The sequence below is a fragment of the Hoplias malabaricus genome, chromosome 5 (genome assembly GCF_029633855.1).
Source record: "Hoplias malabaricus isolate fHopMal1 chromosome 5, fHopMal1.hap1, whole genome shotgun sequence".
Lineage (NCBI taxonomy): Eukaryota > Metazoa > Chordata > Actinopteri > Characiformes > Erythrinidae > Hoplias > Hoplias malabaricus.
This window is the reverse complement of record NC_089804.1, coordinates 28,665,231-28,809,409: the sequence shown is the minus strand read 5'-3', so window position 1 is coordinate 28,809,409 and position 144,179 is coordinate 28,665,231. Positions and strand designations below refer to the sequence as shown.

Sequence of the window (144,179 nt, the reverse complement as noted above, 5' to 3'; positions counted from 1 at the left end):
TCTGGTTTGCAAACCAGATTGTCTGTGGAAACACGTCAAACGGTTTCAAATTTAGTTCATGAACTGGAACAATTCCAGTTCCTCGTTGGTGGAAAAGCACTGTGAAATATGGCTGAACTAACAACAGTAGTAGCGCCACCTTAAGTGTGAAATAACGTTCCTACATGCACATGCATGTTTCAACATTAAGAGTCAGTCAGTCAGTCAGTTAGAGAAAATTACTCTTTTAGGCCTGCCTGGTAGGTGGTCCAGCAAAATAAATAAATAAATAAAAGACATTGATGCTGAGGCATATTTTGAGTTTTAGAGAGGCATGCTGCCAACAAGGTGAAATCTTTTCCTGGGAAGTCCATGGTTATTACAGCAAGACAATGCCAGGCCCCTGCATGTACTAAATCAGATGGCTTAGACTGTGTGTGAGACTGACTGGCCTGCCTACAGTTCAGATCTGTTTCCTATGGCAAAAGTGACCACAGACAATTAGTTGGCAACAATTAATATCCTCAGTTCCCAAACCATAAAAACTTGCAATTAATAGTAAAGATGCAGTAACATAGTGGTAAACATGCCTGGTATCCCAGGCTTTTTGGAGTGTGTTGCAGACATCAAACTCAAAATCAGTTTATAATTACATACGTTTTTGTAATTTTAGCATTTAAATAAGTGTTCAACAGAATGAACCAGTCACAAATAATTTTTAATGTTATATAGTCACTCAAAACTACAAATTTTGTAAAAGACAACAAAGAACTTTACAAATCATACAAGCAATTTTTCAAAGCAGTGTGATATTTCAAAATACAGCAGGAAGATATACAAATGAAAAAACACATTTTAAAATCACATTTTTCTACATTCACATTCTATTTTGTCAAATATTAAGTCATATTAAGTCATTAGAAATTAGGTTTTTGTTCAATTTCTGTCAGACTTTTTCAACTTAGAAACAGTTGATGGGAAAGAATGTGATGCGAAAATAGGGAAAGATCTATAACAAGCCATTTGTAATTTAAAGTAGGTGTGCTAGAACAAGAAAAGCAATTCATAATATGAGAATTTCTGGTTTAAATTTCACAAATTGAGTCAAAAAACAGTGGGAGCCACAAATGCGGTCATTTCCACAGGGAGCCTCTTAACTAAATGCCTTTAATTGTGAAAGAAGCACAGACGCCACACAAAAAGGATGAGGTTGGATGTAAAATCTGTCTCCACATAATTGTTTTGCTAACACTTCTAGCCACAAGTGTTAAGCCCTCCAAAAAACTTGCCATTCAAAATGTGACAAACAAGAAAATGGACAGAGAGCCAAAGCTAGCGAGCCCCCAGCGGGTTTTTTCAAAACAAGATATTGTGATTCAGCTCATGGTGTCTGAGGACTGATGCTGAGGTTATTTGGCCAGCTGCCTTTTCACGAGGTTGCCTACTGAGGCGTTTTGTTTTGTTTTGTTTTGTTTTTTTACCCATTTGCAAAAGCAGCATTTTTGTGCCAATTATTCAAGGGTAAGGCTAAGATCTTTTCTAACCCATAGTTTGAAATTCCTCTTGACATCATCCTTCACAAGTGAAAAGCTTTCTCTTTTTTGTTTCGCCCTCCTGCTTGCCTTTGGATGGGGGAGGGCTGTGTTGGAGGACAAAATAAATAGCATCCAGAAGTTAGCCTGATTTTGCATAGTTAACATTTCACTAACGGGCAGCAGTGCTTCTCAGGGAGACTGGGCAGCATTTTTGGGGACTACAGCCTGGTTGTTGTGGCGACGGCTCTGAGGAGTGAATGAAGCAGATGTCAGAGTAATCCATCACCCCTCTAACCCCTCTCCCCAAAACCCTCCCCACCCAAAGCGAGGGCACCCTCCATACCACTGTTCATCAATTAAAGCCTCTGCACCAGCCCTACCATTAACACGCCAGCACTTTCCTCAGTTCTTTCCCTGCCCCGCAATCATCTGCACAGTAAAAACTGTCAGTAGTCTGTAGCCAACCATAACTTAACAGCAACAAATGTTTTGTGGCCGATGAGTTGTTACCACCTCACTAATTTGAAGGATTGTCATGGCAGTGATGACTCTTTTACGAACATATGTTATTGGCTTGGTAGTGCTGGTTACGATGCATGCCTGTGGAACTAAGAGCTTGTTAGTGTCACATGCAGAAGTCTGGACACACAAATCAAATGATATAGTTGATTGAAGTTTAAAAGTTAAGATTTGTTAACATTTTCCTTACAGGGAACAAGTTTAATTATTGCACAATTAGCTGCATTAAAGCTAACGGGAAAAACATAAAATATAAAATGTTGTTGACCCTCCACAAAATGTGAAAAATTTCAAATTAACTGTCTCAAAATGTGTCTGTATAAAATTTTTGTAATTCTTCTCACATTCCTGATCTGGGACGTCCAAAGTTCTTGTGCAATTCTTATGGTACTGAAATTTTTAATGCAAATTTAACTCATTCAAATTTGTTTTGCTTTATGGGCCCCCTACCCCGTCCCCACACACAGACACACATACACTACATTAAAAAAAAAAAAAAAAACAACAATAAAATAAAAACACATACACAGGCTCTGCAAACTGCTGAGGCAACTTTTATTAACACTGTTCAAAACACAACGCACAACTTTGTTAACTCAGTTATGACAATATAAGCATGCAGAACGACCAATTTGGCAAAACATCACTTGTTTGTTATTAAAAATAGGACTAAAGCCAAGAAATTCAGTGAAGAGCCACCTTAAGTTGTTCTTTGGTTAAACATCATTCACTAGTTGTCATATTTGATTTCTAAGTACCAGTGTTTGTCCCATGTTTAGTTTCCCTTATTGGTCCTACAAACAGGACCACTGTCAACAAACTGCAGTTGCTAATCAACTAGAGTAAAATGGGTAACGTACATGAGAATGTTCCCATTAATACAGATTATTACTAATTTGTTGTTCATTTCAGACTGAGCCTTGATCAATTGTGATCAAGCTGGTACCGTAACAGTATCAACCCCATGCCGCTTCTAGCTTAGATTATTCATTTCTGTCTATCTATAGAAGTATAATGAAATCGAGGAGCAGGATTTTTTACAGCACAAATAAATAAAACACTCATATAAAAATAATCTCTCGCAAAATATATTCTGTTAACTGTGTCAGCGCAGGGACAACTCGTTCAGGACACCACATTTGCCCACAGTGTTCAAAAGCACTAGTTTTATCAAAAGGCATTATACAGTTTCCAAGTCGTAGCCTAGAATTTACCAGACGACTAGCAGCAAAAAGAGAAAGTTATAATATTTATATAGCAATAACAGTATCAGTGACCTCAGCATTTAGTATCAGTAGCATGTGGAGGCATCTCCTGATTGCAGGCTATCTCATTCCAAAATGAATTCATCGTTGCTTTGGCTTTTCTGGCAACTGGACAGATGTAGAAGCAGAAGGTTATATGTCAATTAAGGTTACTTACCGGTTGTTCATCAAATTAATTCCACTCAGAATTATTTTCAGTGAACAACTTCGATCCAAACATAACTGATCTATTATTATGAAGAAAAATCTTTTATTGCACATTTGCTGTGCGTGTTGTTCATGTTTGGTAATTTAGCCTGAAAGCCATTCATTTATTTTACAAGGAGATAGCCTTCAACAGGGATACAAATTTCCAGTGTATATTTTTTTATAAATATATTTGTATGGTGTTGGGAGCTGAGGTGGGCGACTAATCTCAGAGGTTTTGGGGAATAACTGAATTTTGTGGTGGTGCAAACACTTAAAACAACACCATTAGCACAGGTAACTGCACCGATAGCATGATGCAAATGTGTTAAAATGCCACACACTGTAAAAAAACACACTCAACACATTCATCTAAAAGCACATGGGTGTGGGATCAAGTGTGAGAGCTGGTTACGTTTTGGCTTCTACAACATTTACAAAATATTCAATGGTGAAAATGGATGTTTTACTCAAACAACGAAGGAAAAATCAGTAGTCTTATTATTAAATAAATTAATATTAGCCTTTGTTTTTCTAAATCAAACATTAAATATCACCATCAAAGTCCTTTATGCTTTCTCAAGTCCATTAGAACAGAGACCGTCCAAAACATCCAGTTTTGAATTACGTACGACAGTGTTGTCCGTTTATGATGCAACTCATAGAGAAGGCTTTCCTGACAACCTGTACAACAAAACAGGCCAAGGTCACCACCCACAACTTTTTCATGATCCACAGAATGCCTTTCGTGGGCTTTCTCACTCCTTCTTGGTTCTTTGGTACCAAGACCTAAGCTCACCATCAAGATCCGAAGCAAAGCTGGATACGTAACTCACCCTTCTTTTGGCCATCCTCCAGGCAATATAAAATGATCCTGGCCAACGATGGAGAGCCAAGATTTTCACCTTGTGCAAATGGTTCTCCTTTTTAAAAGCCCCGGATCTACACCGTCCAATGCCCCGATGGTTGATTTAATGACACCTTCTCAGACCCTCTTGACCCAACACTTGCATGATACATATTCATGAGTGACACTTATATTCTCATTTGCATGTGTACACCTCTGTCCTCTCGCTGCAGGTGTTGCATTTGACATAGCAGCACCACAGGAACTTGCAGTTACACTGCCAAACCCGAGAGTATTGGTGCGTGTTGTAGCCCCGACCGCAGCACATCAAATCGCAGCTGTTGGCTTGATGAGCTGTCTTGTTGCAGATTCTTCCCTGTGTTCCCATGCTGCCTGTTATAGGGTCCGCCTCGCAATAGTTAGGTGACTTCTCAATGTATACCAAATCTGTGTCCATGGGCTTGCGGTAGGAATAGGTATTTTTGATTTTCAGGAAGGTGGGACGTTTGTTCCGGCTTGCTCGCACAGGTTCTACATGCACTGCCTGGAAATACTTGTCCTTGAGGATGTAGCCAAGCTGCCTGAACTTTGGCAGAGTTGTCCAGCAAGTCTTGGTGGTGCAGGAGCCAGAGACACCATGACACTTGCACTCCAAACGCATGTTTTTCTCTAGGACCTGGGGAGAAGAAAAACAAGAGATGCATTCAGCCACCAAGCAGGAATTCTCAGAAGCTGGCCTGTTTCAGATTGTAATAGGTAATCTGGGGATTGATACTGATTGACTAATTTATTAATTATATATTTTTTCCCACTGTGCTGAGATATGTAATTATACTTGTGTGATATTTTACGCATACACATTTATCAGAAAAACAAAAAACAAAAAAGCATCAAATCAAAATATGTTAAGAGCTACATAAGATGTTAATTACTACTGTACATGTGACTGTGCTATAATCTTTGTGTGCAGCAAGTGTTACAAGTTACTTCACCATTTGGAGATTAAACTTTCCACAAGAAGAAGAAAACCAATGACGAACAGACTATACCAAATTATAACAGATTATACCAAAAACATTAACCAATCATTAACACCCTTTCAACCACTGAGTTCTGCTACAGTTGAAATCTATTTTGGGCTTTGGTTTGAATTGTTTAAACCCTTGAGAACCGCTGTATAAACACAGAGGACACATTTATTGCTCATAAGTTGCTCTGTAATGGCTCAGATGACAAAAAAGCAGATTCTCCTAAAATTCTTCAGGAGATAAAGAATGAGACGAAAATGAGGTATGAGACATTAGAGAGATAAAGGATAGATAAAAAGAGAGTAGAGTTTTGTTCATCTAGCAATTCTGAGCATAGTTTGTGACTTTACTGAGATCTCCACTAAAACTCAGGAGGACGCATAAGAGATGACTGAGGTCGTTATATCAGGAGACACATTTGAGCAACAGGAGACATTTGTCTGTCTGTTAAACGTGCACATGACAATAAAACTCTTGACACTGTACTTGATTCTTGAATATAAAATATAGCAAAAATGTTGATATATAATTATTTGAAACACAAAAAATATATATTACAGTAATTCTCAGAAACTTTTGCTCATTGATTTCATAGAGGCTTTTTTGTACCTTCTTATCCTCACACCTGAGGGATTTTACTGTCCCTAGTTTTCATTCAGAGGTATATAATTTTAGTCGAAGATAATTACGAGAGTAAGTGCTTTGATGATTCATAGGTTGATCCAGTTAGTCTATCTGGTGACAGCTTGATGCCTGGAATGATTCAATACAAACATCATTTCCAAGCTGAGGAAGAAATCTATAGGCAAAAGTACATCTCTGAGGTTTTATGAGAAGTTATAAAAGCTTGTCAGCCTTTGAGTAAAATGATATGCTTAAATTAGACACCGGAGCTCTCTGACAGCATAGAAAAAAAGAAGATTGGTGGAATCGCATATTTTTCCCCCCAGTGGCGTTTATGCCTACAGTTGTGGGTTTTGAAGCATATTTGTGGAATAGTTAAACAGGTTGAGACAAAGGTTTTTTAAAACATTCCTATTGAAGAATGTAAGGATTGTTAAACTGGCTGTGCCAGAGCCTGATCCTCCTCATGCCTGCCTGCCGAGCAGCGCTGGAAAACAGCCCACCTGTCGACAGCTTCCCCGACCACTTTTAGGAAGCCTTTTCATTTGTGTACAAAACATCCGACACAAATTGTTTCAGCGAGCTGAGTTATGAGAGGCTGTCCGTAGGAGTCTCTTTCACTTGTACAAGCAGCAAGGTGGAATCAGGGACAGCTATGATATAAACAAACAGCTCCTGAACTGTGATCGCTGACTTCTACAATAGTCAGTCTGTGTGTAGTGTACACACATAAAGCTCCAGAGTCAGGTTTCAGGAGCCTGTAAGCTTTCCCTTCTCACAAGCCTGCCAGGTGGAGACCAAGGGTTTAGCCCAAACAGGTGATACATCGCTTGTTAATTTTTTATTGCAATATTATACACAAATTAATCATAAACCAAGAAAATATAAATCAATCAAGTGAGAAAAAAAAATCTCTGCTTGTTTTGCACCAATCAGACTTTTGAACTCGATGTCGGTTTGCAATTTTGCTCCCAGCTCTTTCGTTTGCGCTACCTGACTTTTTGTTCACAATTCTAAGAAATGTCTTGTGTGGGTTTTTCAGGGGCACGTCTCCACTGGCTTATGAGTTTCTGATGAACAGCTCAGTGCCCCAGATAAATTACACAGGTCTGCCACACTGAACAGCATTTGGGGCACTGAACTGTCACTCAAAAACATATCAACTAGTGGGGATGCACCCCTGAAAAGTCATCTGAGTCAAACCTGGAAGCAAAAAACTCAGGCATTACAAGTGAGAGAGCTGGCAGAGTAAGCACAAAGCCAACACTGTGTTCAAAATGACTGGGAAACGAGCAGAGAGAACTGTACACTGAAATAATTATACTTTGAATTTACTTTCATTTTTATGTCAAAGGTTTGCACAAGATGAAATCTTCTACATCCAGAGATGCAATTTTAGTAACTCATTCTCACATTTCATACCTGGATGTATATGATATAATATCATGCAACTCTTTAAGATAAAAATATAAAATAAATACAAAGTGTCATTTTTTTCATGTTTTAAATTAATTTATTTTAAATCAGGGCGGCACGGTGGCGCAGCTGTTACTGTCACACAGCTCCAGGGACCAGGAGTTTGTGGGTTCGATTCCCGCTCCAGTTGACTGCCTGTGAGGAGTTTGGTGTGTTCTTCCCGTGTCCGCGTGGGTTTCCTCCTGGTGCTCCGGTTTCCTCCCACAGTCCAAAAACACACGTTGGTAGGTGGACTGGCGACTCAAAAGTGTCTGTAGGTATGAGTGTCTGAGTGAATGTGCGAGTGAATGTGTGTGTTGCCCTGTGAAGGACTGGCGCCCCCTCCAGGGTGTATTCCCGCCTTGTGCCCAATGATTCCAGGTAGGCTCTGGACCCACCGCGACCCTGAACTGGATAAGGATTACAGATAATGAATAAATGAATGTCAGCCATTAAGACTCAATGTGCAGTCTTAATGCTGTTTGAATGGTAAACATGTGTTCAGGACTCTTTTTCACAAATTTATTTTTGTTTTTTACAGTCTAAATGTGGCCTTACACTAAATGAATTTCACTGCCACATTTTCAGTGACAGAATAAAATCATAAATGTTTTGCTGGAGATGTGGCGTGCTACTGATCTCCTAATCCTCAGAGCTCATTATCTCCATTTTGTTTGGTGCAAAATGGTGAGGATAGCTGTCTTCATTTTCTGATAAAATTAATCATGTTTAATATAATAATTTATTAGCCTTGGTGCATGAAAATAATGACCATGAAATATAAAATCAAAGAAAAATCTCCAACAGGTATTTTTCAGTATTTTTTTTCTCTATGATTACAGCCTAGTTAAAGAAAACACAAGGAAAAGGAAAGATTACAACAATAATAATGAAAGAGGGGCTGCTTAGATATGGAAGAATCTGTTAATGATTGGCATCAGTGAGTAGCTTGTTCAAGGCAGCGTAAGCTTTGGTGCGGTTAGTAAATTCTCCCTCTCTCTTTCTCCACTATGTAATGATGTTGCTTTCCCCTCTGTGGGTGGGAGAAGCCTCACCTAGTGTTTTAATTATTATTCAACCTTGCTCTCTGCCTCTCAGACTTGGTGGAGTCTCCTTGGCAATTGTCTGTTCTCTCTGGGATGCATATCTGGCTTAGTGTGGTCATGGTGCTGATTCCTGATAAACAGCATGTTCAAAAACCACATACTGAAGTCAAATCCATGTGTCTGAGACAATCCTTATGACAACCCACATGAGACTACAATAAGGAGATACCACCATGTTGATGAAAAACCGTGCTTAAATCATATTCATCTGTCACATTCATTTTTGGATTAACTGCCATTTGACTCTTAAAACAAAGATACCTCTGTCAAAGTGAGAATGGTAGAAGATCTCTGACTTAGACCTTAACATTGCTGGCAATCCCAACCTTGCAGTGTGATTGGCTGAGTGGCATTTAGTGAGTATCCAACAACATTTTTGAAATCTCATTGGCATGGTTGTTTAATATCACTTGAATCATTGACCACGTGAATTTACACTTGATATTCACAAGTTTTTCCATTCCTTCACTGTCTGTAACTGCATATCCAATTCATGGTTATGGTGGGTCTGGAGCGTACCCAGAATTACTGTGCGCAAGGCAGGAGGGGGCGCAGGGCAAAACACACTTACACATTCACTCACACACTCACACCTATGGACACTTTTGAGTCAACAATCCACCTACCATTGTGTGTTTTTGTACTGTGAGAGGAAACCAGAGCACCTGGAGGAAACCCAAGCAGACACAGGGAAAACACACCAAACTCCTCACAGACAGTCACCCGGAGCAGGGCTCAAACCCGCAACCTCCAGGTCCCTGGAGCTGTGTGACATTGACACTACCTGCTGCACCACTGTGCCACCCATGTTTTTCCATTTGAGACATTAATATCCTACAGCTATGTGCTGCATATATGCAAATCAGCTCATATATACCAAGCAGTTATCAGCGTTGCAACTTTTTTGACCGTTTTTAATTATATATATATATATATATATATATATATATATATATATATATATATAGGATGAAAGGCTCTCAGACCACATGTCAGAATGTTTTGAGCACCTGCACCTGCATTTTCATGTTTCTTTATATTTCCCTGTCCAAAAATTACACTCATAATTAAGATGCATGCATTAATATGACCAGATGTAAATAAGGATTTTGGGGGGATTTCATAGAGATATATTTGTGGAATGAAAGTAAACTTTCTTTTAAAATTAAATTTAGTTTCATCATCGTCTTGACTAATGTCAGTAATAACCCTGTGGTATAATCAAAGCGTTATGCTGAAGATTAACATGAATTTCTGTCTCATGTAAATGCCATTACTTTCAATTTTACCTTACATTAAAAGGCATTACTGCAAAAAAATAAATATATCAGTTTCATAAAGGCCAGAGTCTGTGTTATATGGTTACAGCCCTATTCTGACCTAAATGACTTGATGATCTGTCCAGAGTGCTGAAACAGTCTGTAATCCATCTTAAGTGACAATCCTACAATGATTATATATAGGACATTTTCAAAATGTATGCATGTGTCATTAACATTAATGTATATTCAATTAGAGTCAGCTTAATTTGCTAAGAAGTGCTGCTCTGAATGAACCTAAACACATAACACAGCCCCCAGAGAGTTTTCACAGAATTACCCTAAAGCACCTACTTTTGTAACATGCAGTGACATCTCTCAGCATTAAGAACCTACAAAATACCTCAGGAAACCCCAGAGCAAGAAGCATTAGACATTTTGCTATCTCTTGGAACAGGAGTGAGAAGATTAAGTGATTACTCAGATTGAAGCACATCTGTGCCCTTCCACCTAAAAGCCTTTGCTGTTATTTCATTACAGAGGCCCTTTTAAACAGAAATGTCACTTTATCAGGACTGCCGTGCTGGGAATATCAATCACAACACCAAGGTTGCACATATTGCTACTTCCTACCATTGTTAACCCATCACATTGAGCTCTGGATGACATAGGTTCTGTCAAGTGAGCCTGCTCCAACACAAAGTTAATATAAGATAAGACGAAACAGGATACTGTATCTGTTGATGTAATTAGGAATAGAGGAATTACTGCAATTCCACAACCTGGTGGGGCCCACAGAAGCGTGTGTTAAGAGTCCAAGTTCCTCACTGGGTTAATTCTACATAGTCTAACCTTGACTCTGTCAGATTTTGGCTTGCTCTTTTGTGATCGGAATATACATTTCTGTAAGGTTGCTTAGGGATGAGCTGTTACAAGTTAAACTAAAATAATTAAACCGTAGACTAATTATAGCCTAATTAATAAGCTTCCGGCCTTATAATTCATTATATTATGTTTTGGTTGGAGACGTTCATGGTTTTAATCAATTAACACTTTTATTTATAACATTTTGAGGATGTTTTCTCACCCTCTGCTAGCTCTCCAGTCTGTTTGCAGGTTGGAAACCAGTCTAATGGGTTTACGACGTCCCGGTGTCAGTAAATAGGTAAAAGATCAAACTGTCTCGGTCCGGTATGCTAGTCTTTCTCTCTCTCTCCATCTGCACATGGCAGAGCAAAAGCATTTGTAGTTTTCAGACCATAGAGAGAACTCCAAATGTTGAAAAGCATGAATCAAGATGAGGATATTGTGTTATTCCTGCCTCATAGGTGGGTAATATTGGCTTATTTTTGCTGTTTTTGATAATGTGGAATGTCTCCAAACTCAGGAGATGGGTAACTGCATTACTGACAGTGCTACAAATCTAAACATTTTGAGTTACATGTGAGTTTCTGTGCTAGTTCAAACAATTAAATAAAAACTTACAGAAATGTTCAACTTCAGCCATGTACAAACAATAAACGTTTTCCCCCTTAAACACACAGTTCCACCTTAAAAGAAGCAGAGCTTCTGAACAAAAACAAACCAGAGAGAACAGCATTTCCCCCAGTCATAGAGGTTCCCTTTAAATGATTTGAATATTAAGAGGTTATTGCCCTACCCTCACTAAATTCAACATGCCATCTAGTAGCCAGCAGGAAGTAAATAGATATTATATATATTTACAAATATTTTAAAGTATGTAGAGCAGCACAGCGGTGAAACATTTAGTCTTGCTGTCACACAACTCCAGGGTTCAGGGATTGGGTGTTCAATCCCACCCTCAGGTCATTCTCTGTGAAGAGCGTGGTGTGTTCTCCCTGTGTCTGTGTGGGTGTCCACTAGTAACAATTCAGTATATCAAGGTAACTCCCTATTAAGTGATTGTGATTTTGAAAACTGTTTTGGAACCTTTGGCTGAAATGCATACCTTTCTTCCCACTTCATTGTTGTGAAGGTTCATCAGAGTCCTGGCGTTCTGCTTGATCTCTCGGGCGTCCACAAACACCTTGGAGAAGCTGAGGCCATAACGAATGTCTGCAGAGCAGCCACCCCACTTCCAGCCCTCGTCCTGGTTATAGAAGCCCTGCTTCTCTTTATCACAACCGCAGCCGCTCAGCATGCCCTGTGTGCAGGCAGCCGTGATGGCATGGGCCACTCCTGCCGAGATGATAGCATAGGTGAAAGCAGCCTCCTTACTCCCTGCAAGCAAGAGAACATTTACATTTACATTCACTCCTGTTGTAAACACTTCAATCCTAATATAAGATGAAACTGTATACACTTTAGATATACAGATTTAAAAAGATTCAGCTTCTTTCCAACAATCATTTTGAAGGCAGAGAATTTGGAAACACTTTAAATCGTCATTTAAAAGGCTACAAGACCCTTACATAAGCCTTTTACGACAACTGACATAGTCTACACAAGCTTATTTCAAATAACAACAATTTCTAGGGTGCATTTAATTAAAGCAGTTTCTATGGCAACTGATGCTTTTTGGAATAAGACTTTTAATATATTGTCACCGTCCCATGACATTTTTACACAATGTGAAGGACAGCAGCTGTATTCAAACGATGTACTAAACTAAAAATTGTCAAAAATTGAGATTCATGTTTTAGATTGGACAGCAAAGATACTTAGGTTTATGTCCATTTTTATGAACCACTAACATGAAAACGTTACCAAAAATACACAAATATGTTATTTATTCTTTTGTGGGAATAGGCTCAGTTAGGAAATAGCAGAGAACAGTAGATGCAGGAGACACAGACAGACATGGTGTCTAGTACAGTTTAATTATACATAGTAATAATAGGGGAATCAAAATATTGCAAAGTGCCTTGACTATTCTATAAAGCAATAAGAAATCAGATAAGAGTAACAGTTAAAGGATAATTGAGAAGCATCTTGAAGGTTGCACAAAATGATTCACGTTGATTGGTAAGATCTAATCTTTTCATGAGGTAATCATTAATATAAAGTGTCAATCCTACAAACTAGTAATTTATGTCAAATTGTCCCAGTGATACATTAATGTGGCTTTCAGCTTCAGGTTGATAATATCTTCTCATGCCAAGAGACAGAAGTATGACTGTAAATAACTGCCTGAGGGTTTTGCCAAAATGGCCAGACTTCACCATTAGAACTTCATACCCCTCTTCATCATATAGCTGAAATATGAAGTGTGAATGACTGAATCTACTCTTGATGAACAAGAATAGGACTCAGAGTTCAGAGCAGGGAACATCATAAGCCATTTGATGTAATAGATGACAACAACAATATCAATGTTTTGCTTTTCCAACACACATATTCTTGACTTTATCGCTGTCAATGCCTTTATTTTTTATCATGACTTTATACATATAAAAAACATGCTAAACAATCACTGGATTCATTGTCCATTTTATCAGCTCCACTGACCATACAGGAGCACTTTGTAGTTCTACAATTACAGACTGTAGTCCACCCGCTTCACCCTTCTCTTCAATTGTCAGCACCCCCACAGAGCAAGTCTCATTTGGGTGGCAGGTCATTCTCAGCGCTGCAGTGACACTGACGTGGTAGTGTGTTAGTATATCTTGCTGGGGGTTTTAAACACTGTGTCCACTCATTGTGCACTCTGTTAGACACTCCTACCTCGTTGGTCCACCTTGAAGATGTAAAGTCAGAGACAGTAACTCGTCTGTTGCTGCATAGTTTGTGTAGGTCATCCTCTAGTCCTTAATCAGTGGACACAGGACGCTGTTGGCTGGATGTTTTTGGTTGGAGGACAGTGACACTGAGGGCTTTAAAAACTCCAGCAGCCCTGCTGTGTCGGATCCACTCATAAAAGACAACACCATCAGTGTCATTGCTGATAATGATCCACCACCCAAACCATGCCTGCTCTGTGGTGGTTCAGTGGGAGTCCTAACTATTGAAGAGCAGGGTGAAACAGGCATAATACAGTCTGTAATTGTAGAATTACAAAGTGTTCCCACATGGTCAATGGAGCTGATAAAATAGACAATAAGAGTAGATAGAAAGTAGGTAGAAGACTTTGGATTGAGAGTATCTGCAATCAGGGTCCACAGTTCTTAGGCCATATCAAGCCCACGTACATACCTGACATAGCTTGACACTCAACAGTAATAACAAAAACGCATGAGCTGTGCCAAGAGGTGTCCATTTATCATGCTGAATGGTGCAACCTCTGTTAAAAGGGGTGGGATGCTGTGCACATGCAGCAGACTCGCTGAAAATAGTCTAATATAGAGAAGACAGAAGTAGAGATAATACCGTAAACACACGCTAACAATGGCAATGATAACGAATGGCAGTGACACCGACAATCCTTTTTCTTTATTCGACACGGAATAATTGTCCTTCGGTTGTCAAGGGGCAGGAAACATTAAGACAAATAACTGTCTGATTGCTCTCAGATGACCACTCCAGCAAAGGAAGGAATGGAATGGCGCATGTCTTCGACACATACAATGCAAGAGGGGTTTATTTAACAGACAATAGCGTCGTAGAGATAGGGGCACGCGGTATGTTTAGTTCTGGCCACTGTCCCAGCTTCCGTCAGAACAAGGGATCCACCCGAGCGGAGGTGAGTCCCCCAGGCATGCAGAACGGCCCCTGGCCAGAACGACTCAAGATAATTGATTGCCACTGTTAAGTAGGGCACTTCCAGGTTAAGAGCATGATTCACTCAGGTAGATGCAGATGGGACAGGACAGAAACAGTAGCGAAAGCTTGAGCTCGCAGAAGAAACATTTCAAAACACTTACCCTACAAAGATGTGCCAATGCACTGTGATTAGCTGTTTTCATTGGCCTGTAAATGCTCTTCACTTAAATTGTTAAGCAGGGCACTTCCAGGTTAAGAGCATGACTCAGTCAGGTAGATACAGATGGGACAGATACAAAAAAGAAGGGCAAAGCTTACGGCCTTTGACGAGGCACCATTCACAACATAATTAATCACGAGACCATACACTATAATTAAGTTGCTTTCACTAGGCTATGTAGATGGTTTTGGCGAAAGGAATACCCTAACCATTGCTTAGTTGCAAACATTGCTTGTGGTAGAATAACATTTTTTAGGGTGGGATTTAATGGGTTAACGGCTATGTAAACCACTTGTTATGATGCATCCTAAAAGATTAAACTACATTTTAAGAAGTACCAAGCAGTTTTATTCTACTGGCAAACTCTTGGTAATGAGCATGGTGAACTTTGATGAACTCTTGTGCAGATAATTGTGGCTTTAAAAAAAGGCTCATTTGTGACCTATGAGCTAACCTCTACTCATCAAGGTGAACATCAGGGTGGTCTCTTGTTCATCAGCATCATCACCATGTAAGGCAACATAAGGAATGAATCACTTGAGGTGGTGAGATATGAATAACATCATGGCTGTGATTTGGTAACATTATTATTATATTCTTGATGTTAATCACAATAAAATTAAACCCTGAGTGTTCTACTGCTGTATTTACCATGTTTAACAAAGTGAAAAGCAAACAATAGACCAAAAAAAGAATATAATTGTTTAAATTCTTCATAAAAAACTCTTAATACTATTTTCATACTTGTGCTGTGTAAGAAAAGCAGTTTCAGCCTGAACAGAGAGACCAGGTTTAAACACAAGTGTAAACAAGTGGATTCATTCTTGAGAAACTACTTAACAAAGAAAAAGTCATGTTTTTAAGATCTATTGATCAGTTTCGCGGTACATGAGCCGTCAAGGAAGTGTACAGCTCATAGTCTGGATTAATGAATCATCACTTATTGATTTTCTTGGGAATCATTTACACACCTCAAACTAAGGAAAAATCTAAGCTTTAAGGAAACTGTCTGTTTTTACATTACATTTCTCTGCACCAAAGCCACACTGTCCACACAGTACCAAAGGCAAGGACTTGAGAGACACAGTGATCTAAAGGGTCATTTTCACAATGGTTGGATGGTAGAGCGACCTCAGAACATTGAAAAGCATGATCAATAGATGAGGATGTTGCTCTGTTTCTGCTCAATAGGTTGGTAAAATTGACTTATTTTTGCTATTACATATTACTTAAGGGGGAACTGACTCCAAATTCGGGAGATTCGCTAAGAAAGCTTGTATGAAAGAAAACACAGACTGAAATTGCTACAAAACTAAACATTGAATTACAAATGAGTTTTTGTGATAATTCAAACTGTGAATATAAACCTAGAGACAAGTTACACTTCAGCCACATAAAGGCTACAGCCTTCTTCATACTCAAAAAAGCTGTTTTACCTTAAAAGATGCGCGGCTTCTGATTGAACACAAACACGGTGGGCATGCAAGGGGAGTTTTGTTTGTTTTGCTATGAGAAAAGCAGATCTACAGAATCATCTATGCTGCCTTTAATGCTTTAATGCGGAGGCTAAACAGCACCTATTTCTGCTTTAATATACCCATCTTTTTAAATCATAGGATTTCACTACACTGTTTTCATAGACCTATGCTCAGTGATGGTCAACCTAGTCATTCTGTTAACAGCCCTACATTGAGAGTAAAAAAATGTATTAATCAAACACTTATTTCACAGGATTATTTCAAACTGAAGGAAAAAAATCCCTGTCATATCTCAGTTCACATAAAAATGCCCATCATGTGAAATGGCCTCAAAGAAAAGGCCTTGGGTTGAGTGACCACCAACAAAAGCAACCTCAGCTGGTAAATGTCCTTCTTAGCAGATGCAAAAATTGTTTCAATAAATGATCATACAAATTAAAAAATAAATCTACAACCAAGAAATATTTACTGAAACATACCTTTGTTATGTTTCTAGATACAAATCCACACAGTATTCTGTATAATGGTAATCTTATATAGACGTAGAAAGCATAGAAGCACATGACAACACGGAGAAAGTTCCAGTTCCACATGTTGATCTACTTCACTTTGGCCACCATAGATTGCAGTGGGTTAAGCTATTCTAGAGATAGAACTTAATGAGTTAAAGAGACAAAAACTCTAAATGCGTCAACGACAATACTTAATGTAAAATGGGGTTAAGCAATCAACAACTGAAGTATGACTTTACAAAACTTTCTCAGGGCCTCCTCACTAACACATTGGTATGTGTTGACCTGTGCCTGATAAACATCTTGGAACAGCGCCCATGCAATTTAAGTAAGGCCAGTTTGGGGCATCAATTATATGGAGATTTTTATGAGTTGCTTGGGCTTAATTCCAAAACAAGATGCATTTGATGAAAAGGTTAGTGAAGACTGAAGATTTCACGAAAAGGAAAAAGTTATATAGATAAAGTTATATAGATAAGTAGCTCTGAATGATTCTGAGAGAGAAACGTCCCTCACCAAAAACTGTAAATGCAAGAGGTTAATTTATAAACCTCACACAATGTGCTTGCCTGGACTTGAGACAATGCTGGTGGAGGAAAACTATTTTTTGAGCATGCCGGAGGGTGAGAATGTGATAGAAAAAAGTCAGGGGGAGGAAAGGGAGATGATTCTACTTAAAAAATAATAATAATATAAATAAAACAATGTTTTATGCATTTTTTACCAGTGTGCTGTATAAATGAATGTATATTTTGTTATCTATGACAAACAGTATTTCCGCCCTGTGAAGGACTGGCGCCCCCTCCATGGTGTATTCCCCGCCTTGCGCCCAATGATTCCAGGTAGGCTCTGGACCCACCGCGACCCTGAAGTGGATAAGCGGTTACAGATAATGAATGAATGAATGATTGAATGAAAACAGTATTTCCCACTATCTAATCAAAGTGCTAAAAACCAGGGTTTTTGAAGTTACAAAGGGCCAAAGACAGTTTATAAGAAAATAAATTATAATCCAATATATGGTACGCAATAAGACTTTGGATCATTTCTACTAGCCCTTTTACCAAATAATGTCCACACAATGGGAAGTTCAGTTGGCTGTTTCAAATTAAACAACAAAAGCCAGGTACAACGTTTCTGACATGACAGCGACGTAAAGCTACAACATGCTTCTGAAAGAGGAGGAATCTTCAGTGATGATGCCAAACCCAGAGCGTATGGTACCAGGCCCTAAGCCTGAGCGAGCATTACTTCACCTCCTTCTGAACTGCACTGTGAGGATTAGCCACTGCTTTTCATCTCACTGAGCTTCGCTAGGCTACTGTGTGCACGGCTGCATGTCTGGCCACTGAAACCAATCCTGTTAGAACGCTTGCCCGCTCTCTTTTATCCTGACCATTCGAGCCACAGACAGCGAAGTTTGAGCAAACACTAGTTGAGTGGGCTGGACCACAATGGGTGCTAAAGCGATGGACACAATGGTCTGTCACACTGTGTCACTGCTAGCTACATGGTGCTAAGATGAAGAGGGGCTACAATGGGAGACCAAAAGCTGCTCTAACGATATAATCAACGCCCAATAAAAACTCCTAAAATTATTAACCACATAAATGCCAAACTCTCTAAAACTCTTAATGGCATAGTATTTACTATACTGCCTGCATGATATATGCTAGATATACATTTTATGATAATGTCACTATGCTGTTGTTGAAGAAAGTGCATTGGTCAGTAAATTTTCTGGAATAATTCAAGACTTGAATTAAGTATTTTAAGTATTTTTGTGAATTAAATAATTGCTTTCATTATTTTTTACCATGGTTGTGTATGAATATATTGTTTCATCAATACACACATAACAACACATATAGGTATCCTTATTGGTATATCACAGCCTTCTAGGATATAACTGCAATGCCAGTATTGTGATAATAATGAATTAACTGCATAAAAATAAATCATATCTCAATATAAAGCCTAGGGTTGAAAGGGTTTAAAAATGCAGCTCAAGCAGAGGAAAGAAAAAGAGGGAAATTCTTGGGCAATGCAAGTGCTTGCAGCAAAACCTTTGCTTTTTTTCTCCTCTTTTCTTTTTCATGAGGCACTTGTCTTTGATGCAGCGAGGGATAAAATACAGCTACACCTTCAGCGATGGATACAAGTCTCTACAGATCTAAGCTTTTCTCCTTTGAGTTTCAGCCGCACAATCGCGACGCTGTCTTAAATACACTCTAACACAAGGTGAGAGAAAACAGGAGAAATGATGTTGAATATGATATGGCTGCTTCAATTTTGGGGGTATCTAAGTCATTTGAGCATCGATATTGCCTGCAGCCATCTTCAAGAGACAAGCAGACCAATAATCTTGCCTGCTCGTTCCCACCAGCTGAAAGGGCTCTGAAACTAAAGCAAAAGTCCTTCACATATCCATTCATCAAAATGTCGGGGGCTCAATAGCTCTAAAGATCCTCTAAATAGGCCCAAGATTGCCTGAGGAAAATAGATAGTGTTACCCTAAGGAAAAGAAAGAGGAGAAAACTTTCTCTTAATTAATTTGGCTTTGTTTATCTAGTGGTGACATTTAGTAAAGTTTTCCCTATATAATACTGTACTATTCTGTCCCCTTCATTCATGCTGTGTGTAACTTATACCCGTGGTAAAGTGAAAAGCCCGGCTGCCAAATCATTGAAATCTACAGATAAGACAGGATGACTAGAAAGAAACTTCTTTTCAGAGACTGAGTAGTTAGAGTGGCCGTAAATTCAGCTGCGTTGATACTCGTTCAGTGAAAGCGAAGGAAGCAGACATGACGTGACATTACAACACAAAGTAAACCTTTGGCAAATAATATCCACAAAGATCCCAAAAGTAACATGACAGACTAACACAATTAAGTCCCTAGATATACTGCATATATACAGGGAGCTTGTTAAGGTATTTCTGGCCCTGATCCTTTTATATTAGGTAAGTATGTAAGATCACTTGTATGTGAATACATTATTCACATAGGTCCCCAAAGCAAAATAGCAGCATTCTGTTCACACGTCACTCATCGCGCCTGTAAACAGCAGCCTCTCCACTTTACTGGTTACAATGGAGTGAGGAATTTGTTTATTTTTTATTTTAGATTTTCTTGCAAATAAATGTATTTATTTCATATAAAAGTGAGGATGAAAATAAGATTTTAAATATCATCCTCCTTATCACAAACTACCATTCAGATACTGTCGGATAACCAGTGATAACTGTAAATAATGATGCTGTTAATACTGTAACATACCCACTTTCAGCTCTTTTCCAAAGACAGTTCTCTCCCCAAGCGCAGAGCAGTTCCAGCGGCCGTTTCGGAACTGAAACTGGCACTCGTTGATTCCCATTTGAGCTCCTTCTCCGATCACTATGATGGCATCAGGTCTGCTCTGACAGATAGTCCTCTGTCTAGGGGCCAGGCCAGGGATTTTGTTGCAGATAATGCTTGCTCCCAGGGCCACCACAGACGAAAACCCCCTACAAAACATCAAGGAATTTTTGAAAAAAATGCTTTTACTTGCTGTTCACAGCCACACACAAGTGCAGTATAACTGTGCACAATTCTGGTGGATGCATGGTGCACTGATGCACAAGTGAAGACTAAACTAAATCAGAGCACACAGACAAGTAGGTTTAGACGTTAAAGTTTGCCTGAGCATTAGAGAGGGTCGTTTATGTTCATTTAGTTTGTTTTAAAAAGGGGCATTTGATGCCTGAGACCAGCAAAGCAAAAAATGTAATATTATAATAAATAAAAAACGAGTTTAAAAATCTGTTATTTTATTATCTATTATTTCTTACAATAAAAAATTATAACACACAACTTATACACAGTTTAGTTTCTCTTGATAAATGTATCTTAGCTCTATCCTAAATTCTATCCAGGTAAACAGGATTTTTCCCCCTCAACTGTTGAACATATTTTTCCCCTTCTGTTTACTCAATGCACTCTTGTTTTCAGCTTTCTGCTCATGTTTTTTAGTTCTTTTATTCATGTAAAGCACATGCATGTGTAGCTGGTGTGTGAGAAACGTGTTCTTAAATCTGTAGCCTATAAAGTTGCCTTGGCATTTGAACTCACCCTATTTTCAGGTAAATAATCCCCAGGCAGAGGAAGATGTGAAAAATCCAACGGCGTGTTTTCCTGTTCATGGTGATGTAGTTTTTCAATAGAAGTGTATTATGAGTCTTGAAAGTCCTCCAGCATGTGGATCAGTTCAACGAAACACACCGAGTCGTTTCCCCCCTTTCCCCCATATCTGATGTGTCAGGGCGTGTTCGGATGGAGCGCTAGTCTTTCTCTAAAGGTGTCCAATTATCCGGAAAAAAGGGGGCTGTAAAAACTGAAAGCCCACCAGTCAGAGAAGCCCCTAAAACTGCCTTTTGCCAACGCCTGAAGAGCAGGTAGCGCTCTGCTTCCGTGTAACAGTACTACCTGACTATGTGTGAGAAGAAATTTCCAGCTAGCATGTCAGGAACTCCTCATTAGAACTGAAAACCTGCGGACAGGCTGAGTTCCTCTTAGTTTAATGCAGTGGAGCTCTAATGCACTGATCTCAGCCCTGTGGAGAGTAGTCCTGGAGATTTGGCTGCCTTTACCAGCTTTTTATCTCTTCCACTGCACCCCTTTGCTCCTCCCATGTGAGAAGAAAGTAAGACTTCTTGATTCTTCCCTTTTACCTCCCTCCTCTTCTCATACCCCCCCTCTAGCTTAGAGAAAGTGAAGGAGGGCATTAGATCACCATCCTCAAAGAGTAGCCTACCAAAAATCGCAAGAAACAACGTGCTGAATGTACATGCTAATTACATTTAAACCATTTCCCAGATACTTATGTGTAAACTTGCGAGATGTAGGCAAATGTACTACTGCGTTGAGGTTACCCAAGCAGGGAATCAACCCCTAACCATCACTGCAGAAAGCGATTATTATCCACTACACCATTTACACATTAATGACATAAATCTACACCATTTTACGAGGTGCACTTGAATGCATTATATTTTTCATTGTATACTCGATAGCAGGTGTAAACAGTATGTTTTTATTGAGGTCTGGTAACTTGGATTAAGCTGAAATAATGTGGGCTTATTCTTTTTAATGACACTTGGTTCGTTGATTTCTTCAAATAAACTTCTGCAGAGCTCTGTATACTTTTGACCCTTTAGAATATAAACACAATATACACTGACCAGCCATAACATTTACCACCTTCGTTTCTACAATTTCTCTCCATTCTCTCAACTCAAGGAATTTGTGGATCTACATTTAGACTGTAGTTCATCTGTTGCTCTGCATACTTAGTTCCCCCTCTTTCACTCTGCTCGTCCATGGTCAGGTCCCCCCCATGGTAGGACCACCAGATTCATTTGGGTGGTGGATCATTCTCAGCGCTGCAACTCATGTGTTGGGGGTGGTGTGTGTGTGTTAGCTTTGTACGAGTGGAAGTTTCCTCCAGTCATCAGTCAGAACTATCAAGAACGTTCATTGGCTTTAATGATGGAAAACTTCTGGATAGGAAAGTCCTGATCATTTTATAGTTCTTAGTCTACATGGATAACCCATGGGTTACTGCGCTTTTATATATTGCAAAATTTGATATCATTACTAAATATTTATATACTTTATCTTTCAAATTATATATATATATATATATATGGATTATATATATATCCAAACTCAACGTTTGATCAAAATAAAATAAAAAAGTGGTCCTTTCCCCCAAAACGGCAATGGATTTTAACAGTGTCAAAGTACATGCCAAACTTTCCATCTTCTTTTCCTGTAACTAAATAAAAATCAATCAATAGTCTTTCAAAGGAGCCACTGGGTGACTTTGGCAGTTGAACACTGGCCAAACTTCCTAGTCGTGTTTTGCAATAAATCAGGACAGTATTCCAATTAAACATGACACTCAGGCACAGGCTAAATTACTGTATCTCACAAATGTTCTACCTTGAAACTGGCTCTTGTGTACAACGGCATGTTCTGAAGTATATGCTAGTAAAGCACGCCATCTCCAGGTCTAGGACTAGTATTGCAGGAGGATACTGATAGCAGTGTTACAACATATCAGATAAATTCATAATTATGAATTATACTTCATATTAAAAACTATATAATTATCCTTTCGCATCCAACATTTTGAAGTGAAAATTTGCAAATGCTAAAACATTAAAAAATAATGACTCAAATTGGAAATATTGTTTGTTCCATTTATTAATTCAAGAATTGATAAACATTTCATTTTACAAGTCGTAACATATCATTTACATTTCTACATAACACACTGCAACATATTTTAAAAAGTAAACCATGTGAATTTCACCCCCTCAGGGAAGGCATTAGATTGTATAGTTATCTTCTACACAGGATAAAATCACTACCCCACAACTATACAATCTACTACCTCACACTGTGAAAGCATAAACACACTCAAATATACACAAGAATTACCCCTGGATAAAGTATGTGCTATTAAAGGTATGCAATATGAAAAAAATGGCATTTTCAGTTGTATGTCAACATTTAAGAGTAAAAATAAATAATTCATATGTGGTAAAATTATAATAGGCCAACATCCAATCAGTTATATGTTACTATGCAGTCACTATACATTGGTTGTTTATAGACAACTAATGTAAACTAGTTTAAATCTTAAAGGCTTTTTCCTCAAGACTTGTTCATGCATTAAATATACTAAAAGTAAACAGACCGATAAAAGTAAATTTTGTTTTAATTAGTATAACATCGTATTGTTCATTGTTGATTGTTTGTAAGTCCAATACTGCGGTGATCTTGAGGGACACAGAGGACTATGCTGCTTTATGTCACCTTGAGAAAGACAGTAGGCTGTATAGTTATCTCCCAGTGTGGGTGTGACCCTAAAACTACACAACCTACTACCTCATCCCAAAGTGCAAACATGATGAAAATCTTCTGTGAACCTGTAAATTTAACTGTGAACATGGTATTTAAGAATAACTACCAGTGAAAGTGGTCAGCTTTGATGCTCAGCAAAACTGTGTGTCCTTAGCCGCGTCATCCTTTCCAAGCCACTTTTATGGTTTTCATAAGAGCACTGCCTGCAGAGGGTAAAAAGAAATTTGAAAATTAAGTTTTGCCATGTAATTTAAGCCATGTGCACACACCACTGTAGGAGCGACTGTTTAAATTTAAGAGTGACAAAAAGCAAACACTTGTAACACGTCTTCCCAAAACAAAATCAAACTAAGATACACAAAATACTAAACTTAGTTTATGAAATGTATAGACTTTTCTAAAGAAGCTGTCGTTCTGAACTAAAAATAACCTATAGAATTCAAATTATTCAATCCAATCTGCTCCTGATAAAGAAAAATGAAGAAAACTAGCAAATTAGCAAAAGAATAGGCGACTGCTACAAGGCATTCACAGCATTAGAGAGTTCCCCTGTTCTGTTATCGAACACCCTGAGCGATGCAGCAAAATGGAGGTTTGGCCAAAGCACTGGCTCCATCTCAACACCAGGAAGCCATGTTGTCGTTGTGGGTCTGATGACTTGGCCGAATGCTAACTCCATGATTCAAGACTAAAAGCAGTCACTTTCGAACTCGGGCCCACTTTGGCTCACCGTTCTAAGTTGGCAGTCACTCCAGCCGGGCAGCAGGACAGTACAACCACCAAGTGTTCTTACTAGCGTTTTTTTTTTCCTCCCGTCTCAGTCGTCTCCTTGCTTGATTGCAGAAGCATTTGACGGTTCACAACAAAATTCGAACAATGCCCAGTGTCCATGTTGACTCTTGTACTTCGACCTGTACTTATACAAGACAGTATCTACAAATGAATGATCAAGGCTCCTGAGCATCCGAGGAGTGATAGACTCCGCCCCTTCATATTGAAAAATAATGAGCTGGAAATCACTGATGTGAAAACAAGGACATGTTAACAACAGAGAAGTAGGATATACTTGGCTGCCGGAGAAATGTAGACAAATAATTTCAAAAGCAAATTAATTCATAATTGGGACAAAAACATTAAGAAGTCAAAGTTATTGCCTTCATAATCTTATCATGGCTCTGTGAAAGAGAATGACCCCAAATGTTTTAAATTTTCAACCCATGTGTGTGCTTTTAAAGTAGAAGAGGAAAATGTGTTATTTGAGTTTGTCTTATTTTGCAGAAAACTGAAACACTTTTTATATTTCTGGCATGAAATTGTCATTCCTTATATGAACATGTATTCAATCATATAATTGTGTAATTACGTTAACTGTATGTGTAATAACAAAATTGTGTAATAACAGATCTAACTCCTTTTTTTTGTTGAGGGATGGAAAACAAGGACTAAATATAGGATCTCCATTTCTCAGACACTGGCCAATGATAGAGATTCTCTAAAAACTTCTAAAGGCACAGGCTCAAGTATCCCATTAAATTAGATCACTTGGCATTTGGCAAAGGCATTTGCCAGGGGAAGACCAGCCTAACACAGACTCTGGCAGTTCCTGATCATGCTACGTATTCGTCTTTAAAAGGCCAGTGAAAGGCCAGTGGTCTGAGGTCATTCTTGAGATGCATGCCAATAACAGGGGCATGCCGATGCATTCAGTGTCTCAGAGTGCGTCACAGGGATAGTTAATCTCACACTCACCTTTATACAAGTAAGGCACTCTGTATTGGATTGGCCAAATTGTTGAAAACATTTTATCGAACATTTCCTTGGTTGCTCAATATATCACAGCAGGCAAAAACACATTGCGGTTTGTTTTCTGTAGATCACTCTTACGCTTCTTAACTGGATGCAATAATCCTTAATATGAATCAAATCAAAATACTTAAAGGTGTAACAGTACATACATCTGTAAATACATTTAATATATGTCATATAACGGATATCAATCCAATACAAAATATGCTGATGCACATCCAAAAGCTTTGTAATCAAACAGAAAGGAATATTCTATACTTCCATTCTTTATCATGTCTAAGGCTTTCTGTCACCTTTGATTTTTGTGGTGCAGGTGTTTATTATGAATTGGATGAAATGGAACAAGTCTAAAAGGAGTTTCAGCAAACATTTTTGAAACATTGGAAATAATGTAAAATAACTGATTTGGTCCCTGCATTAATGTGAAAAGACATGCTGATACATAGCCATATTAATTCACAAAAAGTGCACTACATGTTTCTGAATGACTACAGCTGAGTAAAACTAAATATCACGGGAGGAGACATCAGCAAAATTCTAACAATGGATTTTTTTTTCTCAAGAACTATTCTTCTTGAATGTATGAAAAACAGTGTTCCCAAAGCAGTCTGCAAGTGGCACAAGGTTGAGTAGACCTAAGCATAACTAGTAAGATTCTAGCAGTTTTATAAAGTAAATCCTAGAGTCCTAGAGCACATATGCAATCACTGGGCAATGGTACTGCCATCCAAAGCCAGGAGTACAACACAGGTTCAGTGCTAGCTTTCAGAGATCTAAGTGGCTAGAATTACTTTTTCACTAGAAATAAAATATTCAAATGGATTTCAATTAAATATATGGGCATTTCAATATCGATATAGTACAAATATTCAGCAATGGTGATAAATCTTCAGTACTTTGCGTGCATTGGTCTTTTTCATTTTTCTCCGTGTGTGGATACTTCTCTCTCTCTCTCTCTCTCTCTCTCTCTCTCTCTCTCACACACACACACACACACAGAGCTGACAACTGATGCCAATTTAACACGTTTAAACTGCCAAAACAGCACTGAGAAGAGTCCACAATGCAGGACACACTGCACAAACTACAAGGTAAGGTCAATCATATCCTGAGAGTGTCAAAGAGTCAATATGCTGCTTGGTGTTTCAGGGCCCTAAGACAATATGTAACTGCCTGGGCGCTATTTTATGCTGGCTCCAAGTTCTTTAAAAATGGAGCTTGTAAAACCAGGAAGCCTAATCAAGTCTTGCTGCCTTCTAGTGAATGAGCAATCTGTAATACTGACACCACAGAGAAACACACATGAATCTGCCTCAATTTCTTTAAAACAAACAAACAATGGTATTTACACCTTTCAATCATGTTGTTATTCACCTTCTTCTTATAAAAAAAGACAAAACACAGTCCTGACACCTTTCACCTGTTATATATGCCTCACTTTCTTTATATAAAACACATAACCTATGGCCAGAAATTATTTGCTGTTATCTGTTCAGAAGAAAATTAGCCAGCTCTGGCTCTGTTCTGTAGTGTTGCTGCTTGTAAACTGCCTCCACTTTTTAAACACAGGGCCAGTATTTCCTCTCATTTTACTCCGTCTCTGCTCATGGAGATTTTTAAAAGGGCAGTGGGGGCTTTGTGGGTCTGGTCAAATATAACATTAACTCTGTTCACTTGGTCATTTCATGGCTGCGAGACACTGTTTGTGGACCTGCCCACACGGTTGACTGTAAAATGATTGGACAGAGGGCGGGATCACAGGCAGGACCTCAGAGGGCGAGATTACCGGAGCTCCGCTCCAGACTGGGCACTTCTCACAGAGATACTGCTTTGGCAATGCTGTGACAGGCAACAGTGTTTTAGCTTTGACTGTTTCCTTAATCTATGATCACACACCCTAAAAGTAAATCAGTCACTCAAAAACCTCCCTGACTCTAAGAGAAAAAATTGACCACCTAGGCATCATGCTATTCAGCTCTTACTTCTTGCTCACCAACCATTTATTGCTACATGACTAGGACCGTCCCTCCCACCCACCACTACAAACAGTGAAGTTCATATGGACTCCAATTAATACCATTTTTTGTTTACATTTAACATTATTATATGAATCATTCCTATCATCATCACTACTGTGTTTTTATCAGCTCACCAGAATATAACAGACTTATATAATGGCACTGTGACTGTAGCAATAATTTCTAAATGGTTTATACCTGAGGAGCATAGGATGGGTCACCTTGTGAGACTTGGTTCATCCCAAAATTTCTTACTGCAATTGTCCCAAGACCGTTCTTAAATGGGCAGATTCAGACAGGTCGGGTTTCTTACATCATAAACCTGAGGAACCAATCCCATTAACTTGGGGAGGGGAGGGGTGTGTTTGAGCTGTGAGTGAGTGGGAGAGGTGTAAATGAGGGAGTGGGGAAAAGAGTGGCAGGAACAAATATTGCATATTCATAGCTTGTGCTTACTGAAATAAAGCAAAGGTGTAGAGTTACACCTAAGACCTTTAAGGCAATAAGGGATTTCTTTCCCTCTTGGAAATAACATATAAAAGTGTAATTCTGATTCTGAAAACGTTTGTGTTTTTTGGCTGTAACAGATAACCGAAGGGAGACTTTACAGTTCAGATAAAGCTGGTGATATATTTTTTTGTCAACTTGAAATATATTTCAGCTTTAGATATCAGTTTTATCAGCTGTAACTGGTCACTTGGGTCTTTGTCATAACGTCTTACTAATGGTGTTGAGTTATATATGACCTAATAATTAACTATTAATAAGCGATGGAAATGGTTTACTTAGAGTGATAACCAAAGTTGTATATATAGTGTAAAAAAAGGTAAAGTTATTATTGTGGTGTACAGCGTGGTAGTGTGCGGGCAGAAAGTGAATAAGGAAAGTTTGGCGGGTTGAGTTTCCAAACTCCCCACATCTCTCATTCCTCCGTCCGCTAGGTGAAGAGAAAAATGGCGGTTTCTAAAGGAACTAGAGGCTAAAGTTAGCTCCAACAAAATTACTATACGCTACGTGGCCTCACTGCTTATTCAGACAACTGTAATTTATCATGCAGAGATTTATGAGGCAAGCAATCACACTTTAGTTAAATCCAGATCTTTCTATTCCCCCCCAAAACAACAGCAGAGTCTCAGAGCTGCAGCATCCATCAAACTCACTCACATTAGCACTAGCCTGGTAGCGTGGCACATACTTGAAAACTATTTATTTCGTAAACGAAACATGTCATTAGTGTACTCTGCCACATCCCCGGCGATAACGTCGGCGCCGGTTGTTTCGAAAGTCCAAAACTAAATTTCTTACTCGCCTCTCTCAGACATACCTTCACTTCTGTCGGATACAGCAGCGGGCTAACGTTGTTAGCTTAGCAGATGCTGAAAGTATTGAGCTACGGCTACGAAAATAAGATACCTGATTGGTTGAACGAAGAAAAAGAGTTCGCCAATAAAAAGCTTGTGTTGCAGCTGTACGCGAGTTGATTGGCTGACTGAAGGAAGCACGTTCGACAAATGAAAAACTAGTAGTTTTGTGAAGGCAAGCATGAGGGTTGGCCGACTGGTGGAAGATAGTCCGCCAATGGAAAGCTTTTTCTCTCAATATAGAAAAAGTTGATTGGCTGACCGATGGAAGAATATTCACTAATGGAAATTTTGCTTTGTGTTAGCGAACTGATATGCAACGTATGAAGCCGAGGTTGGGAAAATTTGGGCTGCAATTGTAATGGAGCTTATTGGCTCTCTAGCCACGGTTTAACAACATGGAGCTTATGTCCTCTGTAAATATAAAAGAGCTGATTTGCTCACTCATGGAAGCAGCTTTATACCACAGTAGGAGAAACACTTCCACTAAAACAATGTTTTGTTTATGGAAAAAGCAAGCTCAGATTCTAATGCTACAGTGATATTTGCAATTGACTCCTATTAGTAACTGCATATCAAGTTGGCAATAATGAAAATGGTACTCATTTGTCGAGTGATACAAATAAAGTAAAACCCACTTCATAAGTTATAGCAAAATATAATACTCCATGTCCGCCAGGTGGCGCTGTTGACCTTCAATTCTAGTTGAGCAGCGAGAAGATGAGTTTACTTATCGTTCCTTAAGTAAAAGATTAATTGGACTTTCAGGACAAGCAGCTAAAAAATGTGTATGTGATGAACTATACTTTATTTAAGCAGTGGCCCGAACTATGAACGTAAATAGTCTGTACTGACTTAAGAAATACTTTAAAATCTGGTAAAAACAGCACTGTCAAGGTTTGGGAAATATTGCGCAGCAAGTGAACCGTCAGTTGTTGATGAGTTGGAAGCTGGAAAATGGACAAGAGTATGAAACTGATCGACCAAAGAGTGATGCCTAGTCTGCAGCACAAACTCCTGAAAAAGATAAAGGTTCAGTTATTAAGATTTAAAGGATCTATTACCAGAAGTGGAATATAGTAGACAAAATGTTTTCATTAGTTTCACTTAAATTTCATCTAACATTATATTACAGTAATAAATTGTAATTTTATACATGCATTTGAATAGATTTATATTTCTAATCATATTATTCTCACATCTGGAAATGTTTGATCATCCTTAAAGTGGAATTCCACACGTTGCAATCAATTCTGTTTGTGTTCGCTTATCTCCAGCCTGCTGTGAGATTTGTATCGACACTTGAATTATGCCAAATCTTCAGAAAGTCAACGGAATTGAATTAATAAAGATGTGATACGTTTAACAGTTTTTCAACAATAATGAACAAAACAAAACAAACCCACAAAAATACAGTTTAGAAACATTTATTTCATCTGCATGGGGATTAAAGTTAAAAAGTGCTTTTATATGCACTATAGTCTTGCTTAGACAGAGTCTTCATGTTGAAGTGTATAAATTCTTCTTATACTTTTCATACATAACAATGAGAATTCAGTAAGAAAATGAGGCTGGAGTTGAATCTCTAATCAGCTACAGTGCTTTCAGTCGAGTTCTTTTGCAAAAGAGCAGCTTCACTGCAAATAATGCCACAAAAATGAGGCAGAGGGCTTTCATCAAGAGCTTCAGACAGGCCGGGAAATTCTTTCCCCTCAACATTTACATTCTCAAATAAAGATACTGTATTAAGTATCAGTACTGTCAGCAAGGCAATGCTGGAATACATCCAGATGACTTTGCATTATGAAAAATAACTTACATATGCTTTCTAATCAACTTCATAGACCTTGTCCAACAAGCAAACATTGCATTGGTCATTGTTTTCTCTCTCTCTCTTTTTTTTTTGTTCTCACAATTTGCTGTACTCTAAATAGCATAAAAATATTCCATATTCCAATATGTTGCACAGTGAAAATATTTGGTCAACATGAGGAGGTCATTTTGAGATGACTATAATCTCTACACAATTCTCAGCGCAGTTACACGCATTGTTACTCAAACATAATCAGACGTACTTTAATAAATATTATGAATTAGATAATAAATATAAAGGATACCAAAAATGCTGTGAAATGAATATAAAAAAGCACAAGTCTTGTGGCACACAGACACATGGCAGTATTTTTAAAACAAAAAAGAAAAGACTAATCAATATGTATCATAACCATAACAACCCGATGAGCGCATTATGAACCTTGTTAATGTACTTTCATTAAAACAACAGTGATGACGACCAAACAGCAGCTCTCAAGAACATCAAACCTGCCGCCGTACACCAACACTTCATTGAAAACATTCCTTCAGTGTTAAATAACTAGTTAGTGCAGTGTGTGTCCAGAGAGCATGATTAAGGTCTCAGTTTTCAGGTTCATGAAGACTCCAGCTCTTCCGCTGCTTTGCTCCTCAAGTCATTCAAAACCGGGATTAAAATTTCCTTAAGAGCTTTAAAGATCATTGGTCCATTCTCAGAATCAGCAGAAACCTGTGTGAGACAGAAACAGCAATCAGAATTAAAGGAATATTATGTAATATATTTCCCTTAAAACTACAAAATCGCTGAGATGCTTCAGTGACCTGTAATAGGGAGAACAGAGCCTCTGTTGCTTCTACTCTGGGCTCAGAAATTTCAGAAACCGCACTTCATAACTTTTGGAGAAGAGTAGGACCAGACCACAAGGTTGCCAACTTGATCATTCCATAAACGGCATGAACATTATCTGCTCTTCTGGGAAAGCTTGATGTCAGAACATTGCTTTGAGTGTTCGACTGCATTCGGACACGAGAGCATTAGTGAGTTCAAATACTGATTTTAGATGACTCCAAATGATTAAAGCCACTCCAACTCATCTCAGAGATATTAGATGACGCTCCACATTCCTACACTGGGGGATGTTACACCCCTCTAGCCTTCAGTTGCCTATTGGTGCTTTTCCACTGCATGGAACCTACTCAACACGACTTGGCTTGGCTTTTTTGCTTTTCCATTTTTAGCCAAATCTGGTTGTGGTCCCTGGAACCAGGTATACTTTCAGTCCCTGCTCATACCTGGTCCCAACAATGCTGAGTAGGTAAAAAATTGTGATGTGTAAACCCTACAGAGCACTGATTGGCCAGAGAGACCTCTTAATCATCACAAAATGCAGAGCTCATTCAAACCCAGCATTTACACACTGCTCGTAAAATCTCTAAAGTTACTGCAGCTTTCACATTTAATTTTATCAGACTCAACAACAGCAGCTTTTAACTTTACCTCGAGATTTATATGCTCCATGGGCCGACAGCCAACGGCTGAACTGGGGCGCAAAGCCGTGTTCATGGGTCCGTCCAAAAAAACAAAAACAACACGCGAATACACAATGCATAAACAGCACCTACATTTACCGCCACCGTTGTGGTTTTCAAAGCCTGTGGTTCCCATTAAAGACTGGGTTTTGTGACATCACTGGCTCCATTTCGCGGGGGAGCTGTGCTAGTGAAAAAGTGACAAGGCCGTGCCGAATAGAGTTGAGTCGAGTAGAGCCAGATCCATGTGGTGGAAAAGCTCCATATGAGCAGAGTGACACCATGCGCTGCTGATCCAGAGTATCTAGTTTCATGTCATGCTTTTCTATGGAGGGTGTGAACAATGGAACCTATGGGTGCACATTAAAGCAGCGTAATTACCCAATCACCCAAGTCTAAAGTGTCTAAAGCCTTTTTTTTATGTTGAGGATCTTTTCTTAGCCCCGCGTACTAGGTTGTACCAACACAACATTCAATAAAAGCATGTCCATAGTTACACAGTGTAAACTTTAATTTACATTGTGGTACATTTAGTGGACAAAAATAATCCTTGGTGACATTATCATCAACTGGAAAAATAAAGTGAAATCCAAAGACTGTAAAAAAGATTCTGTAATAAATACAAAAAAGGTTTGTTTGATTCCTCACTGCTTTTCAGAAAGAAAACTTACTCTAGTGAATGCTTTGATTGTACGATCAAGGACAGCAGTTTCAACCTCGTCTGGCACTTTCATTAAGTGTGCTGCACAGTCCAGGATACAAAGCAGAGTTTGTCTGTGACCCTACACAACACAAAGGGAAAGGGGTTAGAGTTAAAGGAATCCACAAAAAATATATGAATTTAAATCTCATGTTCAATTATTCATTCATTCATTCATTGTCTGTAAGCGCTTATAGGGGTCGCTGTGGGTCCGGAGCCTACACGGAATCACTGGGCGCAAGGCGAGAATACACCCTGGAGGGGGCGCCAGTCCTTCTCAGGGTGACACACACTCACACATTCACTCACACACTCACACCTATGGACAGTATTTTTCTCTTGTTTGGTCCAGACCAAAGGAACTGAACTACAAGTCTGAACACACCCCAAAGCGTACCGATCATGCCAATTAACATTCACCATTAAAACTCCTTCATATCTATTGTCTGTGGCTGTGAGTTGTCGCTGTGAGATACTGTGTAAGGAAGGACACACCAGGTAGTGTATATATTTATCTGATTCATTATTCAACTTGTGTCTGGTGATGGATGAGATGATTACTACCAAAACAGGATTGATCATTTATACAATGAATCAGGCAAAACTCCAGAACCGTTTCTTTTTTCCTTACCTTGTTCATTGTGTTGAGTGCGTTTAGAGGACTGTGGTTATTTTCTGTCAGAGCCTCAATGTCCTCTTTGGTGATTACAGGCTCCTTCAGCTGCTCTAGCCATGACCACATGAGAGTAGAGAGCACCAGTGGGTCACGCTCCAAACACAGTCTCTCCCAGCCACCTTCTCCGGAGTTCAGCTCCGTCTGGAGGATGAGAGGCAATTGATGAGAGAGATCAGAGAAAACATCAAAATTCACACTTCACTCTTTCTGATAGTCTGTCTTCCGTTTGAGAGCATGTAGTGTGCGTTTGTTAATGCTGCCTCTTCTCTCCAGTGTTTACATCTAATTTTGTTTATTGTGTATATAATTTGCCTTTGTTTCTCTCTCTCACTGGCTTTTTTTGTCCCTTTATTACTGCTGCTGTTACTTAAAATTTGTTGTTCTACTCCCTGAATTTACTTGCACCCTGGATTCTTTCTGGACGTATCCCCCATGGCTGTTTGCTCGTCACTTTACTACGTGCAAGCCCTCTGCCTTTCTTCTCCTTCCCTTTGACTACAGCTGCGATGAGTGAGTCTCCGCCCCTCGTCAAGTTGTTGGTTGAATATGCTGTATCGGGCAGTTACACTCTCCTGTACTCAAACTGCTGGGACTGTGGTCGTCTGGGTTGGCTAACGTGTATGGTGCTACTAGCATTCGTGTTGTTGCCGTGGTTTTCAACAAGTCTAGCTGGATGATTAACAAATCTACCATGTCACTGTCTGGCTGCTTTTATATGTGGATTATTGTTTTTTGGGCTGCCTGCCTATGACACTTAATCTGTGTCAGACTCTTGGTTTTGTGCGTCCACCTCAGTACATTCATTGGTCCCCATGTTTCCACTTCCGTCATGTTTTTCTTATATATCTAAACCACGTCTTACTGGTAAAAGTGAAGGTCTTCTAGCTGTGGTATTCTGTAGTGCGATGAACATTTTAAAACCTTTGAAAAGTTTGCTCTGAAAGTTCTCTCCTCTATGTCATTGAAGCTGCTGCTGATTTACCGCGCACCAAAATCATCTGCTAATAATTTTTTATCCGAGTTGAATGAATTCCTCACTACAGCTTTATCTTTTGGTGCTTTTCTACCACATGGGTCTGACTCTACTCGACACGGCTTGGCACGCTTAGCACTTGACCCCTTTCCACTGGCAGGGCACCCCCGCGAATTGGAGCCGGTGACGTCAAAATAACGTCTTTTTAACAGGAATTTCTGGCTTTGAAAACCACAACAACGGCGGCGGCAAAGTTAGGCGCTGTTTACTCATTGTGTATTTGCATGTTGTTTTAGTTTTTTGGACTGAACACGGCTCCACACCACAGTTCTCACAGATCAGTTTTCCTTGTTGCATGTTCGGTCATCGGTCCAAGGAGCATATAAACCTCTTCAAAACACCTTGAGGTAAAGTTAGGAGCTGCTGTTGTAAGCCCAATAAATATAAATGTGAAAGCTGCTATAACCTAAGAAATTTTACAAGCGGCAAGTTTGTGCTGGATTTAAATGAGCTCTGCATTTCGTGGTGATTGACATAGCTCTGGCCAGTCAGTGCTTTGCAGGGTTTACACATCACCATTTAGTACCTACTCTGCACAGTTAGAACCGTGAGCTGGGACTGAAAACTTACTCAGTTCCAGGGACCAGGTACCAAATCTGGCCAGTGGAAAAGCAAAAGAGCTGTGCCATTCTCCCGGCTTTAACATCCACATTGATTCCAGTTCTGTACTCTCTACCAAACTCCGTAATGTCTTTAATTGTTTTGGCCTCACACCACATGTTGATTTCTCTCAATGGGATTTGTACTCATGGTCTCAATAGTATTTAATTCACTGGTTTTACTGTGGGATTTTCTGACCATAAAGTCATTGTGCATGGTCTTGCTATGCCTCCTTTTAAACCCTCTGGGAAATAAACGGTCTCATTTCGTAATCTCTCTTCGATCTCCATTCATATATTTTCTCATCTTTTCCAGACCTCTGCTTTATCTGATTTCTCTAAACTATCTTCTGAAGATTTAGTCACACATTACATTAGCACTGTCTCAACAATAATTAACACCCTTGTTCCTGTCAGGACTAAAGTAGTTCCTCTCTCCCGTACGTCCCTGTGGTTCACTTCAGAACTTAGACTCATGAAACCTAAGGTCAAGCATTGTATAAGAAATCTGGCCTTGCTATCCATCTCTCACTTTTTACTGAGCACGTATCTAATCATAAGGTTGCCTTAAACTCTGCCCATTCCTCTTTCTGTTCGAACCTGATAAACTCTGGCAGACACAGGCCTAAAACTCATTTTCACACCATTAACAACCTTCTTCAACCTTCTTCAATATATGTCTCTACTATCTCTGGCCAGTGTCAAGAATGGACTATGGACTACTTTCAGGATAAAACCAATAAGATTTATTTGCATTTTCCGCTGCCTACACACACTGCTAATGTTTCCTTATCCCCTGATAACTGCCTCTCAGTTTTTGCCCCAGTGAATTCTTCCACTGTCTCTGAGATTATTTCTACATCATCATCTTGTTCGTCTCAGACCCAGCTCCTACTGATATTCTAAAGTGGTTTCTGTTATTTCTCCTTTCATAGCTCATCTGATTAATATGTCTGTCTTTCTCATCAGGCTCTGTTCCTCCTTCTCTCAAAGTAGATGCAATCATCCCAATATTAAAGAAACCAGGTCTAGATCCGTCCCTATTGATAAACTACAGATCTATTTCTAACCTTCCTTTTCAGGCTAAAATCATGGAAAGAGTTGTAGCTTCTCATCTGCATGACTTTCAGTCCTCTAATAATTTATATGAGCATTTTCAGTCTGGCTTTTGCTCCCTACACATTACTGAGAATGCCCTGGTAAGAGTGGTGAATGACTTGCTGCTGTCAATAGATACCGGTTTTACCAACATCTTGATTCTATTAGATCTAACAGCTGCCTTTGACACCATTAATCACAATCTCATTTCTAGACTGTCATCCGTTGGCATAACTGGCTTAGCTCTTCAGTGGCTACAATCATACCTTTTTGACAGGCATCAATACATTACTTTGGGTTCTCATCAATCTCATATGGTCCCAGTGGATCACGGTGTACCCCAGGGATCTGTTATCAGACCTCTTCTTTTCATCATTTCTCCACTCAGATCATTCGTAATCATGGTTTGAAATTCCACTGCTACACTGATGATATTCAAGTCTATATCAGAACTTCTACTCCCTCGGCCTCTGCCCATGCCTTGAGCTTATGTATTGCAGGTTTAAAACTTTGGCTAAATAATAACTGTTTAAAATTGAATGCGGATAAAACTGAAGTTCTACTTGTCGAAACAAAGTTTTCTCTTACTCATATACTGTACTTTCCTGTTGACATTGATGGTGTTGCTATCAAGCCATCTCATGTTGTGAAAAAGCTAGGGTTTCTCCTCGAGTCTTCACTTACCTTTGAGCCCCATGTCAAGTCAGTCACCAAATCTGTATTTGATCATCTGTGTATGTGTAAATGCAGGTTTACGCGCTATGCTCAGTGACAGTGATGCGTCAATGTTTATAAACCCTTTTATATTTTCCCGTATTGATTACTTTACTCTTGATTACATATTGATTACACTTTACTACGGTCTTCCAGTTAAACTGATTAATCATCTTCGGTACATCCAAAACTCAGCAGGCAGTGTTCTGACTTCCACCAAATGCATGGCTTATATCAATCCTGTTCTTCGGCAACTCCATAGGCTTTCCACTGATATTAGGATTATCCTAATATCCCATGTTTTCTAAATTAGGCAGACCACAAAATACTGAATGGATTGATTCATTTTATGGTTTGTGTGTTGTATACTATTCAGATGACCAATCTGAATATATAAATTATATTACTTGGGTAAAAGACCATCATAACCCATTATTTATACCATATGAATATTTATGATAAACCGTTATAGTCAAAAATCACCCGAGAGGGATAGACCTTTTTATATATCTAGGCAAATAAAAGTAAAGGAACAATTCCAGAGATATTCAGGAACAGATCTTTTCTGTCAACAGTTATGTAAGGTTGATATAAAGTTTTTCCTCATACCTGCCATGCTGAGACAGTGTTCCTGAGGGCTTCCTCATCTACGTCCATTGCAAGAGCTTTAGCTACCAGCACATGCCGAGCCTCTGGAGTAAGATCCAGCTGAAGCAAGAGGAATGGAACATTGCTTTCTCTCTCTGTACTGTTACAGTATGCTACAGAGTCTCCATGACGACTAAGGAGCTTGTTATTGCCCTGGTTTGACTGAGCTTCTCCTCCACTCTCTTCCATTTGCCACACGGACAGAGTAGTGGCACCGCTCCCTGAAAATCCCAAAGACCTGCTGCGCTTTGTCTCTTTCAATGGCACGCGCCTTCTGAAAGCCGGGGAGCGAGGGCTCCGTTCTGGTTCCCTCTTGGGTTCTTCACTTCGTTCCTGTTCTGTTTTGGGTTCTTCGAGGGAGGTAGATGATCTGGTTAGATCTGGTTTGGGGCTGCTGCAGCTTTCAGGTGTTACAGCAAGTCTGTGGGAATAATGATCTGGGGATTCTGGGACTAACCTGTTCTGAGATAAGGAACGGTTGGTCAGAAGGTTTGAAACAGGCACTGGGGGCCATGCACACTGCTGCCACCTGGAGTCCAGTGTGTTCAAAGCAGAGTCACTGGCACTCAGGCCACAGTAGGGCAGCCGCTGAGGTTTGTTAGCATTAGTGTTTCCCTGAACTACATTCTGTTGGGGCCATAACAGCTCAAGATCCCGGTGGCCAGAGGTTTCGGACTGCTGACTGAGGACGACTGAAGCAGATGGTTCTGAACAGCGAGAAGTAAGCACTGGAATCCCTTTCCCTCTCAGCTCCTTCCCCAACTGCTGCAAAGCCTGCTGGGATACCGTTTTTTCCACTTCTGCCGTCAGGTCTTGGATTTCTGGTGCTTCTTCTTCCACTGTCCTTCTGTTCTCTGCAATGTCCAGCAGGAGCCTGCAGACCAGGTGGACGATCTTTGGCACATTCTTCATCTGGCGTGCCTCATAGCCATGCAGCAGGTGGCGCTGGCGTGTCAGGAACTGATATAGCGTCACGGAGTGGGTTTTGGGCTCTGAGCTGGAGAAGACACTCCGCAGGGGCACGAGGAACTGGGCAAACTCACGAACACACAGCAGCTGACCACGGGTCTGGATGGAGTTGGGCCGTTTGGCACGGACAAACAAAATTGCCTGATCTGCACTCATTCTCGACGTGAACACAAAATAACAGGCCAGCAGGACGCCTGAAAGGAGGAGACATAGCTTAATTAACATCGAGATATAACAGTTATTTCCTGAGCAATGTATGTAGTGTTTCACTGACCTAAACACAGAAGGGTTTACAGAACCTGTAGGCATTAAGGTCCCTCCACAAGTATTTGGATAAAAACTGAGATTCTTCTCTGTGTTTTGGCCTCCCGATCACACAAGTAGCTTTTTAGGACCACTGTGTTTACATACTTTTTTATTACAACCCAGTGTGCAGCAATACAGTTCACAGTTAAAGATCTGGTGAATTTAAAGTTGAAGGTTGATGTGTAAGCAAGCTTGTTAACTGCATCAAACTGGGGGATTATTTAATTATTAATTTCATTTCAGTAACACAAACAAACCATTTAGTGTATTTTTTTATTAATTGCTGTCGGGTTAATTTAATCAATAAAATATTCTGGTCATATTTATTAAATTCTCTTATTCTCATTACAATTCTTCCAAGACTCCTCTTGCTTTGAAAGCCCTGTGTTTTTTCAGGAAATGCTAATCAGGTTGCTCATTGTAACTAATTATGAGTTTAATCAGGGCAACCATGTGGCGCTGCAAGTCTGGAGAATGAGAGCCCTCCATGAATGTATAATTACTGCATGTAGTAATGAGTCATGAACACTGCAGAATCTGACTGAAAAAGGAATAATGAATATGGAAATATTACAAAAATTAACGCCAAACATTCTCCATATTACTGCAATAACTTTTAATCAATACTAACCTGTCCTTCCAAGCCCGGCATGACAGTGGATGGCCATTTTCCCCTCCTGCATGGCAAAAGACATCACTTTCACCATGTCAAGGATTGTAGTAAGAGAGGCAACCCCATAGTCCTTCCATCCAAAATTGTAAAAATAAACTAAAATAGGAGAAGACAACAATAGAATAAAATGATTGTTTAATTAAGTAAACATATACTTAGAGTGACAGTCTGTAATTAAAATGATTTATTCTTGCCAAACTCAAAAAATAGCATGCAAAATGCAAATGCCATGTCAAATGTCCATCAACACTGCAACAACCAGTGTCCACATCACGTAAACAAACTACTCGATTTCCATACAGTCAGCAACCTGAAGAAATCTCATTAGCGCTGATTTCTCTCTAAAGCTGTGTTCCATTTTGTGCACGTACAATGATAAGCTTAAGCCTTTAGAGAGCATTTGCTAATTCACCAGAAGCTGTGTGTAAAGGAAAAGCTGCTATCTCAGGAGAGCTTGTTAGCCTCACCAATACTTTCCTTCCTCCCAAGTCTCATAATAGGAATGACTGTGGTAAATCATACTGCCTGATTGCTCATTACATTAAAGTCCATCCAACCTCTTGTGTTTTTCCATCATTCGGACCACTGAGATAATATTAATAAGAAGCAATTAGTGCTGTGGTGGTAAATCTGTGGGGATGAGCTTGATTTCATTAACTCTACTGGCTAAAGTATGTCTGTTTAACTCACCTCCGGCCTCCATGAACACCTCAGGGCGGTAGGTGAACCCACTCTCCGGCTCCAGTGCATAACCACAGCTGGCATGCTCTCCAGGGCGCTGCAGGTTAATTACAGTCTTTATGCCACACCTAGGAAAAGTCAAGTGTCAGCAAAACCTCTCTACAGAGAAAAACAAACAAGCCTAGTTTTGCCAGACCACCATCAACTGCATAGCATTTGTCATACATCTTTTGTCATTTCAACAATAGGAAGGTAGCTTCCAAAATACATTGCCTACATATTAAGGGTTCTTAGCTTTGGTGCTTCATATCAGTATCTTTGTTAACATTCATTCATTCATTCATTATCTTTAACCACTTATTCAGTTCAGGGTCGCGGTGGCAACTTTTGAGTTGCCAATCCACCTGCCAACGTGTGTTTTTGGACTGTGGGAGGAAACCGGAGCACCCGGAAAAAACCAACGCTGTCACGGGGAGAACACACCAAACCAATCCTAGTGCCCGATGCAGTCCTCCAGGTGGACGGTCGTTCTTGGTCAAGAGTACGCTGTGTGCGTTTGGCTGCCGCTTCTCACCAGTATGTGTGTGTGTGGATTGAGTGTTCTGAGCAGAGTGGATTGTAAAGCGTCCTTGGGTGTCTAGAAAGGCGCTATATAAGTGTAAACATAGATAGATCTCATTTGCAGTATAAAATTTTTCTTTGTCCATTTCATGTAAAAAAAAAAAATATATATATATATATATATAACAGCTCTAATTTGGACAATTAAACGATCTGTATTCAAAATTTGTTAGGACCCTTGTAAAATATAAACTTCATTGGTAGAGTTTTGCCTGAGCTGTGAACCGAAGCTTGGGGATTTAAAGGTAGCACCAAGCTTACAGCCACGTCTTGCACATGTTCTGCTTTTGGTTAACCACTCTATCAGTCAGTCAGTAAATGCAAATGCATCTCTTTAAAAATAGAACTACTTACCCAACAGCAGAATACAGACGATAATATAGTATTTCATGTTCTCAGAACATTTATGTTCTGAGAACATGACTACTGAAAGCTAGGTATCTTTTAAATGTTATGTAAGTCATGTAGCAATATAAACAATGACGTACAGCCAAAACTTAATAGAAATGTCTGCCAAATGTATTCATTATTGTAATCAATTTTAGCATTCCAAAATCAATGCCTCCGAATTCCTTGTGTTGTTGAGACTTACCCCAGAAACTGCTCAATGATGTTGTATTTTTCTATATTCTCTGTTGAAGGCCTTGACATGGCTAATATGTTGTCTGTAATCCTGACATGAACAGAAAAGTGGAGAGTTATAATCAGTTAAAAAACCCATTCATTTTTCCACTAATAGTCTCTAAACAGAAATAATAAATATAGTTTAAATTCAGTTATTCAAAATGTTTAAATAGTGTATCTATGTCAATGACAATGTTCATAACAGTTGGGCTCAAGCCCCTACAAACATGATGCCTTATCAGTACATAAAGTGAAGCATCATCACTGGCTTATTAGAACATGCATGATCAGATTTTCTAAATGTGAAATATTAACAAATGGTTATATAATGGATATATAATGGTTGATTCGCTGTTGTTTACACACTGATTCGAATGCTCCGTCCAAGCAGGACCTGATGATGTTTGCTTTGCTTCTGAATGAGATGAGAAATGGCTTACCAGGAGGAGTACAGACCCTTGATGGCTTGCTCCTCGTCACTCCACCGAGATGGGTTTTCATACTTGCAGGCTCGTCCTCCACATGTCATGGAGCACTGCATGTGTCCAGGGATAACATGTCTCAGCGTCTCTCCCACCTTCGTATACTTTGCAGTGGGGACCCGGACACTGACTTCAGTTAGAGCAGAAAGCAGTCTTTTAATATGCAGCTTGTAATCGCTCATCAAATTAAATGCTGTAGTGATTAAGTTAAATATCAAGATATTAAAATATTAGCTACATTATAAAAAGGATTCAGACTCATTTTATTAATGATTAATGATATAATGGTTTCTTTACAGTGAATCTTTAAGGAAAATATTCAATATTCATCTTTACGTAATAATTTTTTTTTATTTTATTTAAATGTTTCAGTACAAATTTAAACTGTTATCAATATAATCAACTCTAAGGCTAAATTTCTGATTTATTTTTGAAAATAATTAAACATCTCAAATGTCAGAGGTCTGACCAATCACAAGACAGATTCTGTTAACTACAGTAGTCGTTTAAATAAGATTTCTCACAATAATACTGCAGCAGAAAATACTTTGCTTTGAAAATGCTTCACTTGCAAAATGGATGTTGTCCCCTTCAATACCAGTTCAATCTTCCAGCTTAATTTCTAACACAGTTTGTGAATTTCCCAGAGGGATATACACTCATCTTCTGATGCCATTAGTCCCTGCATCTGATCCAAACATACTGCCCCATAACAATCTGCAAATTGATCATGCATTGTCCCAGTGACCAAGAAAAAAACAGCAACAGTGGATCAGACACAGCAGTGTTGCTGGAGTTTTATACACCTCACTGTCACTGGTGGACTGAGAATAGCCCGCCAACCAAAAACATCCAATAGCGTCCTGTTTCCACTGATGAAGGACTAGAGGACGACCAACACACACTGTGCAGTGACAGATGAGCTACTGCTTCTGACTTTACATCAACAAGATGGAGAAAAAAGGTAGGTGTGTCTAATAGAGAGAACAGTGTGTGGGCGCAGAGTTTAAAAACTTCAGTAGCACTGCTGTGGCTGATCCACTCATACAAGTGCACACCACCATGTCAGTGTCATTACAAAGTGCTCCTGTGGAGCAGAGAGGTGGTGATAATATTCTGATACGACACAAAACATTATCACAATATATAGAAAAAACTATGTATAAATTAATAAAGCAGCTATGGAAAACAGTAACTAACAGCCATCACAGGAGCCACGCATTTAAGGTGTACAAAGCTGCAGCAGGTTCAGACACAATTAAAAATCTTAGGTTACTACCAGTACATCAGCAGTTTTTTCACCAAATCATCACCAAATTTTGAGCAATCCATAATCCAAAATTATTAAATATGAACATGTTTATTAAAAAAGCATGCTCCAAAACTGAGTGTCACTGAATTAGCTATAGTGTCATTCCAACCAGCCATTTTAAATTCCTAGTTTGGAACCTGGATCAAAGGTCCAGTTTTAAAGATCTCTGCTGAATATGATCTACATGATGTTTCCCACTGTCCAAATCCTAAACAACCTGATCCAAGCAGTGACCAGTGCACTCACTGATTATATTTAAGAACTCACTGATGCTGGTAGAGTGCATAACACCATTGCTTGGCATATAATACCAGCAAGTTTTATTCCTCATGGATGATGCCACATCAATGAGAGGCCTTCAAAATTTCTAAATATTACAATGTAAATATGCACTCATAAGAAAACTGCGTAAATGTATTTGTACTTTCCTATTTATGAAACTATTTTTAATTTGGCTAATAATATATTTCCCTTCTTGGTACATTTCCTTTTTGTCGACTCAAGCTTTCCTTATGACAGTCACAAATGGTAAACTGCTCCATAATCAGTGTTTTATAGAAAAGAAGCATGAGAGGTCAATGCAACTGCCACCAATTTATCGGTTGAGCTAGAAGTTGTCTCCATGGCGACCAGCAGCCAGTTCAGTTAGAGAATGGGCTGATGTTGGGGGGGTTATCCATTTTCCATCCCAAAGGCCACCAGCATCTAGGTTGCATAACGCAGGAAAGCAATCACACAAAAGCAAGAAAAGAGTCTACAATTATGCCTTGCCTGCTAATGTGTTCCATTTAGAGCTGTGAGTGTTTTATGTAATCCAGCTTGGAGGCTGAGGAGCTACCTGTGCAGGAAATGTACACCTTCAAGTCAGTTCAGCACTTCAAAAGAAGTTATGAAATACATTAGACTTAGCTTCGTGTATATACCCTCACAACCTCACTCTGCAAAAACACTACACTATGTTTTAGAAAACAATGAGCCATAAACAGATTTATACAATGTAAATTATAGACCCCCCCTGTTAAAATACCAGGTTTTCGTGATGTAAATAAATGATAACAAGATCAACCATTTCAGACATTTATAATGTGACACATAATCTGTACAACATTCAGTGTTTTTTGGGTAGGAGTCTATCAGCATGCCACATTTTAACCTGCCAATATTTGCCTTCTTTTCCATACAAAAGTGGTCCAAGTCATCCCCCAGATTTTCAATAGGTTTCAAGTCTAAGCTCTGGTTTAGCCACCCAAAAACTTTGATCTTCTTCTGGTGAAGTCATTCTTCTACTGATATGGAGGAATGAGTTTGGTTGCTGTCAAAGGTGAAATTCCTCTTCATTTTCAACTTTTTAGCAGAGGCCTGAAGGCTTTGTGCTACAATTGACTGATAGTTTCATAATTCCCTCCTCTTTGATTGAAGCCCCTGTTCCAGCTGAAGAAAAACAGACACAAAGCACAATGCTGCCACCACCATGCTTCGTTGTTGGTATGGTGTTCTTGTGCTGATGCGCAGTGTTGTTCTTGCACTAAACATACCATTTGGGATTATGGCCAAAACATTCAACATTTTCCCCCATGCTTTTGGCAGATTTGATACAAGTTTTGGCAAAATACAGCCAGGTTTGGACTCTTTTCTTTGGCTTCCCTCTCGCCTCGCAACCCTACCCCAAAGCCAACATTAGGGTTGGGCGATATAACGATAATACCGTATACCGTGATATTTTAAGACGTGGACGGAATCTCAAAATGAGGGCAGTATTTATGACGTTTGTGTGGTGTGCCAAATTTCTGTTCTGTCTTTAAAAATGTCAGCTAAAATGTTCATGTGCATTTAACAGAGCCACAGGGAGGGGGCGATGAGGGAGCTCAATGAGCCCCACAACCCACCACAGTTGTAAGGTTAAAAGAAAGAGAAAGAAAGCTGGAAACAGACAAAATTCTCAGGAAATCCTTCACTCAACTTTGTGCTCACATGTATATGGCTTTGTCCTCTAAATATATGTGTTTTGAGCCTCAACTGGCTGAAAAATCTGCTGTAGTGTGCTAAACCACAAGTGCCTTTTAGCGGCAGCTGTGCTGCTAAACCGTATTATTTTGCTTATTTTCAAACATTTCTGTTCCTTCAGCACCAGTTGCTGAAATTTGCTCTCTCTCAGAAACGGGTTTTTATCGTCAAAATGTGTGTCGGTGTGCACTGTCGGGCTGGGTTTAGCTAAATTTACTCGACTTTGTGCTCACAAATATAAGGCTCAGTGCAGCCTGACAGGGCACCCCCTCCCCACAGTAATACTGTTGTGACCAGATGTCCTCTTTTACGCAGACATGTCCTCTTTTTTAGACTTAAAAAATGTCCAGGCAAAATTTGACAAACGTCCGGGATTTTGTTTTTCTAGAGTTTACATAGAATTTCAAGAAGCGTTTCGTTCACAAACTAGTCCCGCCCTCCCCTACTCCGATTGGTTTGCTTGAGTGAGAAGGGGGCGTGGTGAAGTAGCCTAAAATCTTCTGATTGGACAGTCTGACTGTAGAGCTACCGTTATTGGTCGATAATCTTCTCTGTAAACATTTAATTGGTCAGTCTGCACGTCAGTAGTCCTTGTTTACGTCAGGGAAAGCTCATGTACCCACCCTCAGCTCGAGCAGCTATGCCAAAACGTAAATGTAAGTCCTCGGATGAATTAAAAAAGAAATTCCCATGTGTTGTGTAGCAAATAAAGGTGTAAAGGACCTAAAAGCACACATAGGTTCAGCTAAGCATACAGGGAGGGGGGAGGGCGAGACATGTCCTCTTTTTCTGCATTTCAGATCTCGTCAAGCTAAGTAATACTGTATACCGTGATAATGTTTTGAGCCGGTATTGCGGTATGAAAATTGTGGACACCGCTCATCCCTACCAGACATATGAAGAACTTAAGAGATTGTTGTCACATGAAGTACACATCTAGTCCGTGCCATTGTGCTCACATAGCCTCTAGACTGACACCTTTTAGCAATGAGATTCCTTTGATCATTTGTAACCCCTTTGAGGATCATTGCTTTTGCTGTAAGATGCAACCAAGTAAATGTCTGGGAAATCCTACTAGAACAGGTGGTAAACAGACTTAGTTTGTTTTATGGAAGGTGTGCACTGACTACTATTTAACATTAACATCCCCAACTATAAGAGTATTTACACACTTACGCAACTACATAATAATTGAATTACAGATTATAGTTCACATTAAAGAAGGAAATGAATCTGAATCGCTTTATATTGTCCTGAGTTCCTTACATCAGCCTTGCATTTTTAACAGGGGTGTGTAGATTTTGTATCCACTGTATAACCATCATTTCAAGCATGTAGTCATTTGACTCCACACATTTCACACATTCAAAAAGACACAGGCCTTTCAAATTAAACTAGATATTTTATCATATTCTGTTTAATCCTAAATGTTCCCTGGGCACACTGGTCTAAGGTCTAGGCACAATTTAATTTGTACATTGTATAATGACAATAAAAAGCATGTGTGTACTATGGGTTTTACTGACCGTGACAAATTATAACAGCACTATACTCCACATAAATTTATGACCATCAATTATGAAACCCTCTCCACAAACGACAGGACGGCAGGAAGGTGAAGCAACTTGGCACCCTCGTGTTCTGGCGGTAACCAAGTACGCAACAATGATTGCTACATTATTGATACTGGTAAAAGAAAAAGCTATCAAGTCATGTAATGATTTTCCGAGTTTCATTTACAACAGAGCTACCGTCCCTGACAACTGCAGCTCTGACCAGTTTGATTCTAATATCAATGTACATTTTTACAACATCACACTTCATTTACAAATTCCTTAAATGTATTTTTTGTGCTGTGCTGAATAGGGATTACACAATTTTACAATGAAGCAAGTGATATTCCATTTTCAAAGCAAACAAATTCCATAAAGACCAAGTGATACTGAAAACCCAGTAGTCAGTAAAATGTAAACAGGCATATCATTTACTTTTATTAACCATTCAATTATCTGCCAGTCCAGTTAGAGAATTACAGTTGAGCCAATAGCTTACATTCAGAGGTATAAAATGCATATGTTTATTGTGATGCATCAAGCTTAAAATTTTACAAGAACTAGGAAGATGCAGTGTGCAGTGTAAATTAGTAAATAATATTTTACTAACAAAAGCAAAAATAACTACAGAATTTATATTATATTAATGATAAAATTCTACTTTCAAAAACATGAAAATAAATTGATAAATAAAATAAAATTGCTGAAAGTTTTCCTTTAGGAACAAAGCCCTTTATATATATCTAATACTTAAGTTGCTTTAAATTGGAAAGAAGTTTTTGTCTGAGAGCAGTGTTAAGGTGTAGTGTGTCCTACCTGGCTCCATGGCAGGGTGGATATGTTCAGTGTTCTTTGCAGTTCTGCAACTGCTGCTGCCAGTGTTGGAGTATGGCAGGTCACTCAGCAGACTGACACCTGCTGCCATGGCAGAATCTGCAATGATGCGGAAACAAAGACAGACTTAAACCCCACACACACACACACACACACATACACACACACACACACACACACTCACAACCTGAATGGCTGAGAGTAAACAGTATGGAGCTGTTGCCCAGGACACAACATCCTTCGGGGGGAATGAAATGTGTTACGCTTGATGCTGTGACAAACACTGTGAGTCTGGTGCGGCACTGCCACAGAACCCAGTGGATACAGGATGAGGTATGTGAGTGTGTGTGTATATATATATATATATATATATATATATATTATATATATTAGAGATTCATTACTGCTTTCAATCACACTGCACAATGCATTGTGCATCTTGGTTATATGGTAAAAACACAATGTACTCTACTATTAATATGACACTTGGGCAGCATTAGGTGCAATAGGTAGTGTCACTGTGACAGAGCTCCAAGATCCTGGGAATGTCTCATATCACTCTCAGTGAGGAGTATGGTGAATTCTCCCTGTGTCTGCATAGGTTTCCTCCAGGTGCTCTGGTTTCCTCCCACTATCCGATGATGTTTGGTAGATTGGTTACTCAAAAGGGTCCATAGGTTTGTGTGTGTGAGTTTTTGTGTGATGCCCTGTGATGTGCCCTGACTTGTGCCCTGTCCAGGGTGTGTTCCTGCCTTGAGATAGCGGGTAGGCTTCAGACCCACAACCCTAAACAGGAAGAAGCGGTTATTAAAAAAAGAATGACTGAATAAAAAAACATATAAAAAAAACAGAAAACCATATAAAAATCTTCATATTGTCCTTCCCTAGTTAAGGGCCCCTTCACTTATAACAGTATTATCTAAATCATGCAAAAATACCTAAATATTTTCCTTAAGAGATTGTAATTCTGTGGAAATTTGTCACAGGTGTGGAGCCTTAGAGCAGGAAAACCATCCTCCAGTAGTTACATAATGCAGCTTCTGCAGTGCTGAGCCCATGATGGCAATAATAGGCTCAATTCTTCCTCAGTGAAGCTTTAATCTATTCCTCTGGACAGACTTGTCTTTAAGTCAAAAGGCTAAGACAGAACTTCTGCTTTGAAATACCCTTATTTCTCATTTTCTTTTGTTATTAAGCTTAGTCTACTTACATAATCAAATTCACATTTCACGGGAAAGAAGCAAACATCATCAATTATTAAGCCCACCCTGTTGCCCTACCCCCTGTATTAAGATGCTTCTATGTAACTATGGCATGTTTTGACTTGCCATTTTATTACTAGTCTCCCCTGCCTTGTACAGAAGCTCACTGCTCATTCTAGAAAACAAAAATTCTCTACGCAGCAGGTAGTGTCGCAGTCACACAGCTACAGGGACCTGGAGGTTGTGGGTTCAAGTCCCGCTCCAGGTGACTGTCTGTGAGGAGTGTGGTGTGTTCTCCCTGTGTCCGAGTCCAAAAAACACATGCTGGTGGACTGGCAACTCAAAAGTGTCCATTGGTGTGTGAGTGTGTGTCACCCTCTGAAGGACTGGCACCCCCTTGCGCCCGGTGATTCTGGGTGGGCTCCGGAACCACCGTGACCCTGAATTGGTTAAAGACAATGACTGAATAACTTTAGTGGTCAGTGCAGTGATATCCAGTAAAGAGTCACAAACTGACGACTGGTAAAGAACTGAAGTGTCTACATCAAAATAAAGATTACCATCTCTGCACATTAGCAATGCAAAGTTACAGCTGGTGGGTTCTAATAAAGTGGCCAGGAAGACTATTAGAGATTTATTATTAGTTAACATAAATGTTAATTCTGTGTTTTATATTCTATATTGATCATTGGATCAGATCTCCATCTTTGCTTTCAGATCAATAGCAATTGTCTGATTTTGGTGAATCACATCCGCTTTTTTTCTTCAGAGAAATAATACCCAAAACGTTAGCAACAACTCGTGAACTGCAGTCATACAACGCAGACCAGTTCAGAACCTTGTTAAAGTTAGAATTATTCGGTATTCATTTGATACGTTGTGGTTAATTCATGTTGTAAAGTGAGAAGACAATGAGAGAAGGTTTTTCAGGCTCATTTACACTGTAACATACACTTCCTCTTTGTCTTCTTACACACTGACAGAGTGAAGAACACGATGGAGTGATTCAAAGCACCAAACTGAAGTCAAGCAATAAGTGGGATATATGACAAAATATGTTTGTTTATTGTTAACTGATTATTGTTGATGCTATATTGTTATATCAAAAGAAGCAGAGAAATGATCTCTTGAACCAATCACAATGTTTTGTGAACATGCCAACCAACTACTGGTATTATTTCAAGAATTCAAATATTTAACTAGACATTTGGTTTTAGTTTTAGTTTAACTCCACTTTATTTTGGCACAGCAGGTAGTGCTGCAGTCACACAGTGATATATATATATATATATGTAATTCATATACAACCCCAATTCCAATGAAGTTGGGATATTGTGTAAAACATAAATAGAAAACAGAATATGATGGTTTGCAAATCCTTTTCAACCTATATTCAAATGAATACACTACAAAGACAAAATAATAAATGTTCAAACTGATAAACTCAACTCACTTTGAATGTAAGGCCTGCGACACGTTTCAAAAGAGTTGGGACAGAGGCAACAAAAGACTGGGAAAGAGGGCTCAGTCGATCCCAAGCAAAGATGGGGCGAGGTTCACCACTTTGTGAACAACTGCGTGAACAAATCGTCCAACAGTTTAAGACCAACGTTTCTCAACGTACAATTGCAAGGAATTTAGGGATTTCATCATCTAGAGTCCATAATATCATCAAAGGTTCAGAGAATCTGGAGAAATCTCTGCAAGTAAACAGCAAGGTCAAAAACCAACACTGAATGTCCGTGACCTTCGATTCCTCAGGTGGCACTGCATTAAAAACCGACATCATTCTGTAATGGATATTACCACATGGGCTCAGGAACACTTCAGAAAACCATTGTCAGTGAACACAGTTCTTCGCTCCATCTACAAGTGCAAGCTAAACCTCTACCATGCAAATCGAAAACCATTCATCAACAACACCTAGAAATGCTGTTGGGCCTGGGCTTATCTGAGACAGACTGACGCAAAGTGGAATAGTGTCCTGTGGTTTTATGAGTCATGAGTCATGAGCTGAAAGGAACATACAGGTTTGGAGCAACATATGCTGCAATCTAAGCAACGTCTTTTTCAGGGACGTCCCTGCTTATGTCAGCAAGACAATGCCAAGCCACATTCTGCACGTGTTACAACAGCGTGGCTTCGTAGTAAAAGAGTGCGGGTACTAAAGTGGCCTGCCTGCAGTCCAGACCTGTCTCCCATTGAAAATGTGTGGCGCACCTTGAAGCACAAAATACGACAACGGAGACCCCAGACTGTTGAGCAGCTGAAGTTGTACATCAAGCAAGAATGGGAAAGAATTCAACCTACAAAGCTTCAACAAGTGTCCTCAGTTCCCAAAGGATTATTGAGTGCTGTAAAAGGAAAGGTGAAGTAACACAGTGGTAAACATGCCCCCGTCTCTACTATTTTGGAACGTGTTGCAGGCCTCAAATTCAAAATGAGTGAATATTTGCAAAAAAAAAAAACAATAAAGTTTATCAGTTTGAACATTAAATATCTTGACTTTGTAGTGTATTCATTTGAATATAAGTTGAAAAGGATTTGCAAATCATCGTATATTGTTTTTATTTGTGTTTTAGGTTTGAGATTTGATCATTCAAAATAAAGGTATTATGGAGCATTTCATAATTCTTTTCTTAAAATTCTTTATTTTCTCTTTTCATAATTTATTTTCTTAAAAGGAGCACATGTCTCTGACTAATTAAAAAGGTGAGAACTGTTGTGTACATATTCATAGATACCCTGTGAGAGAAGCTCTGACTCAACTCCCAATAGGTGCTTCTTATGCATAGGCTAATCCCACATGGCCTCCTATCTTTCATGTTAAAAACACCCAAAGCCCAACGTTGACACTGCATTTTAAATCTATATCTTGTATACTCTTGAAATGTGTGAGGAAGCATAGTGAATATTAAGGCTACACAATATAGTAGTGTGTTCTTCATTATTGTAATAAGGATTCTATACATATAATTAGATCTGGTATCATTATGAGTCCATCCTTAATTATAATGATAACTTAACATTGCATACCTCACGTGTGCACATAGAATACTGTCCAATGGCACCATAGAAACATGTCATAATTTTGGAGGACTGTAGCAGTGCTTTACTCTGTATCTGCCTCATATCTGTTACAAACCTATAGTTTTATCAGCATACTGTCACTGTGGTGGCCTTGAGATGTAAGCGTGTTCCTGTACGCAGACACTGGACTGACCCAAAGGAGCTGTGCTTTGAAGCTGAACTTTGAAGTGATTTTTCAAAGCTTCACACTAAACCAACAGCTCCAATAACAGCGTGCGTCTGATCCCCCCTGTTTCTAAATGAAGCTACTTCAATACATTCAAAGCAGCCTTATGATCCGCCAGACTGTGGGATGAAAGAGCCCATTAGATGCAGCAGTGGAAGAAGTGGAGATTTAACAATGCCACACTTTCTTTTCCAATATCAGTACTGAAACCTCGGTTATCTGGGTTAGTCAAAACCTGATGCTGATCCCATATATATATATATATAGTATTAAATGAAATACTATGATTTACCATAAAATAAAATTATATAATTTAGCAGAATCCATTGACTTAATAGTTTTAAATTCATAAACACAAATGCCAGAAGTAATGCACACACATTTACTGTCACCTACTTCAGTTAATGCTTGATACAACTCAAAAAATATGCTTTTCTTTACTCTTTTTTACTCTTTTACTTTTACTGAATTCATTAAGATGTATAAATGTCCATAAATGGTTTAAAATCAGTTTATTCATGATTATTAAATATGTAGTTAATGCACTAAAAGTCATTAATAATCAGTAATAACACATAAATAGAAAGTGCGACAGTGAACTGTTGTTTGCCAAATAGTGAGCCCACATCCATCTACAGTTAAACCTCAGATCTTGCCAAATATTAACCCCATCGTCTTTAATAACCTTTGCCTCCACATATTCAGTGAGATCTGACACTTTCAGCATTAGACAAAAAGAAGTCACTGTTGTCCTTTCTATCTCTGTGTTACAAATGATTATTAATTAAATAAAGAAAAAAGAAAAAAATTAAAGTGTTTACAACCTCATTAATAACACTGTAATGCCATTTATCAAATTTTTAAATGTAGTCTTATTATAAAGTGGTACCCTGCTTTTCCAATTCAGGGTCACGGTGGGTCCAGAGCCCACCCGGAATCACTGGGCACAAGGCAGGAACACACACTCACACCTATGGACACTTTTCAATGGCCAATTTACCTACCAATGTGTTTGTTTTTACTGTGGTAGGAAACAGGAGCACCTGGAGGAAACCCAGGCTAACACAGGGAGAACACACAAAACTCTTCACAAACAGTGACCCGATGTGAGTCTTGATCCTGCAATGCTGGGATCAGTGTGACAGTGACACTACCTGTTGTTCCACCGAGCAGAGACACTGAAATAACATTAAGCAAAGCTGTGACTATCCGCCGTCTTTAATAAAAATTGCCACGCAATTGTTCCACGTTTATGACTTCAGATGTTATGCTGAAGTTCAGTTTCAAAATATACAGGTATATTTTTTACTTATAACCGGACACAACAGACTCTAAATCAACACTTTATAGGTTCACATATTTAAAAAGAGTTAGCAAGCAGTATGAAGCTGTGTTTAATTTGTGTCAGTAAACACTAGTCTATTTTGTAATGTAGAAAATCATCCATAAAACCTCAACTCAAATATTCACGGATAAAAAAAATTAAATAATACATGGCTAATGTATATTGTCAAACCACAACAACTGCCAAGAACATATAAACAGATCAACCATAACATTACGACTCGTTTCTACACTCACTGTCAATTCCCTCAGCTCCACTGACCCTACTGGAGGGCTTTGTTGTTCTGAAATTACACAGCGAAGTCCTGGCGTTGCTCTGCATACTTTGCTTGCCCCATTTCATTCTGTTTTTCCATGGTCAAGACACCCAGAGGACCCCCACAGAGCAGGTATGATGTGGGTGGTGGATCATTCTCAGCACTGCAGTGACACTGATGTGGAGGTGGTGTGTCAGTGTGTGTTGTGCTGTTAAGAATGGATCAGCTGCTGGAATTTTTAAACCATGTGTCCACTCACTGTCCACTCCTACCTCGTTGGTCCACCTTATAGATGTAAAGTCAGAGACAGTAGCTCATCTGTCACTGCACAGTTTGTGCTGGTTGTCCTCGAGACTTTCATCTGGACGCTGCCCAGAGCATGGTTTTGGTTGGATATTTTTGATTGGTGAACTATTCTCAGTCCAGCAGTGAAACTAAGGGGTTAAAAAAAACCGCAGCACTGCTGTGTCTGATCCACTTGTAGCAGAACAACGCACACCATAGAAGAACAGGGAGAAACTGTCCACCAACCAAAAACATCCAGCCTTAATCACCATGTGGACAGGGTTCCACATCCTACGATTCGCCACAGATTATTACATAGTGTAGTTTCTCATTCCTTTAATGTGTCTAATCCATTTGCGCAGCACAACACAAAAAGATCCACCACCAAGCTAGTGGTGGTCCTCTGGTGTCCAGACCATTAAAAACCAGGGTGAAAATGGTGAACAAAATATACAAAGTAACAGATGGAACTACAGAGTCTTCCATCTGAATGTAGAACTACAAAGTGTTCAAAGAGTGACTTTGTTCCCATCTCAACCAAAGAATTATGTGGGAACTTTTAAAATTCGGTTGAATTTTCTTTGAAGTTCAGGAGGAGCTCGACAGAAGCTAGTTTACGTCAAAGACAATTTTAATTGCACATGAACTCTTGTAGCTATAATAAATCAAGCATTTGCCTGCTTTCAGTTCAATTATATTTACTTCAGTCCTCGTTCGACTTCTGCTACTTAGTAAACAGAAAAACAAAGGATTTGATGCAAATGTTGGCCACATTATTAGCGTGAACGGACGTATTTCAGCAGAAATAACCGCGTTGAATGGACAATATTGTAAAAATGATGCTGCTGAGGTAATACAATGCACCTAACGTTACATGTAAATAATTCACCGCGATACACAACAGCGAAACAAAATGAGCTTAGCTCCTTAGCTCGGGTAAATTAGCTTGTTGAGAGGTGTATATAATGTTTACCCTTTAATTCTGCTACACTGGCGTTAAAATCACTGTATGAGAGTTACCTACCTGGTTATTCTTCCTGCTTTCATCAGCTGCTGATTAAAATGCTACCCGGAGCACTAGCTCCAAACATGTTTATCACACTTATGGTTTGCTGGAGAAATACCGCCTCCTATTGGCTGATCCAGGGTCAGATGACCAAACAATGGCCAGAAGATAAAGGCGCTTATTGGCTCCTAGAGTCAGAAGACGAAACAGTGAAACAGAGATCATCTTATTAGCCATTCATGAAGTGAACTGAAATGAACTGGAGTGAACTGAACTGAGTTTGAAGAATAAGCAGAAAGAGATAACGCCTCCTGCGGGTCACTGAATGGTTAGATGAGTCAGAAAATGTGAAAAGATTAGGGTGGGTGGGGGGTGGTCGTTTGTGTGTAGTGGGCTTTAGTTGGGATTAATACAAGCACAGCCAGTCCGATTACGACTCAGTCATAGCATTCATAACAATGTAATAGCGAAAAATCTGGACATAAATCAGATGGAAATTTCCACACGAATATCGTTCACTCACAAACCCACACAATTAATTCCTGGACACTGAGATAAAATCACCCTATTTTTATATTATTTGTGTTCATGAGGCATTCGCCAATACACATCATTAGAGTGGCATGTGTCGAGGGATGGGATATATTAGACAGCAAGTGAAAGGTCAGTTCCTGAAGGTGTCATGTTGGGTAAGATTCTGAGCGACTTTGACAAAGGACAAACCTTCCAAGCTCAAAAAGCAAGTCAGAGCATTTCTAAACATCAAGCATTTTCCCAGGATGCAGTGGTTGGTTCCAAATGTGGTTTAAAGAAACAATAAGTAAGATTTGTTGTTTTTGCTTCAAGGTCTCCCCCAAGTGGAATTCATTTGTACAACACTACTGAAATGCATGGGGAGGGGGAAGGAGGTGGGCATGGTTTCCTACCCTTCTCCACAAGTTACGTAATGCAGTTTCTGCAATGTGGAGCCCACAATAGTAATGACAGAGGCTCTATTCTCCTTATTACAGGACAGTGAAACATCTCAATGGTTTTGGAGCTGTAATCTGAAGGTAAAAATACTACATAGTGTTCCTTTAAGGAAGGATAATAAGTGAACAAGCTAAATGGGAATGGGCACCCGAGGCTCACTGATGTTTGTGGAAGCAAGGGTTAGCCCTTTTGTTCTTATCCCACTGGGACAAATTGCTAGTAAAGAATGCTAGCTAATGGCTAGGTGTTAGAACCCAGAGTGCACTGCAGCTTTCTTTATGCTTGTGTAGGCACAGACTGGTCAGAGATCCCAAGCTGATCCCTGTCCACTTCCAAAAGCACCTGTGCTGGGCATGTGATATCAACACCAGACTATGGAGCAATGTAAGAAGGTGGTCTGGTTTGAAGAATTACCCGGGGGAAGAGATGGCCCCAGGATGCTATGAAAAAAATGCAAGTCAGTGGAGGCAATTTAATGCTCTGGGTAATGCTCTGCTGGTAACCTTGGGTTCTGGCATTCATGTGGATGTTATTTTTATATGTACCACGTTCCTAAACATTTTTGCAGCTCACCCTTCTTGGCAACAATATTCTCCAGTTGTAGTGGCCTCTTTCAGTGGGTAATCTTCCATGCCACCCTGAAAAACATGACGGAGAATTTATGGTGTTGATTTTGCCTCCAAAATACCCAGATCCCAATCCGATCTATACCCATCCTCACAATGCACAGGAATTCGCCGCTAACACCTTGAATTCATATGGTGTTCATGACTTGACATGTCAAAGCTGCTTTGGCAGCTTGAGGGGGACCTACACAGTATTAGTCAGGCGGTTTTAAAGTTATGGCTGACTGTGTATGTGCAAGGGTTTGCAAACTATTTCGGTCTACATCCACTGTGGACCATGTTGTCCACAAACTTTTGACCATAAGATATTTCTGCCTATACAGTCTACAGCCAGTGTGCTTTGAAGTGATAGAAGGTTACAGCACATTTCACTCTAGACTGCTTTGGGAGAAAGGGTACAGTATAAAGAGCTAGGGCTGGACAATAATTCAATATCAATATATATCGCAATATAAAATGTTTCAATACCAATTATTTGATTTTTATACACGTTTTTAATATTTCATTATACATTATTTACAGCAACTGTTGCTGACTGACATTCATTACAGGGGCTGGCGTCAGTTCAGTGCACTCAGTTATAAAGTTACTTTAAAAATATTAATATTGACAAAGCCATAAGTTTAGGCTTGACCATGATATCATGTTTCTTGTTTTACTTGCCCACTTTTTTTCCCATATCGATATTGGAATTATATCTTACCGACAGAACCTAATACAATTTATTGTGATTTTTTTGGCCGCATCATCCATCCCCTAAGAGAAGCCAATCAAAACAGGACATTTATATACAGCATGAGTATTAAAGACAGTTTTACCAGCAGCTTGTTTAAATCTAAGTGATTAAACGAAAAAGCATTACAATTGTACATAACCCTGGCTAATTATAAGCCTTTTTCATGACACCAACGGGAAAAGAATATGTAAGAAAAAACTATGGGCCTGGTATTAGTAAGAAGAGATAAAACATTAAAAGAGATTTAAGAATTGTAAACGTTTCTTTACGAAATTCACTCATTGGCATTTATTATGACCGCTATTATTGTTATTATGGACAAACACCTGATGTTTTATGGATGAAAAAGAAAAACAAGACATAAAACCATATCACATAGAGATACAGATTTGAAACTTACACAACGCCATTGTCATCATTCATCATACAGCTACTGCCGCCTAGTGGACCTAATAGAGTCTCTCTCTCTCTCTCTCTCTCTCGCTCACACACACACACGTTTGTTTCTGTGTATTACCTGACATTAGATACACCTCTTTGACTTATACTTGTGACTAAACCTATAACCACATTAAATGTAATAACTTACGTTGCGGGGGAGGACATTTTTTGTCATGCATTTTTAATAGCACACGAGAATTCAGAATTAAAAAATATATTTATTTATATATTGAACATTAAAAATTAATTTTTGTAACGTTTAAAATGTGTACAGTATATGCCAGATGATGCTATAAATCAAACTGCTAATTGTCGGACAGCTTGTGCGATAAATATATCATAATAAGAATAATGAACGAACGAACAAACAAACAAGCCAACAAATATCCTTTGCGTTACTGTAATCCCATACGAAGAACTTATCTACTCATATATAACTATAACTTTTGTTATTATAGATATATTTTGTATAGATAGATTTCCGGTATATGTATTTATTTGTTAATTTTGAAATTATTATATAAATGTGATGTCCCGTTTTTGTGTAATTCTGTTCGGGAATCTATATGATATTATATTCTTCTGAAACACAGAACAATATAATGTTTGGGGTTCACTTGTTTGATATTTGTTTAAAAGCAGATATCTGAAAATTTCATGGAGAACATTTTCGGGTTATTTATGCACAAAGTTGTTTAAAATACATTAACATATTTGAAATTTGAACTTGGGTAATTGTTTCTGTAATAAAACAGCTATTACACTGTAATTATGTAGTTTTTAAATTGTAGTAAATGTTAATTAATGTAATAGGATTTTGAAAGTTATTTTTATCTTGTAATAAGAAACTCCCATTATTACCCAAACATGTAATAACTGTTTCTGTAAAAGCTGTTACACAAAATATAAGCTGTTATAACACATTAATAAAGTGTGTTATTAGCGATTTTTTTTCTCTCGCCTGAAACTGACGTGTTAAAAAATCACGTGATGTGTTGTGGGTGTTATATGTGTTTCACACATCTGAACACAAGTGTGTCCAATTAATGGCGTCTGTATTACTTGATCCCAGTCAGTGTGTTATTTGTGTGGAATACAGTAAGCAATGTGTTTACACTGAAAATACAAACACGCTATCTGTCTTCATGCAGCTGGGGACTGAAATCGCGACAACACCCACAAACGTGTTTTTAATTTACACTTGGTTTAAATAGTGCTTTAAAAAGATTAAAAAGTTTAAGAGATACATTCTCCCTTTTTTCTTTAGGAAATCTGTGCCTTGCTTGAAAGCAGAGGGGCTGAGAAGTCGTTTTGACAACGTTTTTAATTTCCAATTATTACAAGGTTGTTGTTGTTGTTTTGTTTATTTTATTTATTTGAATTTGTTTGATTTTATTGTTAATGTTTCATTTCGATTCATAGGAATGCGTTAAATAAGAATATGGTTTGAAACGGGACATTTGTAAAATATTTTCATTTTAATTTGATTTCATAATTTTGTGTAATCTTTTTATAGGAGGGGGTTAACATTAGCTTCAAGCTTAGAGCTACAACAATATATTCTCTTAATAAGTCTTTTAATTCTCTTCTCATCTTTTTTTGAAGTGTCATCAAAAAAGAGGGAGGCGCACCTTTAAGCTTTAGACACCCAGTTGAACTGCTGTGGGAGGGCTCTCCCTCTCTCTCTCTCTCTCTCTCTCTCTCTCTCTCTCCCTCGCTCTCTCTCTCTCGCTCTCTCTGTTGAACTCCTCTAGTCTCTTTGCAGCAGCTGGCCACAGTGAGTCCCGCACACACCAGGAGCTGTGTTTCTGTGTTTGTGGACTGTGAGACTGGACTGCGCACGCTTTGTATTTATTCGGATTGCTTCATCGGCTCCAGGATGTATCTGAACAGAAAAACGGAGCCTCTCCTTTCAGCGTCTTTGAGAGACGTATAAGTCCTCCATGTGATCCGCGAGAGTGATTTTGTTCTCCTCCAGGGCTTGTAGAAGTGTAACACATCCACCACAATGATGCATCACCATCTGGACATCGGCGGACACTACTACCCCGCTGACCACAGGTCTCACCGATACCGGAGCTTCATGATCGAAGAGATTTTAACGGAGCGTCCGGACGACGCAGTGTCTCCACCCGGGAGCGATTTACTCAAATTCGGAGTTCACGCGCTGCTGTCCGCGCGACCCTATCCCAACCACTTAGGTAAGACGCTCGAGACACAAGAGAGTATACAGTCAATGTCCCAGAGCAAACAGTTCCGATAGGGTATCTGTAAATTTTACCGCGAATTAATGTGAAGAGATTTTTTGGAGCATTTATTAGTGTCCAGCTTTGAGTCGTGAAGCATTCACACAGCAGCTGCTGTGTTCCTCAGAATAAATGAAGATACTTTCATTTGGACACCGACTGTCTCCACGACGTTCAAGTCCATCACATAAAAAAACATTCACCGATAACGTGATTATAAAATGTATGTCTAAAAAGTTTTGCAGGTAACGCTCTGTATATTTTCGGGCAATTAATGTTTACTCACCTACAGAAAACCAAAGATTGTGGCCTGTGCAAAACTTAAGGCACATTTCCAAGACGTTTAACTCATATAAACAAATAAAGAGTTCGCTAAATGATAAATAGTCGTGTTGAAATGTGTTGCCTTTAAAATATTAGCTAATTTTTATTCTCATCTTGAAGATTTGCCCGCGACCCCATTTTGTGCTCTTTAGAACAACACACGACGCTTATTTGATTATATTTGATTATTTGAGAATGGTCTAATCTAAGAAACCAAAAGCAAAACTAAACCAGACAAGGTCAATTAAACAATTCATTGTTTCACCTATATCCCTGCAGCTAGAATCACTATCGCTTGGTTGGTCTTGGCCTTATTCACTCTCGAACATTTAATGAGCTCAGGGATTGACTTGGTAAATTTATTAAAGCAATATTTCAAAAATAATAGTAACACCTAAAAGAGCCAAATATTAAACATAATGTGTATTTCACAATTAAAACAAATTTGCCTATTACTGATTAAACTAGCGAAGAGAAGAACAACAACTCGAGCGAATAATCGAGATAAATCATCACGGATTTCAAGATTTATTTAAATTAAATTGATCTCATTGTTAATAATTTGATAAAATGGCAGATGCATAATACGTTTTATCTGCGAGCTCCGAATTATCTGAGTTAGTTTCATCTGAACTTTCTGAGTGAGGTCACGACATCAAATATCAACAATAAAACCCCGTGTGATTGTTGCTGTTATTATTATTATTTTTATTATTGTGTGACACGCTGCCAAAAATATTGAGAGTTTTAGGCCTTGTATAACCCTATTAAACATATTGCACCTAGATATTTTAATATTTAATAATTGAACAATTTAAAAACCCTTCTGAACATGCCTAATTTCTTCAAATCTGATCAGATAAGACTTTCATTTAATTTTTAATACCTTTAATATTTTTCTTCCATTCAGTCGTTTTTAAAAAACACATTCAAATGATTGAATTTTTTTCCGTTTTATGAATTATAACAGACCTATTACTCCAATTTAACCTTATCTGTGAAAAGACACAATATATATTTAGAAGATATAAACCACATGGGACACGCTTTAGTGCTTTTTGATGTTTTAAGAGACTCCTTCATTTGAAGTGGCCCATTTAGAGCAATAAATAAAACCTAAAGTGAGTTGCTGAGCAACATTGACCATTAGACTTCAGTAACATCAAGCATGTCAGTAATATGTTACCAAAGATGTATACATTTATCAAACAGTCCTCACATTTCTACAGATATGTTCAGTGTTAGGGGATGTGAATATGTTTGTGGTGTACTGTTTTATTTTTGCTGTTGTTGTTGCTGTTTTTTTTCAATACTTTGAATCAAATTAATTGAAAATTCTTTATTCAGTTCACATAATCATATTTCTGCCTGTGTTTAATTAACTGGTCTTGATGAATGATAACTGGTAACTTTTTTATCTGAAAATAACTGCATTGTTTTCCTTTTTTTTTTTTTTTAAACATGTTAGTCCATACATTTTATTTCTTATTTGCTATACTTATGAGCATTACTGAGACACATTCGGACAAGCTGCCCAATCGGCCCATACTTACACCCATTGTCGATGTTTTTGTGCACAGTTCTGAAAGCAGAGCAGTCAGCCATGCTGAAGTTTCCAGTTTCCCCTCTGCCCTGTCCTTTGGGGTCACCCCTGGGATCAGCTCTGCTATCTGGAGCATCAGCCACACATCACCTCCCGCTGGACCTCCACCTGCGGGGCAAACTGGAGCCTGGCAGCGACGGGGTGGGCAAAACCAAAAAGGGTCGACGGAGTAGGACGGTGTTCACCGAGCTACAGTTGATGGGCTTGGAGAAGAGATTTGAGAAGCAAAAATACCTCTCAACTCCTGACAGGTGAAGCCTTAACACATCTGAGCTCCTCTATCACAAAGATTTACTCTTGTAAACAGCACGGTTATTTGGCTGATATATGAATCAGAGGTGTATACAATGATACACACACACACATTATATTCCTGGTCTTCATCGATTAGTATTAATAATTGGTCAATTGTATCATTAAAAAGAGTACTATGGTACCTTTCATGGCACTGGGGTTGTAACCTAACTAGTATTTTAAGGGTAAGTTAATCATTTTATTTGAATCGGAATTTCATCATATTCCTTTAAAAATGTTTTTTTAAACTTTACCTTCACACACCTCATTGTACTTCAAATATTTTTGTTATAAAAGTTAATACTTATATTATAAATTCCATCTTGAAAGGTTTTTTATTTAGGGAACATAGACGGCCTGTAAGACCATTGTTGTACCTTTAAGGGGACATTAACTCTACCTGTACCATTAGTGAACCTTTGTCCCTGAAACCTGAAAAAAATGGACAAATATCCACCGTGTACTATTCCTGAATAGTGAAAATGGACACTGTTGGAAGCAGTCAATGCAATGGACATTTTCCACATAAGGACGTTTACATCCAGACAGCTTTGTCTTTCAGTTTACAGAAGGTTAGAAATATTTGTGTTGATGTAGCATGTTTTATTCAAAGACAAAATAGCATTCAAATGCTTGTGAATGTAGCTGTTATTACTGAACCACTTTTTGTTTTATTTAATTTTGTGCTACATTTATTATGTTACAGAATAGACCTGGCAGAATCTTTAGGCCTTAGTCAGCTCCAGGTCAAAACGTGGTATCAGAACCGAAGAATGAAATGGAAGAAAATTGTAAGTCCTTATTTTATTTTATTTTTTATTATTATTTTTTTTTTTTTTGCAGATTTAGAAGCTAAATATGTACTAATTTTTGGAGATCTCGTTGGCTAACATCATTTACTCAGTTATTCTAATGAAATATTTGTATGTTCCTGATCATTTACCATATATATATATATATATATATATATTAATCTTTTCATTCAGTAATGTCATTTTTGGGACAGCGTTTATACCGACTGATCATACAACTTTTTCATATATTTAATAAAATTCATACTCGATTATGTACTTTGAAGTTCTAATTCCACTAGTTGCTTAAAGAGGAGTCATGCCAGTTTTTCACATTTTTGTGCATAATCAAGTTATTTACATTGAAACAAACCCAGTCAGAGTGGTTTAATGTGAAATGTGCAGTTCTAGTAAAATGTGCCAAGTATGAAATATTCAAAACGGTGGTGATTGGAATTCAATGTCTCAAGCATTTACTGTCTATAAAAGCTGTACTCCACAGAAAGTTGTTACATGAAACTGTTTTGAAAATGCTGGTGAACGCCTGAGACATTGCTTTGCGATAAACTGGAGAAAGACTGGCACCTGCAGGATATTCCAAGGCAAAATATGCAAAGAAACCTTTCAGAGTGATGCACCATATCCAACATTATTTTCCAAATTCAGAAGAGATGTGGATGTTCATCAATGGGTTGGATAGCAAATCAAATTGACATTTTTAGGTTACAGACCCAGGTTTGTTTGAAAATCTCTATGTCTATGTACCATTTAACATCAACATAATCCGAATGACCCTGTTTACACTTAAGTTACAATTGAATTATTTAGACCGTTATAAATGTAAAAGGAGTATTTTCTAACTTGGCAGTTGAGTTGTTGTTGTTGGAAAGGTTCTTTGCTGCAGCCATTATTTCTTTGCAGAAGTTTACTTGTTGAAGCAGAATAACTTTGTTTTGGCTCAGTAATTTATTTGCTGAATGTCTTTAGGTTCTACAAGGAGGCGGACTTGAATCCCCCACTAAACCCAAAGGGCGACCGAAGAAGAACTCCATCCCCTCGAGCGAGCAGCTTCTGGAGCAGGAGAGGACAGGAGACGCCTCTTCATCACAGTCCGACACCAACCAAGAGGAATAAATGAGCAGCCTCTGCCCATGTGACTCTCTACCGGAGCTGTTCGGAGCACAGGCTGGAATTGCTCCTTTTTTGAAGCTGATATTTGGGCACTTATGGACAAATCCAAACACAACGAGGTCCTGATTTATACTACCTGCTTCTGATTCCATTTTTTTTTTTGCTCTGAGAAGCCACTAAGGCCTTTGCTGAGGACACATTCAGAGCGATACTCAGCAGAAATCAGTTTCCTCTTTCTATATTCCCCCTTTTTTCCATTGGAGGGAATGCCATTCACAGGAACTTTTTTTCTCTGCAATTATTGTTCTTCGTGGTTTTAACTGTTGTCTGAATAATATGGATACAAAATTAAATGTTCTTTTTACAAAGATAGTTGATTATTATTTAATTAACAACAGTGGCTTACTTCTCTCTTTGGAATATGGAGCAGAAATACTCCCAAATATAAATACAGAGCCAAATCAAAGACAAAACTATAGAGTCAGCCTCCAATTAAATAAAAACAGAACCCATAAACATAAATTAATATGCATCCGATGTCAATAATGGTTTACGCATGTCTGCTTTAAATCTTGAACACTGGAAATAGCCTGTAGTGTTAGATTATATTTGCATATGATTCCAAATCATATTAATGGTGAGTAGAACCAAAATAATGCTGGAGCAGGTGTGCGGACCTGGGAGAAGATGAAAGGAGAGGCAGAAAATGAGAGAGATGGGGAGGAATACATGGGTCAGCTGAAGGAATGAAAGGATGAGTTAGAGGAGTACAGTAAGTGGCATGAAAGGTTTAGGATAAAAGGACAGTGTGTCCTGTAGTTGGTGTAGGATGCATGCACTCACCAGGTGAAGCTGGATGAAAGGATGAGTAGAGTGAGCGCGGTGAGTAGTATGACATGATGAGTAGAATTCGATGAAAGGATGAGTAGGAGGATGAAACGACATGTGGGATGGGTAGAATGAAAGGATGAGTATGATAGGATTAGTTAAGTTGGATAAGTAGAATGGATGAAAGAATGAATGCAGAAGGAGTATGGAATAATGAGTTTGATTAATAAGATCAAAGGACGACTATAGGATGAATGAGAACAATGGGATAAGATCCATGAAGAGATTAGTGTGGTTGGGTGAGTGATGGATGAAAACATGATACTGGTTAAATAGCTGATGAAAGGATGACTTACACCTCTTGTCGAGGATGGAAGTATCAGGATGAAAGAATGAGTGGCATGAATAACATGAATGAGGGGAGAGACTTAAAATGATGGGATGAGAGCCATAGGATGAATGAAATGAGTTAAATGTGTAGGATTGAAGGATGACTGGGATGTAAGATGAGAGGGTGAAAAAAACGAAGGTAGAGTAGAATGAAGGGATGAGTATTTCAAGCAGAATAGCTGGTCTTGAATGCGTAGAGGATGAAAGGATCAGAATGATGGCATGTGCTTCTTCTTCATTTTGAGCTGTTTATGAGTGGAAATGAGCTGATGAATGACTTTCACCCAGTCACTTTCAGCCTGCTTTTTGTAGCTTTAAACAAACTCATCCAAACTCTGTCATTTACTACAGAGCAGTTCATCACCCAGTTTTAAACAGAGCCTACAATGTCAGGGTGTTGACGTTGAAGTTTTTTATTATTATTACTCTGTAATATAGACTTAAAAAACTGGCTTCATGGAAATAATTCTGATCATTTTGTAGAAAAATGTGAACAGCCAATTTTGGTAAAGAGAATCATGGGTGATGTCCCCTAAAGCTATGAGACATTCTTGTTTATTGTGGTGTATGTCTCAGCATAATAAGTTGGAAAAGGTCATACTTTAATAATTAGACAATTAATATAAATATGATAAGAGATAGTAGTCTTGAATCTTCATTACCATCAACGTCATCGTCAACGTCAATTTAACTAGCCATATCTTCCAAAACAACATTCTGCTTTCACATGCATTTACAGTATGTGTGATTTTTTATCTCTTTCGATTTATTTGTTCTTGTTAACGAAGTTACAATGATATCCAATACCTAAAAAAATGTTATCATATCTTCGAAATCCTAAAAGTTTGACTATAAAACCCCCAATAATTTACCATGACAACGCATCCTTAATAAAGTTACCACAGCGGCAACACCCCCAAAAATAATCAAACACTGTATGTTACCATGACAAATAATGAATTAGCACAATAACTGAAAACTAACGGCGTCACAAGTGCTGAACATATCAAGTAATTTTGATTTTTTTTCAGTGTTATGCATTAAATATTTGATTAATTAGAGAATTGGAGATTAGCATCCACGATTTAAAAATGCTAAACAAGGCATCAAACGGGAGATTGCACCAAAGTTTTAGATTTATCCCACTAAAGCTTGAAATGCACAAGTCGCTGGATTTTTTTCCGTCATAAGCTAAGTCTGAGCCAATGTCATGCCTTCACTCTTACCAAACCGACATTAACATCAACCTAACCTCGAACCTAACCGTCACCACAACCCTACATCACTTGGCTATTTTGCAGATTGTGCATTTCAGGGCAAAGACCTGACACTGAAAACGTATTTTCCAATTTTACTAAGTTGTGTATTACACGTTTTCGGCGGTACCATGTCCGCTAGTTTAGAAACGATTTGGACGGAATGTAAATTAAAGAATGTAAAGGCATAAACTAAACTAAAATAATAATAATAATAATAATAATAATAATAATAATAATAACAATAATCACAATTAAGCCCATATATCCACCAGATAAATATACAGGATTAATTAATTCGAATAAAGGGAACTTTTTGGAATGCGAGACAACAATACCAGAAGAATCCGGTGGCGCATTTTGTAACGGATTATGAACACAAATTACGGATATTCCTTTTAATGTTAAATAGTTTACTCATTTTTCCCCTTTTTCAGTGAATGGATCGTTCACAGCTTACCTGAAAGCAAAATAAGTACAGCTCCTTTTAAATGTCTCTAACAGTCTCCTTCAATCACTAACAGAAACCTGACGTCTGTGCTTAGCAGTACCACAACATTTCCACAATATAAAACGTGCTTTTATTAACGGATTTGATTTAAAACAATGCATTATAACAAAAACATTTCTTTGCATAGTGTAGTCTTATTATATCAGCATTACAAAATAGTATGTTCAGGATTATAGTAGAGATTTATGAGAGCGGTCTCGTTGTCGGGGGCTTCAAGTAAAGATGAGTCAAAGAAAGACTAACGGTGTGTTTGAGCACTGAGTTTAGCGAACTGGACTTAATATAACAATGTACCAATGCATCTGCGTCTGCGTAAGTCAAACAGCAGGTCCTGTAATGGCATTGTGAAAGACACTTTTCTGAAGTCTATGGGAAAGAGGATCCTATCCTCAAGAAAATGTGAAGAAGCGAAGAAGAAAGCAGGCTTTGAATAACTCGGTGTGTCTGGAATTCTTATGATTATAAACCTGACACACTGCTGGAGCTTCAGGACAATCTGGACACGTGTAACGCAAAACTTACACTCACATATTCAAATAATTTATTTAACAATGGTGTGTAATTAATATAAAATCAAAACAACGCGCTAAAGGTAGAGAACTTTAAAATTATACTTATATTATTCATTTACACTTCCTAATTTTGTTAAAACACGTTAGTAGATCTGTCTGTAAATTACGTTTTCCTTAAATATTTATATTTCTGGTCAACAAGCCTCATTACATCCAAAGCAAAGTTAATTTACACCAGCCAAATGACAGTGTACAATCTTACACAAAACGTATAACTAATACGTATAAATTGCTTAAAAGCTCAAAAGGCAGAACCACAAAATAATAATAATAATAATAATAATAATAAAAGCTTACTTTTCACACCTTCGAAGGCAAACTACACATTTATAACAACAACAACAACAACAGTAATAATAATAATAATAATAATAATAATAATAATAATAATAATAATAATAATATGGCTAATATATAAATAAAATAAATAATTGAGATGGATGAATATAGCTTTTTTTCTGCAGGGTCTTATGAGCACTACATTCATCCATTTCAATTATTTCTTTTAAGACGAACTAGAAACACTTTCTGCTGTGCTATTTGTTATGCTTCTATATTAAGTATTCTGATATAAATAATCCAGTAAACTTAGCAGCACTATTAGCAACATTTAACTGACTAGCGCCAACGTCACGCCTTCAATCTAGCTGCAAATAGATTATTATATTATTTTATCTTTACATATACGTTTACAAATTCTCCCTTAAAATATAATTAAAAAAAGTCAGTTTTAAAATATCGCAATGTAACATTTTACCGGAAGCCACCTTTTACAATCAGGTCTCTAGAATTCACTGCGTGAAAAATGTGGATCATCAGGTATTGCGTCTATAAATTATATAATATGTCATTTTGTATGTATATCATTATTGTCTATATGTGGTGCGTAGAAAAATATTTACAATTAAAATTCCGCGCATAGAAACTATTTTAAACTTCATAATATATCACACTTGCTTAATTTTGCTAAATGCTGGTAACGATGTCATTATTACCGCAGTATTAGCACTGATCCTCTTAAAAAGATCAGATAATTGTCTTCCTCACCGGAACCACTCAATAATCCATAATGATTATAATAAAAAATATAATTTTGCTACCGGCACTGACATGTTAAATTTTTTTACCTTCATATATACTCACACTGCGAAAGTTGTAATATTAGGGACATATGCATGTTTTGTAATCCCATGTAGCTATCTTGGCACTGATATGTTCCTTTTGTTTCTCTACTCAGTGAACGATCCCACTGTACGAGATCTGCTTCCACCATTTAGACCATTTATTCCACCATTTCGCCATTTGGAGTTTCGTATCACAGCGAGTAAGTGAGCGCAGTATAATACAGTGTTTGTTGAAGGATGTTGTTGTCTTTCAGCAGAGGGCCTGGGGGACTATGGGAAGGTCCCAGAGAGGCTACAATGAGATGCCGTTGATAGCTCTGGCAAAGCCCTGCTGCTTTAAGCGCCCCCTCGACCACAGGATGGTCCTTTTCAGCGGAAAGTGTTTGTTCTTGAAGACACTTAATACCGTGAGTGCACAATAACAACAGCGGGAGAGCTGCGAGACTGCTCGGCCTTTTTGCTTTTTTTCCATCCATCTTTACACGAACAGCGCTCTGCCAACGAGACTCTAGTTCCGCAGGCCTTCTTCCAATCGCGTTAATGTTAATGTTGATCCACTGCTGTTTAACGAAAGAAAAGACGCAGGTGCTGAAATGTTGCCCCGGATCATTCTGGTAAAAGCCCGCAGAATATAAACGCGAGTATTGTCCTCTGGACACACTGAAACTTTTTAACAAACTCTTCATCAGAAAAACACTGTCAGCTGCAGCATCAACCCCAGACAAATTCCAGACAGACTCAATCAAAGTTTGAGGTCAATAGGAAGAACAGCGCAAACAAATACATTTGGTGGGCACGGAAATCTGTGCTTTTTTGTTTAACGTTTCTTATTGTGCAATTGTACTATTCTGGATTGTTCGAGAATTGTAACTTTAAAAAAACAAGAGAATTTGTATTTAAAATATAAAAACAAGTAACAAAAAAGGTAATTATATGTTTTCTGGCTAAGACAGGCGTAGATTAGAGGATGTAATTTAGACCTGTTTTTTTTTAGCACAAAAGTCGTAAAAATTTAACTTAATGAGTTTCACACAGGGTTTATATGAGCCAAGTGAGCAACATAAAAAATACGGAAATTCAGATGATGCTAGTTCCTGTTGAACATGTGACTTGTGGAATATGCGTGACCCCAGTGTGTGTGTGTGTGTGTGTGTCTATATATATAGCACAAGTGAAATAATAATATTTTAATTTTTATAGTATTTGAACATTTGAACGCATTTTAGGTACTTTCTTGTGATACCTCTGAAAATATAAATGCTGGTAATTTATTAATGTTTGTATGTTTTTAACGTTTTTACCTTTACACACACATACACCTGTCTATATGAACGTATAAGGACAAAAAAAGGCAGCTCATTCATATAATAACCTTCCAGCGTTTTTTTCCAGAGAAACCCGCATTGGTTCCAAGTCATCAAAAACCAAACCCTGTCTTCACACTGCAACCTTTTCTTCTCTTGGTGGTCTTTTTTGTAGCAGTTCCACTGGATGATTGTGTGAAGAGGAGGGGGGCTTTCTTGCACATCTGCAAGCCCCCCCCCCCCCCGCTCTGTCTCAGGCAAACGACAGAGCCATTCGTCAGTACTCACCCATATCCGAGTCGCGCTCATTATGCAGATTAAAGACAGGTGCAGCCACACTTCCACAAAGGAGGCCACGACAGACGCCCAGGGAGACGCAACAACTTCCATTACCTGCTTTCACCAGCGCCCACAAAGCTGCCTCACACACGTCCCGCCAGAATGTTTCAGAAACATTAACGTGAAACCACAGGATCCGTCAAAGGCAGACGAAAAGTACCCGGATGTCGTAATACATCTGGGCAGTGGAATGTGGAAACACTGGCCGCTATTCAGTCCCATAATTATCAGGGGTGGTTTAGTGGTGGTCAGTCAGTTCTTGGGTCCTTACATGATCACATGAAGTTTGTTTGCTGGTAAGGGCCAAACGTGCGACCAGATCAGACCAACCACGATATTAATCATATTTTATGATTTTTATTTTATGCGCGTGAGATACCGCATTTTTCTTACATCAGTATAGTATGATATAACATGAATCGAGTGTGATTTAAAGCAGCAATAGGTAGTATTTTTACCATACAGTCACAGCATTAAAATATTAACTATGATATATAGTATAGGAGAAGGAAAAAGCTTAGTTTTCAATGGGAGTTAGTGTAAAAAAGGAGAATTTTGGAGAATTTCTGTTGGTCCATTCATCATGAAATTTTCTTGTGCTTTTGTGTTATAATAATATTGTAGTAAATTAAAATCAATTTTTAAAATCCATGAAATATATTTTTCTTCGGACATTTTTCATTAGTTGTCTGTAAAAAAACATTAAAAAAATAAACAAAAAAACATGTAGACAATAAAAACAGTAAGATCAAACACACAATTAAAATCTAAAATAAAAGCCTGGCAGTACAAACATTAGTAATTGGCTATTTTATAGGGTATATTTTATTTAATAAAATTAACACATACTGCAATTTGCAAAAGACAACTCTTTTACTGTTTTATTTTATTCGGTTCTGTTTTTATTTTTTTTTTCACATTGACCATTATATGAGCCTCATAATCACCACAAACCAACAGTTCTCAAGGCATGACCATTAAAAATAAAATTTCTCTGAAATATGGTTCATTCACAGAAAGGAATAGCCTACACTTAGATGTTTAATACCGTTATTTGTTATTTCTTTGATTTTTCTTATATTTTCTCTTTTTCAGTGCACATTTCCTCCCGTGGGACTCTGCAGGCAGAACGCCCTTCACCATAACTTACAATCAGGGGAAGTGTCAGCTGTGAGGAATCCAGTGATTTGGATGTCCGTGTGTGATTCAGTTTGGACAGTCAGGGCCTGTGGAGGTCAGCGGTGTTGAAGGGCAGCAGGGCAGGTGGAGGGTAAGTGAAGCGGGGTGTGTGTGTGGGGGGTGTCATTCTAATTGTAAATAGGTTTTAATGGAGCACAAAATAATGCTTAAAGCCATCTACCAAGCTAATGCCTGCAGACCTGAAAGTACATAACATCATGGATTATACACAGTTAAAAAAATTCTAAGGTTATAAATGCTGATGTTGCACCAGTAGCCTTCTAGGTTCACTTTGTAATCTAGTAAACATCAGCTGTAAGCTCCAAATTCAAGCTGCCTTTATGTTTCAAACTGTAATTAGAAACTAACACACTCATTTAAAAATGCTAATTACATTTATGTAGTGTTTTTTTTAATATACACTCAAACACGGTACATACTTTGGGACAGTAGGGATTTGCCTCAACCACCACCAATGTGCAGCGTCCGCGTGGATGATATGACTGCAGTCGAGCCGCTTCAGTGCGCTCACCACACATCAGCTATTGGATAGAGAAGGGATGAGAGGGAGTGATTAATCCAGTTGAAGATACACAAGTAAAAAACAAGAAATAATATTCCATTTTTAATGAAATTCCGTTTTAAAATCTATTTATGCACAAGTCAGTGTTGATTACCATAAAATACAGAATTCAACTCTCAGTCCTTACTTGATTTTGGCATTCTATTTCAGATCTATATCAAACCTCATTGTTCATGACTTGTTATGAATTGTTTATCAATTTTTGCAACAGTCTGTTTAAAAGGGGAACTCCACCCGAGTTTCGAAATTTCTTCACAATTCATTTATTAAATTGGAAAGTGTCATTCAAAATGGTTGCATATGAAATGAAAGAGTCAGACATGATGGTGAAAGGAGTCTGGGATTTTTAATAGATGTATTATTATTTTACAATTATGAATTCTGCATAAATAAAGCTCATAGGACACATGTAGGTTTATTGGTTAATTATGGACTGCGATACAATGGCTATATTTGTTTTGCAGATGCTGAAATACCTGGTTACAATCACTAACACTGAATAAAATCTGAATTCCTACCTTTTTCTACAATGATCATCTCACATCACATACCATCAAAGACTAAATTCTGCAGATTCAGTGTTTACTTTTTAATGTACTCTATGCACTTGGTCTATATATATACCCTGAAGGTTTTCCTTGCTAAGACTTCCATTACATATCAGTAGTGCTATGAAATTAGTGTTAAACAACATTTCCATACTGACCATAGATAACTAAGGACTTAGTAAAGTCTTTACACACAAATGAAATCACCAGTCTATAAGAAAAACTAGTGGAGGCCAGGTCTGAGTTTGATAGTGCGCCCAGCCGCACACACAGGAGAGTTGAGCACGATTAAAAGAGCTTTGATTAATCTAACGTATGTGCCAAAACTGCACATGCTGCGTATGATCCCAATTAGACTGAAACCCAACTCAGCCAAAGTGCTGCTCCACATTTCTCCAGCCATGCTTTGCCTTTTGTTTTCATTGGACTGTCTTTGACAACACGCCTTATAGTCATTCAGTTCAAAAAGAAACTGCAAGTGATAATGTCAAACGTATGGCCCTCACGTTACGAAAAGGATGCGGTTATTACTCTTGGATGCAGTTTGCTGTGGTGGTGGTGGCGGTTCTGCAGCACTTTTAAAGATAGGATCCCAATTCAGGAGTCCTATTCATTTGCAAATGCATGCTTTAGATTGGAAGGTCCTCTGGTCTAAACTGGTCTAAAATCATGCCACCATTGGCTATATGAGACAGGCTTAATATTGTACAAGCTACAATTCAGGGCCCCAACTGGAGAATTGCAACTTGGTGACATGTTTATGATTTTGCCAGGTTCAAGCTTATGGCCCTGTATTTAAGGGACTCTATGCCTCATATACATGTTTGGGTTGACTTACAGCCCATTCATTGGGTCTGAGCAGGCATAGAGCTTCTGGGAGGTGGTGCGCAGACTGAGGAGGTTGAAGAATTGGGGTGATGAGGAATAAAGTCTCCACTGTTTCTCTACTCTGCAGGCCTATGCCAGGCCGAGGGCACTCACCCAAAGCCACCCTTTAAAATAAACACTATTTGTATGTGTCTGAAAGCTTAACGGTTGCAGTTTATAATTTGCTGCAACTCAAAATGTGTGTTCTGCATGGTGTAGCCATCAAAGGAAGGCTTATAATTTGCTTTAAAGCACAAGCAGCGGGGAAGTCAGGCCTACAGTGTCAGTAGCGTTTAAGTTTTACAGACAGTCAAAAAAGTGTTTCTGTGCAAATTGTTAGTGATTCAACCAAAATGACTAAAAAAGGAAGTTTATTCAAAATCAATTTTAGCTGTAAAATTAATGATGTCATTTCCGGAGACACCTGTTGTCATGTAAGGTCATTTATCAATAAATAATTGCATTTTAATTCATTCATTTTCTGTAACACCTTCAACCTGTCAGTCCATCACACAAGTTTGAATAAGAAATCCACCTACCAGCATGTGTCTGGATTGTGGGAGGAAACCCATGCAGACACAGGGAGAACACAGCAAAATCCTCATAGGTGACCTAAGGTGGGTACTGAACCTACAACCCCAGACTTCTGGAGCTGTGTGACAGAGACAATATGAATATTATTTATGAAAATGTATATATTCCACCTCTAAATTTTAGCAAAAAAAAAAAAAAACTTCAAATCAAAATAAGCTTATATCTAATCAAATGCATTATTAACTGCCTTACACTATTTGTGTGTAGAAGCTTTCAGATTTTAAATATTACCTAATTCCCATTTACATCGACTACATTGATTAATTTAAAGTGTATTAACAATTTTTACAATAAAAAATGGATGGTAAAAGCTCATTTCTATTTGCAGTTTTTGGTAACCTGGAGTTTTGGTAAAATTACTTTGAATGCAAATGGCCCACCTGAACTGAGTTTTCAGATCAGTTTCTATATACAGCTGAGAAAGAAACAAAACAAGGATTCAAAAAATCCAATAGTCCTAAAGTGCTTGATTATACACCCAGTTAAAAGCAATATTTCTCCATGTAAGTGTTGAGCCTTCTCCTAAAGTGCAGCAAATGACTTCTCAAAGACATCAACCTAATGGGGGAAGGCATTAGACCACATAAACAACAGCATCATTCCAGCTGTTCTCCTGCCAATGCGATGCTCCTATTTTAGCCCTCACCTCCTCCTTCCACCCCATTTATCCTCGCAGCAGAGTTTGCAGGAAATGTCGGCCCGGCATGATTGATGTGAGATGGGTGCTTCCCCGACTTCATGGTCAAATAAAGCAAGACAGCTGTTGGGAGAAATCAAATTCCATGCAGGAGCTTGGAAAGACTTGTCCCCCCCCCCCCCCCCCCCCTTAACCATCATTTTTAACTGAGCCATTGGCTTGGAGCAGACGAGTAAATAAAAAAACATGGCCATGATGTGGCAGGGGGTCACCGGAGCCCTCATTATAGAGCAATTACTGCACGAAAGCCCCTTTCCTTTCAAAATCCAGCCCCAAAGTCAACCCCACTTTTCAGGGCTTTTCAGAAGTAAGACATGACAAGAGCTTGGAGGATGTTTTCTTCTGGATCTTAAGTAACAAGTTCAAGCCCACTGCTTTTCTACAAAGTGAAGATACACTTCAGTTTTGCTGTGACTCAGACTGAACTCATTGTGTAAGTCCTTGTAGTGTTTCTTAGAAGATTTGGCCAGAAATCGAATTCACACAATTTTCTCATTACCCCTGATGTTGTTAGACATATTTGGCATCCAAAGTTTTTCTCTTTAGTTTTGTACTGGAGCTACAAGCCCCCAGATTAGTGTAGACATCACACACTTGTCTCAGTGCACACACTTGGTTTGAGTTGGAGATTTCTGTAGAAAACAGAGTGATGCCTTTAAGAGTAAATTTATTAAAACATGGTAAAAAAAAAAAAAAGTGGTACTTGATTGTCTTGTCCTGTACAACGTATTGACTTAGATTCGATTCGATTCAACTTTATTGTCATTACACATGTACAAGTAAAAAGCAATGAAATGTAGTTTAGTATATATCCAGAGTGCAATAAGCAGCAAGTATAAATGTTCAATATATACAAAATATAGACAGAAGTATAAACAAATATAAATGTGAATATATTAGAGATATTTTAAACTGTTCTAATATTTACATGTGAATATGTAAGAGGTATTGTACAGATAATATACAGATGGAATATACAGTGAGTTAAACTAAATATTTAAGTAAAAGAATGTTCCACTTTTCATCATACCACTCATTCCTGTACTGTTAACAGTAGTATAACAGTAGTAGCAGCTATCTTAAAGCCTGAATATGTACATTTCTACAGAGAAAAGCATGTACCATCTTGTTAGAAACATAAGCTAGTCTATTTGATTTTGGGCAAGCATGGTATACTTTAGGTATTAAGTAAGAGTGTACTAGCAGCATTCTTGTAAATGTACTAATTCACTGCTTCTTGCAACTAAATTGACCCAATTTCTAATTGTCCATTGCCCATTCTACATTTTGAGTACACAAATAGTTCACATTTAAGTTATGCACTAAAACTATATGAAAATGAATATATAATGTGTGTGTATTTTACTAATTATATACTTACATCTCACTTATAATTGTAATGGATTATAACAGGAATTAAGCATGTACAAAACAGCCATAAATTTAACCCTATCTCTAAACTTAAACTGGACAATGTGCAGTGTCCAGAAAGTCAGAAAAGCAAGGTTTTTGAAGTTTATACTTAACAGAAATTTCTGCTGTCTTCATAGCACTTATTTAGGTAAATAATAGAGACTCAGAGTGTATGCAGCAAGACAGCGCCACCAATGGATGGAGACTCATTACTGAACATACAATATCTACGAGTTATAATGAAGCAAAATGTCCTCAGCATAAAAATGACAATATGTTTAGCAGGTAAGTATTTAGAAGAATATTGACAATAAAATCAACCAAAGACTTATTTGTTTTGCGTTGGTTAATAACACTGTGTTCATCAGGTTCAACTCCACCCATGTTTTACTCTTAGCTATTTCACCCCAAACTACAGGCCAAACATAGGCCATTAAACTTTATGTATAAGTAGGGTGACCAGACGTCCTCATTTACCCGGACATGTCCTCTTTTTTAGACTTAAAAAAATGTCCGGGCGGAATTTCACAAACGTCCGGGATTTTGTTTTTCTAGAGCTTTCATAGAACTTCGAGAAGCGTTTCGTTCACAAACTAGTCCCGCCCTCCCCTACTCCAATTGGTTCGCTTGAGTGAGAAGGGGGCGTGGTGAAGTAGCCTAAAATCTTCTGATTGGACGGTCTGACTGTAGAGCTACTGTTATTGGTCGATAATCTTCTCTGTAAACATTTAATTGGTCAGTCTGCACGTCAGTAGTCCTTGTTTACGTTAGGCAAAGCTCATACCGAAACATAAACAAATTTTAAGTGTATATCAGTCAAAAGATTAAGTACAAAAATACTCCAAATATACTCAGGATTTTTCGTGTACTTGTAAGTATAAGCCAATTATACAAGTATAATTGTGATTAGTATATCACTGATAATATAGAACAACATTGGATAGCTTATTTTTAGTTTAAAGGTGACATATTATGCAAAACTCACCTTTTTGGGTCTCTACTACTCCTATAAACACCCCAAATGTGAAAAAATAAATACCCATCAGTTTTCTGTGAGTCAGTTGAAAGATTTTTGTGTCAGGAATCATATGCTTCTTACAAGACGTTTGGATGGCTCCCTTATTTTGTACACCACACTAGGGAAAATTTGATTAGAACCACCCTGGTATTCATGAATTTGTGCAGACAGAGCCGGACTGCCCTATACTACGCACATTGCGTAGGGTCCCTACACAGCTGCTCTCCACGACCTTAAAAGCCTTGCAGTGCCACAGTGTAATGACCCAAACTTTGAAGCGGAAAAGTGAACATATACTGCTGATTTTATTCTGTCTAGTGCTCGTTTAAACATTCCCAAACACATCAGTGCAGTCTAAATGTTGCTTACTATTTCATACCACGTAAATTACGTAGTTATTTCCCAGTGCTACGTTGAGCTCTTCGACATGTCAGTTCCACCTTAAACGCTGCCGCTATACTCACACAATCACAGTAACACCGGCATATTTGAAGTTTTCGTTAAACGCTCAGGGTCGAGCACATTGGGTTGGATGGCGTCTCTGTTTTCTGTCATTTTCACGTGGTAAATGCTCAGCGTAAACAGGGGATGGGGCGTGACCAGCAACAGCTTATTTGCACAAAAGTGACAGCCTTAAACGGCCCATTCTGGAACTGAAACTGGCAAGAATAGAGATGGTGAGATCTCTTTATGTGTGAGTGATTTTGTGAACATGTTTTGTATAGCACATAGACCTATTCTAACTTAAAAGAAAGAGGTATGGTGTGGAAGTATGAAAAAGGAAGTATGATTATAACGCACCTGCATAAACATAATTTTTGTAAGAGTAGGTAAGCAATTTGAACAATGCTATTTGCTTCCATTATTTCTTAGCAACTTTAGCCTTGTAGCTCAAGTACAAAACTATATATAAAAAAATTAAAACTGCATTGTAAAAGTAATAGCAAAAAAAAAAAAAAAAACGCTAGAATTACAGCATTTAAACCAAAGCAACCATGTCTGTTGGTATTAGGCCGTCTATGAAAGCTTGTCTGTATTTAAAACTTCCTCTAAACATGTAGTCAGGGAGCTTAACTTTTTATTTATTTCTGCTCTGAAAAGCACTTACAAAAGTAAGAAAATGGCTGTTTTAGTAGTGATAATACCGGCAGTATGCATTTCAGTGTAATTACACATGCCTTTTGTTTATTTTACTGATTCAAATTGAGATTGTGGTAGAGTGAAGGAAACGAGACTCCACATTTCCCGCTCTGCGGTACCGGCGGAGCCCAAAACATTTACAAATATTTGTGTATATTCTCATTTCATATTTGGAAAGTGATCTGTGATCAGCAGAATATGCTCCAAAACAATGGCAAAAGGCCCAAGGGGAGGTTGCTTTGTGCTTTATGTGTTAGACAGTCCTCTATTTACTGCCATCCACACACAGTAATCTCATAATCACTTCAACTTCAATAAGCTGCAGTGCTTCTTTCTCCTTGCCAAACAGTGCTTCCTTCAGCTTTTCAGGCAACTGGAAAAAGCAGTTAGAAAAAACTATTACTCAGCCATATTTGCTTAAAGTTCTATTAAAAATGACTTACTCCAAATGTAGTCAATCAGCCGAGACCTGTTTGTTGTCTAAGTATGCTTCTTTATTTTTGCACCGCAGCTAATGCAGCTAAGTAATGGAAACTTAAACCCCACCAATTAGTATTGTGCAAACTGCAACTCTAAACCTTCCTCAAACTGAAATGAGTTGTTAAGTAAGCTTAAACAGACTTGCTTATGTGGGTATGGCAGGCCTACTTAGTCTTCACAGAAGCCCTAATGATTTCTAGGAAGTGCAAAATACATGCCTATAATTTGTATTATAAAGTCATTTTTAATTTATAATGTAGTGAGTGAATATGTGAGTGTGTTGCCCTGCAATGGATTGGCGCCCCCTCCAGGACGTGTTCCCCCTTGCGCCCAGTGATTCCAGGTAGGCTCTGGAACCACTGCGACCCTGAACTAGATAAAAGGTTACAGACAATGAATAAATGAATGAATAAACGTATTCGTATCATTGTGTTTGTTGTATTTATCGACTGAAAATAGTGTAAAATATTATAAACCTGCTAAATGTGCTTTTATTATCACTGTACAGCACCTAATTGTTCCTTCATATTTAGCCCATCCATGCAGGTGAACACACACACGCTCTCTTTCTCTCTCTCACTCTCTCTCTGGATGTGAGCCCACATCCACCTGGAGTGGCGGGCTGCCATCCCCAGCGCCCAAGGAGCACCTCCTTAGCTGTGCCTTGAGGTAGAAGACAGCTTTCTCCTTCACTCCCCTACTCCTAGATTTCCTGCTGGTTGTGTGGATTTAACCAGTGTGCTTTCAGTTCCAGGCCCACTTCTCTAACCATCACAGCTGCCCGCCCCCTTTGGCAAAGTCTGCCCCCTGCAGTAACATACTTATGTTTGCAAATTAAAGATACTGTAGATACAGTAAAAAGAGCCATAACAATATCCTGCTCAACTTCCAGAGTTAAGCATTTTCATTTGCTCCTTTAAAATTACCTTCTATGAGATATGAGGTTTGGAGAAGACTATGTAACTGATATCTGCTAAATATTCAGTTAACATGCAATGTCTTCTACAAGTTCTAAATGTCCATGTTCAATCTAGAATAGTAATTAAATTATTTACGTGCACCATTGTTAGCTTTAGCGCTAACATGCAATTAGAAATCCCATAGGTGGGATGTATATCCGATGTTCTGCCAAGTTCTCATTTCCAAAGACAGCTAAGTTAAAGTACATGGATTAGGCTCGTCATTTTTGGCAGATTCTATTTTGTTTTAATCTCATAAACAATTCCCAGTATAAGCACTCTGCACTCTAACACACCTGCTCTGTACAGACGAAAGCAAAGGAACATAATAACTCCCCTGAAACATGCAGTTCAGCAACCAGAGAGCAATTCCTCCTCCATGTTTCACGGTCATTAGTTTATACCCTCAGTAATATCAGCACTGATTTATTCATCTGGCCTAGATTTGAAGGAGCAGATCTCAAAACCTATTGCTAATGGCTCCCTAAACCACATTAGCATTACACAGTAAGAAATGGTCACTGAACATAGTGCTTTTTTAGGCTTTTGTTCTAAATAAAGCAGCAAGGGACCATTCAGACAGCATGATCATTACATTGCTGCGAGTCAGTATATGACTCCACCGTGATTTGCCACTCATTAGAGGCCATGCAATGAAATAATGTGTTATTCTTTCTGCTGTTTGTTCTTCAAGATGTTATCTTACATCCTGGAATGACTTCAAGACTTCCGTTCATTTTCATGTAAGTGAATGCTCAGACATTAATGACCTGGAAAATAGAAGCAAATGTATTTGTACTGTTAACTTATTTGGAATGACCGTCCTGTATAGTGCTATACATATTTCTATACATATACAAGGGTAGGATCTGATTCGATTATTGTTATTTTGTTTTATGTAAAATATCTTTATTACACAGAGCTTTTAGCATATACCACCCAGCAAGTTAGCATATATAGCAATATATCATAACAGTACATGAAAGCTACACTAAGCAACAGAGCCGGACCGCCCTATACGCTCACTACGCACGCTGCGTAAGGCCCCGTAAATTAACCAATGCTCCCTCGTTTCTCCGTAGCGTCAGGTAATGAGAGTTTGTCTATCGTCTGATGGTGAAGCTATATTATTCTTCAGGATATGAAAAGAGGGGAAAAGATTCCACGAGACTGAGGTGATTGTACTTCTCGAGGTGGGTTTGTTGATAGATAATAGTCTATGAACTATATATTTACAGGTGGCGTGCACTGCGCAGCTGTACTCTGCAAATTTATTAGCTTAACTTTGAAAAATGAAGATGTTTTTTTCGCTTAAACTTACTCAAACACACCAGTACACTCAACCCAGTAAACAAGGAACGTCCCTGGACGTTCAAAATAAGTCTAAAAGTAGTCTGTCCGTCAAGGACATATTTTAAACGTCAGTGGACGTCCAAAATGCGTTTTATACAAGTATTTTATTTCGGGACCAATTAATAACGTCAATGGACGTCCAAAATACGTCTAATAGTAGTCTTTTCAATGTCTGTGTTTGGACGTCTTTTCAACTTTCATTTTCAACCTTAAGAGAACGTTGATTAGACGGCAGTCATTACGTTATTTCAACGTTGAATCAACGGCTAAATGTTTACTGGGAAAGTTCCTTACTATTACATTCCATATTTAAAAAATACGTATCGCTAGTTACTTCAAAGCACTAGGTTGAGTTCTTCGAAGTTTCAGTTCTACCTTAAATGTTTCCGCGATATTCACACGACAAGACCGGCATATTTGACCTTTTCGTTACACCTTAAACAGTGAAGAAGTTACAGTTGCCTGGACAAAATTACTGTACTATTTAAGGTGACACAGAGCTGCATGCTGGAGAATAAACAGCTACGATTGCTTCTTTTTCTTCTATTCCACCTTAAATGCTGCAGTTGTTTATTTATATATAGATTTTTTTAAAAATAAATATTGTTTGTTTACACCTCATTTTGTTCTGTACATGGCTGTTTATTCTTAAGCGAAAAGGAGGGAGAATACTAGTGGAGAGTCAATTGCAACTGTCAAAAAATGGTTACATTTTGGATCCTAAGGTTCAGGTAGGAGGGCCCGTTATCAAAATTATGCTTAGGGCCTCAGGAAAGTGTGGTGGAATAAACGGCTCTGATAACCATTGTGAACCATTGCCCTGTGATGTACTGGATAGGGAGTGTTCCTGCTTTGCAATCAATGCTCTAGACCAGGGGTGTCAAACTCATTTTCACAGAGGGCCACATCAGCATAATGATTGCCCTCAAAGGGCCAGATGTAACTGTAAGACAGTATAAATGTAACCAAATGTAATGTTGAATAAATGTAAGTACTCCTTAATGTTAAATAACTCTGAATGTATTACTTATTCAACTTATAAATATTTGCATAGATGTAAAAATGTTTGCTTGTTGCCCTGTTAACATAAATCCTGTTAATTTGTCAGGTTAAGCAACTCATATTATTTCATTAATCAACAATGAAACTATCCAAGTGAATAAAGAACAATATCATCGAACACAAGTTATGACATTAACTAATTCAAAACTTTGTCACATTTCAAAGGGGCAGATTAACAGTACAACCAACAACTGTGAGCTGCTAAGAACATGTGTAACAGATGTGACATTTTACAAAAAAAATTTAAATGTCTGTATCTGGTCGGTGTTTTCCCTGTGTCCGTGTGGGTTTCCTCCGGGTGCTCTTGTTTCCTCCCACAGTCCAAAAACACACGTTGGTAGCTGGATTGGCGACTCAAAAGTGTCAGTAGGTGTGAGTGAATGTTTGAGTGTGTGTGTTGCTCTGTGAAGGACTGGCGCCCCCTCCAGGGTGTATTCATGCCTTGCGCCCAATGATTCCAGGTAGGCTCTGGACCCACCGCGACCCTGAATTGTAACTAATAATGAATGAATGAATGAATGCATCTGGTCGGGACACACCTGCTCACAGACCTTCAGCATAAACTGCTTCAAAAATGCACCCTCTGAAATGGACTTAGATGCGCAAGCGATTTCTTCAGCTACAATAAAGCTAGCTTTCACAGCTGCATCGTTTTGGGCCGTAGCTCTTGTGAACATATTCTGCTGCGATCGCAGTTTACCTCTTAATTCTTGTACAGTTTGTTGCTTTTCTTGAAGGCTAACTTTGGCATACTTAGCTCCATTTGGTATCAAAATGCAGATGTAAATTGTACTCCTTGACAATTGCCACCACCTCATAACACAAAAGACATACCGGTTTTTCTTCTTTAAGCACAAACATGTATTCGCCTTCCCATCTCTTTTGAAACCTGCCATCTGCATCAATTTTTTTTCCTGGACATTTTGGGATCAATATTTGTAGCCATTTCTTAATTCCACTTGTTGAAAAAATCACATCGAAGAGGCTACACTGTATTCCAGTGGTGGAATGCCGTCACTTGGCGGGCAACATAATCAGCATGCATTGTGGGAAATGTAGTTTAAGGTCAATGCACGCTTTAGAATTAGTGGCGGAATAATTAATAATTAAATCTAAAGGCGTGAATTGACCATAAACTCCATTTCCCACGGCATTAATCCACTAGATAGCAATCAATCAGATCTTTAAAGCTCTTGCGGGTGACATCAAATGACACGGCGGGCCACATTTGGCCCGCGGGCCTTGAGTTTGACACGTGCTCTAGACCAACTGTGACCTGAACAAGATTAAGTGGTTACAGAATATGAAAAAGAAGGAATATGTTTTATTATATGTTATTATAACATTTAAGGTACTGTAGGTTTGTGACTAAATAATAAAGAAAATACATGACTATCAGTTATTGGCCTGTTCTCAAAATGTAATTCTAAACTAACTAAAAAATAGAAAAATGTCATTATAATAATGCTAAATTTCGCTAGCCCTTCAATAGGATTTCTATTAGCATTTTAGGTAAGTTTACGCAAAAAGACACTAAGCTAAAATTAATACACATTTTTCCCTCACAAAATTGGTCCCAGATTTGTACATCAATATATTAGTTGTTGCTTTCTCTGTCAGTGCCAATTTACTTGAATGGTAAAGGAATTCACTTCTGGCATCAGTTATATTTACTTGGAAACAGGCTCGTCTAAGTGAACTTTAACCCTGGAAATTCACAAACCTCAGACATGACAACAAATACAAAACAAAAGAGCAAGACGTGGTCTTGTCTTTCAGGAAAAAAAAAAAGATGGAGGAGCCTGTCAACTGTCAGCAGATTGATGCTTGTTAATTTTAGGCCAAGAATAGAAAACAAAAAGAACAACAACATCACCATATTAAAGTCACTAATATTTGCCTGATTTTTCCTCCAGAAAAAGAAGAGTGGAAGCCTTTTGTGACTGTATCTTAACTCATAAGGCCTTCAGTTCAGCTCATTACAAATAGGAGAGCTTCCTGACTATATTTCCCTAGATATGACAGGAAAATAGTCATTATGTTTTCTCCATTTTAAATAATATATTTACTGAACTGTTAGTCTTTCTGTAATGCCATATGTCCAGATACACCAGTTGAGGCAATAATGTTTACATCTCATTCTCTGATCAATCATTCAGTACTAACAACACTGGAAGGAAAGAAAAAAACATGCACAGAATTGTAGGATTAAAATGGCAAGTCTTATGTAGCAGCAGGAAAACCTCCTCAGTTAGCATCCAGATGTGCCACATATGGAGTGAATACAACAGGGAAATTGCATCATCGAATTCAGTGGATTTGAGTCTCATCAGAAAGAATAAGCCTCTTAAATACGAGTGATATTTCTTCACTTCTTTCAGCAAAATGGGAAAAGCAGGTCCCTTTGTCCAAATTATTACTCAAGTCTTTATGCTTAAAATGACAGTTTAGTGAAAAATCAATTTTGTACCGTTTTCTTTTTAACCCAGAATGCATTTAGTCTGTTGAGTCATGTTTGTCTGAAGTTTGCTTCTATAGGTTAGTACTGGAGCCATGAGGCTAATTGATTATGGAAGTGGATACACTGAATATTAGCATGCAATGTAAATACTAAAAAAAGTCACTAACCTTTTCAAATTATGTAAGTTTTATGAAATCACAAACTGCCTTGCTTTTATGGTTTCTAACACTGCATAACAATGTTATTGTTGGAAAATGAACAACAACGTATGAATAGCTAAATACTTACAAATGGTGGGTGCTTGTAAGTCTTATTTTACACTTACATTTCTCAGCTATGTATCATGACCAACCACCAAGCATTACATTTAATAGAGTTTAAAAATGTAACACTAGACATCATCTACTATATTATTGCATTAAGCCTGGCTATTTCGTCAATCCCCAAAACCAAAGGCACTTGATAAGCCATTTCCTGTTAATAGTTTTCAATCAATGTCCTGACCATTAAAACTAAGTTTACAAAATTCTGAGCTAGATTATATACATCATTCACATGTATATTGCTATGAACCCACAGTGAAGTATGATACCTATTAAGCCTTACTATATCCAGCCATATGAAACCCAGGCCAAGTGCCTGAGCCAATCAATCTGTCTGTTAAAGTGATCACAAGAGTTTATATGACACGGCGATGGACAAATATAGGCAGCTTGGCCTGGTTTACACCCATAAACAGATGTTTTGCATCAGACACTAGAGGTCTTTGGTTAAGCAGACCCGGTGAAGGGGTGCTTAACTGACCCCAATCAGGGAACACATGAATACCTGCCAGAAAAGGAGTCTCATTCAATTAATGAGGCTTCAGTTTCCACTATTTAGCACAAGTTTTCACATTTGCAACTGAGCTTTACAGCAAGTCCCCATTCTTTAGAGTACCAATGAATATGAAGAAGGGTCTTTCCAAGGAAAACACTAGAACCACCTTTAAAATGTAAGACACAAATGGAAAAAAGGTAGTTTGGACAGTAAGGGAAAAAAAGAAAAACTAGTTAAGAACATTTCATAAAAAGCCCACCCAGTCCATAGAGCCTCATTCAGGTATTAGCCTCCCATTCCTCTTTTAAGGAGTCATTCAGTGACAGCTAATTGGGTATTAATGTTCCAAAAAACATAAATGAAAAAACACTGAATTTGCCAAAAACATCTCAAAGGAACACGTCTGGTGGTTTGTCCGGGAGAGCCGTGGCCCGAAGCTGGCAGGAGATTTATGAGATGCTAACACAGCCGACGACAGTGCAGGCCAGGCTGAGGGTCGAGAGCGCGTGCATTAAGGAGCCGGCTCTATTAAACATGCTGATCAAAATATTAACGGTACGCATAAACACAGGCCCTTTATCTGACAGCCATTTACATTACAAAAGCCTTAATCCAGAGGCTAGCTGGGTCTTCCCTCATTAGCCACTGGCCTTTACCTCACACTTCGCCGCCACACTTGCAGGTGGATGCACTACTCCAGTCCGCTATTGTGTTTATGTGAACTTTTCATAAGCCCCCGCTCCAAATTTGTCAAACTGCATCATTGTTTAACTACGTGCCAGTCAAACATAGTACTGCCAGATGGAGGCCTTTCTCTCTTGGCTTTGCCCTTAGCAGAAAAGTCATGAACACTTTTCTACATTTTTTTTTTCTATTCACACTCACCCTTCTAGCTTTTCCCACATGGGTCAACTGTATACGCTTGTATCTAAGCTGACCATGCAGCTTATTTTAGATGGACAACTGTGGAAAAAAATGCTTCCTGCTTGGTTGATGCTTAATTAGGACAATTAAGAAGAAATTAGGAAATTAGGACAAATGCAAATGTGTTTAAAGGAAATTTTGATTTCAAATTGCTGTCTCACAGAGTCTTAAGTTTCTGTTTCACAGGTGCAAGTCAGACCTCAAGTCTTTAGTACAGAATATGTTTAGTTTAGCCTCAGGAAAAGTACAAGCCTACTACAAACCTAAGGAGCCTTTAATTATAAAAATGTCAAAAACAGGACAGAACTGCTGTGTGTTGTTTACATGGAAAGAGGCAAACAACTTTAAACAGTTGGTTACATGTAGTTTGTACTGCACATTTGCTAGCTATCTGCTGTAAAAGATAACCCAGCTGGAGTTTTAGTGTGATTTAGGACAATATATTAGCTAACTTTCTGAAACTTTAACTAAATTAGCACCAGCAAATATGCGTACTTTAGAGCTATGTGCTAGCTAAACACTGAACGTGTTTCTGCACTTATTTTGATCTTATTTAAATTTAAATTGATAAATTGATCTTATTTTGTTGCAATTTTCCTTACATTTAGGATGCTTTAACACATGCCTTTTTCTGACTAGGTTGGTCAGATCAAAAGACGTGGTCTCGGTCTGGATCAAACTGAACCAAGGGTGAAGTTCATGTTAAGTGTGAAAACACTTTTCTGGATGGTTTGGATTTCTGGACCAATTGCAGGAAGTTGAGGCAGCATAAATGACAGAGACAGACAGGATCAGGTGATTTATTCACTGTCTATACATAGAAAACATGTACAAACATTTTATTTAATTTTACTGCACTTTCATGACCAGAACCATTACGTGCTCCTTCAGTGAAAACTGCATCAACAGTGAACAGAGAACATTTGATATAAAATATTTTCTAACAGATTTGAACGCGAGGGAGAAAAAGGTATAACACCCCTCCCCAGATCCACACTATCGCAATCCTGATTTTTATGTTGTATTACTAAAGGTGGGCGATATGACCCAAAATTAATATCATGATATTTCAGGGTATTTGGAGACAACGATTTTCTTGGCGATATGAAAAAAAAACACTAAAAAATACTTTTATTAATTTCAAGAAAACACTATTGCAACAAAATAAATGTTGTGTTAATATTAATTATATTCAATTAAATATAATTAATATATATTAATAGCATTACATGGTTTTATTTATTAAAACAGTTTCAAACACTCAGAAGAATGTAAACATTTGCTTATTTTGTAAACAACAGTAACTTATCAAGACTGCTGAGTCATTACATAAACAAGTCAGTATATCACAATATTTATTTTTTTATTGTTTTAAAAATATGACATGAGGTATTATTGCAAATGATACCATATGGCACAGCCCTATTTATTACTCTTGTAAACATAAATAAAAATTTAATTGACAATATTCTGCTCTATGTCAAATCACACAGGAGTGCACTACATTGGGGTATAAAATATACTGCATTATTATCAGAAAGACACTCAGTAGTTTAGGTTCAGCCATTTAATGTGGAAGCAAATTATGAATAAGGAGCTTCTAAATAAACACTATATATGTCATGTATGTTTGTGTCTTACATAAGATATATATTGATAAGAGCAATACCTAAATAGTAGTATTCCTCACAGCCCTTGATCATCAGTGATCCAGTATGGGGAGATGCAGCCCTCCTCTGTGAAGATGATAGGACATAGGAAAGGCCGTTAGTCAGCTTACTACATGGCAGCGTGAAAGAAAAAGTGATTGGACCGAATGTGTACAAAGTAACAAAATGTGAAATTGGTTCGGACATTGGTCCAGATTTTCACGGTCCTAAATTTCATAATTTATTTATCAGTTAAATCTGAATCTGAGTCAAGTCATGAGTCATTGGTGACTCATCTATGGCAAACAGGGATCGTAGTCACACAGTCACAAAGAAGAGCTTTGATCATGATATCATACCAAGTGCTGACGTGTATACTGAGTTTCCATTTGCTACATAATGACAAAGCAATTCCTTTCAGATGAATCACTAATTAAAATAAGCCTGAGGTTTACAGGAGCAGAGGAATAGTGTTACCAATCACGCTAACATAAATGGAAGCTTGAAGCGATAGGGAGCATGTCACAGCATGATGCTAAATGATGGTTGTAGGATTTCATACACGGTTTTGCCACACCATTATTTTATATTGAATGGTTCTTCTAAGACTTATTCAGCATTTATTTGTAACTGCTACTACGAATTATTTGGAATCTACTTCTCTGTATCCCATGACGCTAAAAGAGTGTGGAATTAGTGTTTATGTATAATAGGAGATACACTAGTGTTTAAGGAGTTAAATGAGAATTTGTCATAGTAAGTGTTACATAACATACAGGACATAACATATTAAAACTGAAAGCCAGTGAAGAAAAGTGAGGGAAAATCATCACTTCATTAGAAACATAGTGGACCCACCACAGTCTGAGATTTAGAATGCAGCCAGAAAAAGGGACAGGGTGAGGGGCCATTCAATGTGTAAATGTCAGAAACAAAAAAAAAAAAAAATCTAACTGCAACCAGAGCAGTAAGTAATAGAAATGGAGAGGGGGAAAGAATGAGAAACTATGTTCTGCTGAAGCTGCACCTGGTATGGAGTGGAGACGTATTTTACCAGATGTTTTGCTGAGAGTGGGAGTCAAGAATGTGTTGATGTGTTTAAGACAATCAACAAAAGATTAAGGATCCTAATAGTGATTGCAGAGCTTTTGTTTTGACAAGCTGAAAAAAGGCCCAAAAATAATATTTACAGCCGAACAAGTATCTTTCGCTGGATGGTGAATGGGCTCCGTAAGTGCTCTGCATCAATTTGGCCAACTAATGCTGGATTCCTATTTTCAGGACAGGGATCTTTCGCCATCAGACGTAACAAATGAGCTCTTCCATTCCACTCGTCCATTTCTAGGTCGTTTCTCGGGTCCATCTGGCCCTATCAGTGTTTCGGCCCCTAATCTAAACAGGTTGACATTCTGCAGGTGTGGGGCCGTGTCTGCTTGCACTTTTGCAAAAACTCCAAGATCAAGCAACTTCCTCTGGGGTTTATAAATGAAGTTGTAGAGGTCAAGGCCCCCCATCAGCCGTCTTCTCCTTCCCCTGATCAATATCCTCCTGGTCTCCGGCCTGCCATCAGAAAAACAGAGATGAGGCAAGGCTTAACACAGCCTTTAACAGAGCCACTGTACAGGTTAAAACGATCTACAGTTCATTAAGCAATATCTAGCTACATTTGAAAATGTTATTCTGCCCAATATGTCATTTGAATCACTGCATGCATATTGACATCTTGATAAAATTAAAATTATCTTAATAATAATTTTCTCAAGTCTATATTTCATGCTATCAGTGGTATAAACAACCCTAAATGTAGGGTAAATAACACTAGGTAGCCTCTGCCATTGTTGCTCTGGGCTCAGCACTGCAGAAACTGCACTATATTATTTTGAAGGAGGGTATAAAACCACTCCATCCCTCTGCACCTCCACCTTGATTTTAGGACAATGTTGCAAATGTGAATTACACTCTTCAACTGTATGTGGAGCCCAGAAGCAATATACCTACCCCCAAAACACAAGGCATATTAGTATTATATATATTTTTTGTTTTTTGTTTTATCCTTCTTCACACTGGCAGAAACATATCACATGAAGGCTAGATTTCCCTAATAATGTAAGAAATCTAGAATACTTTTAAATCTATCCTGTTATCTGTCTTTGTGTTTTTCTATATATCCATCAATTCAACGTACTTTACAACCCTAATCTACACATTAGATTGATTGCTGTCTTTATAGCTCTTGTCGGATGTTGGCGTGTTAGAGAAAGAGTCATTGCCGTCCCCCTCTTTCTTCCTGAATAACCCCCCGCCCCCCATCGTTCTCCAAGTGCCATGAGGGTGAAGGAGCAGTGACTGTACGAGCTGCTGAAAGACTCAGCCTCCACAACCTTCTGCTGTCATGCTGAAATTAATAACCGTTGATTTGTATTTAATGCTCAATTTCCTCTCCATTATTGCAGTAGAGCAGTGCGGGCTCGGTTAGAGAGAGAGAGAGTTCACATGACAGCTCTTTCTCCCTCTCTCTCTGTGCCTCCTTTTCTCTTCTATCCTTCCTCTCAGTCTTTTCTCTGCTCTCATCCTCTCTCATCTCTCTCTAACTTTAACGTTTATTTCTGTTTTGTTTATTTTGTTTATTACTTTCTCTCACTCCCCATTTTTTCTCTTTCTCCTCATTTCTCTCTCTCTTGCTCTCTCTCTCTCTCTCTCTCTGTTTTCACATGTGCCAAATGGCTTGCACAAATGTTGCATGCATGTCAAATAGCATCTCATTAAGCCCTGGCTTTTTTCAGGGCCCTGCATGGAAAAATGTGTGTTTTCTTTTATGTGTGTATGTGTGTGTCAACGGTTCAAGCTTTAAAACAGGAACAGGAATGAAACACGGCCATTGACACGGCTCAAAATACACTCATGACGTTTCGCTGAGCAAAGTGTGAACATTTAGCAAGATTATTTTAGGCCTCACGCCACGGTGGAAGGGGGAAATTCACGGTGGGATTTCACAGAAACGCTGAGAAACAAAGAGAGACGTTACATGAACTGGAAGCCTGAATGAAACCCAGAGCGATATTGCCCTACAGAGAGAAATACCCTCATTTCCCCTGGTTGTTCTTACTGCTAATGTTTATTCAAGATGGGATGAATACATCACGCCTCTCCTTATTACACACCCATTCAACTTCTGTTCTGCATCATCAACTTTTGCTGGATTTCTTTGAGCACCATTTATCAAACTTCCTACCTTTCACTAAAACATTTGTCACCATTCATCAAAGTCAAGTGAACAAAAAATCCAAACCCATGCAGTTTTTATACTAGGTCCTACAAAAATAGAATAAAACGAAACGTTTTCGCCATCAGGGATAATGTCTTACCATAGTGTTGACCCTGATTAACCATTATGGCCATTCAGTATGTGCTGTTATTTCCAAGACCAAGACTTGAAAGCATTAATGAATAGTTTTTTTACAAAAAAAAAAAAAAAAAGAATGTAGAACAATAACATATAACTCTGAAGTGTGGAAATATCTGATGTATTAAACTGAAATTAGAAGCTAGGTTTGGAAAATCTTTTGGAAGCTGAAGAAATAAGAGTATATCAAGCATTTGTGTGGTCCAACATCAGCAGTCACAAAGTCCAAACAAATGAGTAAAAGTCTGAGATGGAAAATCCTGTTAAACAGGGAGAATATAAGTCAAAGCTAATTTGTGTACATCTCAAAAAATACTGTGCAAAAAATACATTAAAAACAGAACTCAATGATATGCTAATCATATAAACTCTATATTGAATCTGATGCAAGCGACATAGTTTAAAACAATTGGGACTGTGGCATGTTAACACTTTGTTGTATCCCCTCCTCTTTAAACAACACTCTTCCTATCTTCTTGATACAAAATTTCAGGTGCTCAGCATCACCCATGTCATGACTTTGGTTTATATTGCACCAAACATTTTAAGTGGGGAAAGGCCAGGACTCCACACATAGGCAAGTTTAACCAATGAACTATATATCATATATACAAACCCATGCTGTTGAAAAATATGTAGAACCTGTTTTGTAAATATCTTGGTGAAATAATCAAGACCTTCAATGAAAAAGACGTCATCTGGATGGCAGCATATGTTTCTCTAAAACTTAGCATTGATGGTGCCTTTACAGCAAGTCAAGCATTCCATATGCACTAATATACCCTCATAACATCAAGAATACTGGATTTTGAACTGTGTGTTGATAACAAGCTGGTTGGTTCCTCTCTTAGGCTCTTGGGTTTCAAAAATATTTTGAGATTCTGATTCATCAGATCACAGGAAACTTTTGTTTTGCCTCCGTCCATCTTAAAAGAACTAAGGCAAAGAGAAACAAGTAGTATTTATGTATCCAGTTAGTGTATGGTGTATTCTTTGCATGTTAGCATGTAGCAGAATCTTTTTAGAAGTGCCTGTGCAGTGATTTCCACTAAAGAAATTTGCCTATTTGTAATTCAGTGCAGTCTGAGGGCCTGAAGATAATGACAATCCAGTATTTGGCTTTTGACAATGTACCATGAATTAAGAGTTCTCTCCAGATGTAATGTCTCAATTTAAACATTTGAAATGTTAATCATTTAAAAGCCTTGCAACATTTTTGGAAACAGGCTTGTAAACGATCAGATATCTGTTTATATACTGATCCAGTGGCACAATCTGTTTTGCTTATGAGAGTTATTATTTGTGATTACAGCTCAGTGATTGTTATCATTCTGCTAAACACCAGTTAGAAGTCAACATTCTATATGCTGCAGCTTACTGTTATTAACATTTTACTTCAGCACATGCAAAAAGAAAGAGGATAATCCTTTTAAAATAATCTTTGAACGGAAGAAATTTAGATTCTAAAATAGTTTGTGATAGCAGGACTATGTCAAATTCCCAAGCTATTAGTTGTTGCCACGAGCATAGCTTACTATGAGCTGCTGTGATTGAGAACCAGTTAACAATCTGGAAACAACAAAAACAGAGTACACTTTAGTGAACCACATGGACTGTGAATTTTGAAACATAAAAACAGAATAAAATTATTAAACAGGTTGATAACCCTAGATCACTTAGCTACTTGCCTAAAACAACAACAAAACAACAATGATTACTAATTATTAGTAGTTATTACTACTACTACTACTACTACTAATAATAATAATAATAATAACAATAATAATATTCAGCATATATTAAAATTATCGCACAGAATCAATAACAAAATTTTTCACTTCTCCTCGTTCCCTACACAAAAGTAAATGTTTTGCTAAATGACTATATACTGTTGATTGCATAAACCTCTATTAATTGTTAGTTAAATTAGTCTAGTAGCTGCCATTAAAAAAAACAAAAAAACCAAAACCTACACACATTAAACAAATCTTGGTTAACTGACACTATTTCTGCCAAGGGGGAAATCAAATTTGCACTTGCTGTTGCACTAGCACTGGCCTAGTGCAAGTAGGCCACACTATCATATAAGTAGATTTATGGAAAATTAGCAGTAAATCATGGCTTTTGTTATTGTGTCATATTGTAATCCAGCATGTCTTACTGGCAATGCTTTCCTCAGTTCCAATGACCTCAATGTAACAAGTGACTTCACTCATTCAGAGCACAGGGCATGAAAAATTTATTACCTCATTGTGTATACGGTTTAGCTTAACGCCTTTCTTAACATTGTGAACGTTTAAAACCCTTCACCACTTACTCAAAGCAAGAGAATAATGTGACTTGTGTTTATTAGCATTTTTAACTGGATATTTAAAGTAAATGAGTCATGCCATTTTGAAAACTCTGTGCACTGTGCCAGTTATATGCTTTTAGACATATTTCTGAGTGGATTTTAAATAAAAAGTTGTAACTTATTGTGTGAAATCAACAGGCGTGAAAGGATATGTCATATGTGAGTACATGTGATATATATTGCAAGCATCACTTGCTGAAATGAATAGCAAGAAGTGGTGTGACTAATCTCAGCTGGCTGCCAAATGCTTGAGGACACCTGTCCGTAAACAGAATGAATAAGAAGTAAAACTGTCACTTATGCAGAACTTAGGCCATTTCAGAATCACAGTACAGTAAGGTTCAAATTTTATTTATATATATATACCATATATAATATAATATAACATAATATATATATATTCAAGCTAGCATTGGTATATTCACATATTTATATGTGACATCATTCATTTTTTTTACTTAATACATAAATTACAAAATTGTTCTCATATACTATAAGGCTAACAATTTGTGAGAAATTATTGATCCAACATTTAATTTGAAATCAAGGGTTTTAATATTGTTTTACTTCTTTTGGTCAGTTACTGATATTATGGTGCTTTCCCACTGTGTGCTACCTATCCTAATATACTGTATATATTTTGCTTCTCCTGGTACTTTTTTTCGCACCTGCTCGCTTGTGGAGCCAAGCAAGATAATAGGGACTAAACAGTGATGTGGTAAACCTTGCAGAGCACTGATTTGCTAGAGAGACTTGTCAATCACAATGAAATACAGACATCAAACACAAACTAACCATTTGTAAAACCTTCATGCTACAGTAGTAATCACATTTGTTTTTATCAGACCCACAAAAGCAGCTCATAAAATTGTGATGCTATCGTTAAGAGGTTCAAAAGCTACTTGGATTGGTGCCTGAAAAAATAATCCAGGGAGAGCTGGATGGTGCAACAAGGAATAAAAAAAAAACCTCATCTGATCTGTCTGAACCTGTGCGTGACTATTTTGTGTATTCAAATACTCTATGAGAGGACAATGTTTAATATTACCACCGTTGCTGTGGTTTACACTTTATGATGTCACACCCTACATTTTGGGGTGGGGGTGAGGGTGGTAGCTCTGGTAGTGGAAAAGGTACCAGGTACCAAAAGCGAGTAGAGTCGAGTAGTGTAGGTACCATTCAGTGGAAAAGCAGAATTAGATTGGTTTGGGGACTCAATTGCCACTCCAACACCTCACACAACTCCAGAGCCTGTTACATTATACCCCTTTAGGCATTGAGCATGGTGAATTTAAGCTCATATCTGCTCCTGAATTTCCCACTTTCATGTTCCTTGCATTTGTATGGAAATTATATATTGGATGTACCTTAAAGTAACTGTATTCACTAATTAAAAGGGATGTCTACAAACATTTATATACACATACAGCCAAATGGGCAAGTGGTTATTTAAGGGCATTTTTACTCCACTGTTTCTTCTGTCCTCCCACTGCTCTTCGACCTCATCCTATACTCCTGGGCCTTGTTTGACTATATAATTAAATTCTTTCAAGCGTGTGTCACAGACTCTTTGGTTTACCCCTCTGCCTTCTTGGCTCTGGGGTTAGATAAACATGTTAACACTCGAGCCGGCACTACAGCAAATCACCACTGTCACAATTACTGTCTTATCTGCCTGTCCAACCTGGCTGTCTACGAGCCAATTACACAGGGTACAAATGAAGTGTTTGTGTTTCATTAATCTCAAATTAGTCATCATACCCAATGACGCACCTGCAAAAAGACCTGCTCTGAAAAGCACGCTGCATCTCTTACCGTCATTTCGTGAGCAGGTTTTCTTAAGAGAATTCCTCAGTGACAGGTTTTCTGGACGCGGATTGCTTCATGCTTTTCTCCACCTGTGGAAGTCACAACAGAAACCCCCTTCCGACCTGCTGACAATATGTCCCTGCTTGTTTTGACATACAGCCCTCAAAACAACTGCTGGGAATAGGCCTGTATGAGTTAAGGTGGGGTGGCGAATGAGAAGGGGGAGAGAAAAGGCTCTGAGCCATTTTATAAAGACTGTTGAAATACAGACTGGCACAATTATAGCATGATCCATTAAGAGCTCCAAAATAATAGGTGCTACAAGTCCGTTTGTCAGCAAGTGCCTAAATGGCCTGCGGTCTTGTGCACAGTGATGTAATTGTATGTCTTTAGAGAGCTCTGAGTGTACACTAGGAATAGTGGAGCTCTGCCTTGACTTGTACTGTAGTTGCTTTTCCTTTCTTTTCTTTTTTTTCCTCTTTCTTTCGTCTAAACAGTTATGTTTAAATCCAAAGGCATTGAGCTTTTGGTAAATCTTTGGAAAATCCAAACTATCCAAATGCAACTGTCATCTCCTCCTGTCTAAAAAGAAAGCCCCCTTTGTAATACAAGCAGAAGAAATCTTCTCGTTCACGTTTTGGCGGAATGCACTGCGGTGTAACAATGCTGATTGCTATTACTTTGCAAGGAAATTGGACGAGCGCAACACATCTGGAAAGAGCATTAGAAAACAAGTCTGCTTCCTGACCTAGAGGACACGAGCTTTAGAAAATCGGCGAATACACTTGACAGGATGTCATGCGGGAAATGACAGTACTTTTCGTAATGATGTATTCCATTACATAGAGATGAAGCTAAACGTCTGCTGGTATGAAGAGTAACTGCATCTAGGGTTTTGTGAGAAGAAGTAAAACATCTTGATTTGAAAATGTTAGCCTGTTGGCTGTATTTACAGTCTTCATAGCTGTTTGGGTAAACGCTTTGTCATTTTATATTCTGAAATTGCTCAAATTTGCTTCTAGTCTCACTACCAGAAAAACCAAATACCGTCCACACTGACAAACGGAAAGATGGATCCAAACAGATAATATTACAGACATTTTAGACATTATAATAATATGGATAAAATGGTTAAATTATTGTATGGCTTCACCAAAATCTTCGCTTCTTAAAAGAATGAAAAAACCTACATGGAAATTGTTGACAACCAATTATTTATTTAATTTTCTGTCAATATGTTAATTCATTAAAAAAACTTTGTTCGTTTTCAGCATAAGGCAAAACAGCCTTATCAACTGAATATAATTTCAGTAGTTTATAGAATGAGAACTGAAAAAAAAAACCTGTTGGGATTTCCACACCTCCAACATTCATTTATTCATTCATTCATTGTCTGTAACCATTATCCATTTAGGATCGTGGTTGGGCCGGAGCTTCTGAAAATAAAACTAATTTCTTGAAATTGCTGGAAAATAAATAAAGGATGCACAGTCCCAGCCTTTTGTACTGTACTTTAGGTTGAGTCATTACACCAGCCTGGGTCATTGTTATTGTTATATGGTTGTAAAAAATGGAATTATGTGATTGTGATATATCAAATGATATATATTAACATTATAATCTTAATGTGGTATAATTTTATTCATACTAATTTTTAGACCATTTAATTGTATCCATTTTTATACAAAGCCTTTGTTTAAATATTAATGTTTCATTTTAAAAGCACAATTTCAACACGTTTAAACAAAGTAGAGAGAGAAAGAAATATGTCAGGAGGTCTTGGTACAACCATAGCAATAATAATACTCTTTATACAACAATGATACTTTAAGTGCTGTTTGATTGCACAGTTATACATTTTGTAAAATTCTGCATGACCCTCAATCGCTCACTATATGGGCTCATCTGTCATATCAGTGAATCTCTGCGGCCCTTAAAGCCATGAAGAGCCACTTCATGTTTGTTTAGTTACTTATTCACTATGTGGAGGTTTGGAGGGGCTTCAGAGGCAAGGGCAGCAGTTTAGTGCAAAAGACTTTGTGGAGAAAATTATGAAGCTTCATTTCAGCATCAAGTTTATGCAAGAAATTATTTTGTTAACACAACTAGCCGAATATATAAAAACGTCTGCCTGAAAGACTAGCCAAAAGTCAAAAAGGTCTTATATCATCATTTAGCTAAGACATGTTTTGTGTCCACAGTTGCTTCCTTTATGTTGGCACTGGAGCTATGATAGTAATGTAATTAACAAGTAATGGAAGTACATAGACATGATGTTATTGTCCTTTAAACTGCATTGAAGCACATTACATTAAAATGGCTTCATATTTATTACATACTAAAACTAATTATTCATCCAGTCATTCATTTTATTTAACCGCTTTATTTTGTTCAGTGTCAAGGTTTGTCCGGAGCCTACTCAGAATCACTGGGTGCAAGGCAGGAACACACACTGGACAAGGCATCAGTCCATCACAGGGTACCACACGTTTATATGAGCACTTGCACAGCCAATCATCCAACCAACATGTGTTTTGAATTGTGGGAAGACCGCGGAGCACCTGGAAGAAACCCATGCGAACTCAGGGAGAACACACCAAACTCCTCACAGACATTGACTCAAGGCCTGGTTTGAACCCACAAGAATGTGGTTTTGATCCACAAAACCCTGGAGCTGTCCAACCAAAAAAAGAGAGGAGCATCAAGTCCATGCCATTCTGAACTTAAGCCGTGATACTAAAACTGTTACATTTCAAGTAAAAAATATTGTTGCATTTGGGGCAAAACCTTTATACATCTAAAATGTTACATTTACATGAGAAGAAAAAAATGACTGTTGAATAGAAATCAATGGAACAAGATCATTAAAAAGTAATTTAGGACATTCCAGAGCATTCTTATTGTTCCACAGGGCAGACGCCCTGTGATGGACTGGCGCCCCGTCTGGGGTGTGTTCTTGCCTTTTGCCCAGTGATTCTGGGTAGGTTCCGGACCCACAACAACCCTGAACTGGGCATGCAAGTACACGCAATGAATGAATGAATGAATAAATAGAAGGTATCTGGCCTTTCCAAGTTCTTTGAAACTGAAATAGAAATGCCAAAATGGAAATGTTCACATATTCATTAGCTTATTGCTAATATTCTACTAGAATCCCATAGAAATGTTTATGTTGCAGTATTATTGCATAGGTGTTTTACTCTTCATGGTCCAATTGAAAGGCCTTAGTCTAGAAGTCAAGAGTTATATTTGGAAGCTACATAGAAAACAATGTAAACTATGTGAGATTCTCTAAATTATATAGGATGGGAATAGCAGTGTGGAGCTATTGGGGATCGTAGGCACTTACCAATCCTCTTAATGGAATGAAATTTACATAGAGATAACCTGTTGGTTACAAGCTTCCATCACACGTAAGCAACAATAGCTCAAGCACCAAATATGTCTTGGCTGATTGACTACGTTTGGAGCAAGGGGGTGGAATGTGATTTCCGACCAAATAACAGATTTATGTAGGTGCCCTTACACAGCGTTATATGAACAGGGCACAAGCCAACAAGAAAACAAAGTGGTGCTGTCAGTTTAGTCATTTTTGTCGAGGCGTATTTACTTTGTGCCAAGAAATCCCCTCGAAATATGCAATAAGCGAATGTTTGAAGAGGGCTCTCAGTTCAGATGAGCCGAGCTATCAAAACAGCTTCAAACCAGCCTTCCATTAGGTGAGCTCTATTAGTTTTCTTGCCAAAGTGTTGTTGCTGGATATAAGGGAACATTGAGCTTTTTGTGGGTTGAGTGACATGACCCTTTGTTGGCCCCTCTCTTGCTGAGGATGGGGTGATTCACTAATCACCTGTGTACACACTCTTTCCTCACTATTCTCTCCTAGCACTCCATCAGAAACAGAGGGGTGACACATACTGCAACGTGTTTTCATTCAGCCCCACGGCCTTTCTGTAGGAAACGGCTTAACGCCAATGTTCAGTGAAGATTGTGAAGTTTTTCGACACTTATCTACACACAGGAAACGGCACAAAGTTAATCTTATAATGCACACTGGCTCTATATTACTATTATGTAAATGTAATCACAATTCATTTAGATTGGTTAGCTGAAATCCTTATCCATTAAAAGTGCCATTTAACTGCTTTTTAATATTGAATATTCATGACTATAAACTAACGTTTATTGCTGCATGTTTAGAGTGCTTTCTCACAAACGGAACACAGCATATATTAACATACACTAACTCAGATCCTCCTGTGTTTCCCTAACAAGACATTATATACAAGCCTCTTTCATAACTGTAATTAGCCGTTAATGTTATCTCTTGTGCTCTCATTGCTGACCTCAAGCGCAGAGCTGGTAAAAACTAACTTTATAAAACAGACTCTGACGGTGAATCGGCAACCACTGAAGCTAATGATTGGAGTAACTTTATATTTGAACTGGCGCCTTAACGAAGGCTGAAAGAAGACCCACACAGTCTGACTCGCTGCCAAAACACGTTGACCTTGGTGGTGCACTTTCAAACAAAAACTTTGCGAAAATAAAGCATATTTATTTCTCTCAGTGGTATAATTTTTTTTTTTTTGGGGGGCAAAAGCAGCTGTATCCAATTTTGCAGAGGACACGTCCCTCCCATCCCCACGGTTCCTACGCCCATGCCTCTCAATGTAGAATGGGCAGTCCTTTAATGGGTAAAGTTAATTTATATCAGCTTTACCTTGACCAATCACAAAGCTGGCATAGCTCTGCGCACTCTGAGCAATTTCATGCTTGAGCAGACCGCAATTATGAGCCTCACACAAGACAGGCTCAGGGTAAAACAGGGTAAGGCACAGTGGGTAAAACATTTGAGGCTCACACTGAGTAAAACCAGTGCTCATTTCGAAGCACTCAATGAGTAAAATCGGTAGATGTTTTAAGGCTCACACTGAGCAAAAACTTAACACATTTCACTGCCTGTAGAGTTCCAGAGCTCACAGTCTGTCCGAAGCTCAAAATCCTCAGTAAACCATAAACATCTGTGACATCTCATCAGTGTCTTGTGACTATGTGTTGCCTTGGTAACGTAAACAAAAAGAACATTCACCAGTGAAAGGGCTAAGCGGCATTTTAGCAAGTTTTGTGGAGTGTTTTTATCATATTTCTGCTTTGTGTTTTCTATTTTAACTTTAATGAAAGCTTCGCTAACACCCATATTTAGCATTATCCAGAAGAATCTGTTTAACATAATGTGTTCCCAGGGGCTTTAACAATTCCATTGTACTATTGTTAGTCCCTATTGTACTATTGTTAGTTCCTATTTTCAACACTCCTTTTCCGTTTAACCTGTGTCTGATCCACTTGAACCAATGCAAAACACAGTAAAACACCACCACCATTTCAGTGTCACTGAGAATAATCCACCACCCAGATAATTACCGCTCTGTGGGGGTCCTGATCTTTAAACAACAAGGTGAAAACTGGCAAACACAGACTGCAGAGCCACAAGAGCCCTGTAATTGTAGAAAAATGAGGACAGAAACATGAAGGTCATTTTAATGTTTTACTCTACAACACTACTACTATTTTAATCTACAATGAGCCATTTCAGATCAGACCACTTGGAATATTTCTGTTTACACTGCAATGAATCCTATATGTCAATAATTTAAGTAAGGAATTGATATATGGATTAAAACCTTAATAATGACTACATTTTTCTTCATCAAAATAGCAGCTTTAAAACAAACCTCAGTATATAATATACTCCTGCAGGAATCTGTGTTGTCATAGCAGCTGCACAGTAGGCTACACAACAAGCTAGCGACTTGAATGTATATTTATATTAAGCATAATCCCTGAGACTGAAGACATATTTTCCAATTCTTAGATCATTTTCTGTACCCAGGTCTATTTTGTTCATTGTGAGTACGTTTGGCAGGAAAACAGGCATTAGGCCTGTCATAATTGGCATGTCCTTGTGGTGGCTACAAATATTATTTGAACTGTGGTACCTGGGGAGGTCATTACAGTCATGTTCATGTAATTGTGTGTTGTGCATGTCACTAGGAGCTAAAAGGGCCTGTGTTGTGCACATATAAATGTAACATTGCCTGAGCATTAAAGCTGTTGTTTTTGTGTTAGGAGAAAGTTAGGCCTTAAAGGAGATTTTTATTAAAACAGGCAATTATATATGCTGTTATATGTTACCCAACCATGAACTTTGAGCTTTGGGAAGACACTATATGCACAAAAATAAAAACTAAATTAAAAGATATATATATTCTGCAAAAGTCAGAAACAACCCTTCATATTTTTAAATGTCCTATCAAAATGGCCATTCATAATTCAAGGCATATGTTTCAGGATTTGCATAAGGAAGAAATAGTATTTCTGAGGCTCCTGTGTGACTGTTTGTTAAATATATTTGTTCTCATTTGTTCTGGTTAGAAAATGTAATAAATGTCTCTGTATTATAACAACATCAAGAACTATAAGAACAGCAATAATAATAATAATAATAATATAATAATTTCTGAAAATGAAGGCAATTTTTGGAAAATGTAAAATAAACTTTCTGTCATTTGTTAATTCCTACAAATATATAATTCGGAAAGTTATAGAATATTTAATTATTGATACATCCAACAATAAACAGTAGAAGTGGCAACAGGATTCATAATTACATATAAAATGAGTATATCTGAGTATATCAGTAAATGCTCAGAGTTTTCAAGAGAAGGGGGATCATGGTTCACCAATTTGTGCAAAACTCATTTCATGCAAGGTTGGAAACCAAGCATTGTGTCAAGTTGCTGAGATAAATATACAAACATTAATTAGGATTACTTCATAAAACCATTGTCACATAACAAAGTAGATAGCTGCATCAAGAAATGCAACCTGAAGCACTATTATGCAAGGAGAAACCATACATCAAATGTATGCAGAACATCCCAAATTCTATGGGCCCACGCTATCCAAAAGATATTCTTTGTCCAGAACTGGGGCTAGGTTCGCTGTGTCATAGACAAAACAGTTAATATAGACTGGGATCCGTAAAAAGGGCAAAAGCCAAAACCTATTATAGTATATGATGGCCTCAGTGCCAATGACATGGGTGACTTGCATATGTGTGAATATGCAGAGGTGTGTATTGGAATTTCAGAGAGATATATACTACCACTAACATTTTTTTTAGAAAGTCCATGGTTATTTCAGCACAACAATTCCAGGCCTCATTCTGCACATGCTACTATGCTACAAAAGCCTGGCTTCATAGACACACATTGTCTGAGTTGACTGCCTCTGAAAATGTATAGCACATCAAGTGAAGTATAAGACAATGGCAAAGTTAAGCAACTTAGAATTTTGTATTAAGAAGGGAACAAGCAAGGATTGCACATGCAAAACTGCAATTATTATCTTCTGTTGCCAAAAAAGCTTTTAAAGTGCTGTAAAATAAATGTAAAAGTGATGTAGCACAGTGGATATTATCCCTTTATCCCAACTCTGTTATTCGTCTTGGTCGATGAAAACATTGGAAATATTTTATTTGTACTTAAGTAAATGTGCAAGAGAATTAATGAACTACAGATGATATTTAATGCATCGTTTTTTTAAATAGCAGCAACAATTACCTTTTTTTTTAAGCGGGATGCTATTTTACTGTTGGCTTCAGTTTAATTTTAAAGAATCAGAGTTGACATGTGGGGTTCCTGGGTGGTGTATCCACTTTCTTGTCAGTCGGTGTAATCAGTATTAGTATAAGTCAATCTCACAGGTAAAATAAGCTGTAGTTCCACTTGTATATGTGTGTGTGTGTGAAAGCATTCAAAGAGGTTGTTCTTTGGTGTTAGCGGCTGCTCTTAAAGTAAACATTACCCTAAAGCACTTGTTCCTGAACTCCACCTCTGTTGCCCACCCCCACACACACACTCATGCAGTTAGAGTAATACAAAGAGGGTAGAGCTTGGACACTTTGGCTTCTTCAGCACTGATAGGGTGCAGGCTCTAACCAGAGCTTTTCCAATTGATTCAGTGGCACGCTCCTTGTTAAATAAGGTGGTAGAAGGTGGGGTAAAAAAAGACTTTTAGTTCATTCATTAATCACAGAAGTAAACAGCCCATCCAGTGACACCTGGTGGGGTTAATGCCCTGGACTCCTGGAGTAATCACAGGTCCCCCGCCCCACACACACAGGCCAGCCACTCACGTGAAAAAGCTTGTGATTGTAAAGGAAATGGGAATTAGCAGAAACATTTTGGAGAAGGCGGTCTCCCTCGTCGGCTGGTAGCACATAAGGGAGGGAGCTCTGGGCTGATTGGAACCCTCCCCTGGGGGCGGTCGGCCAGGGAGAGCTGGGGGGGGGGGGGGGGTCAAAGGTCGAGCCTATACCAAATTAGTAGTGTCTGTTATTCAAAACCAAAATAAAGCAAAAGCAGTTCTAAATGACCACCCTCCCATATACACCCCCCACCTCCCTCTTTCCTCTTTCTCTGGAGTGCTTTCTGGGCTCCTTCTTCGAAATTACTGAGAGGCCACATTGCAATTAGTGGTTTGTTTCTTTTAGACTGAAATATGGCCATAATTCATAGCTTTCAAATCATTTCATTGGAAAAGATGTATGGGCTGGCAAGACTGGAGAAGTAATTGTAACACATGATATGGCAATTTGTTACCCCAGCCAGCGAGTACACAAGGCATTTGCATGCCGTGGCATTAAAAGGTGGAGGGGGGGGAAAAAAGAGGCCCAAGATGCCATTTGTTTCCAGCAAGGTCCATAACAGAACGCAGCCTGCTGAAGTTATTACACCTCTCTTCATCGTTATAAAGAAGTTTGAGGCATTAAAAGTTGCTTCACGTTTCTGCTTGTAATGGCTCCAGCTAGTGACTTGTGTGTCAACACTCCCCAAAAAACAGGCTCCTGCCTCCGTTTTCAAGATTTTTTTCCCTTTTCCTTAACGCTCTTTAATTGCTGTCTGACTCAAAACCAAGGGCAGAGAGCTGCTTTGTATTTTGTTTGAATATACAAACACACATCCACTGTTTAGAAGCATGTGTGCCACACAACCCATGAGGAATTGCCCTTGTATGCGACTGACAAATGTAGAGAAGAGATATGCGCCAAGGCTTTGTTTTACCCAGATTTTACAGGCTAATCCTCTTGACATGAATCATTAAGTTCTCTATGCAATAATTACTGTGTCAAAGTAATGGGCCAAAAAAGTATTTCCATCCCTAACAGGCCTTTCTGTTTCCCAGAATGTTTAAAGCTACAACGTTTTGCCAGAGAGGAAGCAGAGCATTCACTTTTCTGCTCATTTTTCCAAGGAGCTCCTAAGTAGGAGTTCTACTTATAATCGTAGTTAAATATGTCTCAAAAAAACAGTCTGGCTCATCAGACCCTGAGCATGTTTCCTACCTTTTGTTGCATAATGGTCAATTTGATGTTCTCTTTGTTAAAGAGAAAAATCGAGAGAGAATTATCTTATTAAATAATTGGAAATGTCCTGAGACAACACAGATGTAGATGTACCCTATCTATGCTGCTCTCTCCAGGCCAGGACTATTAAAAAATAATCTTCATGTTTTTTTCAAAGATTTCCATTCTGTTTCTCATTTCATTATTTTATTTTATTTATCTGGAATTTGTGTGGTCATTTGGTTATATTAATTTAATATATACATTTCTATTTAGCAACACATCCGTAGAAGGATCTGAAGATTTGAATGTCAAGGATATGACATCATGATTTTACTATCACAGATAATAGCAACATTTAGGGGTCAAGTCTATTCAGGACTGTGAATTCTGTCACCAAACACGTGAGGAATAGCCTCTAGTGTGGAGCTGTTTGAGATTGTAAGCAGCTTAGTAATTACTGGCATCACTGAATTGCTGAGGGATGTGTTTTCTCTCTCTCTCTCTGTCTGTCTGTCTCTCTCTCTCTCTCTCTCTCTCTCTCTCTCTCTCTCTCTCTCTCTCTCTAAGTGACGGTGATAATGTCTCCTGAACAGAATTGGCGTGGTTCCCCTCAGCGCACATCTGCCTGACTGCATCGCAACCAATGATAAATAGCAAACTACACTTAACGTCCTCAAGAGAGGTTCACCCAGGGGTTTTTATATGGGAAAGTTTACAAGTGCCCTGCAATAAATGAAGCCACAGAAGCACTTAAAATGACAGAGGGAGTGGATTTAAACGTCTGCTTGGCAGTAGAGATCCCTAACGGCAAAGGAACGAAAGGCTGTTTCAGGCCTTGGCTGGACACTAGCCAGTCAGAGAAGAGTACACACTCAGCAGAGTTACATTACAGGAATTACATTAGCAACATGTCATAGGCGCTAATTTACACTTTAAACCTGGGCCATGCCTGGCAGCTGTTTGGGAGATGTCTGTCTGGAAGCAAAAATGATTTGCCTGGCACTTCTAGCAAAAAATAACCACATCACTGAGTTATTTTAAAACCTTAAAAACTATGTAAGGGCTGGGGGCAAATGTAAGGCATATTCAACTGTTTATGTCTTTATTACTGGAAAAGCAGCATGACTATGCTCTGATGTGGTGAACCATGTTTCAAACACCTGTACAATACTTGTACACTTGTACACAGTATGCAGTGATTAAAAACAACAAACAGAATAGAGATGTGAATATGTTAAATATTAATATGTTGCTTGACCCACACAGGCTATTGTTGATGAATTCTAGATCGTGGTGGAAGAATACATTGTGTTTTTGAGGTAAATTATCACTTGTTTTTACTGATGTTTATTCTTAGCAAAAATATTTTTTATGGTGTACAATTCCAGTACTTTAATCTGATTGATGCTGTTGTGTCATGTACAGAATACTCCCCTGATGTGATTTTCCACATCATTAAAATCTATATTAATGTATCAAGTTATTAAAATGCATAAGGTAAGGAAAGCATAAAGAAATGTAAATATATTGAATTAAAAGGTTTGTTGCTTGGCAGTCCTAGTCAACTGTGGTCGAAGATTGCATTGCATTTTTGAGATTATTGGTTAATTATTAGGATTGTTATTATTTATGATGAATTTAATTAAAATAATTATATACATACATATTTACATATTACATATTACATCTCTAAGCTCTAAGGCACCTTATACTAAATTGTAATTTTGGCATGGTGGCTCTCAACCCCTTTAACTCTAATAACACTTACTGAAACCTGTAATAGCTTATTGTTTAATCTTGTAAGCCAATCTGAAGCCTCTATGAGCACCACATGTTTTTCTTTTACATCTCCGTGTCTTTTGGAGGTGTTGTAGCATGGCTTGAACTCATTGATACAGAGACAACCTGTTTTAGAAGAATCACACTTGGCTCTTCCTCAGTCCCAGACTAAGGGGGGTGGGGGGGGCTGAAATTGCTTTTAGAGGGTCTGGGTTGAGGAAGTGCAGGTACCTTGATGAGATATGCACTGTATACAAAGCGGATTTTATTACTCCATCATTCAGGGCCCGCCATTCTCCCCGGCCCAATTTTCCACAGTGTTGCTTATGTAAATTCACAGCGACTGTTTATTTCACTCTATAACATGGAACGGAGTGTCCACAGCAGGTGATCCATTTAAATCAGAGTCATTGGGCTAAGACACAATCCCTATGGATATGTCAAGAGGAAAGGAATTTACAGTGAGATTAGGAATATAACACATTTATTATACTTTAGAAGGGACGCAGATTGTTAAATCACTTTATGTATTTGTAAAGACATTTAAGGGTGGCCATATGAATAATTCATTAATGAATTTTTAGGGGTCCACAAATGTTGCCCCTTTCATGGGAAATCACACTTGACACCTTGTAATGCCATTGCGATCCAAGACTGCATGTCCCTGAAAGGCCTTGCACTTTGTGGGTAGATAGGATGGCCTTCCTTTTCCCCTTCCAGTGCTAGACAATGCAGGTGTATTTTACATCACACAATAAAACTTTGTTGTTAGTACTCTGTGTTGAACTCTAATTACTTTGTATAAAATGGCAGTTGAACAACTTTCAAAAACAGCGGTTTCGTATGTAACTGTGGGACTGTATGCTAGCCTTTACCTTTCCAGCTTCTGAATTCTGTTCTGAATTCTCTGTTCAGCAAAGAAATCTGAGATTAGCTATTACATTAATTTATCCCTGAAAAGATCAAATCAAGCATCACCGTCCTATTTATTTTAACTTTAACATTGCACTGCACTTTCTCTGGAGGAATCGCGGAGGACATAAACCCTGCTTGCACTTCAGTATCTTTGTCCTTTCGAGAAAACCTCGGATGGCATGGCTACTCAGTGGTGAGGTTAAAACAGTTAGCCAGCTATCCTCCCGGCTCATTGAAGAACGCATACTAACCTCATACGCCGAATTAGCAAAGGGTTTCTGCATCGATAATCGTCAATCTTCCATGGCAGCTGAGTGCCTTCGGAGCAGGTCAGGGGCTGCCATGTGCAATCAGTGATGATCTGCAAGTGGTCAGGGTGCTCAGGTCATCCCTGACCAGTCCCAGATGGAAGGCGTGCAAGCACCTGAGGAGACAAAGACTAAACCACCGAAAGGCCTTGGGTGTTCATTTTTTAAACCTTTTTTTGCTGGTGGAAACAGAGCAGAATGTGTTAGTCTAGATAAAGCCATTTTAGGAGAGGCCCTTTTCTCGGCTTCTCGCTAAGTCCGGCCTAATTGTTGCTTAGCACCTCAAAGGCGCAGAAACTGCTCAATCACCATCACAACAGACAAGCTCGTGTCTAAACACAGAAGCACGGCCAAAACACAAGCCATTAGACACCAATAAACTGTGCAAAAGGGGAATGCAAGGTATTCACGCTTTTGCTAAAAGGAAAGGAGATAAATGTAATTTGTCAAGAAGAGCTGTAGCAGCTGGCTAGTGGAAAACACAAGTCGTACCATACGTGAGGTTATACTTTATGCATCTTATGCAAATATATAGAAGAAAGTGTTTTCAAATGGATCGCAACCTGCCTGTTCAGTCTGATCCATTTGATAAGGCAATGTTTCTTTCTAAAGAAGCCTATTGCACTGGAATAAAATGGGGCTTCGAATTAATGAGATTTAGCGTTTCAGTTAGTGGTACAAACTTTACTATTTCAGTCATGTGCAGCCAGCTGATACGATTGACTAAACGTAATTGACATTTTTTTTTTTTTTAATCAGAATAATATAATATTATTAGAAAACACTCTTAACATTTATTTTAACTAGAACAAGTCCAAAAATAAAATATAAATAGGAAACTGTCGTTGAAATGTAGTGTTTCTACTGTAGTACTCTACTGAAAACTTCTACAAAGTGTGAAGAATACTAAAAAGGTTCTTTAACACACACACACACACACATTATTAATACCAGTTTTTTTCTGCTTTTATGTAAGAAGCTACTGAAACATATAGACGGGTGCCTTGTCTAGAGTGTGTTCTTGCCAGACGGTAGGCTCTGGACACATTATGACCCTGATCAGGGTGAAACAGTTAGATAAAATGCATTAATTAATTTGGTCGTATTTCATTGTTTTTATTAATATACTGTAAAATAGGGATTGCATGTTGAGTTATTAAAAAAACATAATAACAAAGAAATAAATAGTAAAGCCTGGTAGTTGATAAAAAATAATAGAAAGTTGGTGAAATGTAATATCCAATCAATGAAAAATTATAAATCACAATGGTTTTCCTTTTTTGTAAATCTATAACCAATTACATCCTAATGTGACTTTTTCAACAGCTTTTTCAACAAGACTGAAGACTTAAAAATAATGGCAATATGTTCAAATTTAAAGTTATTTGTTTATATAGTTCAATATATCACGTGCTGTTATACTTGTGTAGTTAGTATTGTTGATATCTTGATAATCTTTTTACCTTAATATTAGTCTAATCAATGTAATGATCATCTAAAACAAGCAAACATGAAACCCAACACAAAAGTAACTACTTCAGTTAACCTAGTGATTAGAAATGAGTCATTAAAGCAGAAGTGTTGGTACTTTCCCAACAGAAACTATTTTCATTCTCCAGTTATTTTACCTACACATATAACTACAGTTACGCATAAATATCAAGAAAAATTTATTAAAAGTTTTTTAAAAAAAGCAAACAGGAACCAATAAGTCTGCGTTTAGTTCTGTTTAAGTACATATTTTACAAGTTTGAGAAGTGATGACAAATTCTTAATGACAATGTACATTATAGTTTTATATTCAGAGGTATAGTCTTTACAAGTAATTTATTTTCCCGTCCAAAATGCTATTTAATACAATTTGTTAATATTTCTGTGCAAGAAAAGTAAACTTAGGAAACACACATGTAGCAGGAACATAACATCTATCAGGTTTAATTTGCCTTCTTCCTCTTTTCCCTGTTGTTTTACACCTTTAATCCTTCCATCCTTTTAATCTTAAAGCCAATGTGTTACAGCTGTGTAGTTACAGCTGAAGAATTTTCAAAGGTGACACTGACATTTGTCACAATATTTGCACAAACAATTACCCAAATACACCTTAGCTGACATGCAAATTACTTTCGTATAAAAAAATAGAAACAATGGGATTCCAAACAGCCTTTCAATGCCTAGACCTTCAAAACTGTCACCAGCAGATAACCAGCAAAGCTTTCATCTTTAAGAGGCAGGAGAATACAACCTAGTGCCATGTGTGTAGCTGTTGTGTAGCCGTTACTGAGATAAAAGGGGGAAAACATTTGCACTAGAACAGCAAAACAGGACACCTGCTGGTTTACTGAAGTGTTGAGTCCAAATTTGTATTTGGGATTTTTGAGACAAGCAGAAAATGCAACCAACCTCTAATACTAAACTTTGTAATTATAATAAACTGCAAAAAAGTGTGTTCAGAAGAACAAAGGCAACGAGTGGCCACATTAAATAATAAAGTTTGACATATATTTAGGTGTTGATGCATCTGTATAATGCCTACATTTTTTTCCTGCTTTTCCGCTGATTTTTTAAATGATTGAGTAAAAAGAGTTGAAATGTGTTGACGGGAAGAAGATATATAATTTGACTACTCTGAAAATGAGGAAAAGCTATAGAATTAATCAATTAAAATGTAGTAAATTACACATAATTATAGATTACATTAATTTTCATACGTCACTTTGTAATCTTTCACTGTTTTTTAATCAATTAAATCAGATTAGCAACAGAAAAAAAAGCTATAAAACATTACATGTGTTGAAAAATATGTATTTCCTTATTTCTCTCCATTATGAGCTTGACTAAATTTTATTTGAATTTATGTCACGAGTTAGTACAAATACCTGTTATTTTTTTTTATTATAAAATCTTTACAGTACATGCCATTCTTCTAATAGCTTTTTAACATGACAATTGACGGTTAAATTTTTAGATTTTATGTTTGTATTTGTTATTTATTGCTACATATTCAGACATGTGGTGCATAACCTGGCAGTAAATAAATTTGTTTTCATAATCATTTTTAAATATTTGACATATAACCTTTTTTGAAAGACTGCATTTTATTTTTCTCTGAGTTTTGCTTAAAAAATGTGTCAATATTTATACTGATACAGCCTCTTTGTTGTTAGGTCATGTTTCTACAAAATGAAACAACAACAAAAACACTGCTCCTCTGCCCCTCTACCCTCAATAAGATTGTACAATAATGTCAGTTTGATGGAAAATAGGTACTTGAAATGCAAGTAGATGTCTATATATCATCTCCAGAAAAAGGTATATCTAAGGGGAAGACATAGCTTTCTTGCTAGGGAAACGTCTTCTAAAAGCCGGCGTCATGCATACATATGAAGAAAGATGTTGCTTGTGTATCGCAAATGGCCCGTGACCAAGCTCAAACACCAAGCGTGGCATGAAAAAACAGGCTGATATATGTGCCATAAATCTCTGCAGACAGCAGAAGCAGGGATGTTTCATTCATATTTCACACTCTTTACCTCGCAACTCAAACACCGTCGCAATTAAAGTAGTTATTGGCTGTGTTTACAAAAGCCTTTGTGTGCAGCAAGTCTTTTAGAAAGAGTAATTACCCCAGCTGAAGTGTGATCTGGAAAGCATTTGATTAACAAGCCTAGTCCCATCCAACGAGAATCGGCGCTCCCCTTTCGTTTTAGTGTGCATGCCTACCGTTCGTAACCAAAAGTGCTCCTACTGCCCTGTGGTAGCTTAGGGGATGGCCCGAAGGGAACCAAGCGCAAACATACAATTAGAGGGGTTGCCCAGAGCAATGTAGAATTTAAAAAAATATACAAAAAAAAAAAAAAGAGAAAAACAGTGCTGGCACTTCAGGGGTGCCAGAGGTTATGTCTTTCCCAGGCATGGTAGCATATGGCTTCATTAGCAACAAAACATTCATTTTTGGCATTCAGTCCCTCACAGCTTGGTTTATTTAACACAGTAGAACTTCAACCAGTATTCTACCTACCTGAAAAAATTAATAAAAAATTAAAATGCTCTTGAAAAAATAAGAGTGGTATTGAAGCTCTGCTATTTGAGTAGGCTAATAGTTACATTAGAACGTCATATTTGAACTAGTCCATGAGTCAGAAGAGCCAGATCACATTTGTAGAAAACTCCCCTTCTGTCCGAGTCACTGCTTAGCACACACACACACACACACACACACACACACACACACACACACACGTCAGCTCCTATTTTCCTAGTGGGTGGTCCCTCGTGGGCTTGATGTGGAAAGTGAATTAGCGGCCGAGCCAATTTTTGCCCTCGATCTGGAAACATTTTCTACCTTCCAGAAAGGGGGCTTAATATAGAGACGTAATAAAACACCTTCAGCCTCTGGCGTGTTGTTTTACCAAATAGCATCTAACTGGCCATTACTCCCCATTAAGGCTAATGGTTCGACTAATTACAATAATTCCATAAAAGGTGCTGTGTTTAGCCCAAACTGTAGACGAACATTAACTTAATGACAAGGCTGACCTCTCTCAAACGCTGCCAGTGTGCGTGTCCGTGAGAGGCTATTAATCACTAGCATTTCACATTAAGTCTGTATGTGGGAGAAGCTCACGAATTTCCAGGGAAGCCACAATGGCCTGAATGCTAATCAGATATGTTTCCAAATGTATGTGACATGAATGTGCAGCTGCACCATCAGGAGAATGAAAATGAGTATTTATCTGTCAACTTGTGTGGTTGTCGTAAACGGCAGACTAAATAGGTTTTAGATAAGGGGCTCCACTCCAGCTCTCAGCGACGATTACTGCGGAAATCCTCTCCACTCCTCCTTAGTGGAATCAAGTGTGGAATGTCAGATACAAAAAGAGCCATAACCCCTTCTTTTGCACACACCCACATCTCTTTTTTTATGCAATCGGTGATGGAAACCTCCATGTGAAATACCCCTGACTCACCCAAATGACAACCATCAAATTCTGGGGGGTATCTTGTGTCTAAACTCCAAGGCGATGGAGAGACCACAGTCTGTGAAAGAGGATGATTGGGGCCCCCTAAATGTTTTTCTTCATCACTTTCTGCCCAGATTCTTTGAGGTTCTTTCAGCAATCAGGTTGATTTCCGTAAAATGTTGCCATTCGGCTTCTACAATCACGCCATTACGCCGTACGGTATTGGTTTTTGCTTCTAAGCGCTGGTATTGGCTGTGTAAAAGGCAGGGCAGAGAATTAATCGACTGCATACGAGCCTCTGGTTGCTGGCAGGCATACGGTGCCGCTGATTAACACTGAGCTGGGAACTAAAGCTGTTGTCCCAGGTGCACTGTGTTTGGAGAAGGGCTGCGTCCAACATGGAATACCTCACTGAGGAAGTCCATCACTGGGGCCTGCACGAGGAGAACTGGGCCACATTAAACAACAGCAGTGATAAGCATATGCTAGTCACAATCATGAAACATTAGCTGATGGTTTATTGCCATAAACTCGTGGAGCTGAAGAATGTAGTTGTCTTTTTCTACTTTATTTGTGCAACCTGTTTTTACTATTGTTACGTTCAGCTGAAGACAGAATTTGAGCTCAAATAAACAAACATTACTCAACACTGCCATCTTTGGAAGTTATAGCACCTGTCAGAAGTTAGAAGTTCTGTTTTTGTAGTGACACTTAAATTGTGACACTGTTTACAGTAGTTGGACCTGGGAATAACATTTATTCCTTAATTTTCTGTAACCATTGCATCCTGATCAGGCTTGTGGTGGGTCCCACTTTTATTCACTGGGTGCAAAGCCAGAATTGGGTATAACACATTTTTGATGGTTTAAACTCTGCCTCAACATGAGCATCTACAAAGTATCTGTGGGCCACCAAAATAGACACATGCCCTTCAATAGTAACATACTCTCTGAAAGTAAAAAAGCACTGAAGTCTCTGCAATTTAGCCTTAGCAGTGTTCTGCATTGTGTATGACAACATAATGGCACTAATCCACTGTTTTCCATTTAATTGCATTGCAGCTATTCAGCGGAACATCATTCTCTGAAAGCTTTGGAGCCACAATCCAAGCTAATGTCTATCTACACAGTGCAGATTCCTCAGGAATTCTCCTCACACTGGAAGCTATAGTTTGCGGTCCACTTGCCTCACCAGGAAAACTTGGATCAAGGGGAAAAGTGAAGTTCAGTTTCAGCTTCCAGGCTTGGTTTCAACCTTGATGGTTATTACACAAATATTTGAACTTTTTATAGGCATGAGGGAGCAGAAGGTGCATATAAAGTGCTTAACCCGTTCAACTCATATGATCCATATTAGGCCACTTTAAAAACAAATGTTGTTTGCAAATTATTTTATATTAGTGTTGATTATAGGGAATTAAGTGATACAGTAACAGCCCAACTACACTATACTACACTTCATTGTCATATTATGATATGTATTCAGAACACAATTAAAATACATTCCCACAGTGCCTTGAGCAGTCATCTTTGCTCCATGCTCCACTCACTGAACCCTAAGAAACAGTATATAGACAATCTTTTTGACTTTTAGTGAGTGGCCATATACCTCCATAAAACTAAAAACAGCAGCTAGTGTAATATAATATATTAAATATAATATATAAATATTGTAAACATGGGAAAAGGAAGTGTTATTTGGCTTTAATTGTAATTTCAGTTTGTGTATGGATTACAAACTATTGGCAGTTTTTGCTAAACCCTCCTAAATCAAATTATGATATTTATATAAAACATTATTCCTTATTCCCAATATCTTGCAGATTTGACTATTTAAAATTGGGAGGGTGATGTTTCAGCTAACGTGTGTCACATGTCACTAGAGTGCTAAGCTCATTTGCATAACATTCAATAACATGTCACTCCATGCTCTTAAAATTAAAGGGTTCTTATAAGGCGATGCCATAGAAGAGCCACTTTTGGTTCCACAAAGAACCATATTTGTTTAAGACATATGTGTGAGAGTGAAACAACTTTGAGTAAAGGTTTAAAAATGCATTATTTGATCTTAAGGTTCTTTACCCATTCAAACATATTAGAAATATTATTCTTTATGAAACCCAAAGTGGTTCTTCTATGGCATTGCTCAAAGAACCTTTTGTAGCACCATTATTTTTAACAGTGCACCCTCAGAAGAGCTTAGTACTTCTGAGATAAATAAAAAAACATTCTCAATATTGATTAATCCGATACCTCAGACTTTGAGTTCCATCTTTAGAGATTTAATTGTAATTGTGTGATCAGTGATTAATGATTAAATGTGATTGATGTGTGCTGATTTTACCCTGATTCCTACCCTCCTCTGAAAGTCACGTAGTGCAGTTTCTGCAGTGCTGAGCCTGGATTAACAATGACAGAGGCATTTTCCTCCTATTAAAGGTCAGAGATCTATTACAATGTTTCTGAAGCTATGATTTTAAGGTACAAATACCTATTGTTACTTTAAGGGGCTTACCCTGTTTATAATTATAACTCTAACCGTAACCTTTAACTGAAGTGTAGATGCTGTATAGTGGGTGCTGGCAAGTTAGACTAGTGTAGGGACCATCAACAAGTTTTTCCCATATATCCTTCAAGAGCCATTAGACAGCGTTTCATTTATATGCAGGCTTCTCTCTATACAGCCTGCATACATTTAGAGATGTGTAGGATTCTTAGCATATCTGGCCATCATCCAAGAGTGCTAATAAAATAAGTGTTATTGTTCCTGACTGGCCTTAAGAGAGGCCGGCCGCTGGGTTTCGTGCAGCTGCCCAGGCGGCCATGAACGGTGTTGATTAGAGCAATTGGGGCGTCCTGAGCTGGAGCAGCTGCTTTGATTTGGCTTGATTGCCGGGCCTGAATGCGCTCGGGTAAAGTACGCATCTGTCAGGGATTGTTTGGCAAGCTGTGTGCATGACAACTTTCCTTTGCTTTTTTTCCCCCTATTCTACCCTGCATTTGTAGTCTAACACATGCTTAATTTAACCCTCGCCATCCAAATCGGGGATGACAAACCGATGATTAAATGGTGAAGATCAGCTTGAATGTTCAAGGCCTGACACTGTGGCACATTATCGCTGGCATGCAGCAACCTGCCCTAACTGACTGCAGGCATGGATGCTTAGTTCCAAAAAACTCTAATCCAGAGTTTTCATGCCCGGAAATGACTTCCTCCTCAGATGGGAAAGAAATGCAAACAGTTAAAGATGGATACAAATTCTCTGATCATAACTCCTTGGCAGTGAGCGCTGTAGCCCACGTATCCTCTTCTTGTTTTATGATATTTGCATTAGATTATGCAGTAGTGTTAAAAGTCTTGACTCTTATTGGTATAGCATGGTGATCCTGCCCAAAGACTCAAACTTGAGGGCAGCGGTGAAATGTAATACACTGCACCAACCACGACTTCTTTGGTAACCATTTTCACATTTGAATGTGCACCAGGCCACTGGAACACAAGGAACAGCTGGACAGAATACAGATGTGTTTGTGTTTCTACAAAGTCCTCCATCTTACCCAAAATTCCAATAGTTCAGTGTATAAAGTTTGCTTCTTTAATATTACACTGAAGCTATAAGGCGGATATTACTAACCAGTAATGGAAGCACAGCACTAATGTAAACAGATGGATGAATGTCTCTCATACACAGCTCCTCACCCTACACCAGAGAGATTCTCACAACACTCTGAAAAACAGAAGCCCTTTGTGTTGGGGGTTATTTCTCTGTTAGCTATGTTAGCATTTTTGTCATAGGATGTAAGGAAAAGCTGATAGCATGTTAGACTGCCATGCATTTCTTTGTTCTTGTGACTGAATTTGTATGAATTATTCATACACAAATCATACACAGGCTTCAGTAATTGTGTTATTTCACTCTTGTTTTGTTTTAGTGTCTAAGAGACTACAGACACAAGCCACATATTCTTTTGTCTGATTTTCCCCGTGTGCAGAGTAAATAAACTGATTCCACATTCACTGCAATCTGAGAGTGGAACAGATTCTCGAAGGATAAGGATATTTTGCGACTGTTTGCCCAAATTGTGCATCTGATTTTGCTTAAAATTTAATAAAGTAGTTGTCCTTCTCTGAAATTGTGAGTGATCAGTGATCAGTGTCTCTCCACACCCTCCTTAGGACACAGTGTAGGTCATAAAATAATAGTTTCTGTACTGTTGTAGTGCATTGTATAAGCTATAAGGTTCATATTTCACATTACACCAGTTATAATGTTCACATTTCACCTTGAATTAGTGTCTTATATTGTTTGGGAGTAGTATTTCTAGTTTTATTATCTGTGGTGTGCCCTAGGTAGAGAGTTTGATGCTATTAGAGATGTAGCCGTATGGCGTCAAAATAGGTTCTAAAGTTCTGAGAACCAAAAAACAGAATCCACAACCAATAAATGTCATTTTACAATTGAGAAAACTCTCATTAATATTGAAAGTTACAAAAACAGGTTTGTAAACAGAATATTTCTGTATTTAATCGACTATTTTTGAAGAATCCGTTTTTGCTTTCATTCCGCCTTTTCTCAGTTGCGCTTCTCTCAGTCTCGCTTTCGCCTCCAGAAGTTTCTCACTTTTGACTTCTGACGGGGGTCGGAATCTAGACAGTCATTGGCTGCTAAAGTTAAAATACTTTTAAGTCACCAATCAATGTGTGTTTTTGGACTGTGGGAAGAAACCGGAGCACCCAGAGGAAACCACAGGGTGAAACACAGGGAGAACAAACCAACTCCTCACAGACAGTCACCTGGAGGGAACCCACGTGGACACGGGTAGAACACACCAACTCCTCACAGACAGTCACCCGGAGCGGGAATCGAACCCACAACCTCTGTCCCTGGAGCTGTGTGACTGTGACACTACCTGCTGCGCCACCGTGCTGCCCACCTGTTTTTATAACTTTCATTCATTCATTCATTATCTGTAACCGCTTATCCAGTTCAGGGTCGCGGTGGGTCCAGAGCCTACCTGGAATCATTGGGCACAAGGCAGGAATACACCCTGGAGGGGGCGCCAGTCCTTCAGAGGGCAGCACAGACACACACATTCACTCACACACTCACACCTACAGACACTTTTGAGTCACCAATCCACGTGTGTTTTTGGACTGTGGGAGGAAACCGGAGCACCCGGAGGAAACCCACACGGACACGGGGAGAACACACCAACTCCTCACAGACAGTCACCCGGAGCGGGAATCGAACACACAACCTCCAGGTCCCTGGAGCTGTGTGACTGCGACCCTACCTGCTGTGCCACCGTGCCGCCCACCTGTTTTTAACTTTCAATATTAATGAAAAAGTTTTTTCAATTACAAAATGTAATTCATTGGTTATGGATTCTGTTTTTTGGTTCTTAGGTCTTTAGAACATATTTTAGAACACCATACAGCCAAGCTCCTCTACTGACACAGATGAATAGATTTCTGTTTAAATACCTGGATAAATGGCTCAGGGATCCATACTTGTTTTTTAAATTTTACGTCTAAATTTAACCATCACATTTTTTAATCTGATTTGTGTGTTTGACTAAGGAGTATGTACCCAAGATGGCTGCTACTCTACACAGTGACGTCACTGCAACCCATTGATGCAACACTAGTTGTTGTTTACCCATAAATTACAATGTCTGCCATTTTACTAATCATTTCTTCAATACGTAGTTTCTGAATTCAGTTGAGTGTTGAGTGGGTGTGTAAACATATTGTTTGCACAATGCTAGATGTTGGGATAAAAGCTAGCTCAATTAGCATTGCCCGAGTATAAAAACTAAAACAAAATTGAAAGTTATGTCTTTTCAAATCTTGGTTAACCTTTTTGACTGAGTGTAAATTGCTGAGCTGTTGCTTAACTCGGTGTGTTTGATAGATTGGAGAGACTGGACCAACATTTGAGCACAAGCCTCCTGTCTGCTGAGTGTATTTTCACAAGGTTCCATTTGCTTGATATGTTCTTTTTGTTGTGATCTCTACAGAGAGTTACTGCGGATATCAGACTTTATTGCACCATGAAATAAAGCATCTGCAGCCTTTTAGAGTCAAATGAACTGTGTGCTCAGTGTCGAGTTTCTTGATGAAGGACTGGCCTGTTCTGGCTGTCAGTCCATGCATTCAAACACATTATTACTTCAGCCGTACCTCACATAGACTAATTAATGTACATACATGCTCCTGTTTCCTCCGCTGTCCCGGCCCCACACTCGCCTGTTGAAACATGAATGACTCTCCAATGAGCCAAACCCTCCGCTTCTCTCTTAGCACCATTTCATTACATGACATCTGTGCTGACACTGTGAATGCTTATTTGAGCCGAGGAGCCGAAAAACCATAACTAGTCTAATGGGTGAGCTTAAAAGTACCTTTAATAATAGACAGCCACTCAGTTGTATTAGCGCCATCATAAACAGCTCTTAAATGCATTTGTCCATTTGTTAATTGCAGTAAAGGTGGGGCAAAAACAGACCATAAAAAGTCCTTTTGAGTGATAAAATAGAACTAGATCTATTACACTTTGTTGCTGTCAGACGAAATACATAGAATTCCAAACATTACATGAGAAGAAAAAAACATTTTTTTTCACTGGAAAATCACTTAAAGCTTTTTTTATTTAAGTCATTTGGGTGATTTCTACTAGTACAGATTTCCAATGAAATTTTTACACAATGCAGCTGATATTTTCCAATTACATCTTCGAAAGAACAAAAAATGGAGGTTTTGTTCAAACAGCAGCAAATATTTGTAAATGAGATGCAAGAGTATAAAAGAAAAGCTTTTATACCAGAGCACAGTGTAGACATGACTTACATTATGAAAGTAGAAGAGATATTTTATTGAAAATTTTAATCACTGTTTGAAAATTAAGCAAATCCAGGTATGAACCTGTTCATACAGAGCATGTAAAAGTCATGTAATTACTTGTACTCTCTAGCAGGAATTGCTGGCATTGAAAACCACAACAACAACAGCAGTACAGGTATGTGCTGTTTACTCATCATGTATTTGCGTGTTGTTTTTGTGTTTTGGACTGATCACAAGGAGCATATAAACCTCTTCAAAACACATCTAGGTAAAATTACGAGCTGCCGTTGCGAGTTCAATAAAAATAAATGTGAAGGCTGCTGTAACTTAAGGGATGTTGCCAGTGGCGAATTTGTGCTGGATTTGAATGAATTCTGATTGACATGTCTCTCTGGCCTACCAGCACTCTGCAGGGTTTACACCATTTAGTACCTACTCGGCACGGTTGGAACCCAGAGTGAGCTGGGACTGAAAACTTACCGGTTCCAGGGACCAGGTACCAGATTTGGCCGGGGGAAAAGCAAAAGAGCCGTGCCAAGTGGAGTAGAGTCATGTAGGTTCCATGCAATGGTAAAGTGCCATAAGACAGTGAATTTATAAATTCCATCGATTTATGCTTCAGTGTTTAAACACTGAGTTTCAAAACACAGCAAAAACTTAAAGGATGTTTTTTGCTTCTGCAAAACAAAACTGAAAAAAACAACAACATTTAAATCAAATTCAGTTCATAACACAATACTTCAGATTATGAACAAAAATATGCTTTAGCTTCCATTATATTCACACAATGTTATTATTTACATTTAAAATGCACGTGATTTATGATATACACATCAAATGGTGCATTTAATTTGTGAATATTTTATCAATTAGGCTCTTTATGTTTAGAACTATTGTGAATTAAATAAATAGTAATGTGTTTGATCATGATGTGATTAAACATATTGGATTACTATGACAACAGACATCATTGTAAATTACAATGTTTATCATGAAGTAGTTTATACCTGTTGTCATCGTGGTACAATAACAGACCTTTTAATGTAAATTCCTTCCATTGGCTGAGATGTGTTGACAACTTTTCAATACAACAAACCCTTGTTTATTTTTATTTGGTAACTACATGGAAAGAGACACTCCAATAGATCAGTGTCAAGGGCATTGATAACTGTGTGTATGAATCTGTAGAAAGGCTCTGTGTATATGTGTGTGTGTGTGTGTTTGGGAAGGGAGGGGGGCACATCTGAGAGCAATCTCAGCATGTGACAAAACGCAGACATAACAGTCTGCTCTGACACTTGTTACCAGCACATAAACACTTGCCTTAGTGAGCAGTGGACGAGAGAGAGACTTGCAGCAGCTGAGCATGCAGTGCATATCTGCTATTTATCAACCGCTAATTAACTGTTAATTTGCCAACCTTTGGGTTCAAGCACACGGACAATTTATCACCCACACTGCACCCTCACTAAGAGGTTCTGTGGGGGGTGTTCAGACCCCTCATATACTCAGTTATTTCATATCTTAACAACACCTGCATTTAGAGCTGTTCATGATATTTACTATAGTTTTTATTTCTGTTGCATAAAATTAACATGTAATTAAACAAATATATTATCTATTATCAAATACAAATCTATTACATATATCATGTACATTGTGTACTAACAACTTTGAGATTTGGTGGGAAAAATGCATTTTCATTCAAAACAATCCTGATCACACAAATATGTTTAGATTATTTTCATGTTCAAAACAATTTGATTATGTTTCTTTAAGCTTTAAGTGAGAATTACAAAGTGATTCAACATATTTGATTACTAATACAACAGGCCTCATGGTAGATTAAAATGTTTATCATGAAGTAGATTATATCTGTTGTCATCGGGGTACAATAACAGACCGTTTAATGTAAATTCCTTCCATTAAAGCTGAGGAATGTGTAAACCTGTGACAGTGCTACCTAGGGTTAAAATAAAATACCAGTTAGTTGGTATACCACACTACATTCACAAAGCAAACTGAGGTTGAGTTTCCAGCACAGGCAGGAACACTACCCTATACTATTAATTTACAGGCAAGACTCCAAACACTATATTGACATCAATTTTTAACATGCCTAAAGCTGCTCTTGTTGATTTTACTTACTGGAAACTATGCAAAATATCTATTCACTGGTTTACCCAAATGTACCATATTTAAAATTGAGCAATATTGTTTAGAATTTTGTTTGTTCTAATGAAAGATTAGGGAAAATGCCAAAGTCAGCACCTTAAGCCCATTGTTTGGGGCAAAGGAGTTTCAATATGTGCTTATAATAACAGCAGGCAAATATTCAAATGACTATTTAGGGACATAGGTAACTGATGAACATGAAGTGAGTGGTGAAGCTAAGTATTCGCATATAATTAAAAAATTAAAAAACAAACAAAAAACAATGCAAATCAAAACTTAGAAAGTGAGGTCTGTAACATGTTTTAAATTTCCCTTGTAAGCATTCAAATACTTCCATTCTATTGAAGTTGCATTTGACTTTTTTGTGTTGTTACTTTTCAGATTCAATAAGAAAAAAATGTTCTGCAAGATTCAGGATTTTTTTTTCTATGTTCTAATTATGAAGTATGCAGATACTATGTATGCATTTACCCTATGTATGCTATGATACACAGATTCAGTTTAAATAGCTACTGTAGTATGTAATTTGTAGTAAGGCTTATGCTTCTACTTGCTAGCAGAAGGCTAGCATTATGTTCAGCAATTATCATCACTCTCAGTGAGTGATTTTATGAGTCTTTATGCTGAATGAATGTTATTGTTTGGGTGTGTATAAGCCAGTGTAGACAGCACATAGAGAACACACACTTTAAAACTTGTAGGTGACAGCAGCTGTCATTAACCAGGGGAAGTGAGTGCACAAAACATCTTCGCTGACAGATCTGTTATACTGAGTGGTATACTAACACCAACGTCATGAGCTTTAACACCTCCCTGAAAGAGCAGTCCATCAGGATGTGAGCAGGGCATGAAAAGAGCGAATCTAAACACAGTTGAATCACTGATAACCACCCGGAACACCCAGCCAAACCAGGCTTTCTCACGCAGACAGTTGTAGCATGGCTAATTGACTACAACACATACAACAGTTATTAAGAAGTGAGACAGTGATGCTAAGACTGACATAACAAAAAAATAAATAAATAAAATTAAGCTTACATGGATTATCCCTTGGCAAACAGTTGATGAATCAGATGCTAGACTTAGATTTAACAGTGAATCAGAATATTATGTAATTGTTTGTTTTCTATGAGACATTTTACATCAGCCATTTAAGTATCCATATAAATTTTAGAGTACATTTTGGAACACAGTTCTTTCAGTAGTTACTTTCTAGTTATATAGTGCAACTCCTCCAAATTAGCTACAGGTGTAGAACCAGTTATTTGCTAACATTGCAGTTATATTACCTTCCTTGGTGTGAAGACGCTGTGGGAGATGTCACACCTGAAAGATTTGCAATTGAATAACAAAATGTCATAATCAGATAAGTAAAGAGGCTGTGCATTTACACTACTGTGAAATTAACTCACATGATGATCCAGATGTTTTTTTAATGTTGGTTACTTTTGAGTCAAAGGTGGTTGAATCACCTGGAAGAGCTAATATCCCAAAAAAAGCTTTTGCATTGTTTTCAGATATTCACACTTAAATTTTGTCTAATTTTAATAAAAACCTGGCTGAGATAACAACTATATATAATAAAAAATAAATAATAAATCACCATTTAATTGCATTACATGTGTAATATGTAATATTTTTACCTTACAATTATAGCTTCAGACTCTTTTATATGCTTCACTGTCCTGTAATGAGGTGAATTGAGGCTCTGTCATTGCTACTCTGAGCTCAGAGTCACACAGCTCCAGGGGCTTGGAGGTTGTGGGTTCGATTCCATCTCCAGGTGACTATCTGTGAGGAGTTGGTGTGTTCTTTCTGTGTCCGCGTGGGTTTCCTCTGGGTGCTCCGGTTTCCTCCCACAGTCCAAAAACACACTTTGTTGGTGAATTGCTGACTCAGAAGTGTCCGTGAGTGTGAATGTGTGTGTGTGTGGCGCCCCGTTCAGGGTGTATTCCCACCTTGTGCCCAATAATCCCTGGTAGGCTCTGGACCCTCCGCAACCCTGAACTGGATAAGCGGTTACAGATAATGAATGAATGAATAGAAGAGAATGGCAGAGCAGACATCTAACATAACTGAGGGAATATGGTAAAAAAAAGCAGAGCGATAAGAAAATCTAAGCAAAAGCAGAAGAACCAGTTTATGTGCCTTGCTTCTCACTCCTGCACACTCCTGGGGGGAATGGTGCAGTGTTGATTGATCCTTGTGGTATTTTGACCAAAAATGTGTCACATGTTTTATTAACACCCCAGGGTACTGTATTAACTGGTGAGAAAAGCAGAGAATATTAAAAACGGTGTTCCCATATTTTTGATCACTGTTTCTCAGGGTTTTATCTTGTAAAAAAGTACATTAAACTACCATGTAAAATGATTTTTCCAAACAAGATCTTGAGTACGGCTTGACACCCAAACCCTGTATTTGTCTTTAAACACAACCTTAGTAAATTCCTCCATAAACTACTTGAATGATTTCTCTAAATCTCTAATGCGTCCTACATGAAAGTATACCGTAAATGGCAGATTATTTAATTTAGCTTGGGGTGCTGTAGTTTCACAAACTTTGTCCTAATTCTCAAAATGAGTGATTCTTCTCAAATTAGACGACAATTTCACGGTAAACCTGTAACAAATGTAAACGGCACCTTGCAATCTGGGATGTTTCCTTTTCCCACATTTCTACAGCTAATGACTTCAGGAAATGTGTGTGTATACGTGTGTGTGTGTGTGTGTGTGTGTCGCCTGCAGTTGTTGTTGGAGAAAGGTCCGAGCAGCAGAGATAGTGAAAGGAAAGCTGAGTGCTGCAGTAATTAACATCACTCAAGCATAGAACCCCAAGCCCAGAGCCAAATGAGGCAGTTTGGCTGTAATTGAACTTCCTGGGGCAAATCTCTGGGGCACTTTTTTGAGAAAGGACAGACTGTTTACAAACAGAGTCCAATTACAAGGCTTAAGACCAGCATAGGAATGACCAACAAGTGCGCGCGTGCACACACACACACACACAGACACACACGCACACACACACAAAAGTTATTAAAATATTACATCATCAGTATCAGAAAATGCACCCAAATTCTAAGACTGAACTTTGAAGGGCTGGAAAGGTAAACAAAAGTGCCCTGCAATGAATAGAAATGTATAAAATGACAGTGTGAACAAACTATCATTTTTATTTGTTGGCTGTGTAATTTTAAACTATTAAAAATATAATCAAACTTCAGCTTCATCCCAAAGAAAGTGTATCAATAGCTCCGCCCACAACACCAATCTCCTGATTCACTTACCCCACTGCTTATATAAATACCCTCAGAGACACACTAATCTACTAATCTAAAATACACTTTATAGATACTGCAGCCATAGCTCCACCCACAACAATCTATGGATTCACAGACTCCACCTCCTCCATTCACAGCATCAGAGACACACTAATCTACATTACTCTATAGATACTGTAGCTATAGCTTCATCCACAATATCAACCAGATTCTGATTCTCCTCAGATTTCAGCTCTGATATAAACACCATCAAAACCACATTGATCAGCTTTACTCTATAGATCCTGTAACTACAGCTGTACACAAGAACAAATGTCAAATGAACAAGCTGTTTTAACGGTATCTTAAAGAGCTGAATTGTTAACTCTGCATATTGCATTGTCATAAAAAGAAAAAAACAAACACAAAAAAATGCTGCTGATCAACTTTAAAGCAAAGGCCAACAGGCTTCAGATGTCATGATGAATTTTAAAATGTTTTTGCCACATGCAGGAAAAACACCATTCAATCACAGCACTTTAATTTTAATGATGCTGGTTTCCTCCGCAGTCTGCTGCCCACGCTTTGAAACCAAAGAAACAGAAAATAAACACCAGGCCCACGAAAGAAAACACGGCAGCAGCATGTTTTACCCCAGATCTCTGTGTTCATCTGAACACAAATCCCTGACACACACACACACACGCACACAAACACTCAGAGTCCTGTTTACCTCACGTATATGCATATACACACATAAACCCCCATATAAAAAAACACAGAAGCATGGGTCCACATAACCACACACGCACACACACACACACAAAGCTCTTTTAATCTTACATACATGCATATTCACACACTATACTGTTTTATACAAGTGGGGCATTACATTCCCATTAAATTTATGGAGACTTGCTGTAAATATAACTATAACTAATAGTAGCCTAACTCTACCCCTTACGCTAACTCTGACCTCAAACCATTTCTAAACCCAATCTTAAATACTTTCTTCTCCATAAAATGTAATGATTTACATTGTGGGGGACTAGCTCGTGATTCCTATCAAAGGACAGACATCTCATCAATATGAATGTGTCAACAGGTTTGTGTCCCGACAACGTGATATACTCCTGGTACATATGCACACACACACACACACACACACACACACACACACACACCCAATCCCAGTCAGTGTGCTGTGTGTTTTCTATGGACACTGTGCAGACTCCTGCCTGGTAAAGCAGAGAACAGCTGCGAGGTGTGTGTGTGTGTGTGTGTGTGTGTATGTGTGTGTGTGTAGTTCACCTGAAATAAAGAAACGCACAGGTTCCCCCAGTGCTGCTCTGTTTATTTTAAAGGTTTTGCTTTCAGCAAATCACTCCTTATCTGACATTCCCTTATTGCCCCACTGGGTCACCTTAAAAAAAAAAAAACGAGGAAGGGAGAAAAAAAAGGGGGGAGGCGTTACACTCTGATCAAAGCAGCACTGAAACTCTGCAAAACCTTACTTTTTGTAAACATTGAACATTTATATACAGAAGAACAAAGGGGCTGAATCAATTGAAAGATGTTTTATTAATTTTGCTCCCCTTTCTTCATAGATATTTATATTATCTTTGTCTATAGATAAGTTCTACCTTATTTACATTTACATTTACATTTACATTTATGCATTTGGCAGACGCTTTTATCCAAAGCGACTTACAAAAGAGGATCTAACATTCGAACTACAGCACAAATTATACAAAATACCTTACATTAAGTGCAATATGCCAGGAAGTAATAAGTGCATTAAAGAAAGACATTCAGTGCAAAAGATACTCTCGGAAGAGCTGGGTTTTCAATGATTTCTTGAATGAAGAGAGGGTTTCTGTTGCTCTGATAGTGCTTGGAAGCTCTTTCCACCAGCGTGGTACCAGAGATGAGAATAGCCTCAACTGACCTGTTGGTCGTGTTAGTAGGCGCTCCTTTGAGGAACGGAGAGGGCGGGCGCTAACGTATGGTTTTAAGAGTCTATTGAGGTAGATAGGAGCAGAACCAGTGAATATATTTACATTTAGATATTAAATATTTGTTGAGATAATTTAGAAGTTCAGTCCACCTGTATGTAGAAAGATGATAACCCAACCTAGCAGGCAGGACCTGTAACCGTCAATAATGTTATTATCTGATAAATGTGGTCTCAGGTTTTTCTCTTACATTTTTAAAAACATTTCTTCCTATGGCTTCCATGGCTTTTGTTTTATCCATGCTACACACAATGCCAATCACCATGGAATGGTATTTATCTCAGACATGCGGACTTCAGTAATTACAAAGCACCATAAAATGCTGTGTTATGAGAATGCTTGGACTAAATGACAGAGCAGCAAATGTTCCTTGACGTCCTAATGGCCTTTGCCCATGGCTTTGAGCTCAGTTTGAGTGGATTAGGCTTGCCATGTTCAGCTGAACCTAGTATCTCTTCTCTTTGAGCCATCCTAATGAAAAGAGGAACACTAAAGCTGACTATCGCCTCTTTATATCTGCTACCACTTACACAAAAATGTAACAAATGTCCTTATAATTGCCCCCCCTCCTCAGTTCTGCTTTGATTGTAAATACTTTCTCTGCCCTGACAGTTAATTTATTTAGTTTAGATTGCTGCTATGTATAGGCATGGCATGTGAACTCCAAAATGTGTGTCATCTGCATCCCAGCACAAAGACAAAAAGTGCTAAGATCATTATTGCTCCGCTTTTGGACGTGTTTATTTACCCAGAGAGGGCTAAATTGCCGTCCATCCACGCTTGGCAATGCAGATGGCAATTCCCCCAGATTTGCATGGTTAGGACTGTCTCACTAACAAATGAAGAAACAGAGCATAATTGGCCTCCGCTTCACAACCTGCAATTCAGAATTCCCCTCGGATTTTGTAATATCCCAGTGAAGCAACCCAGCCAAAGCTACCATCCTGTGATGGGATGGGGATATTATTTTCTAATCTGGGGATTTTTTCCCTCTATAATTCCCCTCACCAGAGCACAGAGCAGACACACTCTCAAATGCATTTGTTCTGAGCCCTGAGCCCTGCTCTTGTACAAATTCTGAGGCATTTCTAAGCTCAAGCACAAAACGCGCTTTAGTTAGAGTTCATCAGGCAGAAAGAGACATGTCCCAACCTCTATCAGCAGGCTTAGAGTTCACATCATGGTTTCCTCGTAAAGGCAAAGACGACATGTGTTTGTTCAGCGCTCTGTGGCTGATGCTCCAGGGGATCTGTGGGTTATTTTTTTTGCTGCCATTTTACCATCAAGTGTTTGACCACCCCAAAGGGTAATTAACGGCTCATGCTTCACTTTTTTCCTGATACAGTTAGGCTGGTTAAAAATATGGAAGATGGCAAGTCTGCACCTATTCTTTGTAACAGTTTCACCAGCTGCAATTCCACTACATTTGCACAACCCAGGTACTCTGGCAAGTTATCATGATTAAAATTCAAGATGCTTTGCTCTGCAGGACAAACTGCGGCTTTAGACTTCTATGCACTACAGTCTTGTGTTAGCTAAAGTATTTTGTTATTTGTTGTACTAGCATAACCCCTACTAAACATAATTCATCAGTGGTTACACACCTTCTACATCCAGTGCTGTACTTGTAAAACACTTAAGTAACTAACAAGAATACATTTTAACTGTGCATCTACTTTCTAAACTTGTGTAGCTAGTGTTAAGCTAGCTAGCTAGCGTACATTTTAGCAGGTCACTCTCTTGAGCTTCATTATATAGACAAGTACAACTATAGAGTCTGAGTCATTGTAGGAGACATTTCAAAGTCATTTCAGGGTTGGCAATTTTATTTCACAAGTAGGTGTTTAGCTACACGTTAGCCATGTTGATTTTCCAGTGGAAAGAAAAATCAAAAATGAGATTTCATTAATGTTTCTAGTTTCTCCTCGAAAGCAATGAGATCAGATGGAAAAACATATGAATGTTTAGTGTAAGTCTCCTACTGCTCAAGAATGTCTGATGAGGCAAAGACTTCAGTAAACTCACACGTCTCCTCCTGAGTTTTAGTGGAGATCTCAGCAAAGTCACCATCTGTGCTCATATTTGGAACTAAATATTTAGGAACTAAACTCTACTCTGTCCTTTAGCTCTCCTTTATCTGCTTCTTCTCTCACATTTGTGTCATGTCTCCTTTTTGTTTCATTCTTTTTTATCCTAAGGAATTTTAATGCAACCTATGACTAATAAACTTTTCCATAGCATAATTATGAAGGGTATGGGCTGAGAATACAAGAAACTTGATAACATAAAAACAACATACAGTAGTTTTTCAAAATAAAACTGAATTTTTAAATTAAAACTGAACAAAATAAACATACAGACATAGGCAAATTAAAAAAAATTAGGCATATTTTCTTGTTTCTGCACAAGGCCTGGTCTATGCCACCTGCTTATGTATGTGAAGATCATCTTTAAATTTATTGTTTCATTCAAAATAGAATTCAGATCTCACTGATCTGAACCAGGAGGTATAAGATTAATTAAACCAAAGACATTTTTTCCTTAGATAATGGGGACATTGTCCACTAATAACTTGGCTGGTGGTAGGGTAGCTTTGGGCCTGTCAAAGCACCTGAGTGGACACAGAGGCCCCAGGCAGCCTGTTTCCTCCAGTCTGACAATTTAGGCCAAAGAACCAGCTCCTCAATTATTTACACTTCAGGGGATCAGAGGTCAGACGGCAGAGATTGGCGAGTGAGCACCTTGCGCTGTGGGTTGTGGAAGGTGACTTGAGTGATTTTTCACATGCAGCCGTATGGCACAGGGAGCAGTAGCAGCAGGCCAAGTATTTGTCATCTACTTGTGCTAGTCCAGAAAATTAGGTATAAGTGCAATCATGCTTGGGGGAGCTCCATTAAAACCGATCCCAACCTTAGCAACCAAAAGATCAACATTAACCTATTTTCCAAAGTATTTTTTAAAATATTTTTTCATGTAAAAACGTATTTGATTGCAGCCAAAAGTCTTCACAACACAAAACTATACATTTTTCCATCATCATCTTAGCGACATTGTCATAGTCCCCACAAAGTGCTAAATACTCACGCTCTGCAGTGCTTTTTCTTGTGCTACTATGACAAGCAATTACCTAGTCGCAAGACTTGATTATTTTCTGTTTCATATAAACTTATGTTTTATTTACTACATAATGGACGATTAAATCAAAACTGTTTGTCTAAAAAAAGTCTCTAATGGTACCTGGCATAAGCAAAGTGTCCACTTAATGTTCATAGCTCATTAGGAGCTATTTAATAGGAGTCTCTCGGTCTTGTTGTAATTACTGTCTACCATTACTAGAATAAAACACAAATTTAGCCTTGGCTAACATCAAAGAGAATGGGCATAATCATCCTGTCAGATGTTCACAACATTTCTTGCAACAGAATGTCAATCAATGCTGGGCTAATTATTTAGACGGCGCTGTATAAGCAGAATCTTTGTGGCTAAGGCAGGCCCAAACGCTAGCTTTTAAGTGTTCCACTTTAAACGGAGCAAAATTGAGAGCAGAATAATCCCTGTCAGTCGTAACTGGTCTGCCTCGCATCAGGCCGGAATGTGTTCAATACGGGCGCACCACATTCGTCTCTTTAACATAAACTTGCCCGATTTCATCCGGCCCGGTGGAAAGAGAGGGAGCTTGAGTTAGGAGGATTTAGGCAAAGCATTACAGCCGGCAGGCATGTGACCACATAATTTCTCCCTGAAATGCCCTACACTTCCTCTGCCCACCGTCATTACGGCTCTCAATAACCCACATGAAAGCCTGTGGCCGTCCCGGGCCTTGTGAGCTGATTGACCATTTTGGAAAATGAGGCCATGTTCTATATCAGGGCCTTCTTGACGACATAACAAGGCCTTTTAATATTCAGAGGAAGTGGTGGGGGTCAAGGAGCTCGCAGCCGCTTGACCCCGGAGGTCCAGGGGGCAGAGGGGTGGCACATGGTGGAGAGAGGTCTAATGATTTAGATATCTGTTACACACTCAGTAGAAAGCCAGTCAACTCACATTACCTGCAGAGCACCACTTGATATTCTTTAAAGACATAGTTTGCCCAAATTTAGTTTTTCTTGTTACCTCAAATGTCTTCAGTCAGAAGAGACGTGTTTGCGCTCTGCTTCTTCGGGTTTGCCATTGAGCTTAAAGACAAATAAAGCTAACAAATGTTGTGAGTTTATGCCTCACCAGTTTATTGCAAGTTGTTGATTATAGATGTCTTATTAGATTTGGTTAAGTTATTTCTAGCACATTTCTATTTAAATATAGTGTTTACTTGCCTCCTTTACCTGCTGGCTCTAGTGAAAAAATAAGCACGGAAATTTCTCATTCAAAATTTGGACAGAAGTTATTTCTGATGCTATTATTTACATATTTTCTTGTGCTGAACATTTGTGCTGCAAACTGGGAAACATGGACCATGAATGTATTTATTATCAGCAAATAGCCATCTAAAGATATATGTGATACCTTTAAAATAATGTGTTAACTTTTTCAAAGAAGAAATAGTAAATATTATAGATCTAACTAACTATTGTGTCTTGAAAATGATTCATCAAATGCAAATAATATAAATGAAAAACATTGGTACTTCATTATTAAAGACAGTGTGAGCTGCCATATTGATTTGATGTTATTTGTTGATCTCCCGACTGTCCAAATAAGGATCCCCAGATTTTGGGGCAGTCAGAAATTCTAAGTTATGAGCTGTAGTCTAATTTGTTTTGGCTGATGGACTATGTTCAATGTGAGAGAGAAGTATTGTTGAAATCTGGTTTCCTCTTGGACTATCTCTTTAGAGCAGTGAATTCAGAACTGCATTTCTACAATGCTGCTGTGGCGCAACATCTGTGGTCAAAACACTGTACAAAAATAAGTGAACTAAAGTGAAATGCATTTGATTTGCCATGGCTAAAATGTTTGCTCAGTTGACAGATAAATGAAAAACAGTTAACCGCTATCGGTGTGCATTAGCTGCAGGGTATGGACTCATGGATTTGGCCTGAAACATTTGGGTAAATATTAAAATTAATGTCAAATACTGACAATTACTGTTTAGTGCTGTTTACTCTTCAGTCTGTGGTGAAACTGCTAAAACGAAACAGGCCACAGTTCCCTTTTTGTTCTGTCACAGAAGCCATCTTTCCTCAGGTGGATTAGAGTGGGGCTTGTATAAGTTTGCCTGAAAAACCGGTGTCTTCAGACACTTGCTGATGCATGGTACAGCGTTGAATTTCAGCTAAATGCCCCGGTAAACATGAGGCTTATACGCTGCAACAAAGGCGTGCCCTTGAAAAACGCTTTCAAAAGCAATTTCTGTCTCATACAGCCACATGTAAACGGAGTAATTGTAGTTGGGAGACTACCAAGCACCAGCTGACTACAATCCTCCACGCTCTGCAAGAGGCAGAATGAGAATTACACTCTTTAGCTGGAGAGGGCCTGTGATTTTGATGTAGTGGTTTAGTCCAAAGTGATAGGAAGGATTAGGGTATAACTGTGGCCCATTGTGTGCTGTATATCAGTTAGGATAACTTAAAAGGACTAGCACTGAATGACACTATCAGAAAAACCAGAGCAATGAGAAACTAGGCAAGCCTAGTTTTGCCGGACAGCCATTAGTCATATAGTCATTGTCACAGAGGTTTTTCTGTCATTTCAAAAACAGGAAAGGCCAAAATGCATACCCTTGTCATTGGAAGGTCTGGAGAAGCTTTGGTGCTTCATATGTTTTGTTCATATTATATAGCGTCATTGTTTTTCTTGTTAATTTTATTTAAAAAATAAATACTAGATGATCTACCACCAAAGAACAAAAAAGACCAAGAACATATTGTTGATTTTAAAAATTACAATTACTTATTTATTCAACGTAACTGGTTAGAGTAAAACATGTGAAGTTTAACGTGCCTGTGAGCAGCTATATGAAGTTTTATAAAGACACTAATGCCCCACCAAAAGGTCTACCCACCACAAAGACACACACTCACGCAAAGTAAGACAAATTCAGCAGTCCTCCTCTCTCTGTGAGATATAGTTTGTGTTTTATTTGCTGAGCTTCAGAACTAACCAATGGCAAGCCAATGCTCTGGCCAACATGTCGCGCCAAACACAGCCCCAGAAACACACACAAACAGAGCATGTTCCTGTCTTATTTCCTATTATTCTGCCACAGTTCGTGCTGGAGAACCTACTGTTCTTTGGTTTCAGCTGGGAACTAATTAATCTAGCTCGCAAACCAATTTATGTTGGTGGAAAAATGCAGAATGGTTCCGAATTTAGCTCACAAACTGGAATCTAAAATATGGCTGAACTAACAACAAATAGTGTAGTAGTGCCACATTAAGTTTTCTCTGTGAAACATGGCTGAACTAACAGTTCCTACTCATGCATGTGCACTTCAACATGAGTCAGTCAGTAAGCCAAAATGACTCTTCTAGTATAAAAATATAAAACTAAATATAAAAATAATCATAACACAATAGTCGTTGTTGGGTCTTGACTTTGTCCTGTAAAAAAATATAATAATCATGTGACTCACAGAATGTATATAAATAAATGGAAAGTATCAGTCCTCAAAATATCCCATTACCCACTAAAGATTTCTTTTTCTCCCCCAAATTAGCTCATAAGAACTGTTCTGTTGTTATTTGGGGATGCTGCATCTACCCTGAAGTTACAGCTACAAGTGTTTCCTTATGGATGCTGGGATTGCTTACATAGAAAATGGCTGGTTTCATATGTACGCTTAAAAACCAGATGTTTGCATTCAGCCTCAAGCCTAAATTTGATGCATCTGCTGCTGGGCTTATCTGTTTACGGAGCTCTAAAAGGGTGAGATTAAGGCTGTTTACTCACGTCATGAGGCCAACCTGAGAACACTATGGTGTGAAACATTTCACCACCACGCATGTGAATGGGGGTCAGAGGGAGTTTAAAGACTTAATATGAGACACTGATTGGTTAATGGAGCTGCACATATGCCCATTCATAAAACTTCCACACAGACCGTTCCAACCACTTTTCTTTTTTCCTCTGGAATATGCTGCACTGCGTAAACTTAAGTGGTTTCCTACAGAATCTTAAAGCCTACCACAGACTGAGTTATATAAGCAGGCTAAGTTTGGCCAGCTCTTTTTGTGCTAATCATGCTAATGATAGTCTTTAATATTCAGCAGTAAACACAGTGGACCTTTTGATTCTGATGAAAATGAATGGAAACAGACGTGGGACACAGATGGTAACAGCGCGTGGCCCTGAAGATTTCAGCTAAAAACAGAATACTCGTCTGCTGGTGATATTGGGTAAAGTTTTATGTATTTGCACAGAATATCTTTTTTTTTCAGTTTCTATGAACTGGAAAAAAGTACTAAATTGCTGTATCAACATTTCTACCAAAGACCTCCAAACCATTTCTATATTTACAGTAGTGGGCCAGCTGGCCATAGGTGCAGATATAGTGGTTACATGCTAAAGTTATAATATCATTTCATGGTCACTTTCTACAATGTCACTTCACGCATTTCTTAAACCAGCAGGAAAATTAGAGCTGAAGTTTTACCTTCCAGATTATCTTCCCTAGTGTGTCAATGTTAAATACACACACCACCAGCAAAACCGTCTCCATAGTCTCATATGCTGCCTCACTCTGGATCTGTATCAAACAAAATAACAATAATACTCCACTCACATGGTAAATGACCTAATTTAGCAAAAAGTCTGAAGGCTGCATAAAATGAGAGGGCACATATTCGTACTATACAAACAACAGGGATCACTCTTCATTTTTTATATTTCCAGTCAAAACAGCCATTAAGTTTGAGTTACTCATTTTTCAGTGTCAGGAAAAAAAAAATAGAAAATATACATTTATACATAAATTTTCAAAAATTACACAGAAGCCCCAACTAGTGGCTAAAATAACAAATGTCGGTTTTCAGTATTCAGTTTGTACACATTTTGCCTTGCTTTTTTTCTAATTCTAGTTCATTTCATGCTTCTCACAAGCAAATTAATTCTGAAACTTTTTAAATGATGCTGAGATCTGAGCTTGGGGCAGTCTGTTGTTTGAGGAATTACTTATTTGTGCTTATGTGTGTGGTTTGTAAATATATTTTACTATCATTATGTAATTATTATATAATTATTATTTTTCTATTCACATATTTTCAAACCATCATCAGATGGTTTGAAAATCAGATTTTGAAAATCAGCACCAAAAATCAGATTTTTTCCAGTCTGTAAAATAAAAAATTAGAATGTAAGCACTTTTTCAATTTTGGTGATCTCCATATTTGTAAAATTTTCATTTATTTTCCACTGATTTTCTGTCCTAATTCATAGAGTTTCATACAGTATGATAACACTATGCCTTTTAGGTAGCAGAGTTGTTGGAGCTAATTTACCATTTGCGACAACATATATATGATACCATTTAATGCTAATGATAATACCATGTTAACATTTCCATGTTACTTATAGGAAAGAGTTTAATATAACCATGGAAATGTGTAAGGAAAGATTGTAATATATCCATGGTTTTAGTGTAACCATGGAAACAGTGTTACTAACTGATCCATAAATCAGTGGTGTATTTCTACTTCAAATGTATATTTATCGATCAGATCAGGTTTTAATTCTATTTTGATCAGCTGGATTTTTCCAGCTTGGCATTAAGAGTGGACTTAGAGGGCACTATTTCCCCTACTGCTTCTACCTAACTGTAAAAGTGTAGAAGAGTTTAATAACTCAATTTTGAAAGTCCCCAGTGGAAACTAGGCCTGTGCAAATGAAGTCCACATACACACAAGAGCTCTATAAGTGGTCTATCGGGGGTCCACACTCACTCCCTCCTCCATCCTCCACAATCTGTTTAAGATGAAATCAAAGCCGCTTATCACAAGTGACAGCTTTGAACCACACACACACTAAAAGACACAGAGCTGTGAGGCCAATCATAGCACTACCAGGACACAGTTGTAGTAATAATAATCATATGCAAAAGCTTAAAAACCTGTGCACTTATTAAGTTTGTTGATTTTCTAAGTGAACATAAGTAAATACATCCCACATCTTTACAGAAAGCAAACATTTTTTCCTGATTGTTAAACGTATTAACATTTTGACAAAGGATATAGTAGAGATTTTCTGTTTTCAGTGAAGAAATTAATAGTTTGTTAAATATAAGGATGTTTAGAAATTGATGCCTACAACGCACTCACATACAAAAAAATGTAGGTCAGGAGCAGAATAACAGTGAATATTTCATAGTATATTAATTTCACATGGTTATGAAACATTAAACTATAATCAGCTGAATATAGACGAGATATTAAAAGTGTAAGAGCATTCACCATATGTTCAGTCTTTGCAAACAAAAGTAGGTCAGTGCTTATCATTTAATGCCAAATATTGTGAGAGTATTGACAACAAGTTAAAAAAAGAACATTTTTTTAATGCAATATTGCAAACAATTAAAGTATTTCACCATTTATGGTTCATAATATCATGAAAAGATTCAGGGAGTCAGGGGTAATCTCAGTGTGTCAAGGACCAGGTGCAGAAATTGCTGCTGAATGTGCATGACCATCCATCTTTCATGTGGTACTCTTAGAGATACTGTCATAGGACCCTGATGGACACAAACTGAAACTGTATTACGGAAAAAAGGAAGCCATATAGTAAGTTTGTGCAGAAATGCTGGCCCAAGGTCATCAGTGATAGACCAAAAGACAATTGAAACAAGTTCTGTTGTAATGCAAGTCCACATTACACCTTGTTTTTGAGAAAAAACCCTACAATGGATTCTAATCAGCAGTTTGGTACCACTTTGGATAGTATCTGGGTGCATCAGTGCCTATGGCATGGGAGATCTGCATTTATGTGAAGGTAACTTTGATTCAGAGACTTACACTGGTATTTTGAGTAAGCATATGCTGCCGTCAGAATGATACCATTCTAAGTAACTCAATGTCTGTGCCAGGCCTCATTCTGCACAAGTTACAACAGCATATCTTTGTAGACATGCATGTGCTTGATGGTTCAGACTGCAGTTCAGATCCATCTCCTATTGAAAATGTATGGTACATTATGAATGGGAGAGTCAGACAATAGCAGTGAGTGTTGACCAGCTCAAGTAATATATACAGCAAGAATGGGCTATAATTGCAAAACTACAACAATTAGTCTCTTCAATTCTCAAATGATTAAAATTTTTAAAAGAAAAGATTATGTGACCCAATGGTAAACATGCCTCTGTCCCAGATTTTTTGTGTGTCACAGACATCAATGTTTAATTTTGTATATATTTCTATTTTAAAAACATTGTCACAAATGCCCTTGTGTCTGTTAAATAATGTTTTTTAATAATTATAATACATTTTAATACATATTAATATATATATATATATATATATATATATATATATAGACTTATTTTAGGAGACTTTATGAGAGAATTAAAATAAAATTCACTTGCCGAAACAAGTTGAAGGTCAACAGAACATAAGTGATTAAAGTAAACACAAATAGAACCTGATGAATAAAAATGTAAATGAAAGACTGAAAGAACAACAAAAAGAAAAAAGGTGACCACAAAGAAACACTTGGCTCTGACATTCCTGTGCAATTAAAGCATCCTCTGACCGGCACGTTTCTCTGGATCACTTGGGACTTCTTTAATAAGGGCACACACACACACACACACAGAAAGAGAGAGAGAGAGTGCACAGACACTGGCCCTTCACATTTGGAGCTCTAGCACACATATGATAGCAATGAGATCAGCTCAAATATGACACACAGCAGGCCCCCTGTCTGTGCACACTGACGCCCTAATTACCGACCCACTTACCCTCCTCAAGGTACCAATAATTAATTCCAACCAGACAGAGGCAGAGGGGGCAAAAATACATGCTGCCGCTGCAGCTCACACAGCATACACTTCTATGACGGCAATATATGTAATAATTACTTAAATACCATTGTGCTATTAAATATGTGCAGATTTACAGTATATTATATACACTGTAGATAGATAGATGCCGGTATATGCCATATATACGCAGGGTGAGTCAAAAGTCGCAGGACACCCTTTTATCTGAATACCTCAGCAAGTTATGGGTGAGGGGCCTATCTTTTAGGAACACAGCCCCATCTTGAAAGCTGCCATATTGGATCAAGGACAAGTTTTTCCAATGGGAAGGTGGTCATGTAGCATTTCAAAAAATAAAAGGGTGTCCTACAACTTTTGACTCTACCTGTTAGTATTAGTCACTGCTGTTTCCAAATAAAATTTAACCTAAAATGAATGGAAGAGATGAAGGTTAGAGATGCAAAGAACCCTTTAATCATACAAAGATTCCAGATTAGAGTGTTCAGGGTTCTACACAGAACCATCTTCTTTGCTAATGAACCCTTGTAGAACCTTTAAGGGTATAGTTGTAGAATAAGTTACAATGTACAGTGAATGTTATGTAGAATATTTGAAAATATAAACAAAATATATGTAAATAAGAAAAGTGTGTTAAAGTGAATTCAATTTATAGAGGGAGCCGTAATAGTTTGGGGAATTTCTCTTAAGCCGGAGATGGGTCTCTACGGCAAGATGCATACGAAGTGTTATCAGAGCCTTTTCAGGAACACACAGGTCCCTCTCTGGCAACATCTCCCAATCAGCAATTTTTGCAAAAGGCTTTGCTCCGTGTCACGTCACAAAATAGGTAAAGCAGTTCCTTGGAGCTGAAACAGGCCAGTGATACACTGAAAATGGCCAGCCCAGAGTCCTGATCTGAACCCAATGCCCCAATTATCTAGAAGATAATTGGTGACAAAGTTATGGTTTTTCTTCTTAACCCACTACAGTTACCAAGTGTGTGCTGAAGTCATTCAAAACCTAAAGGCCTCTCCATTAATAATGTCATTTGGAAGCTGTGTTTCTGCTCCATTATTACTGTCCTCTATATTTAATCACAAACCTTTACCCAATTTCACATTCAGGTTTTATATTGGGATTACAGGATATTTTAAATCATAAATGAGCATAACACTGGCAAAATGCAAATTGGTCTGTACTTTTGAAGTCTACTGCAGATAGATAGATAGATAGATAGATAGAGGGAGGGAGAAGGGAAATCCGTACATAAAATAGAAATGTGAGAGATACTGTTTGACTTTCTTACAGCTAAAAGAGGAAATGATTGGACTGAAAGTATTAAATACTAATGATTCAAACAGATCTGCTAAACACTGCAGAAGGAGAACGCTCGAACACTCAGTTGTCACCCACACAGCTGCTGCTACTATTAACATTTAACACACGTCAAACTATCACTACACAATATCACACACATAAACAGCACTAAATCAGGCCTCATTTCCCACCTTCACCACACACACACACACACACACTCTCACCATTTCCTCTGTCAGCCTCCCTAGTTTTTGTGACCGAGCGTTCTCCTGACTTTCTCTATACTTTTGGACCTCTCTCCTAGTACACATCTATTATTCCAACTGGCTACTTCTCTTCCAAACATCAAACTTAAACACCTTTATGTCCTCTTGATAGAAACGGTCCTGGGTCTGTTATAATTCATGTCATCTCCTTCTCTTTGGGTCTTTGTGGAGCCAAATGTAGTTCTTCTATGGCATCACTCAAAGAACCCTTTGTAGGACCTTTATTTTTAAGAGCCTAGTGTATTCTGTAAGCATCTTTGTGTGTTTGAAAATCACTATATGGATATCGTGTATAATAATAATAATAATAATAATAATGACACATACTTACACACACATAAACACATAAAGTATACACACGCACACACACACACACACACTCAGCCAGTAGTGACTCTTAAATGATTTTTCTTGTCCTGTGAGGAAACCCCCAATCTAATGCTTTTAATCAGTGATGTTAGAGGAAGGGAATTTCCTGCGAAAGCTTGGACCACCTGCTCTTCCCTACAAGAACAAACAGCACTAAACTGCTCCTCTCTCTCTCTCTCTCTCTCTCTCTCTCTCTCTCTCTCTCTCTCTCTCTCTCTCACTGTTTAAACATTGCATTCTGAAACTCTGAGTAAGCAAAAGTCAGCATAAAATATTTAAATGATTAGAAAAGTCACTAATCATAATATATGTGTGTGTGTGTTTGCACAGCTTTCATTTTTATTTGACTCCTTGAGTTTTGTTGTTGCCATTCAAATGGTCTGCATTAGACGTGGTGGTGTTAGTGTTTACTCTTTAGTTTCTCAGTTCGGCCTGAAAGAAAAGAGAAGAAATCTGGATTTAAATCTTACACAAATATCTTCAAACAGCTCAAACTGTTGCAGTGCAGACACAACAGGAGACTTACTTATGTTTGACTTCTGAAACAGAATGTGATTAAATCTTCAGTGTTGCCTGAAGTACACATAAACATGACTTATTGTTTAAAGAAGAAATCAGATATTTACACCACCAAACACTAGCATGAGAAAGTGATTACTTATTATTTTTTTCTATGAAGTGCGAATTAAAAAGATTTGTAGCCCCTGAATGAATTAGTTTATGCTTCATAGAGTGGGTGGTCCAGATGGGGGGGTCATCCATGTTTAAAGAACCTGTAGTACACCACCTCTTACACATTCAGGCCACTAGGTGTCAGTATCATGGCTGTTCCATAGCAGGATTACTCTTTAAATGTAAAAGTAAGATTTGGGAGTGGGTAGTTTCCTACCATCCTCCAAAAGTTACATAGTGCAGTTTCTGCAGTGCTGAGCTGAGAGTAGCAATGGCAGAGGATCTGTTCCCATTATTACATGTCAGTGAAGCATCACAGCAATTCTGATGCTGTAATATTAAGTTGAAGAATAAGTCCACATCATCTGCACATCACATTTTAATACACAACCTACAATAAGCAAATACGTAAACCCTTCCTGAAAGTCCTCACGTCTCTGAAAACCCACACTTAACTAGGTCCCCCACAGACCTGTTAGCCCCCGGTCCCTTGTCCTCCACTCCTCTGTCCCACTGTGACCTGACCCACCCAGCCCACTTCATCTTTATGAAGAGACCACCCTTTTTTGATGTTAACTAACTGCTAAAACAATGTTTGCTAAACTGTGCTGTGGTGAGACAAACAAACTGAAGGCAGGAACAACTGGAGCTGATGAACGGGGGGCTTCTCCAACACATAAACATCATTAATACGCTGTGGAGTACTTAAGGGCCCGGGGCCGCTGGTCTGGGAGGAGTTTGGTTTACTGTGGAGCAGTGAGTCCGCTGTGGACGACACATGGCAGATGTTGATGTCAGAAAACAGCATTTTCATGTTAAGAGTGGAACGCTGCCACATCTTCAAACAATAACAAATATGTACTCAGGGGTTGTTTTATCCCACAATTATTTGAACTCAAACGTCACATCGCTGAGATTTATGTGGGATAGTTTTGAACGTCACAGAGCAAAGGGAAGCAGTTGAAGGAAAATTAAACATGAAAAGCTAAACAGGCCGCATTCTTACAATAATTATTTGCTTATGGCAAATAGTTTTTCTTCTTTTTTTTTTTTTGTTTGTGCTACAGTTATTCTACATATTTCTTCATTTGGGGGAAAAGTTTATTTCTTTGAAAGTGACTCAGACTGACCCACTTTTGCCAGAAGAAACCCTAAAAGTCTGTTTAAAAAGGGACCTACATCACATTATGCACTAATTGCCAACATTTCTTCTGAAAGCAATTCTCTCACACATCTGCAGCAAATGTCTCTACTTATTAAGGAAGGTTTTACATGAGATATTAAATCGTTGTCGTGGGGATTTGATTGCATTCTTTTACATAACCATCAGTGAGGCCAGACACTGATGTCAGATGAAAAGCTTTGCATCAGAAACCACACTCCAGCTCATCTCAGAAGTGCCAAATGGTTTTCTATTGCTCCGGGTTTACAACACAGCACTGAATATTTTATACCACTTTAGCCAACATTTGGCACTGAGCATGGCCCAATTTATTTATTTATTTTTTTTTTTGTGGTTGATAAGATACGGTAGTGTGCTTTTTTGGCAACCATACATTTTCTATTCAGTTTTGTTTAAAATATAATTCTGTAAAATATAGTATAAACTGTAAAAAAAAAAACCCACATTTTTACAGTTTACATGTAAATAGTGTGTAAAACTTGACAAAGGAGTTTGAGACATAGACAAAATGCGAATGAGTACCCTTTATACAGCCCTTAAAAGGGCATAGCTCAGAAAGGAGCAAGGAAATGGACAGTATTTGGGCTTGGTGTGTGAGATTCAGTCAGTGCCACACTTCAGCTCTAGAACAGTGGTGAACTCCTAACCCTGACCAACACACACCTCATCACACATCAACACCAACCATGAACACAAACACACACACATAAACACACACAAATGCACAAAATAACGCAACCCTAGATTAAACAACAACAACAACAACAAAACACTAATTAAATAAAAAAAACAGAATAATCTCTGAAAATCATAGAAAATGGGCCACCGCTAGGCAAGCTGTTTGACAGGTTTTGTATTTGACTAAATGATTACTGAGGGTCTGCAGTTCTACTGAGTGTTCTGTCGCCCCCTGCTGGTACATAATGGTTCGGTCCGCCGAAACAGCAACAACGGCTGTATGTAAAAAAAGGCAGAGCAATAGTGGCTGTCAGTGACTGTCGGCGCGAAATAGATATGAACCGTTAATAACATTGGTTTTCATAAATGTAACTAGATAAATTAAGCCTAAAGTCAAGCCCGTTGGGTAATAATTTGTTACGCAGCAGTAACACAGTAACTAGTTATGTTTTCTAGTATCTATCACTTCTAGTAATCTACCTTTCTGTGCAGAAAATATAGGTATTTTCTATATCCCTCTCACATCATCTGGACCTCATCTCTTTCAGCCGCTTCCGTCTGGAAGAAAGTTCAGGGCCATCAACCAGACACTCACACAGCTTCCTTTCCCGACATGTGGGGCTCATGAGCTGCGGGGTACACTCTGCACAGGAATGGAACTATAGTCTAATCAATTCTTGAATGATGTAAGTAGTCTTGTCTTGTCTTACATGTCATACCTATGCACACTCACAAAAACAGTTAAAAAACAGTTAAAAATTCTGATTAATGTAAATTTACATTTTGATCAATGACATTAGTTTCTAATGAATGCGTTTGTGTTTAATTTATAATGTTAAACTGATAGCAGAAACTCAGTGAGGGTCACCAAGAGTGCATAAAAAAATAATAATGGGGTCATACAATTTTCATTTTCTAAGTATAGATGAATGTATGAACGTATTGAAAATGCTGCTGCTGTTTATTTTTCAGGACTAAATACTGATATTTCCGCACCATCGTTCCCATTCAAACTAATGATTTATATTACTTGAATCAATTATTAATAATATTTGAATCATTCATTCATTGCCTGTAAATGCTTATCCAGTTCAGGGTCGCTGTGGTTCCGGAGCCTACCCGGAATTACTGGGCGCAAGTTGGGACCATGGGGCGGCAAAGTGGCACAGCAGGTAGTGTCACAGTCATACAGCTTCAGGGACCTGGAAGTTGTGGGTTCAAGTCCCGCTCCAGGTGATTGTCTGTGAGGGATGTGGTGTGTTCTTCCCGTGTCTGCGTGGGTTTCCTCCGGGTGACTGTCTGTGAAGAGTGTGGTGTGTTCTCCCTGTGTCTGCGT

At 38.2% G+C, this 144,179-nt stretch overlaps 3 protein-coding genes and 1 long non-coding RNA gene across 4 annotated transcripts; 2 read left to right on the top strand and 2 right to left on the bottom strand.

The window, feature by feature from the left end:
* Positions 1-2,642: 2,642 nt before the first annotated feature.
* wnt7aa (wingless-type MMTV integration site family, member 7Aa) lies at positions 2,643-20,932 on the bottom strand. The gene is made up of 4 exons (XM_066670556.1): positions 20,784-20,932; positions 19,953-20,179; positions 11,773-12,044; positions 2,643-5,007 (listed from the first exon to the last, which is right to left on the bottom strand). Exons 1-4 carry the CDS (start codon positions 20,852-20,854, stop codon positions 4,528-4,530), a joined length of 1,050 nt encoding a protein of 349 aa, XP_066526653.1. The 5' UTR covers positions 20,855-20,932; the 3' UTR covers positions 2,643-4,527.
* A 9,283-nt stretch (positions 20,933-30,215) lies between these two features.
* Positions 30,216-55,043, bottom strand: ptpdc1a (protein tyrosine phosphatase domain containing 1a). The gene is made up of 10 exons (XM_066672139.1): positions 55,005-55,043; positions 47,619-47,735; positions 41,892-42,063; positions 41,420-41,500; positions 40,216-40,334; positions 39,484-39,621; positions 37,539-38,740; positions 33,441-33,626; positions 32,781-32,891; positions 30,216-31,309 (listed from the first exon to the last, which is right to left on the bottom strand). Exons 2-10 carry the CDS (start codon positions 47,725-47,727, stop codon positions 31,196-31,198), a joined length of 2,232 nt encoding a protein of 743 aa, XP_066528236.1. The 5' UTR covers positions 47,728-47,735; positions 55,005-55,043; the 3' UTR covers positions 30,216-31,195.
* A 4,726-nt stretch (positions 55,044-59,769) lies between these two features.
* On the top strand, positions 59,770-64,153 carry barx1 (BARX homeobox 1). The gene is made up of 4 exons (XM_066670097.1): positions 59,770-59,962; positions 61,912-62,185; positions 62,935-63,019; positions 64,007-64,153. Exons 1-4 carry the CDS (start codon positions 59,770-59,772, stop codon positions 64,151-64,153), a joined length of 699 nt encoding a protein of 232 aa, XP_066526194.1.
* A 16,866-nt stretch (positions 64,154-81,019) lies between these two features.
* Positions 81,020-114,348, top strand: LOC136696478 (uncharacterized). Its single transcript, XR_010802619.1, has 3 exons — positions 81,020-81,145; positions 87,211-87,366; positions 114,222-114,348. It is a non-coding gene; the product is annotated as an uncharacterized lncRNA (long non-coding RNA).
* The last annotated feature ends 29,831 nt before the right edge of the window (positions 114,349-144,179 follow it).

What these genes read in the sequence shown, in the direction of transcription:
- wnt7aa (XM_066670556.1), bottom strand. Translation starts at nt 20,854, where the DNA reads ATGAACAGGAAAACACGCCGTTGGATTTTTCACATCTTCCTCTGCCTG. An exon ending in ATTATTTACCTGAAAATAGG is followed by an intron (nt 20,180 to 20,783) that starts GTGAGTTCAAAT and finishes GATGTTTTGTAG; the next exon opens with GGGGTTTTCGTCTGTGGTGG. An exon ending in ACAATGAAGTGGGAAGAAAG is followed by an intron (nt 5,008 to 11,772) that starts GTATGCATTTCA and finishes TCTTCTCCCCAG; the next exon opens with GTCCTAGAGAAAAACATGCG.
- ptpdc1a (XM_066672139.1), bottom strand. Translation starts at nt 47,727, where the DNA reads ATGGCAGCAGGTGTCAGTCTGCTGAGTGACCTGCCATACTCCAACACT. An exon ending in AAGGGTCTGTACTCCTCCTG is followed by an intron (nt 41,501 to 41,891) that starts GTAAGCCATTTC and finishes TGTTCATGTCAG; the next exon opens with GATTACAGACAACATATTAG. An exon ending in CACTCAACACAATGAACAAG is followed by an intron (nt 32,892 to 33,440) that starts GTAAGGAAAAAA and finishes TGTGTTGTGTAG; the next exon opens with GGTCACAGACAAACTCTGCT.
- barx1 (XM_066670097.1), top strand. Translation starts at nt 59,770, where the DNA reads ATGATGCATCACCATCTGGACATCGGCGGACACTACTACCCCGCTGAC. An exon ending in TACCTCTCAACTCCTGACAG is followed by an intron (nt 62,186 to 62,934) that starts GTGAAGCCTTAA and finishes ATTATGTTACAG; the next exon opens with AATAGACCTGGCAGAATCTT. An exon ending in GAATGAAATGGAAGAAAATT is followed by an intron (nt 63,020 to 64,006) that starts GTAAGTCCTTAT and finishes GAATGTCTTTAG; the next exon opens with GTTCTACAAGGAGGCGGACT.